At 37.8% G+C, this 133169-nt stretch overlaps 1 protein-coding gene across 2 annotated transcripts; it reads left to right on the forward strand.

Annotated features, from left to right (window-relative positions):
- The first annotated feature begins 17247 nt into the window (after nt 1–17247).
- On the forward strand, nt 17248–99164 carry LOC131047788 (histidine--tRNA ligase, chloroplastic/mitochondrial). 2 transcript variants are annotated; one of them, XM_057981571.1, is made up of 7 exons: nt 17248–17524; nt 36309–36395; nt 92725–92839; nt 93049–93191; nt 94753–94881; nt 95538–95701; nt 98661–99164. In XM_057981571.1, exons 1-7 carry the CDS (start codon nt 17510–17512, stop codon nt 98797–98799), a joined length of 792 nt encoding a protein of 263 aa, XP_057837554.1. In that variant the 5' UTR covers nt 17248–17509; the 3' UTR covers nt 98800–99164. The 2 variants fall into 2 exon arrangements, with proteins under 2 accessions (XP_057837554.1, XP_057837556.1); XM_057981573.1 differs by lacking the exons at nt 17248–17524; nt 36309–36395 and adding an exon at nt 91576–91861.
- Nucleotides 99165–133169: the final 34005 nt, after the last annotated feature.

The raw sequence follows: 133169 nt of genomic DNA on the forward strand, positions 1-133169 counted from the left end.
AGAGTGGTGGCGGCGGGCATTGGATGACCTAGATGCAATGATCTGGCGGCCATACTTAGAGTGTGAGCCATGGGAGGATGATGCAGAGGCACTGCCGTATTGCTTTATGACCCGATTCCTCATTGGGAGGACCTCTTATCACGTAGAGAGACAGGTGCCAGGACGGGTGATGAGGCAGTTTGGATGGCAGCAGGGACTGCCGAGCGGATCGGGAGAGTATGCTCGAGTGATTCGAGAGCGGTATGCATGGGGTCCAGTGCTACCGTATGATCAGGCATTGGCAGAGTTCCGGACACTGCAGGCGAGGCCATGGGATCTACGACCGAGGGTCGTTGATGCAGGGGTTACAACAGAGTATACACAGTATCGGGCGGCGCACCCGATCCGACGGATATCAGACCCAGCTGAGCCGATCCCAGTGTTTGAGGATGAGAGGGGACGAGGACGGAGAGGAGGAGGTCGAGGAGGAGGTGGTGGTAGAGGAGGAGGAGGAGGAGGAGGAGGAGGAGGAGGAGGTGGAGGTGGTGGTGGAGGAGGTGGAGTAGGGATGGGGATGCCGAGACAGCGGAGAGGGAGAGGTGGACTACCTCTGTAGATATCATAGGGACCGTTGATGCAGGGAGGAGTGCAGCTGAGTGGGAGGGGGATGGAGAGAGAGATCCCGATGGATACAGGTGCAGGAGAGGGTGGTGCAGGGGAGTGTGGTGCAGGGGAGGGACCTAGTGGAGGGGGTGATACAGGTGCAGCAGCCATGGATATAGGGGAGTGTGGTGCAGGGGATCTGCGGGAGCATATGATAGGTTATTTGCAGACCCGGGTAGAGAGATTAGAGGCGGAGGTAGCAGCTAGAGATGTGCAGCTATTTGCACGTGAGTCAGAGCTGACAGTGGTGCTGCGGGAGAGAGATACTACGGTGGAGAGATTGGCAGAGCTGCAGGAGAGAGTGCGGACTGGTGCACAGGGGCCTTCAGGAGAGGTTATGAGGGAGATACGGCGAGCACAGGCGGAGATAGAGTACTGGCGGGGGTTGTATGAGCAGGTGGTACCGATTAGCCAGCGAGCTCTCAGTTACTCACAGATGCGGCAGGCCAGATCCGAGCGATCACAGAGGATGCAGAGCAGTGGGGGAGTGATGGGTCCTTTGCGGCAGGATAGATCAGGAGATGCAGGAGGGAGTGGGGGTTCGATGAGGCCTCCACAGAGAGATGGATCAGGTGGTGCCGGTACCAGTGGTGGAGTAGGTAGGGGTGGGGCAGGTACAGCATCTGGCCAGAGCGGCATCTGAGAGAGCATTTTGCATACATGTGTTGTATCATTGTCTATGTTTTGGACTGTATCTTGGATGGCTCTTTGGTAGCCGATTTTTGTAGACTTCATTGTACTCTGATATATGAGTTGATATATATGAGGGGATCCCATATTGTGATGATTATGCATGTGATGATGTATGGATGTTTATGCATGTTTGTGATTTATTGCTTTGATGTATATGTGGACATGTATGCATTTGATGAGAGGTTTCTTTTATGCATGTTTTTATGATGAGTTATGATGTGAGATACTGACATATGAATGCAGGATGATATGTTCTTGAGTTTATGTAATGCTTTATGTATGGAACGCTATGATGATAATATGTGTATGCTGGATTTTATGAACAGGTTTTTTTGATGGTTTCCTATTGCAATGTATTGATGAGATGATTTTAATGCAATGGTTGAATAAATGATGTTATGTATAAATATACTAGGATGATATATGCTTATGTTTTTGATGGATGAACAAGATTGTATGATGTTTCCTTTTGCGATGTAATGATGAGATGATTTATGTGATGATGTCAATGCAATGGTTAGATGAATGATTTTATGTATGGATATGCATCTAGATGTGTTTAGATGAATGTAATATGGATAAACAAAATGTTAAGTGAATGCATGTGGATAAACAAAAGGTAAAGTTCAAATGTTTATATGATGATGCCGAAATGAATGCAGATGGATAAACAAATGTAAAGTACAAGTGTTTATATGATAATGCCTAAATGAATGATTCTAAATGCGTTTTAAATATGTTGGTAAGTGCAAATGATAATGGGATGATATGATAACTAATGGGGATAATAACTGCACCTTAATGTAATGATAATAAATGCAATGTAAATGAATCCTATAATGAACATTTATAAGATACTTAGTAATGAATGAATGCATCTTTTAATGATAAAGAAATGAATGCAACTGATAAATGATGAAAAGTTTAATAAAATGATAATGGATAATTGATATAAGATGAATGCTTATTAAATGATTTAATACAATCAAAGACAATTTAATCCCATGAATGGATCTAATTATTTATGATTGATGAAAATGATTGTTAAATGATTTTAATGAAAACTAATGTCAACAATGAACTATATGCAATGTTTAAGTTTTTAACATGACATAAATGGACGTAATGCAAGATGCACCTAAATGTAATGATGATATGATCATGAAGAATGCAAGATCTTGTAAGACTTTGCATGATGCATTGATGATGTATCAGAGTACTCGGTCGTGATTGTATCCAAGACCAGTTTTTAGTAGTCATTTTTGCATGTAAAAGCCTACATATGAATGGATGGGTGATATGCAACGGAATGCAATATATAAACAGATGAGGTGAAATGACGATCCATAGTGCTCTATTTTCATCATTGAGCTTTAAAATGTTGGAAGAGAATACAAGCATCTTGACATAATGATTCAAGATGACCTGAGTATTTCTTTCATGGATTTTAATATAGCAAGTTAATACAAACGACTTGATATAAGGGTCAAGTCGACCAGAGTATTGCTTGCGGAACAGACAAGGATTATCTCCTTTCATGCATGACTTGGATCGTCCTCCTTGATCTTAGGCTGATCATATCCTGAGACAAGTGCATACCGTACTAAAAAATAAAACCTTTATCCAATTTGGAGGAAGAGGAACCAAAGGATGAGCATTGTACCTGCAACCAAACAACATATTTACATAAAGAATAAAGAATAAGGATCCTTGGTAATGGCTCATGCTCATATGGTCGAGGTATACGCTGTAGTCAGCAAGCCGTAGTGATCTATGACTGTATTTTTGCATAAGATCACGTAGCTTGGTGAACTTCCCACGTAGACACCATTAGTACATGCCCCAGAACTTCATCGGAAATGATGCGCAAACGATACAAAACAATGCTGAAAGAGTCCAATACAGATAAACAAACAATTATACTCACAAATCAACCAAGTATTTGATAGCCTAACAGAATTTTCTTGTCAAAGAAAATGTCATTGTGTCGTTGTTTTGGTAAGGAAGGATGCATCCTTGTTTTAAAGACAGTTTGGATTGTTGATGTCGATTGTTTTTGATTTGATTGATGAGTGGTCATTTGTGAGTAGTTTGTCAATGTTTGTTTTGGTATCTGTATGGATGGGTATGTACAAGGTGTTGCCATGTTTTTGTGTGATTTTTCAAGGGTTTTGTGATGTTTGTTTTTTTTTTGGATTTTGTGAAACAATTTTGAATGTTTTTGGTATTTTGAGAGTCATTTTTGAATGTTTTTGATATTTTCTGAAGATTGCCTAAATGAAGAGCATAATGATATATAAGACAATGTAGAATCCACTTCCATCACTAGGGTAAGGGTATTGCCCCCAGTTTGTAGACCTGACTATGAAAAGGTGGGATGCTAGACGCATGGAGTACTTTCTTAATTGTAGATCAAATAACAAGCCATGGTTGGGATGGATGGATGTATGTGTGCATGAATGTGATCACAACGAGCCTGAAAGATACTAGAGCCATTGCCTTTACGAGTGGCACCTGTTTGCCAGGTTTTCACCATCGCACTTATCCAAGGTGCCACCGGAGTGGTTGTTCACCGTTTGGATGCATGATTTTTCTTTACTTTTTTGAATGTTTTTGTATTTTCTTCAGGACATTTTCTGAATGTTTTTGGTATTTTCTGATGTGCAGTGGAGCCTGATGCTCTGTACACCTTAGGTATAAAACCTTTTGAGGTGCATGCTGTTGATTGGATCTGCAAGCGGTTCTCCTTCTGATGTAGCCAACTGATATGCCCCGGACCCGAATACAGCAGTGACAACATATGGGCCGAGCCAATTTGATTCAAACTTGCCTTGATGTTCTCTGTTTGGTTGGTTGCGAGGATTCTCTCGAAGAACAAGATCACCTACCTCAAATGTACGAGGTCTAACTCGGTGATTGTAGCTTCTACTCATGTGCTGCTGATAGGCTTTGAGATGGTTGTATGCAGCTTGTCGCTTCTCATCAAGTAGCTCCAAGTCCTGAAGGCGTGAGACTCTGTATGCATCATCATCAATGAGATTGTGCAAGGAAACCCTTAATGATGGTATCTCGACCTCAATAGGCAAGATAGCTTCTGCACCATAGACCAATGAATAAGGAGTTGCACCTGTAGGGGTTCGAATGCTAGTTCGATATGCCCATAGCGCTGGATTCAATTGAACATGCCAATCACGACCGGCATCATTGACTGTCTTCTTTAGGATTCTCAATATGTTTTTATTGGATGCTTCGGCCTGACCATTGCCTTGTGGGTAATAGGGAGTGGAAAAGCGGTGTTGGATATGAAATTTCTCACAAAGCTCACGAACATCCTGATTTTTGAAAGGAAGACCGTTATCTGTGACAATGGACATGGGCACACCATACCGGCAGATGATGTAATTGAGGATGAATGAGGCGATCTGCTTGCCGGTGACTTGGGTAAGTGGAACAGCTTCGATCCACTTGGTGAAATATTCGGTGGCGGTAATAATGAATTTATGGCCATTGGATGAAGATGGATGGATTTTACCCACAAGGTCAAGGCCCCATTGACAAAAAGGCCATGGTGTTGTGATTGGTTGTAGTTCCTGTGCTGGTGCATGTATCAGGTCGCCATGAACTTGACATTTCTTGCATTTCCTGACAAAGTAGTAGGAATCCTTTTCCATAGATGGCCAATAGTATCCAGCTCGCATGATCTTCTTGGCTAGTGATGGACCACTTGAGTGAGTCCCGCAAATTCCTTCATGTACCTCTTCCAAAGCCTTTGTTATCGCACCTTGTTCCAGACACCGAAGGAGAGTACCATCAAGACTGCGTCGGTATAGGGTTTCGGCAATAATGGTATATCGAGCAGTTTGGCGAATGAAGGTTTTACGTTGGTTATTTGATTGGTTGGGAGGAAGGGTGTGATCGCGGAGATAGATGTAGAACTCACCATACCATGGGGATTCAGAACTGACAAGGCGGCATATCATTTCGGATTCGGGGATATCATAAGCGGGGATCCAAAGCTGTTCTACCAAGAACTCGTAGCGTGTTGAATTCTGTGGAAGATCTAGGAGAGATGCGATGGTAGCCATGGCGTCAGCGGCTCGATTCTGATCTCTTGGTATCTACTCAAAAGTGATAGTAGTGAATGATGTCTTTAGAGTGTCCACCATTTGCTTATATGGCATGAGTTTATCATCCTTGGTTTGATATTCATCTGTTGCTTGTCGAATGACTAGTTGGGAATCGCCATATACTTGCAATTCTTTTAATTTCCATTTGTATGGCTAATCTGAGTCCTGTGATCAAGGCCTCATACTCTGCTATGTTGTTTGTGCATGGAAATGTGAGCCTGTAAGACTTCGGGATGCTATCACCTTGAGGTGTGATAAACAGAATGCCTGCCCCCGAGCCGTGCCTAGTGTATGAACCATCAAAATATAGTTTCCATGACTGTGCTTCTGTAATCATGAATATCTCTTCATCTGGAAAATTGGAAATGAGAGGATGATCACCTATGAGAGGTGCATCGGCCAACTGATCTGCAATGACCTGCCCTTTGATAGCTTTACAGTCCACATACTCGATGTCGAATTCACTTAGAATCATTACCCATTTGTGGGTGGAGGATAAAGGTGATTTAAATAAATGATTTATTTATTTAAATGTGAGAGGTGGGATCTTGGGGGATTTAAATAAATATTAATTTATTTAAATGTGAGAGAAGATTTAATTAAATAAATATGATTTATTTATTTAATTAATGGTCTGAATTTGGTTAAGTGAATTAAATCAAATAAATTGAATAATTTATTTAATTAATAGGAGAATAGGGTTAAGATGAATTAATTAAATATTAATTTAATTAATTATTAATTGATGGTTAAATAATCAAATAAATACTAAGTATTCATTTAATTAAGTGGACAAATTTATGTGACTACATTTGCCCCTCTTTGAGACGGTGTGGTTTATCGCGTCGTTTCAAAGAAAGAAAAATAGGTGTGAAGAAATGCCCCATAAAATGTAAATTTAATGGGTGGTATGCCCCCTCGAGAGATGGGCCGAATTTTTTTTGAAAAATCGGGCGATCTCTCGAAAAAGAATGAAAAGTGGAGGGGAGGTAGAATAGAAGAAATTAGAACTAATGATGAAAGAATGGGAGAAAATGGAGTGAATATGAAGAAACAACAAGCCAGCGAGTACCCTGAGGTCATGCAAGAGATACATAGCAGATGTAGTGTGGGGTTTTGATTTATGCTATACAATTGATCAAAATTGGTTGGACAATCTGGTGCAATCGGTTGAATTGCCCCGGTCAAGTCAAAGCGTGACAGTTGATGTCAGTTGGTCGCTTGGACATGATAAAGTCTGAGTAAGTGAATCAAAGTGACCTGATGGTGACTTAGACAATTGATGTAATTGCTCGATGAAGTCAAGGTATATGAAGCAAAATACTCGTTGAGACGTAGACAATTGATGTAATTGTCCGTTGGATTGTGTTTGATTGGTTGATCAATTGATAGTGTGTGCGTGTGATGGATGGTTGTGGGGAATCATGGCAACCCCGTTGAGACTAGGTCATTATGATAAATGCCTGATGTAGTCTAGGATTACCATAATCGATTACCTGTTGAGACCCAAAGATACTTGATCAGAGTATCTGTTGATAGTCTAGGTGTGTGGGAGTCGATGTATCTATGCAAATAGAGTAACTTTCTTGACTTATTGGATGACTTAGGATAGGAAACACAATCCCTCCTATTAGAGATGGATGGTGATGAACGTTCCTTGATTGGGTTGATGGGGACACGATGAAGGATATGTGATGTTGATTATTGAGATGGGGAGGGTTGGGGGGGTTCGATGTTAGAAGAAATGGAGGACCTATGACTCATTCCTATGGAAGAAGAGGAAAATAGAGTATGCATTATTATGACTATGTATGCATGATATGCAGCTATTATGAATGTATGGATGGTTGGAATGCAACGAAATGCAGTATATATAGATGAGATGGAATGATGATCCATAGTGCTCTATTTTCATCATTGAGCTTTATTTGCATACTAACTGATGCCCTCCTAAATGGCACAAGATTAGTCTAAGATCAATCAACACAAAAACACACAAACCATTAGTGTTAGTCAATCGAAAACTAATCTAAAAAGGCATACCAAAAGAGAGACTAAAAGCATGCAAGCATATTTAACTATCAAAGCAAACATGATGAGGCATCTCCAAATACCTCCTAACATACTCCTAGTTCCTTCTCCCTTGTTCCTCTCCTCTCCAAGTTCCAAAATAGTGTAGCTCTCAGCAGCTTTTTGCACTATGGATGCTTATGGAGGATTGAGATTTATAGAATAGCTCTAAGTATGAAATGAAAAGCTATTTTAATGCTAAAATGATGTGTTTTAACCAAAAAGACAATATTTAGTTATGCTATGCTAAATGCTCTCTAAAATGGCTATAGTCTAAATGCATACAAGTTTTCAGGATCTGGATTATGAAGGAATGGGCTCTATTTATAGGAAAAATGGAGCAATGGATGGCCAGGATTGAAAGGTTTAATCAAGGGTCAAGCTTGAAAGTTGGGGATCCATGTGCACAATTGGCACCAATAAAATAATGACAAGTGTCAACACAGGATTGGGTTGAGAGAAGAGGTTGGAGGCATTGAATGCCTGAGAAGACTTCATGGTTATCTAAAGGCTAAGGGTCAAGCCTAAATTAGGATTACCCACTGGATTAGGAGTTAATCCAAGGATAAACCTTTGTGCAAATGATTAAGAGATAATCATGGTCAAAGTATTAAATGCTTGATGAGACCTTTGTGGTTGGATAGAGGTTGAGTCAAACAAATGTTTTAACCATGTGGGAGGGTTGAATTAACCATTAATGGTTATTGAAGACTTTGGGGGATTAAGTGGTTGAAAGTTGGAAGCCTTTAATGGTTTTCAAAGACTTTGGGGTTTTTGGTGGTTGAAGGTTGAAAACCTTCAATGGTTATCCAAGACTTTGGGCCATTTGAGAAGTGACTCCATTTTGCTTAGGAATGTGACAATATTTAGGAAATGGTTTAGGCTAATTAGGAAGGGTTTAGAAGAATCTAGAAGGGGATTAGATTTTGCAAGTGGATTTGGTGGGTGAGGGAAAATAGGATTTTATTAAAATAAAAATTCATTTATTTCAAATATGTGTGCAAGTTGCATTTGTAGGAAAATGCAAGTGGGGTGGGGATAATGATTTAAATAAATGTTTTATTTATTTAAAAGAGGAAAAGGGGGATTTTAATTAAATAAATTGATTTTATTTATTTAATTGATTTGAATTGGATTTAATGAATTAATTAAAATAAATTGAATAATTTATTTAATTAACTGGTGGCTAGTGGATTTTTAATCAAATAAATACGAAATATTTATTTAATTAAAATGGACAGATTTATGTGACTACACTAACCATCTAATCTCACCTTGCTTATTTTTCTTCTCTTCAATTCTCATCCCTTAAATTAATTTTTTTGATTTCATTGCATAAAAGAGGATATAAAAAAATCTCATATACATATTAGTGAAAAAAAAAACTTGTTAGGTAGGGTTGAGTGTCAAATTTAAGTTAGATGTTAGGGAGACAACTAACATATTAGATATAAATTTTTAATTTAAATTATGTGTATACAATTTAACAAATATATAAAATAAATAATATTAATTGATATAATATTAAAATAGATTAAATTTGATTATGTAATTAATATACTATAACATAATTAAACTTTATATATTAAATCATAAGGGTATGTGCAAGCTAATGAGTCACAAATTCGCGGAAGTCTGCGTGTTGGAAAACGCGCTCTGCAAAACGGGGGCCCGTTAATGGTTCGGCCTCCCGAGCCGAAAGGTCACGGGGTGCCGAAGCCAAATAAAACGGGCCCCCGTTTTGTCAGAAAACGGGGGCCCGTTTTGAAATTCTATTTTTACCGTTTTTTTGGACAATTTTTCATTTTCACCGTTACAGTGAGTTGACAAGAAGAGATAAAAAACGGGCCCCCGTGCTGTGGTTTCCACTTCAAGCCTCCACCACTATCCCAGGTACACATTCAGTCATCTATTTTCACATTTCATAATTTTCTTGTATATATATATATATTTTTTGTGTGTATTATTTAGTTTTTTTTAATAGTAGCATATAAATAAATTATTTTTTATATTTGTAAATTCTTGATTTTGATCTAAAATATTTTTGAACAGTTAACCCTAAACCGTAATCAACAAATTTAGAAACCAAAACCAAACCTAGATAATTAACAAAATGAAATCGACACAAACAAAAAACCGAAAATGAAATGGAAACAAAAACAAAAACGTTCGAAAATGAAATTGAAATAAAACCGAACATATGTACCTAAATTGTTCTTAATCCTCATTAGGCAATACAAAAGTTACCACTAAATTAGTATAACCTTAAAAGTAATTAACATTACTCTTCAAATTTTAGATATGAAAGTTTAGGCTTAGGTTTATGCCATGTCATGGCATAAAGGTCCTATTATGGTCCTATTATGTCATGTGATGGTATAAAAGGATCAATTATGGACACAATTTTAGAGCAAAGCTAGATAAGTTACTAAAATTGGAGTTTGGTTTACATAGGTTCATAAAGGAAGCTAATATGCCAAATATATAATTCATTAATACAACTTTGAATTGCACCAATCTACAACTACACGAGCATCTCTGAATTTCACTGCATCCTCGAATTTCAATTGTTCTCTAGCAAGAGCTCTTTTTATACAGGTTCCGGCTCCATCGTGTTCACCCTTACCATGTCCCGCTTCAAAAAAACTCCATAAATGTTGGACATTGGTTATCTTGTGAACTTTGCATAGCCAATAAAACATTCTTGCATTTTTGAATTGTCCTGTGCAGTTATCTGACCATATCATATGTTGTTTCATGTCAATTTCTCTTTCCTTAAGATTATCATAAAATACCTCGAAGCAATGTTGGACAAACTCTGAAGAGTGTAATCGATTATCACTAACATAGAAATGATACTCCCTCAAAAATTTTTTGTTATCTTCTGTACTGTCATGGTCATGTCTATATATAATGTGCACAAATATGGCCACTTGCACTGAGTTGTAGTATTGTGATTGAGTTTCCTCTTGTGGTTTTAGAGTATAATTTTTTGCAAAATCCACAACTGATACTATTGTTCCAACTGGAAATGTGTTCTTGCATATGCGAAACTGTCCATCAAGCCATCGGGCATGTTGGGAATGTTTCACATATTTTGGAACAATATGAGTTTTAAACTCACTAATAAATGCATTCACACTATTCTGTTCTGTAATCAATTCTAAACGTTTCCCCATCTTTCCATCCTTTAGAGGGTATTCTATATTTTTAAATCTCCTAACATCAACCATTTTTTGTCCAAACTCAGATGAAACATGTTCATGCAAACATTCACCTATCGAAGAATAGTTCCCACATAAATTGCAAAGACCATAAATGCATGAACTGGAAAGAAATAATTGTTCATTAGGTGGTTTACAAAATAAACTTCCAATAAAATCTTTTATAGTTTCAGGTGGAACATAAACACCACAATCCTGCACAAGATCATTACCATGCAACATACAACGAATATATCGAAAAACATCATAATAGTAACGAAACTGGACATGAGTTTTACAACAACAAGATATTCTTTGTTTATTGATTTTAACATACCAGGGTTTGCATTTTTCAAATGATCTTTGACTAATTCGTAAATTCATTAACATAGATTCATCACTAAATTTTTTAAAGAATTCAGTTTGAGTCATGTCAAGAAGATGTTTTGGATGAGGATCACGAATTTTTGATCCCACCCTTAACTTTAAAACATCTCTAGCATTTGATGAAACTCTAGTGTTATCATGCCAAAATTTTGCAATTAATTGTTTAGTTTCATCATTTAATTTCATGTCCGACCTTTGAAGTCTACCACTAAAACTCCAACAATGGTTTAGTGGATCAATTTCAATTGTGTCTCTTCTTTTGGCCGCTCTTGACAAGGTTCTACGATGTAAGTTCAAATAGCCACTTATATCACTTAACATTCTTTTACTAACAATCATTTTGTCAACTATAGCAGTCGTTATAACTCTACGTGCTGCATTCTTATCTTTAGATCGACTTGTTTTTCCTATAGAATCGATGGCATTGGCAACAGTAGATACAACTTGCTTATATGATTCATCTTTTCTTTTTGGTTTTGCATAAATACCTATTTTTTTCATGACTTTACGCATTTTTAACATTTTTATTAATCGTAGCATTAATTGACATTGGAATCCTAACTTTTTATTATAGAAAAATTGTTTATATAATCTGTTTGCATGTGTTCTGATTTGTCTCCAAGAAACTAACCCATTAAGATTATCTAGCACATTGCTATCAATAGTAAACAAATTACATTCATTTTCTTTTAGAGAGGGTGGTGTAATATTTTCAATTTTTATTTCTTTTCATATTGGTGTATGAAATTTATATCCAGCTTCATTTAAATCAGCAATTTGATTGGCATCATAGTCATCAGGATTTAAAAACATACCAGGATTCGCATCCACATCAACATTTGCATCAACAGTCATACCCGTGTGTGGTTCTACATTTCTTGCATCCATCATGATGTCTTCAATGGTCTCATCTACAACAGGCACTGAACTAGATGCTTCAGAAGTGTTATTCAATTGTCGTTGTTGTGATCTTCGATCTCTTTGGCGTTTTGCCTCCTTCTCTCTTTGTGCTTGAATTTCGTCCATTGTCATTGTCCTCTTTTTTTTCTTTTGACGTTGCTTAGAACCCATTTTTACAAACTCGTCTTCAAAAAATAATATTTTTTTATTGAGTTCTTCAAAAAATCGTGTAAAAAATATTAAAAAGTACTGCCAAATGATGTAAAAAATCTTTGTCAGTACGGATTTCAATGATAGTGTGGTAAATCGATGCAATCTATTTTTTTTTTTACAGTAACGGTTATTTAGAAACGGGGGCCCGTTGTTAAATCCAACAGGCAAAAAATGAAACGGGCCCCCGTTTATAAAACGAGGGCCCGTTATGCAAAATTTGAATTCACAACCCGCCACTTGCCTCGGGATTAGGCCCGGGATAGGCCTGGGATGGCCACACCTGAGACATGATCAAAGCTCCATGAATGAAAGCACAAATATGATGAAATGAAATAGTTTACGTGCCTCTAATCAAAGAATTTTTATACAGAATTGAAACCCATTTCAGATTACACTGTCTAGATTCTAAATATGTAAATTAATTTAAAAATTATTATTTTAACTATTTTTCATTTAATTTATACTAAATCAGGTTCATAAATTTGAAATATTAACTAATTTTCTTAATTTAATAACTTATTTATTTTAATGAATTTTGAAAAAAAAATTATATGTCATCAATCTACACAAAATTCTTTTCAATTTAAAAAAAAAAAATTTCAAAAAATGCTAAGTTTACGTCAAATTATGTGGGTCGTACACGTCAAATTTTTAAAAAGATAATTACGGCCATTAAAAAATTAATTAAAAAAAAAATATTTGAAAAAAAAATACAGAAAAATATGCTCATCAATCTTCAGTGTGTTACAAACCATTTCCCAAAACGGTTTGAGAAAATAATTTTAACTGTGTCAAAAAGTGTGGGTCGTACACATGCATGGTATGGTCCTGAAACAGGCATTTTTAAAACATAGTTTTTAGAACTCCATTCAAAAAGTTATTTTTTATTATGTGGGTATTAAAATAAATTACATATTTGAAAAGTACACTCAGAGAGCTATCTTTTATGTTACTGACTTTTTCCAAGATTCAAACTCTAAGTGTTTCAAAATTTAAGCTCAAGTGAGACAAAATCTGAAAAACAGGGAAAAAACTTCCACTTTTTGGCCAAAAAGTGGACTCATCTTCTTGCACTGACCCATAATATTAATATTAGTATCTATAATTAACTTACAATTAGTAATTATAAATATTTTTAGAATATATTATTAACATCCAATTTAAAATAAATTATAGTAAATAACATATATAATATTATAGTTTTTTTGTGGGGTAAGTTCTACCAATATAGGGTCAGAGCCCTATATTCATCAAGAAAACATGTACATTACATAGTATGAAACCACAAATCACAGTAAAGATCACCCTAAACATCACACAAAGTTCTTACAAAAAGGCCTATGCCTCTACATAGGTTCACGATTGTGCGGGCTCCTCTTGTAGAGAAGGGTGTTGTATCAGGATAGAACATTCTATGCAGCTTCCCATAATCATTATTCCTGGATGCTTCATGGAATTCCTTTCGCAAAATGTACAAAGGAATACAACCTTTTCCCTTCAAAGCATTGTTGGGAGGATCCTCTGAATCCCCCACATCTTCTATCACATTCCCAAAATTGGATGACAGGGGTTTGCTCAAATTCCCCAATTCAATTTCAAAAATCTAGTTTACTACCTTTCGACCAAAAGGTAGCAGCCACCAATTCGTTTCCTATTTGGTATCCCATGTCTGCTAAACCCATAGTATGCACTATTGGGTAAAAGAAAGCCTTTAATATGTCTCCATCATGTTCATGCTCTCCTCTTGGGCTCGCATCAAGAATCAATTCCATGGCACTAAAAACCCAATCATACCCTATCTAGAACAACCTCCTACACTGCTCTTCCCTTGTTTTGGGGAGACATTGGCAACCAAAAGCATCAAACGCCATATTGTGAAAAAAAAACTCCCAACCCGATCCTTCCTTGCCCACCTAGATCTGTATAAATAGACTCATTGGAACTAAACCAATCCCAATCCACTATGGTTAACTACAATTTCGAGAAATCTGCAAACCCAATCCCTTGTATCCACAACATATCATACACATTATTCCTTTAACAATTGATGAGCTTTTAGGAGATTATATTCTTGATTCACTGAACCACCATCCTTTCACCGTCCTAGCTCATGTACACATTTTTGCGAAAACTGCAACCTTTTCCTCCTCCCTTCCACATGTAAAACCAAACAGACTTCACTTAACCAAATATATAGTACCACTACGAAAAAGAAACTCCCAAGCGCACACCTTCCAATCCATGAACCTCTTCTAAAACTATATAAAGGTTAACCTATCCCTTCTCTATCAATATCGGACTTTGCCTTTATATCCGTATCCACCAGTTCTTTCAATTGAGGCCATGAACCATCCAGTCTTAGGATGACTTCATCAACCTGATGATCAATCCCTTTATTAGATAGATAGTCGACGACCCGATTTGCTTCTCTATAAGTATGAAATATCCTATACTCAGTTAACTGGTCCAGCCAAGCTTTGATCTGTTGGATCCAATACTTAAGTTTCCAATTCACTATATTACCTTTTGAGATTGCATTAATACAATTGCCTTTTGAGATTGCATTAATACAAATATCCGAATCTCTTTTGATTTCAATCTTCTGGATTCCTTTTACAACACATAATCAAATACGTCTGGAAAGAGCATTTATCTTAGCGAGATTACTTGTTGCATTTTCAATGTATCCATGAAGAGCCCATAAACAATTACTCGAGCTATCACGAATGATACATCCCACCCCTACTACACCTGGGTTGCCTCTAGCAGCTCCATCGAAATTCAATTTTGCCCACCCTTTCTTAGGTGGACGCCATCCAGAAGCTTGCCTTTCTTTAGCTTTCTTAGGCCCTATACCCATGAGAGCCTTAAGAGCACTCCATAGACCTTGTATTCTCTCATCCCACTTACAAAAATATGAAATCATTTTTGAATGAATCTTGGCAACCATCACCTCACATATACTCTTTTTCAAATCAACAATGATTTCTCTTCGAACTAATCTTCTCACTAAAGATTCTTTCGTTCCTTTCTTTCTAGATCTTCTAGGCCACCATGGATGAACCAACCAACCAAATGTCTCCCCAAGAAGTGTCTTAGCCATTAATTGACCACTTGTTCAGAAAGCTAAACAATCCTTCATGGCTAGCTGAATTCCAATTGATGGATTCCATGAACCAATCCCAACAAGCTGATGCAAAGGGGCACCACAAAAGTAAATAGTTCACCGTTTTTTCATCATTTAGACACATGGGACATATGCTAGGTCCAAGAATGCTTATAGATTTTAATATATCACCCTTCAAAATCCTACCATTCAATGCTACCCACAAAAAAGCACCTGGGGAGCAACACTCTTGTGCCAGCATAGTATTGACGACCAATGAGATTCTCTAGTATTTCTTCTAAGATGCTCGTACCCTGCTTTGACACTATATTCCATTGAGGATGTTGTGCACCAAACAACTTCATCCTCCTCCTGTGTAAGCACAATCTCTCGCCTACACAAAGCTTCCTTGAGATTACTAATATCCATGTGTTGTGGGACAAACGATTCCATTGGCATCCAGGTAAAGACACGTTTCTCCACATCATTGCAGTATACATAGTTAGGGACATAAACCCCAAATTGTCCTTCCACCATTTCCGACTAATCAATATTATCAAAAAATTCAGATAGCACCTCTTTCCCATTCCACGAGTCTCTCCAAAACTTAATTTCTTCCCATTTCCTATTTTCCAAGTGAGATGATTGGTTATAATCTCCTTTCTTTCCCAAATGAATCTCCAGATGGAGGATCCACCACTAGAATTTGCTAAGGCTAGACATATCATTGTCATCCAAATATTTCTTTCTCATCACCTTACACCACAATTTGTTGGGATGTCTATACATCTTATAGGACAATTTGGCCCCCAAGGCTAAATTTTGCAGAACCGGTCTCCTCAGCCTAGCCCCACCTTCTTTTTTGGCAAGACATGGAATCTCCCATTTGATTAGTGGGATTTTCCTCTCTTCATTGGACCTCGTCCACAAGAAACATTTTAATAAACTTTCAATTTTGAGGAAGATTTATGTGTCAACTTGAAACATGACATCACATAGATAGGTATGGCTTATAATACTGCTTTTATCATGACGATGCTTCCAACCTATGACAATCACTTATTCTTCCACAAGGCCACCTTTGCTTGACATTTATTCACTATTTCCTCCCAATAACAATTTTTGTTTGACCCCACAAATAATGGTGCTCCTAAATCTTTAGATGGGAGGGAAGAGATTTGAAATCCTAACACCCTTGCTATTCTCCTTTGCAAATATATAATATTATAGTTAATTAAATTTCACCATATTAAAATTATTGAAAACATTTAAATTTAATATATATATATATATATATATATATATATATATATATATGTTAATTATATGATCAAATTTAATTAACTATAATAATTTATATAACAAACCTATTAATATTAAAATAAAAATACTCCAAAATAAAATAAGATACTATCTACACAATTTATTTTTCATAATAATTTATTAATTCAATCCACCAAAAGCAACTGCTGACATAATACAAAAACTAAACCTAAATAATCAATTTTTTTAGGAAATCGCATTAGTCAAATCGAATACAAAGTTCGTTTTGTAATATCGTGACTAAAGGACACTATGTCGTATATTACCATGAGATACATGACGCATGAGATGAGAGAGCTCCATTTTACGGATTTATCTATACAAGATCAATTTGCAAATGATAAAATAGTTATAGTTATGTGATATTTATTAATTAAATTAAAAATCAAAACTACATTCTAATACTAGGCTAGATAACTATCTCGTGGAATGCAAATTGTTCTCTAAACATAGACATTCATTAATGAAAAAAAATCAAAAGAAATTCAAACATTCATTAAAAGAAACCGGAGTCATATTTGGTCAAAATATGAAATAAAACCCGATAAAATACTTTCAATTCGCAAATGTTTAGTTTCAGGCCTCATATTTCAGAAACCCACTGATTATAACAGATGATCTTCAACGTTATGATTTATAACAGATAACAGTCATATCCATGGCGGTTATTTGTGTCGTGGTGAGAGGTATGATGGTGGGAGGAAATGCTGCAGTGTGTGCGACCACCAGATGTATTTGTCTTCTCAGAAACACTTCTTTAACTTTGTCTTCCCAATACTTCACCATTAAAAACATCAGGCTTCCGCTTACTAAACATCGCTGGGGTCGATGCCTTTGCACAGGAAATGGAGTCTCTGCAGGTACGATCTCAGCCCCTTATGCTTTATCACAAAGTAAGTCTTCTACGATGTTTTCAGTTTCAGTTTTCTGATTTTTTATTCATTACTCTTACCAAGTGGTGACTTATGATATTTCTTGATCTTTCTTATGTTTTATCTTAAATTCATCATTATAGTTTCAATCTTCTTGAGGTTTTTAAGCACAAATCTTATGAGAAAACCAATTGAACAACGTATATTTTTGTTTCTTGGTTTTCTAAGTTATTTGTTTGTTATGTAGCCATCAGAATAGTTGCCACTGGGTGCTGCGTTGTTTTCCCCAATCTCAAGGGGGCTCATTCATGAATGTTTTTCGACTTCGGGCTCTGTTATGAAAGTTTTAGAACTTGAGCTTACCGCATTGGGTCAATTGGATAATTTATTCACAATGCATGAAAAGCAGATAACTTATTTAAGATTATGAAGCACATTCACTTTTAAAATAGCTAGCATATAACGATACAGGAACGATTTCTCAAATATCTTGCAACCAGAATTAAATACATGATGTTTTTTTCCCTCAAGCTGATCAAACAAAATTTCAGAGAATTTATTCTTAAATTAGACATCCATGGAAACAATTTTTTCAAGAAGTGAATATGCTTGATAGGTTACTTTATTATTAGTGACTATGCAGACCTGTTTAAAGAGTGTTAAAATACTCATCTTATCTAATTATCTTGTCAATTTTCCAATTTCCAGGCTGTTTTTTGGCATTGTCTACGTCTGAATCCAAGCTCTGTAAATGGTAGAAACATTCTGGAAATGTACTTTTCCTCACACCTGCATTCTCAATCAAATTGGTTGCACTTAATTCAAACAGAAGACATTCTAATCTTTCCCTTGAAAATAGGAGTATTAGATGTTTTTGAACCTCAAATTTGGCCAAGGTGGAATATAGAGGTTCCAAATATTTTCGAGTTTAAGAGTTTCAGCTATAACACAAACGAAGCTAACAGAGAATCATCTTAAATTTAAAGTTAAACCAGTAGTGACATGCAATAGCAAGTATTGAGAAAAACCGAGGTGCAAATCCTATTGTTTTTGCACTTAGGGTGTAGTAACCTTGGGAATTGTGACATCTTATTCATATTTTTAAAATGGGGACATTGCCAGTGTCGGCTCACTCATACATGTGAACTGGTGCTGAGGCAAGGTATCATTAATGTGTTGGAAGCAGTTGCCCTACCTGCGCTGTAGGATGTGCTTGTCAGCATTAATTAACTTGCCAAAATAAAAACAAGTGCTTATTTCTCATTTCTAAGTCCCATGTCTGACACAAGCATGCATCGAGAAGGTCTACGCTGAAATTGCAGAAAGTATATTACATGAAAGCCTATTCATGCTTATATAATGCGTCTTGGGAAAAATTAAAGTAAGACTCACTGAAAGTTACTTGAGCCGCTTTTCTGTACAATTGCTCCTCTTTCAGAGGATTAGGTAAGAGTAAACTTGCCATTCTGTGAGCAAAGTGGACAAAAAACAAAATAGAACCTGGGTGTATGCTTGTCTTAAAATGTGACGATTAGGGACCAACGAACATAATGTTTTAGATGAATGTGATTAGAGTAAAGTGGTCTTCCTCATTGAAAGTGGAAATAGAGTTAATGACTTAACAGGGTGATCATGCTGAGGAACAAAATTATCATTCTCTTTCTGATATGAAGAACATTTTTCCAAGTAAAGACTGAAAATGTGCCTTAGAATCAGGTGATGGATTTGGTCAAAATGAAGGAACTGGTTAATTCTACTGCATATTGAAAAAGACAAGTCAAAATTGCCAGGGCATGGATGTGCGATGTACCTTGTCACTGAGAAAATCTATCCCGAGTAAGATGTTTTCATAATCATTATAATGCTCCACAGCATAATACAAAAGATGCAGCTGACTAGCGTCTGATAGAGTTTTTTCAACATCAATATTTGTTCATTTACAACCATATCTTATGATTAAAGCTTCCTTATTTCAAATTTTAAAAAACTAGGGTCCAAAGAGATGGAAGCTTCTCAGTGGTGGCAAGCCCTATTCTCGAATACTTTATAAACAGAATTAGCCTTTAGCTGAAGGTGGCAGATCTGACTATACTCAAGAATACCTTGAGGGTAATAATTGGATGATGTCTTTAAGTATATACCATGTTTAATTGCCCAAGAATTGATTTGGGTTCCAAAAAATGCCTTGGCATTATCTGATATGATGGTGGAGGGGACACCGAATCTTTTCACAATTCCATCAAGGAATTCCAACACTGAAGTCTCTGTGGCGTTCTTCAATGCAACTGCCTCTGTCCACATGGTGAAGTAGTCTGTAGTGGCAAAGATCCACTTGTGACCAGCACTAGAAGGTGGATTTATCATGCCGATGAAGTCTAAACCCCATTGTGTGAATGGCTGGTCTGCTTGAATGGGGTGGAGAGGAAGGGCAGGTAGCCTTTACTTTCCAGAGAAGAAAGCACATTTTTTACACTTCTTCACCTATCTATGTAAATCACTGAATAAGGTTGGTGAGTAATAACCAGTCCTCATTATTTTGATAGTTGTAGTCTTTGCAGAGAAATGACCCCCCTAAAGAGCCATCATGAAATTCTTCTAATAATCTGCTGATTTGATTTTGCTCAATACATCTTAACAAGACTCCATTAGTGTCTCTTCAGAAAAGGGTGCCATCCACTAGACATAGGGGATGGACTGCAACCTAAAATGTCTTCTTTTGGTCCTATCTAGACCTTGGGGGTATCTACCTTCCATCAAGAAGGTGGTCATGTCACTCACCCAACTGACTTGAGTGTCATTGCTAGTTGGTTGATCCTCTTGTAACACAAGGGTAACCTCTGAAGGAGTCTCAAAAGATGATACAAGTTGTTCACATATGCCCTTGCCTCTTACAAGCTTGGCGATCTTGATGCTGACGTTGTATTCCATGACCTTGGTTATCCACCTAGCCCTCTTCTCACTGATGTCCTTGTTTAGAAGGAAATCCTTGACACTTGCGTGTGGAACTAAGAGATGGATCCTGTTGTTAGACAACATGTATGTAAACGTCTTCAATGCTCTTACAACAGTAAGGACCTGCTTCTCTACATAGCTATACCTAAGCTCATAATCCTTTAATCCCTCACTGAAGAAGGCAATGGGTTGCTCCAAATTATCATTGTTCAGTTGTGTTAGGACAACTGAGATGTTGGATTCTCCTCTGAAGGTATAGAGGATAAAATCCTTTTCATAGTTAGGATTGACAAGAGTAGGGGCTTGAGAAATTGCTTGCTTGATCTCTTCAAAACCGGCTTTCCCTTCCTTGGTCCAACTAAAGGCTAAATTTTTCTTCAAAATGGAGGTGAGGGGTTTTACCATGGTGGCAAGGTTGGGAACAAACCTCCTCACAAAGTTGATCCTACCAAGGAAGCTCTGTAATCCTTTCTTGTGAGTAGGGAGTGGAAGAGAAAGAATGGCCTCCATCCACTCTAGATCAATGGCTAAGCCTTCTTTAGATACAATGTGTCCTAGCAATCTTCCTTGATCAGTAGTGTTGATGTGGCTAAAGTCGCATCGCTGCAACTCTATCCGAACAACGCAGAATAGAATGATCTCGTAGAGTATCCTATCCTCTTGTATAAAGAAGCCCTAATTCTACTTTTAATCGATCAAAGGGACAACCTCAAGTTCCAAATGTCAGCTCTTGATTGCAGGATAACTCAGTGATCGATGTGTTTTGCTGGGAACACAAGGGGCCTTACGTTTTGCAACAAGCTGGTCAATATTTGAGTCTCGGACTTGGAAATAAAAAAAAAGAAAAGGGGAAAGGATAGGAGACCTAAAACTAACAAGATTGGTATGCGGGTAGACGGATTCAACATAACCAATCCCTGCTTGGCCAGAATAACTCACAACCTTGCAGGAACAGTGCAATCTTCTAGGGGACTTGGGAAGATTTTTAGATTGCAAATGCATGGCTAAGCACCCAATTCTGGTGCAACTTAGACGAACACTTGCAATTGAACTAAACGCAATTAAAGGCTCAGACTAACCATACACAAGAACACACAATCAGGATATCCTCAATGGTATGAGCCTGAATCCATCAAATAACTGCACACCCAAAACATAAAGATCTATCTAAAATACTGAAAGAAACCATGCAAACAGAAGAAAACAAAAACAATAAACACCATATTTCAATGTTCATATATTTGCTTCGGCTGCCATTACAACAATTTCTGCAGCATCTCTATGCTACTGCTAAAATTGAACCTTCTACAATCTAACCTATTCTAACTGAAATCTAACAGCCTAACTAGAGTCTAACTATCTAACAATCTAACCCTTTACAAGAGAAAGGCCTCTGCCTTTTATAGAATTTACAATATGAATCGATGGGCAGGATTGACTGCATCCAAGGGTTGCAATCTGCCCTCCAGAAGCTGGCAGCTTTAACCCATGCCCACTCAATTCTTAGCTATCCCTTCAACCACCTTCTCAACTACAAACAACTGTTTGGCTTCAATTTGGGTCTATCCGGTAGTTGGACATAACTGACCTATGTCCCCTTTGTTTCAAAATATCTTGAGTGGGGCCCACAAGCAGTTTTACATTAAAACAATTTCAGTTTTTCAAAACTAAATTTTTGGAATTAAATCCAGCTATGCATTTCTCGAGAATGCATAATCGCTGCATTCTGAATGTTCTTCGGTCTTTGATCTCTGTGGTGGACTTTAACTTGTTGTTCGGTGATGGCGCGCTTTTCCGTACTTCGTTTTGTGCTCTGAGGTGCGATCCTGCTGTTACCTATTTTTCACTTCTAGCTGAAAAATAGGTTAAGTTATGCTTGTTTTTACAAAATGGAACAAGTACATATTACTTCTGCTATATTGCATTCCAACTGCACTAAGGAAGAATGAACTAAAAATTACATTTCAATACTTCTAGTTCATAACAGCAAAAGAGAGAGACATCTCATCTAAAAAAGGAAGTATTTGTATTGATAATCAAACACATGCATCTCACACAAAGAGCCGTGAGACTAGCTATACACACTGGTGCAAGAAAGAAATACATAGGCATGTATACATGAGTATAAAAGAAAAGAGAGCATGTTGAGAGTGGAACCAGTCATTGGCTGAATGACTGGTATGGTTGGAGTAGCCTCAATGATGTTGTCTTTGTATTATTGCTTCATCCTTGTCTGCGTCTCTCTTCCTTCTGGTATTTGCAAAAGAATAAAATATAAAATGCATTAGAACATTTTGTTCTAAGCAATGGTTGATCACATTCCTAACATGTATACTAACACATGCATGTATATATAGTCCCTACATGCATCAGGTGCATATAGTCAACATCACGGAAGATCTCGAAAGAAGCAAATATCAGATCAGAAGAAATCAAATGCATCTTATTTCTAACTTGTTTGCTTCATGTGTAGGAACAGGAAAAGATGGCTTGCTGGTCGTAAACTTCGCAAATGAGTGGGGGTAAATGAGGCTCCCACAAGGGTTGAGCCCAGCTCATATGAAATCAACAAAGGCATGCAGTCATATCTCAGAAGATGTGTGCAAGAATGTATACATAACGGAGAAATCTCCATTATGCAAAGGGTATACAGCAGCAAAGAACCATTTTTATCACAGTTATATGAGAAATGGAGGAGTATTTGTTAACAAATTGTGAGTTACAACAGTCATATAAGATACTTATAGCAGTCTTTAGCCTCACGAAGATAGTGAAGTGTCACAGCAATATCAATATAAGCAGCAAGTCTATGAGTTATGAGTTGGCACAAAGTTGATTTATAGTGAATAGGATCCATATTCACACTAAGTAGGCCAGTCATTGAGTATGCTTTCGAGATGATTTATTAACAAAGGATTTCATGCAAAGAGCAAAAGTTTTCTGAAAGGGGTTGATGTAAAGGGACAGTGCATTTAATATATACATTCATAAACTCAGTGAGAACATATTATAAAGCCAAAATACAGTGATTATAGTCCCAGCCAAATAGCCACTTGCAGTCATGAGCAATAACCCTGTAACTCATTGTCAAGAGCAATCTTTGATAGCAATAACAGTGTTAGAGCACTCGCAACAGGAGACACCAAAGTCTCAAAGCAAGGGCAAGTGCACAATGATCTCAATAAGAGGCACCTTTCCGGAATTTTAAATGACTGTCACAGTTATTTCATGAACACCTCTTGATGGACAGAGTACCATACCAACTGTAAGAAGAAGCAAGGGTTATAGCACAAGGTTTAAAACCGACGGGGATATTTGTGTCCAAAGTGATGACAAGGAGCTCAATTTTTGTAATGGCTGACATATTAGCGGTAGAAGCAAAAAGGAAAAAGAGATGGTTCAAGGAGATTTTCGACACTTGCCTATTGTGGAAAATGGCGAGGTCATAGCTTCGCTTGTTATTACAAAATAAAGGCCTCTATGATGCTATATCAAGAATGGAAAGAGTTGTAGAAAAGGGTAATGCCATTACAGCTGCTGTTGAAGGGGTAGAATGGCAATGGGGAAGCACAATTTTTGGTACGAATAGTGTCATTGTGATGCTACATGAAGCGAACTTTTAGACCATCTCTGGCCACCATTTTGACAGAAGATATCGAATGTGAGAAATGCGTGATTTTCAGTTGATGCGACTGTTGTAACAACAAGAATAAACCACGTGGAATCCTCCTTTCAAAGGATGTGGAAACATTCAAGAATAATCATGGACAATAAGAGATGATGATATCACTAAAAAGAATTGAAAACCATTGCCAACACAAATTCATATTGAAGCAATATACAAGAGGCAGCGATTTTCTCCATTTTTCAGTCACTAATTCTTCAAAAACCGAGTTGGAGTGCGTAAGAAATAGCTTACCTGAAACGGCTGGTAATGGCATGATAATCTGCAGGTCGTTTTCAGAATTTCCACAAGAAATCAGACATCCCGACATTCGAACCCTCAGCAAAATCCCAATGGTGGCACCCAAAATCACGCAGTAAATAGGCAGAAAAAAAAAATCAGCAGCATGGCGGCCAAAAGGGCAACGCCCAGAACATGCAGAATTAGAAATATGCATAAAATCGGTTAGGCCAGAGCAGTTTTCATTCTAAATAGAAGTCAAGATCTCAGTTTTCACGACTTACCAGGCGGTTTGCACACCAAAGATGTATTTCTATTTGCCTAGAATCAATGTAAGACTCTTTGATTTTCCAGAAAGTCACCTATGGCGGGGCTCAGCGCCCATTTACAGCAGGTTGTAGATCAAATGTCACCCAAACCCTAGCACGGCGGCACCCAGAAGTTTCCAGCAAAGAGAAGGATAGAAGGTATCGAATGAATGAGATGAAGACTTTAGGGTTTTCTTTTCCCTATATCCTCATCGTTGCCTTAAGGCATTTTTGCCTTTGGTTTGTTTTTATTTCTTTTTCAAATGCCACATGAGGGCCTAAGGAATCATGTTTTAATTTCCCTTTGTGAAAAATTTATTAAGTGATTCATAAATTTCACTTAATAAAAAAAATTCAATGTAAATATTTATTAAGTGATATTTATGAATCACGTAATAAATTTTTCTTTCATGAGGACATTAGAGCATAAGTCAAATTAATCAAAAATATAATATATATTAATTAAAGTATTTTTAAAATTTATTTTTTAATTGAATATTTATTTTATTTCATCTTTATATTTAAAAATCAAAATAATAATAAAATATTTTGTTAAAGTGATATAAGTCACTTTATTAATTTATTTTTATTATCATCTCATTTATTACCATTTTTGCCTTTAAACCTGATCATGAAATAAAACAAATATTCAATTTCAAAAAATCACTTTATAAGATGTATATTTTATTTTTATTTGATAAGGTCAAAAAGGAGATATTTTTTGCATTAATGAAAGGCTTGTAGGCCTGTCAGGGATATTTTGGAGCCATTTATGATGCATTTAGGAGCTTTTATGGCAAAGCATGGGGTGTCTTGACTTTTTGTTCAAGCTCTTTCAGTTTTACACTTGTTTTTGACCCTAAAAATGGGTTTTTTTGGTTGAATTCGACCAAGTGGTTAGGGTTTGCTTTGTGAGATGCAGCTATTGGAAGCAGCATATATACTGCTTTCCTTCTCTTTTGTAAGGGGTTCTTGATTATTCATCTTTTGGCAGACTGTAATTTCAGAGTTCTTTTTGCAAAAGGGAATGTTTTTGTAACACATTTTCAGGAATAGTACAGATTGGTGATACCTTTTGCAGTAACAATTAGTTCACTCCTTCCCTGTTTCTTCTGTTATTGTGGGTCCTTATTGTTTAGTGCAGATTCTTGTGAGTTTTCTTGTCCTTGGAGCTATATCTTTTCATATTGGTGCCTTTATGCAAGGGAATAATCATTTGTAGGTTATAAGTTGTTTGTTAGTAGTTCTCAGTTTTGGATTGTGAAAGTTTATTTTTTCTTTCCTCCTAGGACTGTGGTTATCTAGCCTCCTTATAAATTACTGATGCAAAGGTTATCTTTTTCTGGGTTGTGAAAGAGAGTTTTGTTACTGTCATATTGTGTGTCACTCTTTCTTACTTTTAAGTTTTTCAACATATCATTTTGGTGCATCACCTTAGGGTTAGATTTTAGTTTCATATGCCCTCCTCCTCACTCTTTTCCTTGAAGAAATCGTTAGTTTAGGTGAAGATTTTGAAAAGAACTAGCTTACTCTGGAGGTCCACTTCAGTTTTAGGTTACCGACAACTTTGAAGTGTTCCCATGTTTCAATAGGCAGCTGAAGTTCATAGCTTTAGCAAAGGGTGCAGGCTTCGTTGATAACACCTGCATCTTCTTCTCCATCTTTGATCGCGATCCTTCTTCGATTTGCGTTTCAGGTTGACTCTCTAGCTCTTCCTCGACGTTGTTTTTCTGCGAACAATCAATTTCATCTTTAATCAATCAATTTTGAAAAACTAATTAAATTAATTTGACAAATACTAAATTCTATTTAACGTTTTCCTTCGTCTTGGAGTTTGGGATTGAGAAGCTTTTTGTGAGATGTATCTTTTAAATGTCTCTCTTCGAACGCAAAATCCAATCCTTTGTCTTTATTCGCTCTCAAATTTAGACGAAATTCAGGCCTGAGGGGTGAATTGCGTAATGTTTTCGCCTTCTCTTTCGGATTTCGGGACCTTTGGGTGATTTGAGGTCTTCGTGTTTTTGGCCTAAAAGGTTCTATTCACACGATTACTTTTAAGTTCAAAATGCCTTGATTTTGCTCCTTTTCTCTTTTCTAACTCGCAATTTTGGACTTCTTTTACTTTTGAAATGCGCGATTTTGAATGTCTATCATTCTCAGCCAACAAGCTCAAAATGTGCGGCTTAGGCTCTTGCCTTTCATTTTTCGGCTTAGGAGGTCATTCTGCAAGTTTAAGTTTGCTCCTTCATTTTCGGGCCATGTGGAAGCTCTTGCTTGCAGTTCGCTTCTGGGTAAATGACGACACGATTTAGACTTGTTGTCTTCCAACTTCGGCTAATAACCTAAATGTGCGAACTTTCCTTGTTGCATTAGTTTTCACGAAAACAAACAAAGAGTGCCGAGTTTGTCATTTTCTTCAATTTCAGCCTCTAAGCCGATTTTATAAGCTTTTGAAGTTTGCTTTAACATTTTCGGCTAATGGGCCGATTTCGTGATTTTGTGTGAACATGAACTTTTTAGTTCATTTTCGAGACTTAGGTGAATTTCGGCTAAAAGAAGTCTTTTGCGGGATTTGTTTCCTTCCTTTCATCATTGTTTTTTGGCTTATGAAAGGTTCTTTTTGGCAATTTTCGGGTTGAATCATCATTTTGGGAGATGAATGTCTTTTCGGGTGAAAAGATGAATTTGTGCGAGTTTTGGCCTGTGAGGCGAAATTGCGCGATTTTTGAACACCATTTTCGGCTCATTTGGAGATTTCGTGCATTTCAGCCTATTATTTTTGGCTAGATAAGCCTCAATGCACGATATTAGACTTCTAAAGATTATCGGGCAAATGAGGACGTTTGTGCGATTTTCTTAGCTCGTGATTCATAGTGTGGAATGAGCTATTTTATTTGCCCTAAGTTTCTCGACCTCTGAAGACCCTTTGCATGATTTTACACTCTCATTTTCTGCTAAAAACTCTCACGCGATTTTCAACTTCTAAATTTTCGGCCTGAAACAATGTTTGGCACGATTTAGGTCCATTTTCTCAATTTCAGCTAAGAAGCCAATTTTGCAAATGTAAGTGTTCTCTGCTAATTTCGGGTTGAAAGCCGACTTTGTGAGTTTAAATGATTTTCGGCTTGAAAAGCCAATTTTTGAAAGCTCAAGTCGTTTCTCCTTTCGGCCTGAAAGTCGACTTTGCTGACTAGGCGCCCATTTCAGTTTTTGGCCTAGGTGAGCGAATGGCATGATTTGGTTTACTGAATGCTCTCTCTCATTTGGACAGACAAAATTGGGGGGTCCCCGTAAAAGACGGGGTGAGGTGTGCATAACGCACAACAAGTAGCAAATACGCATTTGCTTGAGTTTAAGGACACCATATTCCCTACATTTCATGAACGCCTGCTCAAGATGATCAACATGATCAACTGCATGCTTTGAATAAATAGTTATATCATCAAGGTATATGAGTACGAACTCTACTAATACACCCCTAAAAGCCATGCCCATTGCTCTTTGAAACGTAGACTTGCATTGGTTAGCCCAAAAGGCATCTTACTATATGCATAGGTACCCCACTTAGTAGTAAATGCAGACTTATATTGGTTTGACTCTTGGACCAAAATCTGATTGTAGCCTTAATACCTGTCCAAAAATGAAAATATTTCTGAGCCACTAACCCTTTGTAGAATTTGTGCCATGGAGGGAAGGGGATAATGATCCTTAAGGGAGGCTCTGTTGAGGTCCCTATAGTCTACACATAGTCTGATTTCTCCATTCTTTCTTACAGGGACAAGGTTAGCCACCCTAGAGGAGTGTTTGATAAGGAAGATGATATTGGCTTCTATGAGTTTGGTTAACTCCTTCATTAGTGGCTCAATTTTGGGTTTATTGGCCTTTGCTTTTGTTTAAGTGGTTTTGCATCTAGGTTTAGTTCTATAGTATGTTGTGCTAACCTAGGGTCAAAACCCCTTAATCTTCATTGGTCCAAGCAACTATGTCATCACATTTTTGACAAAGTTTAACAAAGGCTTCTTGTGTGGCCGAGGAACATACCTTTCCCAATTTTAGTGACATCCTTGGTAACAACAACTGGCTTATAATCACCTTTCTTTGCAGCTAGGTTCATCTTCTTCCTCAATTGATCATCCAAGCTGAATATGCCCTCCAAGGTAAGTAGACCTTTAGGCGACTTGTTGGAGTTGAGCTGCATGAGCTGATCTCCATATTGGTCTTGTAGCATAGACTGATTTCTAGCAGAAAACTTTGCTTCATTTTGCAAGAAATTGACAATTTGTTGATCACTTTCGAACAATTGCCAATTTGCTTCAAGCCTGATGTGCTGTTCCTTCCTGCTTGCAGCATGCATTGGTATGTCAAACTAAACACCAACTTCTACAAGCCTATCAGCATGCCTATTCTGACTCCTAGGAATGCTCTCAATATTGAAGGCCTCGAATCCTTCAATCAAATCCCAAACCTTGGGTTTGTGTGATATGAGTAAGTTGTTCTTTGTTATGTTCTGAGCTCTGATGTGGTTAACAACTAACTCACGATCCCCAAATACTTGCAAAGATCTGGTCTTTCTTTTTTGTGCAAGTTGGAGACCTTGGATTAAGGCTTCGTACTCAGCCAAATTGTTGGTGCAACCAAAATGAAGCCTAAAAGAGAAAAAATATCTCTCTTGCTTAGGACAAACAAGCCTTACACTAGCACACTCACCATTCTTGTTTCTTGAACCATAAAAAACATGCTCCATAACCCCTCCGGATCTTCTTGTGTTTTGATGAGGTTAGGAATAGGAGTATCCTCCTCATGAATACAATAGATACCAAGGCCAACCTCCTCAGTCTAAGCTAATGGATCAAACTGAAAAGTGTTGCCCCACTCATCTAGCAAGCAATCAGGAACCTCTTCTAGAAGAATAGTAGGCTCATGGACATTACTCTCCTCCCCCTCTTCATGGAAAGTTCAATTCCTGTTTATAGGGTTGGAGATGTAGGGCTCTATGTGGTTTTGTGCAATGGGTTTTTCTTTTATGGTAACCTTGGTACCGTACCTTGTTCGAAATAGCATGTGGGACCAATTAGAAGATAAGTATCCACCTATCTTGGTGGTGAAGTCTCTAGATAGACAAATGGCAAAGAAGGCAGAGAGGTCAATGACTGATATGTCTTGCAAGACTATGCAACCAAGGCATGTGAGCAAGGTTAACTTCAATTTTTTAACAACCCTTACTGTCTTAATAGAAGTGCCATCCAATTGAACAACCCCCTTAGTCACAGGTTCATATTCTATACCAAGAAGGTCAGCTACCTTCTTAGGCATGATTGAGCTATTAGCTCCTAAATCTATCATGAAATTGTGAACTAAGTTATCTCCTATGATTAAAGAGAGATAGAAGGGGGGAGGCTTATTGATTTTGCTTAAATCTTCTTCCTCCTTGGGTTGTACCAAACTAGTGGAGATTGTCTTCTTATTGACTGCTGCCTCATCACTTGATTGGTTGATGTCGTTCAATGCCTCAAGCAAATCCTTTTGAGATGGGATGGAAAGGGCCTTCCACATAGTGACATTGAGATTGGCCTTCTTCATTTGGTCAACTATATAGAAAGGGACACCAACTGATTTTGAATGCCCCTTTAAAGCAACAAGGTCTATCTTTGTTCTTGGGGCAACCTAAGCCTCCTCTTGCCTCCCACTCCCTTGAATGGTATTGGAGCTTGGGCGGATGTTGAAGGTGAGGCACCTTCTACCACTTTCCTTTTTGACCTTGTGTATTGTAGCATAGTGTCTAGTTTATACCACAAAATTTTGCCTCTTGCCAATTGACGAAAGTAGAATCTCCTTGTATGTGAGCATGATTGCCAACACTTGGCTGATTTGGATCATATTGCTGGCTCGAGGTGGTTGGCTCATTCTGCACTACTAGAGCTTATACAAACTCTCCATTTTGGCATGCACCTTGATTGTGTGGCTGACTGCATGGTTGACACCAATCCTATTCTTGGGCGAGATTGTTCTGCATTGGAACTATTGCCTTTGAGTTACTTGCGGCTATAGGGTTCAAACTATTCAAGGGCCTGACATGACTCCATTGGTTTTGCCTTAGAAAAGATGGCCTATTTTGCGGGTAATTCTGATTTTGTGCTGGATATGACTTGCTATGCTGATCCTGTTGCCTCTTTAGTGTCACCAACTCATTGCCAAAGTTTTGCAACAAAGTCTTGACCTCGTGGAGCTTGTTTGAGCATGAAGTGGATGTGGATGGATGTCTTGCGAGTGCCATGGGGATAGGAGCCAAGGTGGGCTGTTGAGTAGGAGCTTCTAGGAATAGAGGCATTGGCGGCCTTTTGCCTTTATGGCTATATCATACGTATCAGGTAGAGAAATTCTGCCCATTGATTATATCATGAAAGCTACATCACTATTGAGAGCCCTTAGATAATACAAGAAGGCATGATTGGGAGATGGCTTTACTAGAGTGGGGATTCTATCCCATGTCTTTTGGAATTTGAAGTTAAAGTCTCCCATGAATTCATAAGGTGCCCTCTTGATTGTAGTTAGTTATTCAAAATGATAGGTGATTACTTTTGTCTTCAAAATGGTCGCACAATTTCTCCCCTAATTTGTCCCAATTATGAATGGATTTAGGCAGTAACCCTCTATACCACTGCAAGGCTTTTTCTTTCAATGAAGTGGCTAAGAGCCTAACAGCAACATCATCCTCGATGACATTATGGACAAAGCAGATGTTTGCAATGTCTCGAGTGTGCTCAATGGGGGTGGTGGTTGTCTCACTAGTAAAGTAGGGTATACTCTTTAATGCAGTCATTGCTATATCATTTCTTTAGGCTAAAATGAGGACTTCCCCCATTGAAGGTAACAAAAACTTGATTTCTGGCCATGTCAAACAATGGTCTATTGATATGAGTGGTGGGAGCCCTAGACTACAATGGTCTTGTAAATGGAGGGGTAGAACGAGACCTTGGTGATGGAGTGCTTACAACCCTAACACCCCTGACTAGTGACAATGAAGGTCTACCTCTTCGTCTTCTAGAACTTGAATATTAGAATTCTGAAAATTGGAAATTACCTCTAGAAGATGCCCTTGTATGAATTCTAGGCATGAAATCAGCAATGGGTCATGAGCAAGAGACCGGATCTATGAGTAGAGTTGCCAAGTGCTTGAATGATGGCTACCTCCAAAGGTTGAGATGCTAAGAGCAACACTACGTTCTTAGCATGAAAGAAATTTTAGATGGAACTGCATAACCAATAGATTTTCCTTTGAAACGTCTTGAATGCTTGTCCCATTGGGCGAGTTTGCACACTTGTTGAGCTATCAACACAACCACCTCGTGAAACATGGAAACAACCCCAAAGTGTGGGACCGTGCGCAATGGGGTTGAATCTTCGAAGAAGGCCAACTTCCTTCTCAATCCAAGCGCAGGTGTTGAACCAACTCAACACTCCAAATTCTACTTCTAAAACTATCCTAACAATTTGCAGAGGAAAAGAGAAGAAAGAAATGCTAAAATGCTAGGAGATAATGCACCAAGATAAAAGACGTTCCTCCCCCCGGCCCAAAAGGGGAGAAGGTTTCCCACAAGTCACACTTATAAACAAGTTAGCACAACATATACATGTGGGAAAGCCACAAAACATACACCTACAATGAAGGTAAGAGAACATAAACAACATGCATAAGTTGAAGGAAGGCAAGAATGATAATTTCAATTCATTCTCAGGCCAATGGCCAAACTTACTGTTATCAATGAAGCCTGCACCCTTTGCTAAAGCTGTGAACTTCAGCTGCCTATTGAAACATGGGAACACTTCAAGGTTGTGGGTAACCTAAAGACTGAAGTGGACCTCCAGAGTAAGCTGGTTCTTTTCAAAATCTTCAACTAAACTAACAATTTCTTGAGGGAAAAGAGTGAGGAGGATATGTGAAACTAAAATCTAACCCTAAGGTGATGCACCAAAATGATATATTGAAAAACTTAAAAGTAAGAAAGAGTGACACACAATATGACAGTAATACAACTCTCTTTCACAACCCAAAAAAAGATAACCTTTGCATCAGTAATTTATAAGGAGGCTAGATAACCACAATCCTAGGAGGAAAGAAAAACTTTCACAATCCAAAACTGATAACTACTAATATAACCTGTAAATGATTATTCCCCTACATAAAGGCACCAATATGAAAAGATACAGCTCCAAGGACAAGAAAAATCACAAGAATCTGCACTAAACAATAAGGACCCACAATAACAGAAGAAACAGGGAAGGAGTGAACTAATTGTTACTACAAAAGGTATCACCAATCTGTACTATTCTTGAAAATGTGTTACAAAAACATTCCCTTTTGCAAAAAGAACTCTGAAATTATAGTCTGCCAAAAGATGAATAATCAAGAACCCCTTACAAAAGAGAAGGAAAGCAGTATATATGTTGTTTCCAACAGCAACATCCCACAAAGCAAACCCTAACCACTTGGTCGAATTCACCCCAAAAATCCCACTTTTAGGGTAAAAAACAAGTGCAAAACTAAAAGGACTTGAACCAAAAGTCAAGCCACCCCATACTCTGCCATAAAAGCTCCTAAATGCACCATAAATGGCCCCAAAATATCTCCTGACAAGCCTGCAGGCCTTCATTAATGCAAAAATATCCTCTTTGACCTTATCAAATAAAATGAAAATTAATCTCACAAAGTGATCTTTTTTTATTTTTTAAAACTTATTATTTAATTGAATATCTGTTTTATTTTATGTTTTATGTTTAAAGGCAAAATGGTAATAAATGTAAATAATAATAAAACAATTTAATAAAGTGACATATCTATCACTTTAACAAACATTTTATTATTTTATTTATTAGTATTTTTTACTTTAACTATAAACATGAAATAAAAAAAATATTTAATTAAAAAAGAAAATAAAAACAAAATAACTTTAAAATTTATTACTTAATTAGACATTGTTAATTTCGTTTTTATATTTAAAGTCAAGATTTAATAAAATAAACATAATACAGCTATTTATTAGAGTGATTAATAAATTAAATCACTCCAATAAGTAATTTCATTATTTTTATTTATTAAAACAATAAATGTAATAAGAAAATATATTTTATAAAGTGTTTTAAATTATTAATCACTTTATGGATTTTTTTTTTTTATTATATTTATTATATTTTTGACTTTTAAATATAAAAATAAAACAAGGCTATTTAAGTAATAAATTTTAACCACTCTAATAAATACTTAATCATTTTATAAGAAAAATCATGCCTAAATCTTTATAAAAAGATAAATTAAGTGATTTAATAATAAGTCACTTAAATGACATAGGAAAGGGAATATAATTTATGCACTTAGACCCCTTATGCACCTCACGTGGCATTTGAAGTTTGAGGATAAAAAATAAAACAAAGGCAAAGAAATGCCCTAAGGCATCAATGAATACTTAGGGAATTCCCAACCCTAAAAACCTCATTTTATTCTTCATCATGCACGATATCTCTCTTTTTGGAAACTTCGCTGTTGGAGATTGCTGCCATGCTAGGTTTGAGGAAAAATGAAGGGGCATTTGAGACGATTTTCTGTGCTCATTTCTTCTGGCTGCCATGCTACATTTTACATTCCTGAGGGTTTCGGACGAGTTTTCTGGAAAAGATCGTAGATGCTGCCATGACTGGTTTTTCTTCATATTTTTATAGATTCTGTGTGTGTTGGGCGCGATTTCTTGTGAGCTGGGCGCTGCCCTCTCTGGCTGCCATGCTGCTACTTCTGGGAACCATTTTCTGCAGATTATGGCTGCTTCAGGTGCACTTTTTTCATCTTTGCAAAAAGTAACAAAGTCTGAAACCTAACAATATTTCCTTCCGTGCACTTATGCGAACTGCTGCTTACCTTGCACATTTTGATAAAACTTAACAATGTATCTCTATTTGGGTTACAATCTCTCTACTTTGGGGCTACTATATGGGTGTTTGCTTTGAGAGACCGTTATATCAGTATTTGTCCTTGATTGAAACCATTGAGTTTGTAGAAAATGTCTTCAAATTAACCCTCGGACATTAGCCTGTGACCTTGTGTCAGCTCAATATCACTGTTGAGATTTTTTTTTGGCAATAATGACACTATAATTCTTTTATATCACCTCACAACCATCTCTGTCTTAACGTGTTTGAGCTCCTGAACTGTCACATGTCTTAATCATCCATAATTTGCAGCAGACCAAGCGCCATTCACTGCCCTAACATTACATCAGATTTTGATCTTTCTGATAGAGGCTCAAATTGACTGAATTTTTGTGATTTGTTGGCTGTATACTTTGTTCTTTTACTGCTGCAACTGCGATATGACTGCTTCCCACTTCTTAGACTCATTGTGGATGTATTTTGTCATTGTTGAATGACTGTATTTTTTCAGATTCTTCATTGTTGCTCCCATCTCTTCATTCATTGTTGATGACTCTTCAACTGCTGCAATCTTTGCATTTATTGTATATAACAACAACTTGCTCATTTACTGCTCTTTCTCCGATTTGATCTTCTAAGACTACATTGCATATGGTTAAGAAGATTGCACTTTCATCTTTTGAATGGTGACCCTAACCTGGCTCCAAATGTTCTCCCTCCTCAAACGTTTCTTAGGCTATCACTGTGCTCACCATTAATATTACTTGTGGGAAGTCATTACTTTTTTATATCATGCCTAAAGGGGATTTAAGTAACACTTGTGCTTGTGCTTAATCTGTTCTTTCACATATGATATTTTAGCTCAGATCTCTTTCTGAACCACTATTGTAGCTGCTCATTGATTCTGGGCTTGTGACTGAAAATTGGTTGATTTTCAGAAGACTTTAATCACCATACTTTGATTTTGATGGTGATTTGTAAACTAGAAGTCTTTTTTTTTTTTTTTTTACTGTTCTGTACTTTAGATTTGCCTTGTCTTATGCATTGATTGGGCAACCATAGCTCATGGCATACCTGCATTCTTCCGTTTTTCATGTCGTGATTGCACTTATGAGTTTGAGAAAACCATAAAAGTCTCTCTAATGGCATAAACGAATGTATGAGACCTTAGCTATTATGATTCATGTCTGCTTATGACTGATTTTAACCTCTATCCTCCTTAATGCTGCTCATACTATCTTTGAAGCTGTTGTGACCGATCTTTATCTCATATGAACTGCCATATGATTGCATTATCTTTTGCTGAGCAATCCTCTATAATCACTGTACTCTGCTAAGGGACCTACACTTATCCTTTATAGCATGTTGGGCTCAACCCTTGTGGGAGCCACATTTTAACCCACATGCTGAAAACTAATGAACATGATTACACCTGCAGAATTGATGACTAACAAATAATGAACCTGTCTTGTATTTGCACATGGAGCAAACAAGTTAGAAATAAGATGCATTAGATTTTCTCTGGTCTGATATTTTCTTTTTTTGAGATCTTTCGTGATGTTGACTATATGCATTTGATGTATGTAGGGACTATATATACATTCTTGCGTTAGTATACATGTTAGGAATGTAATCAGCCATTGCTTAGAACAAAATGTTCTAATGCATTGTATACTTCATTCATTTGCAGATACTAGAAGGAAGGCAAACGCAGACAAGGACGAAGCAGCAAGACAAAGGCAACATCAAGGCTACTCCAACCGTACCGGTCATTCAGGCAATGACTGGTTCCACTCTCAACATGCTCTCTTTTCTTTTATACTCATGTATACATGCCTATGTATTTCTTTCCTGCACCAGTTGTGTATAGCTAGTCTCACAGCTCTTTGTGTGGGACGCATGCTTGAATATCAATAAAAATACTTCCCTTTTGTAGATGAGATGTCTTTCTCTTTTGCTGTTACAAATTAGAAGTATTGAAATGTAATCTTTAGTTCATTCTTTTTTAGTGCACTTGGAATGCAATATAGTAGAAGTAATATGTATCTTTGCTCTATTTTGTAAAAACAAGCATAACTTAACCTATTTTTCAGCTAGAAGCAAAAAATAGGTAACACTTACAATTGTAGAAATGCAAGAAAATATACAAATCTCTAAGAGAAGTGAAAGAGCAAAGAGTAGCTCAAAGTCAGCAGTGAGTGAACCCCTTACAATGAGGCTTAACAACCTATATATAGCAAATAGGTCGCAGAGAAGAGACCATTGGTCAAAGAGGGGAAACCTTGACCCTGTCGTGCACAGGAGGATGTTAGTTCGAGAAGGCAGGGAAGTGCATAGATCTAATATGGTTGTGCGTGCAAGCAACCTGGCCATACCTTGACAAGGCAATATCAAGAAGAGTTTTTCTAGTAGGTGGATTGTTTAACATTCCAAGGTCAAAGCATGCAGACTTGACATGAAGGCCATCAAGTAACCTTAAATAAGCATGGCATTGGACTCCACTTGATGGCAATCCTGTAAAAAACATTAAATGTGCCCTTGTAGCTCCATGAATGAAAGTAGACAAGTCGTAGCGGTTGGTGAGCATTAAGAGTCTTGAGTGTTGATCACGTCATCTGGAAGTGTTGCAAGTTGTTGAAAGTCGGATGTCGGTCCCTCAGGAAAACGCTGCATGGGGAGAGGAGTTGAGAACCTTGGAGTTCCAAGATTCTGGGGTCTGGAAGGAAAGGCTTGGAACGTAGGGGTTCCGGGGTCAAAAAGTAAAGGCTTGGAACCTAGGGATTCTGGGGTCTGGAAAGAAAGGCTTGGAACTTGGGGGTTTCGGGATTCTAGGGTTTGGAAGGAAAGGCTTGGAATTTGGGGGTTCCGGGATTTCGGGATTGAAAGCCTGGGGGTTTGGGGATTTTAGGGTCTGGAAGGAAAGGCTTGGAACTTGGGGTTTTTGGGATTTTGGGGTTTGGAAACTTGGGGGTTCCGAGATTCTAGGGTCTGGAAGGAAAGGCTTGGAACCTGTCTCCTGACAAGATAACACTTAACATTTCATGATTCCATTGGGTTTGCCTTTGATCAACTGTGGCAGCGTTGGCCCATGGAACATATCTTTGATAGATTCTCATTGATGGACCAATGGTGTGATAAAATGACAACAATTGCCATTAGAAATTAAGTGCAAAATAAGACTTGTTTAGAATGTTTACAAAACTTTCGAACAAAACATAATAAAAGCTAACTACCACTTCTATTTTAAGAATAAATGACTGCATGAAATGCAATTTTTATTACAAAATCTTATCCAATAAAATTAAAACTAAAGCTAAGCAATAGCTAGTTAGACAAAAAAGCCACTTTATTACAAACTGTTACTTAAAGCTCACATCTTCCGTATGGCAAAAGATCAAAAAATAGACAATATAACAAGAATTGATTGATATAATGCAATTGATGCTTTTGTGATTTTTAAGTTAAAAGGTAGAAAATTATATTTACTGGTTCACCCCACCCCGCCCACCCCTCACCAACCCCCGCCGCAGTAAATTGTGTGCTCTTCAATTGGTATCAAAGCTAGTTCCTTTGAAAAAGTCTAACCTCTTGAAGGTAGATTGTGAGAGGACATATGGCAAAAAGAAAAGGAAATAAGGGAAAAGGAAATACCAAACAAAGCACTGATCAATAATCACCAAAACCAAATACAAGTGATGAAATAGAAGCTAGCAAAAGTAATGGGATGACAAATGGAACACACATGGCGACTGAAACAAAAGATGGTATTCTCAAAAGTGAAGACAACTTTGTGAGTGAGAAAAGAAGAGATGAATGTAAAAGAAAAGGAAGTGCATAGTGAAGACAAAGGGGAAGTGGATCTTGAAGAACTCCATTATGTCTATAGTTAGATTGAGAAACTGAAGAAATAAAAAACTAGAGCTACAACCTCAAGAGGACAATGACTATAATGTGGGTGGAGAACGAAGCCTTTAAAAATCCAAAAAGGTGATTATTGATCTAAAGGTTCAAATTGAAGAAGAAAAAAGGATTGAAGAAGAAATGAGAAACAAATTGAAAGTAAAGGAAGAATATTGTGAAAAGGAACTAGAAAAGACATCCTCCAAGCTGAACAAAAGTCTCAAATTTGACAAGAGTACCAAAATCTTAAAAGATATCATCAATGAGTAGAGGTTACCATCCATAAAGATTGGTATTGGCTACAAAGGAAATCAAATGGACAATAAATACGACTACAAAAGGACAAATGAAGAAGCACCAAAGATTTATGTCAAAGCCCTAAAAATCCCTATGAAAGTGAAATAAGCAAGAAGGAAGACCACGTCTCACAAAAATCAAGCAATCCTCCAAAAGATAACAAGGACAAATTTAAAAAGTCCTTTCCTTCTAGGCAAGCACATATGTCCAGGTTCCAATGTTCTTTCTATGTTTATTGTTATTCATGTAATTGTTTTGGTCATCGAGCAAGGGATTGTAGAACAATGTGAGATATGATTATGGTTGGAACAAGAATAGAAGACCTTATGGACTCTCAAATAGGAACTACAATACATATGCTCCTTTAAGGAATTGTAACTCATTTGTTCCTTCGGTGGATTATACTGTTATATGCTATAAATGCAACAACTATGGACATATAGCATGATATTGTAGAAGTGGTTTTGTGAAACCATTTAAACAAGACATGAAGAAGAATATCAAGGATAAACAAAAGAAGGAAATTAAAAAGTATGGAGAAGGAAACAAGAGAAAAATGATGAGAAGGAAGAATCCACACTTGTGCAAACTGCACTTCATGTACAAATTTGAGAAGCAGGAATTCAGGGGGAGCTGATCATTGCAATATCTTTTATATCTTCATGGAAAAGATATTTAAAAGATAGATCAGCTGATGCATATTCTATATAAGGGTAATGGACATCTCATTGTCATTGATTTCAAAAAAGAGGGAGAGTTATTGATGCCATTGACATCAAAAGGATGACCTTTTTCATTTAATAGTCATGGATAGAGAAGGAAGAGTTGAAGATCCAGAGAGAATGATGAGATAGTTAAACAAGTTTCTAACTTGTTGAATTCTAGGAGATGTTCCAAATTCTTTTGGATAAATATAGAGGAAGCATGTCACCCAACCAATTTAGAAAACAAAGGATGGAGAATAGAGAAAGAGGAGTATTAGAGCAAGGGGGAGCAGTAGAAAATCTTTGACGGGTGGAGAAGTATTTTCTTATTGTTGTAGATGTGAGTATTGGCCACAAAGAATATAAATGGATGTTTCCCATGATCTATTTGTGGATAGAAGTTTAAGGAACATCCCTTTGCCATCGATGTCAAAGGGGGAGAGAGATAGAAAGGAGGAGAGTTAGAGAAAAAGATAATTATGGCTCCATCAATGACAAAGGGGAGATTGTTGGATTATTTGTTATTGGTGTTATCACTCATTTGTCATTGATGTCAAAAGGAAATGAAATCTATGATTGGATGGTAACCATTGAAATCGATGGCCAACTCCCTTTATTGCCAGCCGACCACACAAGCTGGTATATATTGCTGTCCGTCCAATACTATGGTGCCTTACATTTTAGCCGACCTCATTGCTATTGGAGAAACTTGTATATAAGTTTAAAGGGTCATGAACAAAGTAAAGGAGCAAAATTCAATGAACAGATATAAAAAATATAAGTGCATCGATTCTATATTCAAGATATATTAATAGAAGATAGTGATTAATATGTGAAAGCAGCAATGAAATTATTTGTGAAAAGCAGCGATTCTATAAAAGGCAGTGATTATTTAAAAGGCAGCGATATAGATTACTAGAGGCAGAAATTAATAAAGAAGAAAAAATGCAGTGATTTAAGAGAATGACAAAAGCATGTAATAGTATAAAAATTATAAATAGAAGTTAAAAAATTACATAGTGATCAAGGCCGAGTTCCCTATAAGGAAGATTAAAATAATTTATATGAGCTGACTTGAAATGTTAAATTATATGAGGCTCACCCCTCATGGAAGAGATGCCACCTCTCTCTGAACTCAGCTCCCTTTGTGATGAGGTATGTCCTTAAAGAAGTCGTCTCTCTTGAGGTATTTGGTCTGGGTATAATAGGCAGATTGTTTGAAGGTTAAAAATAAGTTTCTAATGCAATATAATCTTGATTTTAAAAGAAGATTAAAAGTAGATTCAAAAATAAAGAGTGTTGTGGTATACTCACCACTGCATATGTTACCTGCTATGTACACAGAATCCTTGATGGATGCAAATATGCAGTATATCTTTCACCACCCCCAGACCAAGACTCCGATTAATGAAATATATACTTGGCTAAGGCAGCAAATAGACATGACCTTTTATCGGGGGGTCAAAGACAAAATTAAAGCAACGGTTTAAGCAAACTAAAACTTTAGTCACACAGTTAAACAGAATTAACTAAATACGAAATCGCATATATATATGATGCAGCGATATCTCCTGTTGCTATAATAACATCAACAAAGAGCAGATGTACAGCAGATATGTGAAGGATTTGCATGAAAAGAATATGAAGAATATAGCAGATTCATGAAACAGAAGATATGGCAAATCAACGAAGGTAAGAACAGATTTATAGAAGACCTGGAACAGATTTAAAACAAACCTTTAAGGAGATTGAAGAGCAGATTTATAACATCATTAATAACAGATTTATGAGCATAGTACATGCAAATTTAAAGAAGAAAAGCAAATGAAGGAGATTTTATCAAATTGGTGAAGAAAGTATAATCAGATTTGAAAGGAGGGTTCATGCAGATTTGAAAGGGAAGTATATGTACATGTGATTAAGATTCTTATAAAGGAGATTGAATTGACTATTATCCATTGAAGATTTGGAAGTTGGTGCTCCCTAAAGGAGACATTGGTGCCTCTCGCTATGTTGGTGCTTATGTGTGGGGGTTGGTGCCTCTAGTAGGTTTTGTGCCTACAAATTGAGGGGATTGGTGCCTATAAAGTTTGTAAGAAGAGATTTATATAAGCAATAATTTTCTCTGGCTTTCTCCCATCAGGGTTTCCACGTAAAATCTTGTGCTCTACTAATGTTGTGTGATTATTTCATCTTATGTTATTGATATAATGCAATTGATGGCTTTGTGGTTGCTAAGTTAAAAAGTAGAAAATTTTATTTACTGATTCACTCCTCTCATCTCTCAGTAAATTGTGTGCTCTTCAAGTGGGAAATTAACCCTTAATAATTGGAATAGAATTGAAGTTTGTGCAATTTCCAAATGATCTCCTTAAATTGAAAGAATTGGAATCATGTTTGTCCAAGGTAGACTAATCGAATTGGAGGATTTTAAATTGGGCTCTGAAACCACCAATGCTTGCTTTGGTGCAATACAAGATTATGGAGCATCCTCATGAAGATGTAAGACTTGCAATACCTCTTGTAGCAGTGAGATCACAAGAATTACAGCTCCTGTAGCACCCTACAATGATGATGTAAGACTTGCAATTACCTCTTGTAGCAGTGAGATCACAAGAATTACAGCTCCTGTAGCACCCTACAATGATGATGTAATGAGGAAGATTCTAAATTTGATTATTGGAAGCTTTCATGGGCTAGGTTATACCAGAAGCCTTTCTATAATAAGAGGCTAAGAATTTAGAAGTTATGGCTAAGGTCAGGTCATGTGTCATTTTGCTTGATCTTAAATGTGATGATCTAATTCTCCAAATGTTCCAATGTTTCTTTGCCAAAATCATAAAACATCATGCAAACAATGTTAAAGTAGCCATGCTGACTATTATGTGCTTGATTATAAATGAGGAAGATGAAATCTCCAAGCAGTTGCAATCTGACTTGTTGGCCATTTGGAGGAAGGAGCAAGATTTCTCAACTATAGCCCATGAGCTCTCAAAAAGATTGGTTGAGCAGAAAATGCAGAAGTTTTAAAACCAGTTGACTAAAGAGGAATTGATTTCTTTGGGTTTACAGGCCACAAGATCACTTGCAAAGAGCAAGAACCAAATGAGAAGGGAGCAATGCTGTTTCACATGTCAGGAGGCTTGGGCACTTGAACACATATGTGGGATCAATAAAAGAAGATTAAATATTGCAGCCAAGTGGTGTAGAGGACAAAGAAATAGTTGAGGTTATAGAGTTTGTAGAAAATGCCCTAATTCAAGAAGAATGTATGATAGAGTCCCAAAATGACTCCATTAAAGTGCATGAATCTTCATATGATGAAGATTTGTTTAACATAGATGACAAGACAACAGCCTTGGCTATGCATTCAGATCAATCCAGCAAGGATTATAAAGCCTCTGATGACATTGACAACGCCCTTGAAAGATTTGATGAATCATGTGTGATTTCTAGCAGAAGTTCACTTATGCATGATTGTGTTTTGGAGGCTAAAATGAGGAATGTGGGAAATCCAAATTTGATGAGGAAGTTGATGTTAATGGGGATGCTTACTTGGTAAATTCAGAAATGGGAAGAATCAACAAGTTGTTGGAAGGAGATTAATCATGTGAATCTGAAATTATTGCAGCAGTCGATGAATTTCTTTTTGACCAAAGGGCTTTCCTAACTTGTGAGCCTAAACTATGGAAACAAGATGACCTTAAGGTGGATGATTTAGAGGACCAATTAGAAAATATATAGTTCAAGGTGCTGGTTTTGAGCATAGAAACGAGACTCGGACTTGGCACAGACTCGACAAGGGTAACTCGACTCAGGACTCGAGACTTGGCAAAGTGAAAAAGTCGAGAAATTTAGAGATTTTTTAGGATTTAAAACTTGTTTCATGCACCTTTTTTTAATAAACCTTAAAGGCACAATAATATCATCAAATAGAAGCTAATTTGATCACATACACAAGTATACATCAATCACATAAGTATAAATGCAAATTGTAGCTAAAGGAAATAGCAAACTTAGATATATAAATATTGTCAAATCTATACAAAACTCATGGAATATAAAATCCATGACATCAAATGTTCCACACAAATATCAAAACAATAACTACAACTCTATGGCTCAAAGGAGCCTGCATCCCTCCTACGAAGTCGTCTAAGGTAGGTCCTGTATGATTCAGTAGCCATAGTCTCTATCCATGACTCCATGCCACCCTCACCAACATCAACTGTGTCTGTCTCTACTCATGCTCTAACCTCCTCTTCTGCCATGGCTACAACCTCAACCTCTCTATTTGCTTAGTCAACCCAATCAAGGTCCGCATCACTAAAGACAGGATCCATAGTTTTTTGTCACTTTTTGAGATTAAAAGAAAAAATGGAATCTGACCAAGTCCAAGCATAAGGACTTGTTGAGTCTGAGCCGAGTCCACGAGTTCCTAGACTCGCCTAGGACTAGAACGGGTCTGAGTTCGGGCCCCTGCGACTTGCCCAAGGTCACCTGGCTCGGGACTTGCCAAGTCCTAGCAAGTCTTGATGAACCTTTTGAGACATAGCTTGTAAAGTTAGTTGAAGGTCACAAAGGATATGGTTGTTGTAGCTTTAGTACATTTTGATGACACTCACAAGATCATTGAAGACCTCTATTGGAAGGCCTAGATTGAGAGGAGTCAAAAGGGCATGGAAGGTGAATTCTCTCTTGCAGACTTGCAGGTTGTCAAAGAAGCTTTGGGGTCAATGAAATCTGATTATTTGCAATATTTTCAGATAGGGATCATATCTTAAAAGATTGCTAATGTGTATGTTGATGCAGTGAAAGGAAAAGAGGATGAGGTTGATAAGCTCACCTTAGAGCTTAAGGACACTAAGGATGTCTTGGAAGATACTCTAGCCATTCTAAAAGCAAAAAATCAAATTGTTGCTAAACAATTCAAGGAACAAGAAAACAAGGAAAGGGAAATATTAGTAAAGTAAGTGATTGAAGAGTTTGACCATGTCCAAGAAGACTTTGACTTAGAGCAGAGTCCTAATTTGCCATTTTCAAATATGGGACAGTAGGATGGTTGGTCTAAGTTAGAAAGTGCAAATACTTTCTAGTTTGTTGATAACCCACTATTTGTGATAAGTGTTGATTTGACTTTTAATAGTCCACTATTTGTGATAACTATTGATTTGACTTTTAATAATCAATTGTTTGAGTTGGATTATGAGGTGACTCTTGCTCTCGATAACACAAGTGAGATGTGAGATCTAGGTGTGGTCTGTGACTATGAAGTGGGACCAATTGAGTTGCCTATTGAGCGACCTAGGATCGATGATGGTACGATTGTGGATTGAATCATCATGGGTTGATGATAGACCTTGTGGGTTTACCACAAGGAAGGAAGTACTGTTGTGGTCTACAGCTTGATGGGATGGATACCTTGAGTGTTGAATGTACAAGCATCATCAAATGCACTCTCGGTGGGGTTCACATGGAAATTAGAGTAATGGAAGAACAACATGGTGGATTCACTCTTTGTGTTGGTATTATGCACAAGATCTTTTTTAGGGGTTTTTCATGATTAAAGATAATGGAAGAAGCATACCATGGGAAGATGGGTAGCTAAAAACTGATAATAATGCTATTGTTACATCTTATTTCAGTCGTCCTGTGTCCATTTGAATTTTTGCAAATGGATTGTAGAGAGATTATGAGTAAAACTTGGTATTATACTGAGTTGGTGGCCTTTGGGAAGACGTTTCTAGTGAAGGGAATGATTGAAAATTTCAATTTGGCCAAGATTATTCAATATTGCGGCGATTGTTTTATTTACAAATGTTGCATCTTGAAAATACAGACTTGCACAACTGCAGATTCAAGTAACTTCAGTCCAATCAGCTCATTGTTAGGGTTAGTTTTGGGCCTCAGATGGAGAGAATGACAATTGTGGTTAATCAGTTTTGGTGTTCGCTGGATATTTGAGCACCAAACTATTGTTATTTCTGTAATGGTGAAAAATTAGGGTTTCCACCATAAGAGGGATGAAAACCACTAATTTATCAATACATTCAAAGGCGGGGTGAAATCCAATACATTCAGTCACAAACCAATAAAGATAAGGACTGAATGCTGATTGGATTTCAAGGGAGTGGATTTGTTTACCCTTTTTTGTGAGTTGAATTGCTGAAATTAGGGTAAAGTGCTGAAAATGAAGGTAAAAATGCAGAAACAATGAGCTACAGTCGTTGGATTGAGGCATGCACTTGGATCTCAGGAATAGAAGCAAATTTGGATCTAATCCCTAAAAAAGATCCAAAAGTATCGGGACTGTAGCGAAATTCGCCCTGGTCCTCCTAAATTTTCGCACACCAAAAGGGGTTGATTTGTCTCTACAAATAATGTCAATTTTGAAGATCACAGCTCCATACCTGTTTCCTGCACACAAAAAGAAAGGGAAATAGGTTGGGAATAGGGGCTTGCCTAAGTCAAACCCCAGTTTTGGAATTAACCATGAAATAGAGATAAAAGATAATTGAATTGCTGTAAATGAAGATTCTCCTTTTGAGGGAGATGTTGAATAATGACTGAAAACCAAATGATATACCTCCTTATGAAGATTGTTTGTCTCCACATGGGATTAGAGTTTCATGAAGTCTTTGACAAAAAAGGATGTGAATTTCCACTTCAATGCTTGAATCTTGACTTTGTTGCCGCTCCTAAGCTTGAAAGAAGATTGATTGCTTGCTCAATTGCTTGAATGCTTGATGTCAAATTGAATTTCATGTATGTGTATCCTCAAAATGAGAGGGGAAAGCCTCCTTTTATACTTGCTCATCGAAAAACTTGCTAATTTCTTGACATGAGCCAACACAGAGCTACAATTCCTGCTTAATTTTGAAAAGGCAAAAAGAGTTTTAAAGAGGGCCCAATTGAGGAGGACCAAAGTGCGGCGCTCTGGTCCTACCCCAATTTAGGGCTAGGACAAGGTGACCACTTGGTGCAAAAATAAAAAATGCAGTCATTCTTGAGTGATATTGGTGTGCCTGCACACATTGCCCCGTCTCAAACAGGGGACCCCCTCCTTCTACCCGAGAATAAGAGAGAAGTTAAATGCTCCATGTTAAAGCCGAACAACTTGAGGCCGGTAGAGTCCTGAATTTGTGTTCAAGCAATGAGGAGTCGAGACAAATCATGTCGCCTTCCAGGAACTCAGAAATGCCGATAGAAGCCTCGATAAGAATGATCATATGTGAAATCCTTAAGGCGTCAAAAAAAAAATAGAGGGAAAATTCGAGATTTGTCCCCACATTCGCCGAAGAAATCCCTTCACAAACACCCTCAAATGCCGAGAAAAAATCCCGAGTGGGGACATGAGACGATTTTCATATACCTCCCCGTGACCTCTCTCAAGCCTCTTCATATTGCCGATAAAAGTCTCAATGGCGCCCCAAGTTCAGCGAATGAAAGCAAAATGAGAGAAATCTCCTCTCAAATCCCCTGCAAAAGTTGCGAAAATACCGAATGTGCCCCCATATGAATATTTAGCGAAGAAGATCAAAGCTGAAGTTTTCCCCTAAGTTCGATGTTTGAAGACAGAAAGAAGAAAATCACACGTCACAGTCAAAAAACCCGAATTTGCAAAATAGATAGGTCGAATGAGAAGTCGCCCATTCTAATAAAAATGTCCGAGTTTTGCTAGTGAAGGGCGTTTGAAACCATCCAAAGCAAACTCGCATATTTTTCCCTAAAATCGCGAATTTCATAAGACAAAGGGACGCGTTGAAAAAAGTTTCGGCGATTTCCATCCTTTTGCAAGAAAAGAATGAAACGAAAAATTGCGCATTTCTTGTAAAATGTCCGAATTTTGGCTAAAAGCGAGTGTTTTAAAAGTTTAAAATTTGCAAAAATAAATTTCGCACAGTTTTGTAAAAATGACGAGTTTCATATCAAAGACAAAGTTTGCACTTTTAAAAAAGGTCTGAGTTAGTCTAAGTCGCACATTTTGTGCAAAAGGGCCGACTTTCATAAAAAGAGAAAGGGCTATTTTAAATCAAACAAAATTCGCACATTCTCATTAAAACTCCCGAGTTTTAGATTAGAGAGGAGGGCATTTGAAACAGAATGAAGCAACCATAAAATCGCCCGTCTCAAAGTCGCCGAGTTCCATTTCCTAAAGGGCATTTAGAGGTTCGATAGCTGAAGTTGGAAGGGTGGAAAACAAAAGGAAGTAAATCGCACATTTGCATCAAGTCGCTGAATTTCCATGTGATTTCAGGTGTTTGAATATAAAAGCTAAACTCGGCAAACAAAGTTCGCATATTTTCATGAGGATGAAAGGTCGATAGTTTTGGGTTTTTACAAGTTAAAGGATGAGGAATTGCCCTAAAAGTCGCTCATCTCATCCTAGCACCCAAGTTTTACTAGGCATTAAAAAATTCTTGCATCTTAAAAGGCCGAGTTAAACCAAAGTCGCTGAGTGTCTTTCGACACTTATTTATTAAATTCATTTACATCTTTTCGAGGTGATTAATTCAAATCGAAATTGATTATTTGTAGATCGCGATCAACACCTGGCGGTGAGAATGCAAAACGTGCCGCAGAGCACAAGGTCGAAGCGATGAAGCACGGAGAATGCACCACCACCAGACGACAAGTTGAAGTCCACCCTCAAGACCGAAGACAAAGAACACTCAAAATGCTACAAAATATGCATTCTCAGAAATACACAGCTAGAATTAATTCCAGAAAGTCAGTGCGCAAAAGTGAATTGTTTAATGTAAAGGGCTGCCTATGGGCCTATTGTGACCATTTCACACATCGCCCCATTAGAATGGAGACCCCCTCTTTTTGGCTTTTGTTTTGCTTTCTCTCTGCTTGTTCTTCTCTCTGCTTTTAGGATTTTGAGTGAGTGGTCTGTCTGGACTAGGGCTAAACCTTAAGGGTTCTTTTTGGCATCATTCAAGCTAGATCCGGCTAAATTTTGGAAAATTGTTAAGTGTCTCTCTGAGGATTTGGGATTGTCAGAATGAGGTAAACCTTTCAGGGGAGTCAAATAGGTCTCAGGTTAGGTCTTGATTGAATAAGGGTTTTTAGGGTCAAGTCCAGTTTGTTTCCAAGTCAGAGTCAGTTAAGCAAGGTCAGTGAAGAAAGGGAGTCTAGTGGGCTAAGTTAATAGGTCAAGAAATAGATCAAGAGCTTGATAATGTCAAATTCGCTCCTGACCCTTGCTGAGGGTCCATGGCGAAGTTCCTTGTAGACTGGATTTCCTTCACAATTTTGACTAAGTATTGACATGCTTGAGGGTGAAATTGTGTGTTCTTGCCTGGAGAGGTTTTTGATAAATTTTTGGAAAGTAAGATGGTGTTTGAAAGAGAAAAATCGCTCCTGACCCTTGCTGAGGGTCCAAGGCGAACTTCATCCTAAACACAATTTCTTGTTTTGAGAGGACTTGCTAACTGGTTCCTGGCCTTGAAAATGACCTAACTTTGCCTTGTGAAGTGGTTTGAGACTTAAATTTTGAGCAGTTTAGCCTAAAATGAGGATTTCGCTCCTGACCCTTGCTGAGGGTCCAGGGTGAAAATGTTGTTTAAGCTTATTTATCACTGACTTTGGCTAACTTGTTTTGTGCAGGGTCTCCCGGAAGGAGAATTGGACGTCACTTGAGGCAATTGAAGGTTTGAAGACATGAGAAATGATGAATTTTGGGGACTAAGGGCAAATTCGCTCCTGACCCTCTCTGAGGGCCCAAGGCGAAATTTTGATTTTACCTCATTTTGCAGTGAAAAAGGATCAAGTTTTGAACATGAATGGAAAATGAACAACTCCCTCTACCCGCCTGAAAGAGTTTTAACTTGAAATGATGAAGGACTTTGTTGAAAACCTCAAAATCGCTCCTGACCCTTGCTGAGGGTCCAGGGCGAAAATCCTTATTGGAGTCATTCCTGGCCTTGTTTGGTCAAATTGAGATGTCAAAGGCATGGTGGAGGGTGAAATGAGCATGATAAAGCCTCCAAACTTGATTGAAGATGAAGAGATGAAGGAGTTTGCCCAAGAAAGGCAATTTCGCTCCTGACCCTTGCTGAGGGTCTAGGGCGAAATTCCTTTCAAACACATTTTTTGACCTCTTGGGCGTGAAATCCTATTCATAACACAATTCAAGGTGAGATCCTCCTTAGCGAAAAGTTTCAAGGTGAAAAGTGAAGCATTTTGGTCACAATTGCAAAAATCGCTCCTGACCCTCTCTGAAGGCCCAGGGCGAAATTCTAAAAAGCACATTTTTCTTGCAAAGTCAAAATGATTTTTATGGTTGGAATGGATGAGAAAAGGCATGTTTTACCCATTGAAGATAATTTGGATGATCAACAAAGAAGCAATCAGGCTAAATAGGGAAAATCGCTCCCGACCCTTGGAGAGGGCCCAGGGTGAAAAACCTAATATTGGACCTTTTCCTCCAAGTTTGAACGAAGCTAAACCTAGACACGAGCATGAAATGATGTTTGAATTGCCTTGAAGTGAAGATGGATTGTTGAGAGTTAAAGTTTTGAAGGCAAATGCCAAATTCGCTTCTGACCCTTGCTGAGGGTCTAGAGCGAATTTCCAAGGTTCTCTCCTTTTTTTGTTGAATTAAGACAAAATCTTGCTTGGATAGGAGAAGGATGTGATTTGTTATGCCTTAGAAGCAATTTGAAGTCTAAAGAATGAAGGGATATGTCTAAAACCAAAAAGTCGCTCCTGACCCTTGGAGAGGGTCCAGGGCGAAAATCATAAAACTAACATGTTCCCTTCAAGATGGTGCTAAGGCAAGGTTAGGCTAAGGTAGAAAAGGCCTCCAAAAACATGATGAATGATGATTTACCTCGAAAAATTGATGATTCTAAGCCAGGGAACAAAAATCGCTCCTGACCCTTGGAGAGGGTCCAGGGCGAAAATTTGAAAACCTCTCATTCTACCTTGCAGAAACAAGACAAATTTGGATGGAATGGATAAGGAAGGACATTGCCTAGTGGTGAATAAAGTTTCAACGAAAAATGATGATGGATTGAGCCTAATTTGCAAAAATCGCTCCTGACCCTTGGAGAGGGTCTAGGGCGAAATTCTTCTAAAAGCATTATTTCCTTCAAGATTTTTGATGAAGAAACTTGGTAGTGCAAGGAAATGGATCTTGGAAGTTGCGTTGAGAGTTCAACAATCAAGCTAAGGTGGATTACAACCTAAAATGAAAGAATCGCTCCTAACCCTTGGAGAGTGTCCAGGGCGAAATCTACAATTCCACCTAAATTCCTCATGCATAATGCCAAAATTTGAAATGCAAGACTTTAACTGGACATGAATTCACCCTCCAGGAGATTTTAGAGTCAAGGTATGAAGTATTCAAGGCTAAATTTGGAAAATCGCTCCTGACCCTTGGAGAGGGTCCAGGGCGAAATTATTTACAAGCTTCATTGAGACCTTGATCAAGAAATTAATATTCTCCAGTTTGCACTAAATCGCCAAAATTGCTAAATTTGAGACATTCGGAAAATTAAATTTAAATTCGCATTAATTTCAAAGCATTTTGCATTTAATAAATTAATCTTGAGCCTTGAAAAAATCAAAATTTTACTTTGGAGGCATCTAAAATTAATTTTTATTAAATTAAAATTTATTAATGAGCGCTCAAGGCATTATTTTGCCTTTATTTTGCAAGTTGGCCACCCTTTTTTGGAGATTTTATTTATTTTTTCACCTCTTTTTTGCCAAGTCGGCCAAGGAGGGAGTAGGGTGAGCGCTCTATAAATTGGAGGAGTGTTGCTTCACATTTCAAATCATTCAATCATTCCTTCTAAGTGCGAAATTGGAGAGCAAATTGGAGGAGCGAAATATAGCTTGTTTAGAGCGAATTTCTACTAAGTGTTGAAGACTAAGGAAGGTGGAGTTTATTCTTTTGAAGCTAGAGGAGGCGCAATTCATCCAAGAGAGGGCTATGATTTAAACTTCGCCTAGCGAAATCCATTTTTCTTGCATCATTTTTCAAGGGTCTTAGAGTTAGTACTCAAGAGGAGGTATGGCAAAATTATCTTAACATTCTTGTTCAAGACTTGATTTTTTGACACTTTTTCTAGAAAAGCCTAAGTGTTGATTGGTTAATTAGGAAGTGATAACTCTAGATTTATCATGAAGTTTCCTAATTAATATCTTGAATCTTCCTTTGGAGAAATCTTAATTTCTACACTTTAAGATATAATGCTCAAGGACTAATTTTGAAATGTTGTGTAGGTGTCAAGATGGCGACTCCAAAGGAAGGAGCATCTACTAGTCGCCCGGCTCTCATCAAGGAAGATTAGAAGAATGACGAATTGGAGACCAAGATTGTGTCCAAGTGGAGTAATATCGGAGACACCAACTTAGGAAACTTCAATGTGAAGAAGTTTCGAGTGGTCCCCTACATTGGCAAGCCATCACCTGTTGCGAAGAAGATAATTGAAAGTGGCATCATCAAGGCGACGGGTTTCCCTCCAGCAGTCAAGTGTCATGAGCTGATGATCGAGTGTGCCCGCCACTATGACTCACAATCAAGGTCGATCATATCCAAGGAAGGGAACACCTTAGCTTACCTTTCAGAGGAAGCTATAAGTGAAGCTCTTCATCTTCCAGAGCATAAAGATATGATTTACAAAAGCTTAGAAGGAGCCAGGTCAATGTATGAAGATGATCCCGACACCTGTCTAAATCTCATCACTAAGAATTGGTTGCTCAAAAGTCGGCCTCGTCTGAACAAGATTCCCAACACACCGCATAGGATCGACTTCCAGGAGGAGTACAGAGATTTGATAACTTTGCTCAATCGAGTTACAGGGGCTCCTCAAGCCTTCTACTTCAAAAAGTGGATGCTCTTCTTCATTCAAGTGATAGTCCAAGGAAAAGGAATGCTTCATTGGGCCAGAATTATTAGCAATAGTCTCGATGTGCAGTTAAGAAGGCTAAGACCTACCAAATCATTCCACATGAGCTCATATGTTATATATGCCTTGATCAGGAGTTTCGAGTATGCAGGGCTACCTCACAAAGGAATGATCGGAAGAGGACTCGGAGAAGTGAGAGTTTGTGACTCTTATGATCATTTGCATCATCCGCCTAGAAGTAACTACAAGTTAGTCAATGATACCTTCATGATGAACATTACTAGGATATTGCAAGGAGGGATTCATAATCGACTATCTCTGGATGCACAAGAACTCGTGAAGAAGTATGGTGCATGGTTCATCCAGTTCCAAAAGTTTACATACATCAGAGTTCATGGGTGTCCTTCACCTCCCTACATGTTGCCGAGGTATCCGACAGACAGGATAGTGTTACTTGAGGTGACTAGATAGTTGGCAGCTTATGCAAAGGCATCCAGACACAAGCATGGAAATGGAATTCCCGTGCCCATCATATTGGGGAATTCAGTTGAGGTATGTCCTAACACTCAAGCCTCGGAAGATGCAGAGAAGGAATTATCTTTATATTCATTCACATCCTTTGCCTTGCGGGAGAATTTTGATCCTTACGGTTATATGGAGGAGACAGTTAGTAAGAAGTACAGACATGAGTTTCAAGTGGAGGACTTTTGGATGAATCTCTCGAGTGATTTAGAAGTTAAAAGAAAGATGCATTCCAGGCTACCTTTAGATTTCATCAGGAAATGCAAAGTTTATAGAGTGGCTGATCAAGCCCAAGATAATGGCAGATACCTCCAGTCGTCCTATGACAAAGAAGATAAAAGAGTGAAGATAGATTGGAATGAGCCCGAGGTTTTATACTTGAGAGCTTTGATGGCTCTTGTTTTATCATGTACTCGTAGATGGGCGGATGTACAACATCAGAAGTTGAGAGAGCAGAATGTACCAATGACTTTTACTTTAGAGGCAAGACCAGAAGAAGGAGAAGCAAGTGTGAGTGAGAACACTTCTCATCCTAGAGGTGTAAAGAGGAAAGAAAGACCTGAGAAAAGGGAATCTTCCAAGAAGAAGCAAGAGGCCAATCGAGATCACCCATCAAGCACATCTTCTCGACATGAAAAGAAGGCAAGCCAAGGGGAAGGTCAAGAGAAGATGGTACCTGAAGTTGATGAATCTATGGAATCTATGGTACAAAATGACAAGCCAGAGAAGGGATAGAGGCCTCAACACTCATCAAGTCAATCTCCCCAAGTGGACGCTAATGAGCTACATGAAGAGAAGAATGATGATGAAACGACATCTCCTCTCTGAGAAGATGAACCACTGCCTAAAGAGATACAAGTAAGAGAAAAAAGATCCGCCATCCCAGATTGGTTGAAAGAGAGACTGGCAAGGGTAATTGTGGTTGAAGAGGAAGAAGATGTATTTGATTTAGAAAGCCTTATAGGAAATTCTCAAGAGGTAATGGAAAAGAAGAAGGCCACAAAGATGTCCAAGGTGATAAGGGATGAGACAGGATCCAGGAAATTGCAAATAGCTACACCAGTAGTAGACAAGTATGAGGGTGAGATTCTTGCAGATGAGTATGACTTAGAAACATTTGAGCTTGGTCCACTCACTACTAAACAAGCAATGGAAGAAGCAACTGATTCATTTGAAGCACTTAAAGACAAACTTAAGGAAGAAATGGAGAAGAATAAGAAACTTGAGAGAGAGAGAGGTGTTTGGAGAGGCTATTTTAGTCATCTCAATCAGCCCCTGAGACGTCAGGATCCAACAGTATCTCCTTTACAAGCACTTCCTCTTGAATCGGTTGGCGAAGCAAAAAGGGTCAAAAGCTTGGTTCAGCTTATGAGCTCTTGGATTGATAAATCCCACACGATAGCTGTTGAATTTGCAACAAGAATGATGAAGACAATTCATCGAGCTATCGAGGTCCTTGAGATTATTCATAATCTAATGATAACTGTAGCCGCTTTCGCTCACACTAGAGATGTTATCATTCCTGTCTTGCAAGTAATAAGGCAAACACCAAGATGGATCCTGGCACAAGAAAAGATAATGGATGGGGGAACTCATAACCTACTACAGTGGTCAGCTCTGCCCCAGATGAAAGAGATCCTTTTTGAAGACATCAACACCAAATGCAGTCAAGTTGAAGGTATCATCCATCCAATTCAAGATAAAGTGTTTGAATTTTTGTGTATCATTCTTGGCAGGCGGATCGAGATTGAGACAGATGTGGACATCCAAGAGTTGGAAGAAAGAGTCAAGGTCATCTTTTGCAAAGGGGAGAACGTCATCACAAATGAGCAACGAGACCTGATGTTCACTACCATGCTCCTGATTGAGAAGATCAAAGAACTTGAACCTGGATGGGAAACAGATCTTCTCACTGCTTTTGATCAGGTCATTCACTTGGAAGAACGGATGAAGAATCTTCTTGAGATTCCCATTGCTGAGTTCAAAGGAATTGTGTCCAAATTCGTTGGATATGCTAAGAAAGAGCATAGGAAAGGAAACAAAATTCTAGAAGAAAAGTTGTTATAGGATGATGTGGCAGCTCAATTCCTATTGGTCTATGTTTCCTCGATATTTGTGCCAATTAAATATTGGCTATGCATTTAATAATGTTTATCTAAATGGGGACCTTTTTTGTAGCAAACCCTAATTAGGGTTTAGCTGTCAGGATCTCAGCCATTGATCTTCTTTCGATCTGGGCCATTCATTGTATTTGAGGATGCTATATATACCCTCACTCATTTTCATTTTGAAGAGAGATTAGATGATAGATAATAGTTAGAGCTTAGAAAGAAGAAAGTTATTGTGTAGCAAGATTGAATAATGAAGAAAGAATTTTGAACAATTGTTGTCTATTTGGCTTTGAGATCAATGAAATATTGAAGTTATGGTGTTTTATTGCAATGCTTGTGGCTATCTTCATGATTATTTATCTTCTTGAATCATTCTCAGTCAAAGTAGTATTTAAGTTTCAAGGACTAAGTGTTGTGCTTGATCTTTGGTGAGATTCACGTTCCAAACCACTAGCTTCTTGCTGATTGTAAGGACGCCTTGTGTGGTCAACTGGAGATATTGAGATTGCTTAAACATTCAATCATTGTTGAAACATTGATATGTATCTTTATGATAGTATCTATAATCCTTGATGATTTGAAAATCACTAATCACCTTAGAAGATCGCATCAATTCCAGTAGAGTTGTAATTCCTTGGCAATATTGAAATTGGTAGAATCTTACCAAGTCCAGCCTACATTGAGTCATTCTTAGGATTAGATTGGCATTCATTTCTTGAAACCCTTATCTTTTGATCTTTTTTGAGAATCTGTTAGTATTAGGAAAATCCTGTTCTTGTAGTCAAACGAGAGTAACACGGACCAGCTTTCTCAGAAAGTGCATAAGACCCCTTGAAGAAATAATATTTATAACGACCACTGGTGCTTATCCACACGTAGAGATCCTACAACGAAGAACCTTGAAGTCACCCTGATTGATCCTTTTCGCGATATCTTCAGCATTCAGAGGCTTTAATCAAGAGAGGATAAGGTACCATTTGGGTATTTTAATCTGTGTTTGGTTGTGTACAAAATACATGTCAACAGGGCCCCACCTAATGTATTTTAAATGAAGGGACACAAGTCAGTTATTTCTATTAAAGTCCCAGCCCTCAGGTATTGCTTGTATTTTTTTTTCTTTATAACGTTATTATTCATCTACTTCGTTCAATGAGATCACACATCTCATAACATATATGCAAGAAGTGCCCTTTCACCAAGGGACACCATACTTTATTATAATATTAAATAATTAAATATTAATGATTATATATATTAATATATTATTATATTATTAATAATTATAACTATAATTATATTGTCACAATTAATAATTGTTGTGCATATTGGACACCCATCCTCGTCTTGGATAGGGACCCCCCAGTTTGTGCCTTTCTGTCCTTGCGGAGGAGGAAGGGGATATGAAGGGTCAAGTGCTGCTAAAACCAAATTCGGCCTCTAGGGCCATATTGGGAACTTCAAACTCCCCAATTCTCGCAAAGACACCTAAATGTGAAGAAAGAGTTAAAAGCCTGCAAAGACGTTGAAATGCCAATTTTCGCCAATTGGGGGTTAAAAGTTAAAAATATCAAAACTTTGAAAAAGGTCACAAACCCCCAAAATTCGCGAACAATGGATAAATTGCGAAAGTTTTCAAAAGACTATTTCGCCGAAGTTCGCATTAAGGGCGAAATTTTATAAAAGTTTGCAAAGAGACGTTATCCCCCCCCCGAAGTTCGCGATGTATGGAAAAGGAAAATTGCGAAAGTTTTTTTGCAAACTAGCCCAAAATCCTAAAATTTGCATACAACAAGGAAAAATGTCAAAGTTTTATAAAGTTTGCATAAAGTCTAAAATCGCCGAAGTTTGAACTAAGGTGAAATCGCGAGTTTTAAAGTTGAAAAAGAGACCTCAAACGCTGAAGTTCTGCATCCATAAGGAAATCGCGAAAAGGTTAAATCCTTGCAAAAGACCCTATTTTGCCGAAGTTTGCATAAAGTCTAAAATTGCCGAAGTTTTAACCAAGTCACGGAGTTTTAAGTTTGAAAAAGACCCGAAAGTCCCGAAGATTGGCAACAACGCGATTTATTATAAAGTCTAAAACGCTGAGCTCTGACCCAAAGCAAAGTAAATCGCGAAGGAGTATGAAGGCTTGCGGAGATGCAAAACCCCATTTTCGGCAGAGCCATAGTTAAAGCCTTGCAAAAAGCTCTCAAAACCCGAAGTTCGCAACCTGGAGGAAAATCGCGAAAAGGTTAAAGGTTTGCGAAATGGTGCATTTCACCGAAGTTTGATAAATGAGGAAAATCACGAAATATAAACCCTGCGAAAAGCTTTAAACACCCTATTTTTCGTGACATAGTAAAATGAAGAAGTTTGAAGGTTTGTTGAAGGAGAGAAAATCGCCCAAGTTCGACGCCTAAGTGTTAAACGCAGAAGTTAAAAGTCTGAAGAACCATCCAAAACCCCCATATTTGCCGATTTTCAGGAGATAAAGGAAAACTTTTAAAAATAGAAAGGCATTAAGTTAACAAGTTTGCAAAAACACGTCTTGAATTGAAGTTCGGCGAATAGAAGCAAAAGGTAAAATCGTTGAAACCAAGTTCACAAAGTGGCTTTTTAGCCCGAAAATGCCAATGCAGAAAGGGGCGTTAAACTTAGATATTTTCAAAAGCAACTTGTAGGCCGAAATTGAATAATAGGGCAAAATCACTTTTTCGCCAGTCAGCCAAGAAGCTTTAGTGGATTCAGATCGCCCAAACACCATCAAGACCAAGGATCAGATTTCACATTCGAAGAGAAAACAACATTTCAAGATACATCTCACAAAGAACTTCTCGGGCCATACGACGTTAAAATTTAATATTTGTTAAGTTAAATTATTTAGTTTTTCAAATTGATTTATTAAAATGAAATTGATCGTTTGTAGGTTGCAGGACGTCATCGTAGAAAACCAAGAGCCAGGCACTGAAAGATGGAAAATAAAAGGATGTAGGAACGTGCTGCAAGAGCGCGAGATCTGAACCAAGCATTGGGAAGCATGTCGCTGGACGACAAGGTGAAGTTCACCACCAAAGATCGAAGAACACTCCGGATACTACAAAGCATGCATTCTCAGGAAAAGTACACAACTGGATTTAATTCCAGAAGTTTAGTTTCTGTAAACTGAAACTGTTTTATTGAAAAAACTGCCTATGGGTCCCATGCAAGATATTTTTGTGGATAGTTATGTCCAACTACTGGATGGACTCAAAATAATGCCAAAACAGTTGTAGGTAGTTGAAATTATGGTTGGTTGGATAACTGAGAATTGATTGGGCATAGGTTAAAGCTGCCAGCTTCTGCAAGGCAGATCAGGACCCTTGGATGCAGTCCATCCTAGCTTTCGATTCAATATTGTAAATTCTATAAAAGGCAGAGGCCTTTCTTTTGTAAAGGGTTAGAAATTTTTGTTAGATAGTCAGACAGTTGGTTAGAATTTTGTAGTTAGATTTTAGAAGTTAGAATAGATTAGATTTTAAGCATAGCATAGAGATGCTGCAGAAATTGTTGTAATGGCAGTTGAAGCAAATATATGAACATTGAAATATGGTGTTTGTTGTCTTTGTTTTAGTTTGTTTGCATGGTTTCTTTCAGCTGGTTAATTTTAGAGTGCAGGGATTTTAATGGTGAAGTGTGGAGGGGTATTTGATGCATTTTTGGTTCATACCATTGGGGGTCTACTGATTATAGGTCACCATGCATGGTTAGTCTGAACCCAAACTGTGCTTAGTTCAACTGCAAGTGTTCGTCTTAGGCTGCGCCAGAATTGGGTGCCTAAAGCGAGTGTCTCCAGTCTGAAAATCCTTCATCACTTGGAGCTTGCACCATTTTTGTCTAGTTGTGAGGGTATCTCTGGCAAAACAAGAACTGGTTTATCGAAATCTGTCTACCCACTACATTAGCTGTTATCATCCTTGTCCTTAGGCTTCCTGAACCCTTCCCTTTTGATTTTATTTCGTAGTCTGAGAATCGCAGCAGACTAGCTTGTTGCAAATCGTAAGTCCCCTTGTGCTTCTAGCAAATCACATCAACCGTTGAGCTATCCTACAGTCAAGACCTGACAATCGAAACCTTGAGGTCGTCCCCATTGATCAAATTGAAACAACATTAGGGATTTCCTTATCTCAAGAGAGGATAGGATACTCGACGAGTACATTCTATTCTGCGTTGGTTGGATGAAGTCGCAAGTTCAGTGATTTTAGACACATTAACAGAATTGGCGCTAGAAGGAGGGCCTTTGGAAGGTACCTTGTAGCAAGTTGAGTCTAATTGACCTTTTAAATGCTATATTCGGGATATGCAAGATCCCTGTTAAACCAGAAAAGCTAAAAAATCAGAAATCTGAAAAATACAAAAAAATATTTCCGAGTCAGTATGTTGAGTCAGCCATTTCATGAAGACTGTCTGCAGTCCGAAATTTTCCAAATCAAGCAAGAGCTAAGTCTGCAGTTCTATCCAAGGCAGCTATCTGAATTTGCATCTGCAACTCATTGTAGAATTCATGACACCACAGCACATGATGAACTGAATTGCTTGACATTTTTGTCAAGGGTTGAGCTCGCATTACAGGGGCAGATATTCTTTAGGGATGTCCCTAAACCAGAGGCGATCGTACAGCCGGATATCCCCAGTCCTCTGTCTAGCATCGAGGAATTTACAAGATTCAAGAATTTGATTGAGAACTGGTTTGGTCTTGATGAGGAATTATGCTTGGAGAGCGTGTTATCACCTTGGTGGTGCAGAATTCACCGCACCCCACACTCAGAGTTCACCTGCTCGCTATGCATGGAGGCAGTCAGTCAAGTTAAAGCCCAATTTGGATTGTTGGAAGATCTAGAGGAGAGCAACGCCAACAAAGTGTGGAGTGCCTTCCTCGCTGCAGATGAATACAGAAGATCGCAAAATCAATACAACACCACACCTTCTGACGATGTTAAGTTGGAGCTATCAAGTGCTGAGCAAGATGAACCAGTCAATCAGACCAAGGCAGTAGATGAATTTATTATCCCTGCAACTGACGAGGATAGTGTTCAAGAGGACGATCAAGGGAGCTTTGTGGATCAGCCACAGGTTGAAGGGCAGTTTGCAGCAGCCCCACCAATGGGGGATGTAGTCCAGGAGTCTGTTGAGGACGTTTTTGAGGACCAATCAATCAAAGAGTCCCTGTTGTTTGAGGACGTGCTGATAGAAGTGCATAAGGCCGCATTGTTCATACAACCCAAGGATTCACTGACAGATGATGCACCTCTCTTTCCTGAGTTCGAGTTCGGTTTCAAGACTGATTTTCAGCTTGCGCAACCTAATGTGGAATGTGGTGCTGATTTGCATACACCAGACGCTATCGGGATGCTGCACCACCAATGGCGACCTCCTGATATAGCTGTTGAAGCCTTCCCGCCGCACAACCCACCGTACAATACTTTGGATGACTCGGAAACTTGCCAGGTTGTTTCTTTCCCTCTTGCTGTTAATTCTGAAAATTTTCAATTCAATTTTGAATATTCTGGGGAAACAACCTATAAATGGATTAACCACAGACCTAATGAACTTCCTCAATTGATAATTTTGCCCGATGCCTTGGTTAAACCTGAGAGTGGCCAACTGAAAAATTTCTTTTCAGAATACAAAGACAAACAAGCCAAACTGAGAACCATTCTCGCTGCCCTATTACTGCTACACATACTGAAAAATCATCATGGATCGAGAACGCATGCATATAGTCCACCTTTTGTACAATCGGTCTCTTCTTGTACATAGTTAGTTTAGGTTTTTTTTTCGTTTTGTGTTTTAGTTTAGTTTCCCTGTTTTCTGCTTTTTCGTAGTGTAGATGTCCTTTCAGAAGGGGTTGTCTCCCTGTCAGTTTTGAAGGGGTTTGTTTGCTTTTCCCAGCACTGCACTGGTGTACGAAGTCGGAAAGTTTTTTCCGGCTCATTTCTTGGAAGCCGACTTTGGTAGAGCACCTAATTGACAGTTGCCCCCGTAGTCAGCTCATTTGGTTTAAGGCTTAGTCATTCTAAAAATTTAGTTGCTTACTCCGTTTTGTAACCAATGTTATGATCACTGCACTTTTTAATGCTTAAAATCGCTTAAGTTTGTCGTTTTATCAAAGGGAGGTCATTGCAAGTGAAAAATTTGAAGCTCTGCTTCACCGACCACTGTAACGCTCAATCTCACGTAGGCTTCACTGCTTACCAGCCAAGGTGGACAAAAGAAAAATCAAAAGAAAGAAATTGAAAAGCAAAGAAATATCAAAATGCTTGGCTTTGGGAATGTAGACACCTTTGCTGATTTTCAATAAGGGAATTTATCGGAAATAGAGCAATCTCTATGAGCTTACAGGCGATAACTCTGTCGGGGCTATAGACGCTTGCTGGCAGCGGGGCTATATCCAGGTTGCTTTTGGAGTTAGAGTCGCTCTACGTAACTTGCATTAACTAAACAATGATATCTCAACCTTCTTTAAGCCAGAATGAATTTCACTGCACACACTTGATTTCTCAAGGTTGGTGACTTGATTCAGTTTGCGACCTCATTTTTACTTTGAATCTGTCTTCTGTTAATTAGGTTGTTTTGTGGGGTATATACTGGAGATTCTGGGGTTCAATCCAGATAGTCATCCTTGAAATGTTCAGGAACATTTCCCAGCCGAGTCGCTATTTGTTGTGCGTATCGCACACCCATCCCCGTCTTGGATAGGGACCCCCCAGTTTGTGCCTTCTTGTCCTTGCAGAAGAGGAAGGGGATATGAAGGGTCAAGTGCTACTAAAACCAAATTCGGCCTCTAAGGCCATATTGCGAACTTCAAACTCCCCAATTCTCGCAAAGTCGCCTAAATTTGAAGAAAGAGTTAAAAGCCTGCAAAGACATTGAAATGCCGATTTTCGCCAATTGGGGGTTAAAAGTTAAAAATATCAAAACTTTGAAAAAGGTCACAAACCCCCGAAATTCGCCAACAATGGATAAATTGCAAAAGTTTTCAAAAGACTCTATTTTGCCGAAGTTCACATTAAGGGCAAAATTTTATAAAAGTTTGCAAAGAGACGTTATCCCCCCCCGAAGTTCGCGATGTATGGAAAAGGAAAATCGCAAAAGTTTTTAAGGTTTGCAAACTAGCCAAAAATCTCGAAATTCACATACAATAGGGAAAAATGTCAAAGTTTTATAAAGTTTGCGTAAAGTCTAAAATCGCCGAAGTTTGAACTAAGGCGAAATCACGAGTTTTAAAGTTGAAAAAGAGACCTCAAACACCGAAGTTCGGCATCCATAAGGAAATCACGAAATGTTTAAATCCTTGCAAAGGACTCTATTTCGCCGAAGTTTGCATAAAGTCTAAAATTGCCGAAGTTTGCATAAAGTCTAAAATTGCCGAAGTTTTAACCAAGTAAGTCACGGAGTTTTAAGTTTGAAAAAGACCCGAAAGTCCCGAAGTTTGGCAACAGCGCGATTTATTATAAAGTCTAAAACGCCGAACTCCGACCCAAAGAAAAGTAAATCGCGAAGGAGTATGAAGGCTTGCGGAGATGCAAAACCCCATTTTCGGCAGCGCCATAGTTAAAGCCTTGCAAAAAGCTCTCAAAACCCGAAGTTCGCAACCTGGAGGAAAATCGTGAAAAGGTTAAAGGTTTGCGAAATGGTGCATTTTGCCGAAGTTTGATAAATGAGGAAAATCACGAAATATAAACCCTGGGAAAAGCTTTAAACACCCTATTTTCGGCGACATAGTAAAACGAAGAAGTTTGAAGGTTTGTTGAAGGAGAGCAAATCGCCCAAGTTCGACGCCTAAGGGTTAAACGCAGAAGTTAAAAGTCTGGAGAACCATCCAAAACCCTCATATTTGCTGATTTTTGGGAGATAAAGGAAAACTTTTAAAAATAGAAAGGCATTAAGTTACCAAGTTTGCAAAAACGCGTCTTGAGCCAAAGTTCGGCGAATAGAAGCAAAATGTAAATTCGTTGAAACCAAGTTCGCAAAGTGGCTTTTTAGCCCGAAAATGCCAATGCAGAAAGGGGTGTTAAACTTAGATATTTTCAAAACCAACTTGTAGGCCGAAATTGAACAATAGGGCAAAATCACTTTTTCGCCAGTCAGCCAAGAAGCTTTAGTGGATTCAGATTGCCCAAACACCATCAAGACCAAGGATCAGATTTCACGTTCGAAGAGAAAACGACATTTCAAGATACATCTCACAAAGAACTTCTCGGGCCATACGATGTTAAAATTTAATATTTGTTAAATTATTTAATTTTTCAAATTGATTTATTAAAATGAAATTGATCGTTTGTAGGTCGCAAGACGTCATCGCAGAAAACCAAGAGCCTAGCATTGAAAGCTGGAAAAGAAAAGGATGTAGGAATGCGCTGCAAGAGCGCGAGATCTGAACTGGGCATTGGGAAGTGTGCCGCTGGACGACAAGTTGAAGTTCACCACCAAAGATCGAAGAACACTTCGGATACCGCAAAGCATGTGTTCTCAGGAAAAGCACACAGCCGTATTTAATTCCAGAAGTTCAGTTTCTATAAACTGAAACTGTTTTATTGAAAAAACTGCCTATGGGTCCCGCGCAAGATATTTTTGTGGAGAGTTATGTCCAACTACCGGATAGACTCAAAATAATGCCAAAACAGTTGTAGGTAGTTGAAATTATGGTTGGTTGGATAACTGAGAATTGATTGGGCATAGGTTAAAGTTGCCAGCTTCTAGAAGGCAGATCAGGACCCTTGGATGCAGTCCATCCTAGCTTTCGATTCAATATTGTAAATTCTATAAAAGGTAGAGGCCTTTTTTTTGTAAAGGGTTAGAAATTTTTGTTAGATAGTCAAACAGTTGGTTAGAATTTTGTAGTTAGATTTTAGAAGTTAGAATAGATTAGATTTTAAGCATAGCATAGAGATGCTGCAGAAATTGTTGTAATGGCAGCTGAAGCAAATATATGAACATTGAAATATGGTGTTTGTTGTCTTTGTTTTAGTTTGTTTGCATGGTTTCTTTCAGCTGGTTAATTTTAGAGTGTAGGGATTTTAATGGTGAAGTGTGGAGGGGTATTTGATGCATTTCTGGTTCATACCATTGGGGGTCTGTTGATTGTAGGTCATCGTGCATGGTTAGTCTGAACCCAAACTGTGCTTAGTTCAACTGCAGGTGTTCGTCTTAGGCTGCACCAGAATTGGGTGCCTAAAGTGAGTGTCTTCAGTCTGAAAATCCTTCATCCCTTGGATCTTTCACCGTTTTTGTCTAGTTGTGAGGGTATCTCTGGTGAAACAAGAACTGGTTTATCGAAATCTGTCTACCCACTACATCAGTTGTTATCATCCTTGTCCTGAGGCTTCTTGAACCCTTCCCTTTTGATTTTATTTCGTAGTTTGAGAATCGCAGCAGACTAGCTTGTTGCAAATCGTAAGTCCCCTTGTGCTCCCAGCAAATCACATCTACCGTTGAGCTATGCTGCAGTCAAGCCCTGACAATCGAAACCTTGAGGTCGTCCCCATTGATCAAATTGAAACAGCATTAGGGATTTCCTTATCTCAAGAGAGGATAGGATACTCGACGAGTACATTCTATTCTGCGTTGGCCGGATGAAGTCGCAAGTTTAGCAATTTTAGACACGTTAACAATAATATTATAATTATATTATAACATAATATAATTTTCTCACAACTAACAATATAATTATACTATAACATAATATAATTATATTATTTCTCAACTAATAATATAATAATTATATTATCAATATAATCGCAGGCTTTGTGTTATTTATGTATGCCTGTGGATTCCGACCACAGTTACAATAAAATCAACACTCCTTAGCTAGGGAGGAATCCTACTTGACATCTTCAATAAGTAATAACACCTTATAGTAAACACAATAGCTCCATTTATTGTGTGAGAGAAAGATATCACGTCACGTGATATCCACCATAACCACATAATGTAATATCCACCATTATGGCTTGTCCACAGATATCACGTCTCATGATATCCACCATTATTGCATTTAAGGATATTGCTTCATGGCATGTCCATGGATATTACGTCACATAATATCCACCATGAATATCTCTTTATGTAATATCAACCATCATGACTTATCCACAAATATCACGTCTCATGATATCCATCCTGATGGTATGGTCAATCAATATTGCAAGATCGTCATCTTACAATAATGATCAAAAGTACAAGTGTTCATCATTGTGAGATCATCACCTCTCAATAATGTTCACAGGGGCTCAACAAGCACTAAACCAATGAAGTCATGGACTCACACACATCCACCATGAACCATATCAAAGGGTGGAGATAAGGACTTTCACCTCAATTCTCTCTCAAAGAGAAGTGTATTATCAAATCATAGAACATCACTAATGTTGAGCCTCCCTGTCAATTAGAGCTTCATTTTCCATATCTCCAAGCTTGTCTCAAAGGTTTCATCACCCTTGGTGAATCCCAAGCCCACCAAGTATCCATCCATCCAGGGATATCACATTGAACTCTATCTCATGAATCATAGATTCCTCGAACTGCTACAATTTCCTGATCACTAGAGAAACCATCTTGACATGGTCTACTCCCTCTAAATCAATATGATCAAGATCCTTGGAAATCAAATATAGCAGATCCTCTAGCTGCTCCCTTTGATGCTTGAAGTACTAACCTCAACCTCTTGACCTTCTCGTCCAAGGTTGCTTCTGTAGGTTTGTCAGACTCCCTCTGAATGTTGATTCTTCCTCTTCGAAGAAATGCAAGCAATTATCAAGATTTCCCTTCCTTGAATGCAATCTCTCATCATCCTTATGCTCCCCAATCCGTCCTAAAAGCATTACTAATAGTTCAAGACTATCTCGAAGAAAAATATCAATGCCATAATCATACATGATTCACTATCCCAATAGCATGAATTAATAATAGCATGGAAAATTCATGAACATTATTCAACCATAAAAAATACTTATCTCTTATAAGTTAGTCTTCAACATTCTTTCCTAATTTCGCTCAGCAACGAAATTTCCATCCATACAAAAGCATCTAGCGATGATCTGATGGCTGCGTGGCCTTTGGCCCTTGCCATCACACATCATCTACCTTCAGCTTAGCGATGACATATTCACGATGTTGGCTCCGTGCATAGCTTAAGCATCATCTGAAGAACTGCCTCATCTCGATTGTCAAGGATATGATGTTCTTCAGCACATAGATTGCACAACATCCTTCAATATCATCCACAGCCCTCCAATGGAAGGTTACACACAATCTCTGAACTCATACTCCTTGCCAACAGGTAGTCTGGACCTTCTTAGTAATGATTCCAATATTTGTTTGACTTATTTTAATAACTTTTAATCGCAGAGTTAGGGGATCGTGTATTTCCCATTTATGAACACTGCCTTATGAAGTTATTTCTGCATCAACATTTTATAATTGCTGTTTACAGTATGTCGCTGTGCATTGTCTTTTATTTCTGATTGCCACTACTTGTTTTATAGATCGATGCCATTGCTGTATTTTGACTTTGATATCCTTTTATCGCTGAGCAATATTGCTGGCCACTACTTTGCTACCCTTAGTGATTGCTATCTTCAGATTGACTTACTTTTTCATAGATGTCTGAATACTATCCTCCAAAACCCACTTCCATAAATCTGATTTTCCACCTTGATAATGTTGCTTTAACAATGAATGATGGACAATTTGATCTTCTCAAATCTGTATATATTCCTTCCTCACATGCATATACTCTTTTTCATAATATTCTTCTTTATCTACATATTGCATACTTCACACACATCTGAGAACTCTTTATTTTCTGAGTTATGATCTCAGAATTATTCTCTCACACTCTACACACAATACACTCACTTCATCTTCATTTATATATTCCTGTCTTCAAACAAAATGATGCATCTCTTTGAATAGGGAGACACGATCTTTGCCACGAAGCGATATTTGCCTTAACTAATATATATCGAAGCCTTTATTAAGTTCCTTACTCATATAACATTTCAGTTCTTTAACATGCTACTTTTTACTAATCCAAGTCATATGCCTCTTCATAATAGGGGCATTGTTTCTTCTTTTGGTAGCTTGTCTAAACACCTGTATCATACATGTCTTTTAGATAAGATGTCTTTGTCTTTTCATTAAGATAACCATTGTTATATTATTGAAACACTTAATAACACAGTCTCTAAAACTAATTAATTCGTATCATATTGATACGATATATTCTTGTGTTTTATGAAAATGTTAATTTATGTGGTGAACATAGATTTTATCAGTTCTATATTACTAATTGCTGCATTCTCTTTCATAAGTACTGTATTTGTTTGACCGCTGCCTTTTATCAGGTCCCCACCTTGGGCTTCATGAATAAACTTTATTCTTATGAAATTCTTTTACTGACTTGTAACAAATGCAGTCGCTGAAGTATCGGGCCACATTGGACATACCCATCGATGTTCCAGTCATTGTGCTGCATGTGTATTCCACGTATATTGCCTATTAACAAATCAAAGTCGCTGTTCATCAAGTCACACAAGTAGAATTCCACGATAGTCTCCTAATTCATAGTAGACTCGGTGTTTACCATAATCTTTATGCATCGATGCTTTCAGAAAGTTCTAACATTGATGTCGACTTTAGATTGTTATTCTTCTGTGTGTAGTTGCAGCTTCTCCACTATAAAGATCGGGCTTGCTCAAATCTATCGCCGAGTTTGGAAATAAGTCGCTGCTTTGACACATCGCTGACTTTATTGTATAATCACTGTGATTACATATTGCTGTTCTTGATTAACATATTTGTGTCTATAATTATATTCGCTATCAATGTTTTATGAAGTCGATAATATTGATGAAAACACACCAAGGACGATCTTCATGTGTATGATCGTTGCATTGTGAAGGTCTGTTGCCATTGTATAATCTTCCTGAAATTATAATCACTGTATGATCAGACTGTAAGTATGATCACCGTCTCCACCTGTATCTCAAATTGCAATGCAGTATGCCTTGGCTTTATTTCATATATTAATAATTACCGCTGCATCAACATGATCAATCTTCAAAGGATTCTTAATGTAATTGCTTTCTTCAAACAAATCGTTACCTTTGGAACTTAATTACCATAAGTCGTGTCCTTTATCGTTTTCAACCCGGCTATATGCAAGGAACTTGACTCTGATACCATGTTAAATTCCTAGGTATTGCCTGTATTTTTTTTTTCTTTATAATTATTCATCCACTTCGCTCAATGAGATCACACATCTCATAATATATATGCAAGAGGTGCCCTTTCACCAAGGGACACCATACTTAATTATAATATTAAATGATTAAATATTAAGAATTATATATATTAATATATTATTATATTATTAATAATTATAACTATAATTATATTATCACAATTAATAATATAATAATTATAATATAAAACATAATATAATTATCTCACAACTAATAATGTAATAATTATAATATAAGTATATTATCTCACAACTAATAATTTAATAATTATATTATCAATATAATCACAAGCTTTGTGTTATTTATGTAGGCCTGTGGATTTCGACCACAGCTACAATAAAATCAACAATTTCCAACTACCAAATTGACCAAATTGATGTCAAATAGTGGTTGGTAGTTGAGAAAGTGGTTGGGAGGATAACTGAGGATTAACTAGGCATGGGTTAAATCTGCCAAGTTTTTAGAAGGCAGATCAGGGCCCTTGGATGTAGTCAATCCTAGCCTTCGATTCAAATTGTAAACTCTATAAAAGGTAGGAGCCTTTTCTTGTAAAGGGTTAGAATAAGTTAGATTTTTAGAATCTTAGAGGTTAGTAGTTAGATTTTTAGGAGTTAGAAGTAGTTGCAATTTTCAGATTATTAGGAGTAACATAGAACTGTTATAGAAATTGTTGTAATAGAAGTTAAAATCAATATATGAACATTGATTTGGTGTTTGTTATTTTGGTTTTATTCTGTTTGCATGGTTTCCTTCTAGCTAGTTAGAAGTAGAGTTCAATGATTTCAATGGCAAAATGTGGGGGGTATTTGATGCATTTCAGATATATACCATTGGGGACCTGTTGATTGTAGGTCACCGTGCATGGTTAGTCTGAACCCAAAAATTGTGCTTAGTTCATCTGTAGGTATTCGTTTCAGGCTGCGCCAAAATTGGGTGCCTAGATGAGTATGTCTGGTCTGAAAATCCTTCATCCTCTTGGAGATTGCACTGTTCTTGTCGAGTTGTGAGGGTGTCTCTGGTGAAACAAGAATTGGTTTATCGAAATCTATCTACCCGCAGCACTAGTCATTCTTATCATTACACTTAGGTCTCCTAAACCCTTCCTTTTTTATTTTTTTTATTTTTTCCAAGCTTGAAAATCGCAACATCGTTAGATGCAGACCAACTTGTTGTGAACGTAAGCCCCCTTGTGTTACCAACAAAACACATCAAACCATTGAGCTCTCCTGTAGTCATGATCTAACATTTGGAACCTTGAGGTTGTCCCCTTTGATCAACTAAAACAGCATTAGGGATTCCTTAAGCAAGAGAGGATAGGATACTCAACAACATTCTATTCTGTGTTGGCCGAATAGAGTTAGTTATCCAACTTTAGCCACATCAACAGATATGAGCAGAATCAAGTCCTAGTCAAGCCTAGGGGCGCAAACACTAAGGTAGGGACCCAGTGTGGTCAAAATTATACAAGGGTGCAATTTTTGGACGCTACAATTTCTTATATTTAGCTTGAACTTAAGATTGAGACAACAAATTAGATTTTAGTGACAATTATTATGTGGGAGTGTGTTGTGTGTTGCACACGCTCCCTGTCGCCGACAGGGTCCCCCTTCTTTTTTTTGGGCCTTTCTGTCTTCGCCCTGTTGAGTTTCGCGCAGAGCCTCTCGCGTCCTTCCGAGAAAGCCCGCGTTCAGTCCGTAAGATGGGGATGTTGAATGAAGAAGCCGGTGATTCCATTAGGCTAGTCGAGCCCTCGGGCATGAATTCCAAAAGATTGTTCAAACTTGTGAAATCGCCTTGAATGGGCGTGTGATGATGGAAACTAGCGAATTCCGCCAAGTAAAGAACAGTGTGTCCGAAGGTCACATGAGGACCCAAAGTTGCCGATTTTTGCATAAGAACGATGAGAGAGATTACATGGTGTTTGTTTTTATAAGTTTGCGAGATTTGTATGATTGGCGATTTTCGCCAGCTGGAAGAGAAAGAGGAGTGAATTTTTTTGAAAAAGTTCAAAAGTTGGCAAAAATGCCCAGAGGGCCAATTTTCGGACCGCTTAAGTAAAATGACAAAATTTCAAAAGTTGGCAAAAATGCCCAGAGGGCCGAATTTCGGACACCTTAAGTGAAATGACAAAAGTTCGAAAGTTGGCAAAAGTGCCAAAAGGTCCGAAAAGTTCGAAAGTTGTCAAAAGGGCCAAATGGTCCGAAAAGTTAAAAGGTTGCCCAAAACTCTCAAAAGGTACGAAAATCTTAAAAATTGACAGAGGGTGCGAAATTTTTTAAGTTTGCAAATCACGCCCAAATCGCCGAACTTTGCGCAATGAAACGAAATTGCAGGGATTTAAAAGGTCGAAAGGTGACCTCAAAGCGCCGAAGTTTGAAGACCCCCGCCTAAGTCTTCAGAATCGCAATTTTCGTAAACCGCCTAAGTCTTCAAAATCGTGTGGAAGGGAAATGGCGTAAGGTTTGGAGGGTGAAACCAGAGAGCACGGTTTGCATTAGAGGTAAGATCGCGATTTTTTTTGCAAACCTTGCAGACTCAGTAGACCCCGTAATGGCTCACTGTAGGGCGGGGGCGTGAATCTTCATAATCCGAAACCCTCTCCATTTTGCTGAGGATCGCGTAGGGTAAAATCGCGAAGTTCTATGAGCCTTGAAGGTAAAGCGCCATTAACACCATTCTCAGTGCCATAAAATCACGAAGTTAGAATTCGCCAAGCCGCCAAGGTGAAGAATCGCTTAGTCTAAAATTCAAAATTGCAAATTCTTTTCAAACCGCAGCCGCGAAAATTTGAATTAGAAAGTTAACCGTTGGAATTCAAGATTGCAGACCCTCCCATTCAAAAATTTGCAGAACTATCCATCCGTTCTTGCACGACAAATCGGGAAATTTCTCATTGTCCATTTTCACCAGGTAAGTACGCTTTACCTCTCTCGATCATCTGAAATATTTACAAATTGGATGGATGTCTGTGCAAAAATTGATTAAAATGCTTAAATCTTCAAAATTCGCATCTTTTTTCCGCTTGTAAGGCATCATGCAAAGCAGTTGAAATCAGAACTTACTCCTAAGAATCAGCTAGAAAATGCATTTTCAAACTTAGGAAAGTCTCTCAAGCTTTGTCCATTTTGAAAATTAATACCGAAAATGCTTAAGTATAAATTCACGATCAAAAGCTTCATAAATACTTTGGTTTAAATCGATCAAGCTTTTAGATAGCAATATCACGGTGTTTCCAATTCAATTTTTGAATTAGTCCTTGAATGTTGGCATATTCTATCTAACCCGCCTTACTTCTTTTATATCGCCTCGTAATCCGCATCTATCTATGCAGGATAAATGCCTAAATCGGCAGTAGAATCATCAAAGACACCCGCTACAGTCGAGACATCACGAGCATCCAAATCAGATATCCCACGCAAAGTTGAAAGGATGAAATATCAATATCAATAAGGAGGACTGAGGGAGTCAAAAGTTCAGAGTGTCTGGGACAGTGTCAGTGATACCAACCTGGGCCATATTGATATCCAAGATTTCAGGAATCGAGTCTTCTCCCCTAACGCCTATGGTAGGCCTAAACAGATGATGGAAAGTGGCATCGCCCAAGCAGCGGGATTTCCTCCAGCAGTGCAAAACTATGAGTTAGTGGTAGAAGTTGCCCGACATTACCAACCAGGTTCCAGATTGGTGCTCCTCGAGAACATGACCCTTGCCAACTTCACTCCTGAGGTCATTGGTGACGCATTTGACATTCCCTTCCCAAACAACCCTATAGCAACAACTATAGATGAGGCGCAGGGGGCGTATGATATGAATCCCACCAGATGCAGAACACTGATCAATGAAGAGTGGTACAAGGAGAGAAGACCTCCAAGCGTCAGAATTGGAAAAAAGACCCCAAGAAGTGACTTTCACAATGAGCATGGGGACATGGTCACATTGCTCAGCAGGGTTATGGGACTTCCCAAATCCAACTACTTTGAGGAGTGGATGTTTTATTTCACAGAGCAAGTCTTCGCTGGGAAGTCCAAGTTCGACTAGGCCTAGATTATAAGTGACAACATCCACGCTCAGCTAATTGAACTCGAGACAAAGAAGTACTTCACTATGACCTCTTATTTGGTCTACATGTTCACCAGGAACCAACCACTACCAGGTTTAATAATGAAAGGAGAAATTGGGAATGGGCCTGGTCAGGTGAAGGTATATGATTGTTACCCACAACTGCATTATCAGGATATAGCTCAAAGAGAAAAGAACAGCCCGGCCTATGCAGTTGGTCGATATGAGCGCATCAATGACGCCTTCACAATGCGCCTGGTCAGGCTAATGCAGGGAGGATTACACATAAGGCTCTCAGAGCAAGCTACTAGCCTAGTACAAAGATACGGAGCCTGGTTCATCCAGTTCCCGAGGTTCTCCTACATCTGGATAGCTGGCCTTGATGGTGCCCCTCTCCGGCTTCCACGATACCCAACTGACAAGATAGTTCTTATGGAGGTCACAAGGCAATCACGTCCGGCCGGCATCTTACTCAGAGACAGCAAGCAGGTTGGATTCGTGTTCCCCATGATTATAGGCAACCAGGATGTCCATCTGAAGACCCCCACCCAAGCAGAGGAATCCTTCGCAGAGCTGGCCTCCTATGGCCTACAAGAGCATTTTCTGAGGAAATGCTTTGATCACGATAATCTGACAAAGAGAGCCTATGGTAGGCGGTACAGAGCAAAGGAATCGGTTGAAAATTATTGGAAAAACTGCTCTGATGACTATGAGGTCCGAAGGCGTGAATATTCTAGGCTGAGTGTGCAGCAAATGCGACTCTTTGAATACTGCTGGGTCCCAGATCAACTCACAGATTCAGGGAATAGTCTGCAAGTCCGGGAATTTGAGGCAGTAAGGCATCTTTTGCCAGGCGTTGATTGGTCACAAGACCCGATCACAGATTTTGAGGCAGTCATGGCAGCCCCAACAAGATATACAGACCAATGGTTGCATCAGCAGATTGAGCGACTAATTCATGAAGGAGTCCAGTTCACCTACCACTTAATGGGTAGCCTCGATTTTCAGTCCTCCGAAGATGAGGGAACTTCCAGTGCACCCAAGGAAGACATTGAAAAGCCCGAGAAGAGGAAGAAGGCTAAGGTATGTAGAGGGACTCGGACATCCAAGAGAACAAGAAGGGAGAAGATTCCCATTAGGAGGCCAGAGGTCACTTCATCGTCAAAGGACCCCAATTCGTCCGACGATGTAGTAGAATTGGATTATATACCTGCTCCTCCTTCCCAGAGTGACATCGATGCATTTGGAGCTAATGAATCTCCCGCACTCGACATGCTAGATGCCGAGCTAAGAGTCATTGAATCAGCCGAGCTGGGTAACCAAATTGAGGAAGGAGAGATTCCATCCATTCAGGAGATCAAAGTACATGAACCCACTAAACAGAGTCGCCATGAACTGCTGCTCCATAACACTGCCAAAGATGACTCTACCGTTGAAGGAGAGCAAGAGACAGAGGAGACCTGCGAGCTCGAAAAGACTTAAGAGCTACCATCACATGAAGGCACCAGACAATTGTTCAGTGAAGTACGAGAAAACTCTGCTACAAGTAAAAAGCTTGACACCTCCTCCACTCCGGTAATGGAACAGCTACAAATTTGTGGTGAGACGGCTGAAAACATCAAAGAACAGAGTGAAAATTTAACCATAGCATCAGCCCAAACTGTACCTCAGGAATGGTTGATTGCCCGAGCTTAGCGTAAGGCCGCCACAAAGCCACCCATTGACTTCGAAGACATCTTCTCACGTATAGATCAAGCTAAAGCCAAGGGGAAGAAAAAGCCCAAGGCATATTCCAGGATGACCAAAGATGAGCAAAGGAACCGTACTCTTCACATCGCCACACCGCCTGTAGACAAGCCAATAGATCAGATTACACTGGCAGATTATAGCATCACGACTGTCCCCATCGGACGAGCCACTAAGGAACAAGAAAAAGCGGAATTCAAGGATTCAGTGCAGAACATACTTAGAAAATTTGAAGAAATAACATTTGAGAAGGCTATGTATCGAGCTCGTGCTGAGCAGGCCGAAGGATACATTGATCAACTCCTGAGACCATTACACAATGCTTCTGAATCCCATATTCCCCCGACAGCATTGGCACAGAGAACCACAACAGAATTTGAAGGAGTACGGGACACCGCAAGGGCCGTCAAGGAATGGATACAAGGCATCAAAGGAAGGGGAGAACAAATCCTTGAGGAAGTAAAAGAGATGGCCCACCATCGAGAAATCACTCTGGTCAAGCTATTAGAGGTAAAGAGGGAATCCCTTAGAGAAGTGGCTGCCACTACTCTTCCCCTCATGAGAGCTCTCTTTTGGACCCACGCACAGATTCCTGCAGTGTCCACCATCCTAGATCCTTATAACATCAACACTCTTAAGGAATGGTACTGGATTATCACCATGAAGAATGACACAAGAGAAATCATTGATAAAGAACATGATGCATGCGAGACAATTCTGAACACCATGTAGGAACTCGGAAAAATGATCCTCCAATCAATGGTCTCGGGATGGCAAAATGCCCTGTCCGATGAAGTGATATAGCTGGACTGGGAGGAAAGACTAGGGACGGATAGGATAACCTATTCCGCTAAGGATCTAAGTTTTGATAGTCAGTTCCAGTTACACATGTGGTGCTTCGAGCGTAATCGTTCCAGCTAGAAAGATGGTTTGAAGCACGTGGACCAGTACCTCGAGGGCATGCAATATAAAATTCGTCATCCTCCTATGCCTCCATTCAGTTTGCTATTCCAATTATGCATCAAGTTCCAGGAGTGTGTTCGTGAGGAACGTGCGGCAGGTCGGGACCTTTGGTGAGAATATTTGCATGGTGAAGATGAGTTCTTGGAAAAGGAATCTACAAATGGAAAAGAGAAAGTGCTTTCCTAGAAAGTGCTTTTTCCTTTTAAATCTTGAAAGTGCACTTTTTGGCCAAAGGGTCATGTTTGACTTCCAAGTCAACTAAATGTAAAACTTTATGTGTATGCACCTTTTTGGATTATTTTTGGATAAGTTCTAATTACCTTTTGGGGTAGTTATTACTGCCTTTGGGGTAGTTGCTGATATTTGCCTCCCATTTATGGGTATGGGCAGCCATGTTTTATGGATGAATCTGGGCCACTTGTTTAGATTAAATTTTGGCCATTCATCCATTTTTCAAGCCTATTTAAGGCACTGGTTTTCCCTTATTTTTGTGAGAAATTTTTTGGATTGTTGCTGAAGCTTTGGCGAAATTTACAGGATTTAATGCAAAGTTAAGACCGTTTCAAGTTTCCCTGTGAGTGCATGGTCTCCTTCATTAATTTAGAATTTCCAATTATGTTTCTTTCCTTTATATAGCATTTTCTAAGTAAACATCCGATAGAATCCTCGCTGTTCATACCATTAGGGAATGGCTGATTGTCTTTCCTTCTTTATGGTTAATCTGAACCTTTCATATGCTTAGTTCGGTTATTGAATGCTCACTGAATGAATGTCAAAGTTCTGATGTTGTATTTAATAGCATGAAAACTCAATTTTCCCTTGAAGATTGCACTAGATTGATGCAAGTTTTGTGCTTAAATGGCTGGTAATGCTTAATTTAGTTATTTGGAGGTGTCTGTCTGTTTACTAAATCTGCTATCTTAGTTAAAATTTATATTTTCTGTAGCTCTCTCTCTCTCTCTCTATCCCTCCTTTTCCCCCTTTTTTTTACCAAGACAATCTGCAGTCCTACTGAAAACAGTATCAACCCGACTTAAACCATTTGATAAGCAAGACCATTAAAGTTCCGGGGAACTCATCCAGCAATTGCCTATTTCACCGTAAGTCCCGCTTGTGTTTCCAGCAAAAACACATCAAACCATTGAGCAATCCCGCAGTCAAGACCTGATAAACGAAACCTTGATGCTATCCCCTTTGATCAAATGTAGAAAATAGCACTATGGATTTCCTTATCTCAAGAGAGGATAGGATACTCAGCGGGTTTATTCTATTCTACGTTGGCTGTATGGAGTTTGTAGCAATGCGACTTTAGACACGTCAACAGAGTGCAAGATGTTGGGAATGAGAGCTAATGTTGACTATTTTGAGCTTACTCCTATGGTTCCTTGGATTTGTTTCTTCAAAGATGTTTTTTGAGTTGATTGAGTTTTTGCAGTATTTGATTACTCTTCTTACATGTGGTGTTTAGGTCTCTCATATAGGTGTCCAACAAGACAATGCTTTGAGTGGATGGAGCTACAAACCTCCTAGGTTGACTTGGGATGCTAGAATCATATTTAGTTTCATTTTGGATCAGGATGGTGATTTTTCAATAGAGTTGCCATTGCTTGAGAGCAAGCAATCTTTGGGCAAGGAGGACTGTAGTGTCCCCATTTTTGGGTTCTCTTGCTTTGCAGTTGGCTCTGACCTTCTAGGTGTATGCCAGTTGTATCGGACTGTTTATTTGATGTTTCCAGTGAGTTCAAATGGCCTAGAGGACTCAAAGGGCACTTTTCGAGGTTATTTTTTGGCTTTTGGTGTATTCTCCAAGATTCTCGCAGAGAGTGTCTATTTATGGTAATTTATTCGATCGGATTCGATTATGTTCATTCATCATCTATATCACTCTTGTACAATCAATTTTTTATTCTGATGCATTTTGATCGTTTTCACAACTTGGATGTAATAATAGCTTGCTGGAATGAGAACGAAAAGCTTTAAATGTTCCACGCTTAACCTAGTGACTAAAAGTGCCAAAATTTATTAAATATTTAAATAAATCACTTTGTGGGGATATAAGGCTTAATTAAATTAAAAGTGATTTTATATCATACTTTTTGAAAAGTTCATGTGTTGGTTATAAAAGAAGGCTAAGGGTCTCATTTGTAATATACAGAAGATTGAAAGATTGTTTACTTCTCTGTAGAGATTTAGAGATTTGTGTCTATGGCCAAACTCTTGCCTATGGGATGAAAACCCCAAAGGTTTCTTGGATTTGAGGACAAAAATCCTCTGTCTTCAACAAAGAATTCCATATAGGGATCAACATAGTGTTAAAGTTTTGAGATGGAACAAGAACCCTTGTTCGTGGTGCATCTTTAGAGGTAAATCTAGACAAGGTTTGCATTTGTACAAAAAGAGGTTTCAGTTTTGAGGCTGATTTGCAAACTGAGTCAATACTATACCATTTCTTGCTACAATTTTCATTGTGTGTTGGGCGTAGCAATAAACCCTTGTTGAAGTTCGTAGGAATTGGATATGCTAGATGCATAGCCCTTTCCTAGTTGCTGGAGTTAGTTTGGAGTCAATTGGCACTTTGAACCAGGCATGATGTGTTGAGCAGGGTTGTGGTCTTTGCTAGTGTAAAGATAGGACGTGTTTGGCAGATTGAGCAATGCGATAAATGCTTGGAGGCGCAAACTATATTGAGCAACAAATCTTATCTGAATTGTGGTGATTTTGTGTGAGAAGACTCCCTCATGGTGTTGGGCAATCATAATTGGGTCTGCAGGGGCATGGACATTCTTTAGTCCTCTTGCAGCTGGTTTATTCATAGTGGTGTGAAGGAGATTCCCTAAAATGTTGTGTGGTAGCTGAGGATGTTTGAGCTGCTGTTATGCATCAGAGAATCCATCTCTACAAGCTTTGTCACTCGAAAATTAATAAGACATCGATCCTTACATATCTAAGGTCAATTTATATGATTATGTGATGTAATCAGCTATGCAACTGTTATATGTTTGAATCTGCAATAAAGACAATTTGCTCTTGTATTTAAAGTCACATCCCTATCATAACAGCAGACTGCTGTTTTCTGGGTACTAGTTATTGTTGATGGTTAAATCATTGTATCCTTTTCTTCACACATGAGTACTAAAACATCATGAAAGTCACATGAAACCATTACAATTTGAAACATATATATTTCTGCAAACCAAAAACTTTCATCTTACAGACATATGCAAATTGTTTGACCAAAATGCTTGTTGTCATTTTATGACACCCTTGGTCCATCAATGAGAACCGATCAGAGATACAATCCATGGACCAGCGCTGCCCCAATTGATCAAGGAGAAAAGCAATGGAATTATGAAGTGTGAAGTGTAGTCTTATTTGGAGGAAGTTCCTTAGTCCTCAACCCCGGAACTCCGGAACCCCAAGGTTCCGAAGTTCCTTTGCTAAGTCTCCTTTCTCTTCCCCGGAACCCTGAGGTTTTGAAGTTCCTTTGCTAAGTCTCCTTTCTCTTCCCCAGAACTCCGGAACCCCGAGGTTCCGAAGTTCCTTTGCCAAGTCTCCTTTCTCTTCCCCAAAACTCTGGAACCTCGAGGTTCTGAAGTTCCAAGCCCAAGTCTTCCCAACTTCCTTCCGGCTTGCAACACTTCTAGATGGTGTGATCAACACTCAAGGATTTTAATGCTCCAACAACTCTTGCAACCAGTTTTCTATATAAGGCTATTATGCCTCATTGTAAAGGGTTCTCTTCCTGCTGGCTTGAGCTATTATATGCTCTTTCACTTCTCTTAAAGACTTGTATTTATCTTGCATTTTTGCAACTGTAAGTTTGGCCATTGGCCTTTGAATGAATTGAAATTATCATTCTTGCCTTCCTTCAACTTATGCATGTTGTGTATGTTTCCTTACCTTCATCATAGGTGTATGTTTTGTGGCTCTTCTCTCATATATGTTGTGTTAATTTATTTATGAGTGTGACTTGTGGGAAATCTTCTCCCCTTTGACATTTAGCAAATTCTAACCTCCATATATGCATTGGGGTCATTCATGCAACTAAAGTTTGTGCATCTCCTGGTTATTTCAATTGATTCTTTGTGTCATCTATGGGTGGGGAGAGAAACATCTCTTATCTTGGTGCATCACCTCCTTTTATTTTAAGCATTTCTCTCTTCCCTTTTCCTCTGCAAGTTGTTAGGATAGGTTTAGAAGTAAGATTTGAAGTGTTGAGCTGGTTCAACACCTGCACTTGGATTGAGAAGGAAGTCGGTCTTCTCCGGAGATTCAACCCCCTTGCGCAAGGTCCCACACTTCAGGGTTGTTTCCATGTTTCACGAGGTTGTTAAGTTGATAGCTCAGCAAGGGTGCAAGCTTTTGTGACAACAGGTTTTGGAATGCCCAATGGAACAAGTTCTTTGTCAAGCTGAATATTGGTGCTTTCTTCAGTACACTCAGCCTTCAAGAGGCACGTTTCAAACACCTGGCGACTCTGTGGTTCAATCAATTTGGTGACCCTGCTGGTATGTGCCCAGCTCTCTGGTTAGAGCAGACCTGTTACTCTTATTTGCAACATCTTTTAAATAGGCTTTGGCCTTCTCTATGCTACTGTCATGGAAGGATATTATGAGCAACGCCCTTTTCCCCTTCCATTTCATGAATATGCAAGTTATTATCCGCCTCCTTGCCAACAACATCAAACTAGGACTGCTCCTAGTTTCGACCCGAGTAGCTCCACTTTAGTAGCAGGTGGGTACTTTCCTAGTGCTTACCACCCACCCACCCTTGCTCAACCTTCTTGGCATCCATCATGTGTTTATCAACAACCCCAAGATGCCTCTTTTGCTCCCATTCAACATCCACATCCTCCCAGCCAACATCAAAATGTGAAAAGTTTGAGCATCAGAAGTATGATGCAAAGCTTCCAGAAGCAACTCAAAGCCATCGACCTGGACAAAGAGAGCTACCTACGACAGGTACAACTTGCTCATCAAGCCCAACTCCAGCGACAACATGATGAGGCACAGAAACAACAACATGAGCAGTTCCTCGCAAAGCAGGTTGCTGTCTGTGAGGAACAAATTAGAAAATTAGCAGCTCGAGAGATGCAGCTAATGCAGGAGGAAGGGTCTGCCCCTAAGGTGCCCATGTTTGAAATTCAAAGTTTCAAACAGGGGGCACCCTCTAAGCCTTCGATTGAGCCTCCAAAATTCAACATCCCAAAATTTAGAGCCTGTTTAGACCTTAATGTATGGTTGGTGAATGAACAAATAACACAGTGTTTTCAACACGTACCAAATACTCATGTAACAGAACAGCTATACATCACAGCATAAATAACAATGATACCAGTTAGACCAGAAGAGTTATATATTTATTCAAGTGTCCACAATGTCCATACATAATCTGCCCTGCCGAGGTTCCATCTAAACAATATATAGACCCGACGGTTGGCCAAGTTGCCAACCATCACCAACTCACAACTACCCGACGGGAACCTCTCGGCGATGCAACATAACCATAAACACAACATAAACACAATTATGATTATTATTCTTACTAACATAAGTTATTTACCCCTAACATTAGCCCCCCCAAAAATGTAGTCGTCTTCCAGACAACTAAGACAATAAGAGCTGAAATATAAAACATAAACTAGGACCGAGAAGAGGGAGGAGGCGTCCCTGTAGTGGTTGGAGAAGAAAGTTGTTGTTCGGTGTGAAGTCTTAGGTTCTTTTCTCCCAGCAGCTGTCGTTCCCATGCCTTCTTTACCATGTGGGCAGCTTCCAACAATTTCTTATCTTTTTGCTCCATCTGTGAGGTACCGTATTGACACCTCACATCCCTTGCCTCATCTTTCTTCGCTGGTACCGTAGTGGTACTTGGTGTACTAGTACCTGTTGGTACCGTATCAGTACCTACTGGTATCGTACCAATACATGTTGGCATCGTACCAGTACCTGTTGGCACCGTACCAGCTCCTGCTAGCACAGTACGAGTTCTTGCTTGTACCATACTAGTGCTCGTCGTACCAGTACTTGAACTTGCCGTACTAGCACCAATTCCTTGTATGGCGACCTTGTTTTTCCCTAGTACGGCCTCCTTTGCCATTGCCTGGTCTGCCATACTAGTATTGTCTGTGGCTTCCGACGCAAGCACAGCTAGGCTGATCTGTGGTAGTGACACCCGCCATTGTGTCGGTGGTTCTCCTTCATTGATTTTTCGGAACAACAATCCTATTGGTCGTACGTCCCCCACCAGACTGGTCACTGTAAGTGCTTCCTATGGTACCAAGTGTGTCGAGGATAATTTTGGGGGTGTGAATTTCACTCTCGTGCTCTTCCATTGCGCTCGTATCCCTCCATGCCGATCTTCCGGTTTGAATGAAACTCGTACCGTGCAGCCTTGGAACTGAATGATGGAAGCCCTTTCCTCGAGGTTGTATCCGGATACCATAGTCCATACACCGGCTCAAAATCCTTAATGTTGAATGTCGACATCTGGATGGTATGGTCTACCTGAGCTTTTCTGAGGAAGTCCTTTATCACATGGTCGGGGAAAGTTTCCTCCCACCAAGTACGACATTTGCTGCCAGTCACACTCTCAAAGGCTACATTCTTCGCTGTGATTCCCTCTTGATCCTTCTACACTTTTGGCTTGATTTTGGCCTTCTTGCTGCCGCTGGCTGGATCTGTAGCTGTCATGTTTGCACTGCAACTACTTTGCCCTATTGTCCTATCTTTGTCTCGTCCTAGACTGTGATTATAACAGTCTATAAGTGTGACCCGCCAATTGGTATGGACCATCGGACCAACTGCTGCCTCTACACCGTACGAATTAACTCGTACACTTTCGTTCCTTGGTCGTACGACCTCTTCAACTTGCGCCAACTCTTCACTTAGCTCCACACAGATGGCACGAATCTCTGCACAAATACCCTCAAACTTTTATACGACTGCTCCCTATGTGTACGGACGCCATGAAGGAGGGGATTGTATGGATCCTGCACGTACGATATGTTCGTTTTCTGACCGTACAGTCTTTCGCCCTTATCCGCTGGTAACCATAGAAGATCGTATGACTTATTTTCCTATGGGTGCAATGTTCCGTCGTATGGTATTCCTCTCTTCCGTGTACGGATTCCTCCCCTAGCAGGTCGTACACCGTACGGTCTATGCCAGACTCCCTTCTTTGCCGATCATACGTTGTACGGGAAACTCAGAGTCTCAGACACTCTTTCGACTGTCGTATGTCGTACGGGTAATCAACATACCCTTTGTCTGCAGGCTATACGCTGTAGTGCCTTTTCCCTATCTCGCCTGGCCGTACACTGTATGGGCTATCACCACCGTACGGACTCCTCACTCTTCCTTCCTCAAGCTGTACCTCATACGGTCTATCAAGGCCGTACGAATTTTCTGGCTTCAACTTGCGAATTCCTTCTACCTTCGTCGTCCGTACGGTTTGTGCTTGTACTAGCGTGATGTGTACGGACCTGTACGACCCTGCTTGGCACCTTCTTTTTTCTCTGCAATTTTTTCTTCGACAGGCTCTTTCTTTGTCTCGATTTTGCCTATGTGCTGTGTACAAATAAGCTCTATGGGGTTTTAAATAATCATTTGGTCTTTTCAGGGTTGGGCTTAAATATTTCATTATTTCTTTATAAAACAATTGCCTTTTTATTAATTGTATTTTTTCCTTACTCATTTCCCTTACTTTTCCCTTGCACTTTAATTCTTTAATACTCGCCAACCCTCGCCTTTTTATCTCCTCCATATGCTCTTTTCTTCTTATTTTTAATATCCCATCTCTTGTCAATTTTTTTAATTTTATTTGACAGCACTTTTTAAATGTTTCCACTTTGAATATGATCCCAGCCTCCAACATTTTGTTCATTTCCTCATTCACCTTGGCCGCACCATTCTTGTTCATCCTGTACGGTCTCCTCCGTACGGGTTGGGCTCCTAATATGAGGGATATGCGATGCACGCACAATTCTGGTGGTACCCCCTTCAAGTCCTTGTAGGTCCAGGCAAAGACGTCCTTGTAATCCTGAAATATCCTGGAAGTCGCTGCCTTCAGTACGGGGTTCCAGTCATCCCCTACAAGTATCATTTGCGGTTCTTCCTCATTGCCGAGATTAACCTTCTTCACATCTCTTTCCTCATACTTGATGGTTTTATCTCATTCAAACTGGTGGGCTTGCATGTCGTCCATCCGCGCCATTCCTTTCTGGTACCTACCGTACTCTGGGGGAAATGACTGTTCTTCCATACCGCCACTTGATTCCCCTATCTCACATATTTGCAGCATGTGACACTCTAGGTGGAAGACCTCATAGTCCTCCATTTGCCAATGAAAGAGTCCGGCCAGTGAACTAGTTCCATCTTTGGAACATTTGTCCAGTTCCAACACTCCTTCCTCGTCGGGCTCTTTCCCTCCTCTGTCTCCTTCAGAACCCCACTCCCATCTATTTGAATCTTCTGAGTCGAAGTTGGATGATGCAATCTCTTCACTGACGGACTGGTTCCTTAGATCGATTACATACTTATGACTGTCACTCTCGATTGAGAGCGTATTCTTCTTCCAGTTATGATTGGCTCTGGCCATGATCAGCAATCCCCTTCCAAGGAGGGCGTCGTACGCTTTCCTTTCTAGTGGGATGACTACGAAATCCAGGAGGAATTGTTGTGTCCCGATTACCACCTTTTGTGCCATGAGAGTACCGAGGGGTTTGATACCATGTTGATCTGCATCGACCAAGTGGAAGGTTGGTGGCCAGAGTGTAGGCTTGCCGAGGCTTCGCCAAGTTTCCTCCGATAGTACGTTGACTCCGGACCCACCATCCACAATGGTTTTCATGAGCTTTTGTCCCATTATATCCATCTCTATTACTACCGGTTTTCGTCCAACGCTTATCGCGAGTAGCATAGGGGTCATCGTGTTCGTACCAGGTCCCTTCACCGGGTCCGTACTACATGGTTCCGTCATCGTTTGGTGTTCTTGGCTGAGGGTAGTGTCCCCGGTTACATTTGTCAGAGCCATCCTCAACTATGGCATGGTCTGCAGAAGGTCGGATACCCGTACGGGTATTGTGGTCTATAACATCTGCTTAATGATAGTTTTCTTTGGTCCTGACCGGAGTGGTGTACTCGCAGTCGGGTGCGAGGCCCTCCGCTCTTCTGCCATCACATGCTCGATATTCGCCCTGGCTTCCTAGAGTCTTTCCTTCTCCGTGCGAGGGTCGGGGTACATGGCTTTTTTGTTTTGCAATCGTGTGATTGCCAATACGCCTTCCCTCAGTCCTTCCACCTCTAGCATATTCACCCCTTTTTGCTTTGGACAATCTATGTCCTCATGATTTCCTGGATCGCACCATTTGCACACCAGACTTCCTGCATCGCCCCCGTTTTGACATTCCCGTGCAAAGTGACCCCATTCGTTGCACTTTCTGCATTGAATCATGGGTGGTCCCTTCACATTGTAATCAATTCTACTCCTTGGCGTGTTATTGTTGGATCTATTGTTACCTCGTCGATTGTTTCTGTACCCTCCAGGAGGGGTGTCAGAGTTTGCTGTTGGCTTCGAAGGTGTCGTTGGTGGCGTGGCTTGGTCGGGTTCGGCGTAGAGCACTTGTGTGCTCCTTGCTTTCAAGTTGTACGGGCATTCCTTAATGGAATGTCCCATTACTTGGCAGATGTCACAGAAAACTTTGTGGGGACAACTTTTAGTGTGTCCTTCCATCTTGCAGTCGGTCCACCATAGTTCTTTTCCTTCCCTGCCACCTTCTTTGTCAACCTTTAATTCTTTCATCATTCTCATCATATCCCTTCGGAGTGCTTGCATGGTTTTGGACTCCCCATCACTGTCTTCATCCGTACTATCACCAATTCTCATCCGTCGCTTCCCCCGGGATGTCTTGTTTTCACTTTCAATATCATCGCGTGGTTGTACGCTTCATCATACAAGGGCAAAGGGACCACTTTCATCGTCCGTCTAAGAGACGGTACCAATCCTTCCACAAACCACCGCTTCTTGAGGCCATCGGTCGGCTGGTTCTCCATTTTGTTAAGTAGTTCCCTTAGCCTTCTGTTATATGCGTGCACACTTTCATTTTTCCCTTGTTTGGTGTTGTAAATCTCCGCCACAATTTCGTTATTGTCACGTAGGAGTTTGAACTCCTCTTCAAAAGCCTTCTTCAGATTGTTCTAGGACGTTTTATACTGGGCATCTAGGCCCGTATACCAGTCAATGGCAATTCCTCACAGAGTGGCTGGAAATGCCTTCAACCAGTAATCCCGATCGTCCTAGCCATTTGCCTCCCAAATGGTCACATATGTCTTACAATGCCGTACAAGGTCCTCAGACCCGTCGCCCATGAATTTTGGAAGCTTTTGTTTCTCCGGGGTGTGTGCCATTGTTCTTGCCTGGATGGTTTTATGTAGTGCTTGGAAATGACTCTATGTCGGAAAGGTATTATGCATCCGGGAGGTACCGTACGCTCTTGGTCTAGTTAGGCCCCTGTCCGCAGGGCTTTGGTCACCCTCGCTCCTATAGTCCCTCCTTCCCGGGGTCTCTGGATCTGACCCTATATTTTGATACCCTCTGACAAGGACAAATTCCTAATGCCAGATAGTGTTGCTTCAAAAATTGTGGCGATCTCTTCGTGCAGGTCTCGTACCGCCTCCTCTCCTTGTTCAGAATATTCTGACGGGTTGCTCTGCGACTCGGCTCCGGAGTCCTCTTCACTTGACGTCGAGTGTGGGGCCTAGTCGACAAGATCTTCCTCCGTTACGTCTGGAAGTGGCAGGTTCCTGGCGACCTCAGCCAACTCCTTCCACGTACACGGCCTTTGTCTCTCCCGACCACGACTCCGACTCACACTCCGACTTCTGCTGCATTTCTCCGGGCTCTTCGAGTCAGCAACCTCCCTCAGCCTTCGTCTCCGGTAAACCTGTTCTTTTATGCGAAGGGATCTCCGTATAGTTCCCTCATCTACTCCTTCGGTGGCAGTGGTATGTTTGTCCTTGTTTGGCCGTAGGGGCATCAAGTACTAGAGGTACAGCGTCGACTAGCCTCTCTCTCCTCTTCCTCCCTATGGCTCCGCTCCTCGTACCTTTGGAGTACTTGTTGCCGACGGAGTTCTTGCACGGTTTCCTCCCTTCAGTCTTGAAGTGCAATCAAATTTCTAGCGAGTAACCTTGGAATACTTCCAAGCAGGTCAAAGACGGGAGTGTTGACGGTGAGTTCACCACGTATCATGCCTTTCGAGACGACTCTCTCCCGAGCCTCTCTCTGCACGTACTACGTGACCAACTTGTCCCACAACTCTACCAAGTCTACCGTCAACTGATGCTCTTGGGTCTCTTCCGTGGTACTTTCTTCGTGCGTGTCGCTGTCCACGACAATTAATTGTTGGTTGAATGGTTGGCCCATTAATTCCTTCCGCCTGCCGCCATAGTTATCTCCAGGTCCGTTCAGGCAATGGCGCCAAAATGTTTAGTCCTTAATGTATGGTTGGTGAATGAACAGATAACACAGTGTTTTCCACACGTACCAAATTTTCATGTAACAAAACAGTCATACATCACAACATAAATAACAATGATACCAGTTAGACCAGAAGAGTTATATCTTTATTCAAGTGTCCAGAATGTCTATACATAATCTCCCCTGCTGAGGTTCCATCTAAACAATATATAGACCCGACAGTTGGCCAAGTTGCCAACCGTCACCAACTCCCAACTACCCTACGGGAACCTCTCAGCGATGCAACATAACCATAAACACAACATAAACACAATTATGATTATTATTCTAACTAACATAAGTTATTTACCCCTAATAGAGGCTCCCATCCACTATCTCATAGAGGCACCCACCTCAAGGGTCTTCTCCTATGCAAGAATTTCAAATGCCTCAACTTCCCTTGCAAAATTTTTCACCCCCTCAGCCCTCTTGTCCTGATACTTTTCTGCTCTTCAAGCACGGACCTGTCATATGGAGAACTAATTGTTCCAGTGAGTGGGGGAAGGGGGAGTTGCAACCTGTCATTTGTGAGCTCTCACGCGCTCATGAGGGTGCATTGTCAAGCTTGTTGCATGAGGTGATTGAAGATAATCACTCTCTGGGAACCCTTACCCAAGTGAAAAGTGGCAACGAAGGAGAGGATTCTTTCCTCTTATTTGATGAGCTTCCTTTCTTCTTTGAGAATGAGGAAGAGGACATGCCCACGGCTGATGAGGTCTTGGATCATTAGCAGATGGAAGTCAAGGACGTTGAGGAGCTGCAACATGAGCATGAGACTGAGCTGGAAGTGGCAAAGCATGGGCACAATTTTTTCCTCGAGGATGAAACGCTTGACATGCATAGGGGTGTCTCTCAACCTATGCATAACATCACAATAGAACCTACGTTCCAAAGGGAGGAGCTTCATACTTCTCCCAATAATCATCAGGATTGTTGTGATGTGGAGGCGTTTCCTAGCATGGAGCGAAGCATGGAGGAGATTGATGAAGATCAATTCTGGGATGAGTTGGTTGTTTTTTGCTCATCCATCCACATCCGATCATCATCTCCTCGACTGGAGGAGTGCCATGAGAAACAACAGCAAGAGATTCACACTTCATTAGATGAGTCATCAATGCCAACCCCTGCCAGCCAGCAAGATATCAAGGCAGTTGAGCAAGATAGCAAGTTCAATGTTTTTTGCTTTAACTTAGAATTTTCAAGAGGGTGTCCAATCAGGCATCTGGCATGGATTGAGCTCTGTAGGTCGTCCCATGTCATGCTTATCTCTAAGCATGAAGCTGAGCATCAAGGAGAGCAAGTTCTTTTCACCCATCCACCTGAGGAGGACAACATTCAAACATGGATGAACTTTATTGTTCTCAAGCTTTGGGAGGCATTCCAACAACTTGTCGGGTGCCTATCATTTTCTTTTCCTGGTTGGTTGTCCACAAACATGAAGAGCATCAGAAGCTGGTTAGGAAAGGCAGCTATTTTGATAAGCCAGTCAATGGCTTTGTTTAATTTCCTTTCCATATAAAGCAATGTAAATATTAGATTAGAGGTTGTATTGCTTTCATAAGTGCTTTTGCACCTGCCGCATTCTCCTTAAGAGAATGTGTGCTCTAGTTTCCAGTATTCCTCCAAGTGATGGCGCACACATGTTTTGGGTCTTTTCAATGACTCAATGCCCAATGGATGCTCAAGGCTTCTAGACTTCATGCTTAGCAAGCAAGCATCCCGCAGAGGTCGCCAAAAATGTTGTCATTTTATGACACCCTTGGTCCATCAGTGAGAATCGATCAGAGATACGATCCATGGACCAGCGTTGCCCCAGTTGATCAAGGAGAAAAGCAATGGAATTATGAAGTGTGAAGTGTTGTCTTGTCTGGAGGAAGTTCCTTAGTCCTTAACCTCAGAACTCCAGAACCCTGAGGTTTCGAAGTTCCTTTGCTAAGTCTCCTTTCTCTTCCCCGGAACTCCGGAACCCCGAGGTTCCGAAGTTCCAAGCCTAAGTCTTCCCAACTTCCTTCCGGCTTGCAACACTTCTAGATGGTGTGATCAACACTCAAGGCTTTTAATGCTCCAACAACTCTTGCAAATAGTTTTCTATATAAGGTTGTTATGCCTCATTGTAAAGGGTTCTCTCCCTAGTGGCTTGAGCTATTCTATGCTCTTTCACTTCTCTTAAAGACTTCTATTTATCTTGCATTTCTGCAACTGTAAGTTTGGCCATTGGCCTTCGAATGAATTGAAATTATCATTCTTGCCTTCCTTCAACTTATGCATGTTGTGTATGTTTCCTTACCTTCATCGTAGGTGTATGTTTTGTGGCTCTTCTCTCATATATGTTGTGTTAATTTATTTCTGAGTTTGACTTGTGGGAAATCTTCTCCCCTTTGACATTTAACAAATTCTAACCTCCATATATGCATTGGGGTCATTCATGCAACTGAAGTTTGTGCATCTCCTGGTTATTTTGATTGATTCTTTGTGTAATCTTTGGTTGGGGAGAGAAACATCTCTTATCTTGGTGCATCACCTCCCTTCATTTTATGCGTTTTTCTCTTCCCTTTTCCTCTGCAAGTTGTTAGGATAGGTTTAGAAGTAAGATTTGAAGTGTTGAGTTGGTTCAACACCTGCACTTGGATTGAGAAGGAAGTCGGCCTTCTCCCCCTTGCGCAAGGTCCCACACTTTGGGGTTGTTTCCATGTTTCACGAGGTTGTTGAGTTGATAGCTTAGCAAGGGTGCAAGCTTTGGTGACAACAATGCTCATTGAGGAAAGTTGCAAAAATATCAGTGGGAAAGGTTTTTAAAATTGACAAATAGGGTTGGTCTCTTACACACTAGAGGAGGTTGATCCACAATTGAATTGGATTATTGAGGTTGAGGATCTTGTCTTCGGTGATGAAGACCTTGAGTGGGTTGACTAGGTGGATAGAAAAGTAGAGGTAGTAGCCATGGCATAGGAGGATAGAGCACGAACAGATACCTTGGATGTTGGTGTGTCATTGAGACAGAGGCAGATATCGTGGCTTCATCATCATCTAGGACCTATCTTAGATGCCCATGCAAAACTTGTCGTAATATTGGGTCGAGCGATGTAGGCTCCTCTGAGCCATAGATTTCTAATTTTTGTTTTCAACTTATAATGCCATGGATTTCATATTCCATGAGTTTTGTATACATTTGACAATATTTATATGTCTAAATGTGTTATTTCCTTGAGCTAAAATTTGTGTTTATATTTATATTTATGTGATTGATGTGTACTTGTGTATGTGATCAAAGTAGCTTCTACATGATGAGTTTATTGTGTCTTTAAGGTTTATTTATTAAAGTGTGCATGAAACAAATTTAAATTCTTAAAAATCTCTAAATTTATGGGTTTTCCAATTTGTCGTGTTTGTGTTGAGTCTAGGTGCCACATCTAGGTTCGGGTAAAAAATTAGCTTACTGAGTCTTGGGTGACTCCGAGTCTTGTAACAATGATCTTGCCCTCTCCAATTTTGAGTTACATCATATAGATCTTGCAAAAATATCAAAGGAAATTTGAAAGAATTTGAATGTAGTATTTGGAGCAACAATGATTAGTGTAAAATTTTCTTTAAAAATTCAATATTTGAAGTTCAAGATGACTGATGGAGTCACTATGTCAAGCCATGCAAACAATTTGAGATCTCTTCTTCGTAACTAGCATAATTCAATGTTACATTTGATGATGAGTATGCTAAAGCCATTTTACTTAACACCTTATCCTCACAATTCAGCAATGTCATCTTTACTGTTAGTCACATTTCTTCTAAAAGTCTGGAAGATGTGATTTCGGCTCTTCTAGCTGAAGAAAACAGAACTATTGTAGGAGATACAAAAGACAACCCTCAAAATGGGGTCGCATTATACTCAAACCATAGAAAATATGACAAGGAGAAAAGGGGGACAGAATGCTATTATTGCATGAAAATGGGCCATGCATCTTTGAAGTGTAGGTTTTGAGTGAATGATGTTCTCAAAGGAAAGCTCAAAGGAGCTAATATAGCCATTTTTGAAGACCATCCAGATGTTGCTAATGGTGAAAAAATTGCTTTTTATGTTTTTAAATAAGTCTAGTTCTTCAAAGATAGGTAGAAAGCTAGTGTAGACAAAGCTAAGAATGGATGGTTGCCCAGTTAGTTTGGGAGTTTGTGGATCTTGGGAATCATACGATTCATACCATTATGAGGATCATGAGGCAACTTGATAGAGCTTTGTGATTGTATGTCAACATGGATCACTGTCCAATGGTTTGGGAGATAGTGATTTGAGAGTTTGGGGAGGAGCTAATCCAAGAACATGGGAATTCAGCTCAAGAGCTACACGTTTATGAGGATTCAAGGTAGCTTTATGGAGTTCTACTTGGTGTATGGTCGATTTTAAAGTGATACTTCTGAAGAATGGCAAATTCATGGTTCAGGGTGTTTTTAGTTTGAACTTTGAAATGCTTTATGTTAGTTTGGTTTATTTTAGTACAATAAGTCTTAAGAGAGCTATTAGAGATAAATAAGACCTCTGCAGTAAAGTGACTTTACATTAGATTAGCTTATTTTTATTTTTTAAGCTTTTGTCTTAACTCCAAATCCTATAAAAGGAGGCGATCCTATTTGTAATGTTTTATCCAGATATCAAATAGAAGAATACATTTTTGTGAAGATTCCCCACCATTTCTTTCCACCCATTACTCAAATGTGAGTGGAATGATATGTTTACCTCATGAGTGACAGAGTTGATCCTTCTATATAGATATGGAATTATTCATCAATTTGAATGATGACTGTGAGTCATTTTAAGTCCAAGAAGTTGGGCAAGAGATTGTATGTGGCTAAGGCCTTGAGAAAGGATGCTCAGAGATGTTGATGGTCTCCAGAAGAGTAAAAAATATGATGCTTCAATAAATAGTTTTATAATGCATAAATTGAAGTTGCAAAAATAAATCAATGCACTACTGTTCCTTAAATCTAATCTGTCTTCTTGTGCAGCTCATCTAGGGTGCCAGGATAGTTCTGAGAGCTTGTGTTGCTTGGCCTGAAGGTGTGGAATTGGGACTAGACAATCCAAGAGTAGCAATGGTGCAAAAAAAACTCTATTTGTGTTCCAAGCCGTTAGAAAAAATGTTATCATTGCATCAGATTGTTGATGCAAGAACTTGCTGAAGCTTTGTTGCATTTGTGGAGAGTAGATGCCGCAATCCTGAATTCTACTTTTATGTCATAGAGACCTCAAAGAACTCCTCAACACAGAATAATATCACTGGGAATTCTATATGCAACGCCAACAGACCAGGTAGAAATGGAGGCTGTAATACAGCCATGTAGCATTTCACAAACAAGTAAAGGTTCCATTATTACAGTCCTTGAACTGAATTATCACAGGATGGTTCAAAGAGAATCTCTAGCAGAACTTATTAATATATGATTTTGTACACCAAGTTGTTGTCCTCTGCAAGCTGAATGGATGGAATTATTTCCTTTGCAAGCTAATTGATTAATCATTAATGTTATCCCAGGGATGCCAGAATAGATACAAGCTAATTTGCTATACATTTCATTAAATTATTATAAAATCTATTGAGGGCACAAAATGTCTATGAACTATTGATTGGAGAGAAAGGCCTAACTTGGGTAATATGGGTAGTCATTGGTTTGTGTTATGCCACCTCCATTTGTTTAATGGAATTTTCTTTATGTGAATTGAAGTGATATCTAATACTCAACTTATCCAGTGCTATCTATGAAACATGATTTTTCATCACCATTTATTTTCATATATAGGTTGATTGCTATGAGGTAATTTACCTAAAAAATTAGGTTTTTTCTTTACCTAAAATCTAGTTGATCCTTTACTCTATCTTGTAACAAATTATACCCAGAATGTTTGTTACATTGTTTGATTATGTGTGTATGTTGAAGCTTTTCACATGCGAATGATGCAATTAAACCAAAGACAGCAGGCCTGGATAACTTGAGGCATAAATTGGGTAAACAGGAGCACCATTGCTTTGAGTAATATGCTACCTCAATCTGTTTCATCCAACCTTCCTGATGTTGATTGGTGTGATGTCTTGTTGAACTTATTCAGTAAGTCTGTTAATGATTTTTCATAATGTCATTTTCCATATAATCAATGCATTAATTGTATATTGGCAGATGGGTAAAATTCCTTTGGAAGAGATTGAAAAGGAATTAGCAAAAGTTGGAATACCTTCAGATGCTGTTGGAGGAATTCTTCAGGCTTTGTCATTGTCATCGTTTGAACTTGAAGGTTTGCCAATATTATTCGATATTTGCTTCCTCAACATTAGCTTGTCATTGCAAATTTTGTTCCTACCATTCATATTTTAAGTTAAATGTGAAATTAGCTTCAGGACATATCCCTAGATGAGATTAACTGATCCTTTTGATTGAATAATGGAATATTTTGTAGTAAGTTAGTAACAGATTCAGGAATTGATAATTTTTTATGTATTGCAGAGTTGCTTGGTTCAGGTGGCGGGGGAGTTTCTGAACTGAAACAACTATTTTCTTTTGCAAATGAATATGGCTATGCTGATTGGATTGAGTTTGATGCATCTGTCGTTCGTGGCCTAGCCTATTACACTGGAACTGTATTTGAGGTAAAGTATTCCTCATTACTTTCCATACTAATCCAACATGATTTTAGAGTAATGTTTATGTCAATGATTTTGATATTATGAATTATCTTCAAGCTACAATCTAAAAGTTTCTATTTAATCTATTTTCTTTCCATTTCTTTTTTCCTGCAAATAACTTATTTAAAACAGTCACTCTGATTTTTTCTGTTCCTCCCTTTGTTATTTTTTGCTGCTTTTGTCCTTTCTTGGAGGGGGCCTTGGGTAACATGAGGGACAGAATCTGAGTATGGTAATCTTCTATTGTTTCACTTTACTGCATCAAAATAATTGTGCCTATTGTAAAATATTAAGTTCATTGCCTCTCATGATAATACAGAATCCTTGTTGCTTTGCCATGTCACCAATTTTTTACTATTATACTTTACTGTAGCTTTCTATCTTATCTTGCAATATTCCTCTATCTATTGCCATGGTTTCAATAATGCCTTAATGATTGGTTAATAAGTAATAAGTTAATAACCACATAAGAGGAAGGGTTACTTTTGAGTGTTTTTGATATCCTTCCCAAGGATATAAAGGAAATCGGGAATATGAACAAATGATATGCTTCCATGCTGGTTGAAAATTTAAACAGGTCCCTATATTACTTGCTAACATGGTTGTCATGAAACTTGTCCCTTTGAAGTCAAATAATTTTGCATCAGAAAATCTTCTAAATCTTCTTCCTTTAGGGTCCACTGCATATATTCATTTGTAGGATAGTGCACGGGAATTACTGGAATAGTTAGCCCATCTTTCTCAATTTTTTTTGGTATCAATGGCTTCTCATTGGTTTATTTAAGTTGCAATATTGAGACATGGACCAGCTAGGACTTGAACCTAGGACCTTCCATACGCTGTTGGAGTGCTCTACCACTGAGCTACTGGCCCCTCTTGGACCAGTCCATCATCGGTCCAGGTGTGGCTTATTTCCAACACCAACACCCCCCCTTAAGCCACACCTCTCGTGTGCTTGGGGGTCCTAGCCTAGACCTGGCTCTAATACCATGTTGAGACATGGACCAGCTAGGACTTGAACCTAGGACCTTAGATACGCTGCTGGAGTGCTCTACCACTGAGCTACTGGCCCCTCTTGGACCAGTCCATCGTCGGTTTGGGTGTGGCTTATTTCCAACACCAACATGCAACTTGACCATTGCATGATTGTTAAGCTTTATTCTTCTATTTTAAAGCTGTTTCCCTTGAAATATTATAAATTTTTACTAGCAATTAAGACTTTCTATATGCTTCGCATTGTTTAGGTTTACCCTTCTTGTTCATATTTCTTTAGTGCTTATATTTCAGTTACTTTTCATATCCAAAGGTCTCTTCTCCTAGTTCTTCTCTATTCTGATTGGACACCTTTGCAATCCATTGACCTACTTTTGGTCATCTGTGGACATCAATAAATCTATTTCTTTATTTATTCTGCAAAAATTATAATGTACATTGTCGAGGCATTTGTCTTAATTGATTTAATCTTTTAACTTGCCAAGCAAAAGCCAGGGGCATATCCTGATGATTTTTTGATCTTTTTTCATAGGGATTTGACAGAGATGGAAAACTCAGGGCAGTTTGTGGAGGTGGGCGGTATGATTGGCTCCTCTCTACATTTAGTGGTGAAGATATTCCTGCATGTGGTTTTGGTTTTGATGATGCTGTCATAGTAGAAGTAAAGATCATAACTTTTTGTTGCAGTCATGTTGCTCTACTAATTAAATTTATTTCTTTTACTTTATTGCTTGCTGCTTGTATAAATTTTATTAATATAATTGAAGTAAAAGTTTAAAAATGAAGTATATGTCCATTAATTGAAAACATATCCAAAAATAAAAAACTAACCTACCACAAAATGACTGTATAGCAGTTTTACAAGAAGCCACTATCCAACGGCTACTACCAAAGCTGTCATAATCAACAAGGTTTGAAAAGCCACAGGCCATCAGTAATCAAGTCTTATAGTATAACATGACACACAACTGCATGATAAAGGAGAACAAGACCATCATAGTCAATGTAAGAAACACATCAAGAAGGATCAGAAGTTTCAGCAGCCAAACTAGAAATCTTATGCTCATCAGGTCTCTCAGCCCCCCTAGGAAGATCATCAGTTCCTTCAGCCAAACCACTTATTTTCCCTGAGTTGGGAACCCCTTGTCTAAGTCGTAAAGAATGCCTTTATCACGATCCTTATGTGTCATTGTGATAAGATATAAATTCAATCTTATGCATGCTTCATCCATATTTTATTATTTTCCCAGTTATTCTGTAAAAGTTGCCATTACAAATTGTCTACCCTTAAATTTGTTGTATATATGTTGATGACAGTTGCTGAGGGAAAAAAAATTGATCCCAGTGCTTACTCAGAAAATTGATGATATAGTTTTTCCATTGGACAAGGAGCTTCGACAAGCAGCTGCTATGGTGGCTTCCTCTTTAAGAAGCAAAGGGAATGTTGTGGATCTTATTCTGGAGGACAGACGCCTGAAATGGTAGGAGTTGCAATCGATTATTGTTGTCAGAATCCTCACATTTCATTTGAGATCACCAATAATCTCTTTATAAATTATTTGCATTGCTATTACGTGTCAAGCATTTCTCTTGTTGAATTAAAACAGAAAGGCTGTTACATAAATCTTAAATATGCATATTATAAATCATTAATAATAATCCTTATGTAGTAATTCCATGACTTATACTTGCTGGTTCTATGTTATACACACTCATCTATATAGACCATGTCAATGAAATTTCTACTCTAACTTCACCCTAGCTAACTGCATGCGCTGTTTTAGTCTTCTTAAGTATTTTCTTTGCATAGAAAGAAGCCTTTGGGGATATTGGGAGTTCTTTGCAAGGGTAGGTTTTGCCCTCGTTTCTTTTTGAGATTTCTTGTGAGTATTTTCTTTCTATATATATAGTTCTTGGAATGTTGAGTCATGTCATCATATAATATATATGTCATAATGTTTTGTTTCTTCATGAAACTGATTTGCATCTGATGGTTTAAGACAGCTCTCTTGTGGCATCGATGTTTAGTGGTCTGCATACTACACTCTTCCAGTCTCAACTGACAAAGGGATGCAAATGTATGTATCCAAAATGCATTTATAAATTGGGAATTGAGAAGGGATCCTCCGCTTCTTAACAAGAACATCAAAGAATTCGACTTCACCTTTGTGTTCTGTAGGTTTTTTTGGCTGTTATTGCTGTTATTGTTATGTGGCTGAATTCAATATATTTTCTGTTATTCATTCTTCAATAAAGCTTTCTTTCAATTAGGAAAAAAAGATACAATTTCAGCCCCAGAAAAAGGACATTCAGCATTTCGTTTCCATGTTTATATCCCTGAATACAAATATTAGCTTTTTCTAACAGCATTGTCCATGCAAACTACAATGCAAACTACATCCATGGCCATCCATAGACACAATTGGCTAAGGAAAACCACTAAAAACTTAAATACATTCCAGAACTATAGATCATCCTAATAAACTGGTAAAGCTCCATTATCATGCAAAATAGGCAGAAAGACTAGGATAACAAAAAATCGAACCTGAAGAAAGGATCAAAAATTTGCAAATGAACTTATATATGCTATTGCTTTGTATAAGAAGGGCTAAAAAATATGTAAAATATTGGCAGTCTATCATTAAATGATCTTGTTTGGGAAACTACATAAACAAATCTCTCAGGAAGTCATTTTTAAAGGTAACTTTGCACAGAAAACAGTTTCACATCTTTTATCACTGGATAGCATATTGGTTTTATCTTTTGTCTTTATTATGTTGTTATTTTTCTTTTACTACTGTTTTTTAGCTTGAAAGTTCGTCCATCAGCCAGTATTTTATCTTTTTGGGTATGGAATACAGCCTCTTAATTCTGTTTTCCAAAAATTTCCTTAGTGGGAGGAATATTATAGGGTAATTTTCTCCACCTGTGTTTTTAATGGAAATGTTTGACAGTGAATTTATAGATGCTGTTGCTTCATATAAGCAAAGCTATATAATATCTAAAATACCAGCAATCTGTCATTAGATGTTCTTGTTTTGGAAACTAGATAAACAGATCTTGCAGAAGTCCTTTCTGAAAGGTAACTTTGTACGTGACACAGCTTTACAGATATTTGATTTTATGTTCCGTGTTCACAATCAGTCTCTCTGCTTCATGTAAATTTTCTCTTACAACTGTGTTTTAGCTTGAATATTGGTCGATCATCCGGTATTGTCTTTTCAGGAATGGAAATGCAGAATCTCAATTCTGCTTTCCAAACATTTTCTTAGCAGGAAATTTGCAGGGTAATTTGATTTTATGTTCCATGTTCACAATCATTCTCTCTGCTTAATGTAAATTTTCTCTTACAACTGTGTTTTAGCTTGAATATTGGTCAATCATCCGGTATTGTCTTTTCAGGGATGGAAATGCAGAATCTCAATTCTGCTTTCCAAACATTTTCTTAGCAGGAAATTTGCAGGGTAATTTTCCCAGACAGGTCTCTTGTTTCTCCACCTGTTTTTTTTTCTGGAAATGTTTGCCTGGAAGATGTGAGCTACCTTGGGTACCAGTGATATGGCTCCTGGTATTGATTATGCTTTCTTTATAGTAATCAACTCCCTAGGATTTTTTTTTTCAAATTCATTGATTTGAGTATTTTTTATTCACTCTCATCAAATTTCAAAAATATTTTACCAGTGATTTGTATTACAGTATCATGTGCATCTAGAGCTGTTGAAACTCCTTGTAACTTGCATGCTCATGTTCTGGGTACTGAAGTGTGCCCGGATTGGAATTTTATATAGTGCCATGACCGTATGCCCCATTCTTTGGATTAGAATCCTTATAATATGCTGCATGCATAGCACTTTCGTAAACTGCTTTTGTTACTGTAGTGGCCATCAAAGAAAACATATTGATGTAAGATTTGTAATTTTTTATGAATCTAGAAAGCTATTATTTCTCTTCAATTAGGGAATCTTTAAATATAGCTGGAAAACAACCTTTAACAGGCCATCCAGAGCTTATGGATGTGCCTAAACTTCTAGGCATATCTGGCATTATGAGCTATTCGTGCCACATGTTACATGTAAGATTGGAGATTTCAAGACCCTATAGGAATGACTGATTTCCTGCCATTGTCTGCTCCTTCATGCATCCTTGCTGTGTATACTGGCTATGTTATAATGACATATCAGAAAACTTCGACCATCCAATTTATTTTTGATACCTTGCAAGAGCACCTGTGTTGTATATTCCCTATCTTCCCTTAAGAATATGGGACAAGAGATTGTTGTTTACATGGTTCTCATCAAAACTCCACTGCAAAATTGTATGGATTTATGGTCTATGCTATTCAATAACTAATACATGATTGATCATGATATGAATCTCAAATAACTTTTCTGATTTGACTTGCTGATATACCATTATATGCTTATTTGATTTATGATATAGGGCTTTCAAGCATGCAGAGCGAGTTAACGCAAAGAGAATGTTTCTTGTTGGTGATGCTGAATGGAAACGTGGTGCTGTGCGTGTAAAAAATCTTGCAACCAGGGAAGAATCTGATATTTTGATTAATGATTTAGAGTAAGATAACTCAACCAGTTCTTATACAAGGTAAACATTTATACAGATTGTTTGTTTCAGTGGATCCCTCTACATCAGGAGTATCCACTCCTAGATTGAGTTAATATTTAGATAGGATATGTAAAAGAAAAGGGAGGTTGGAAATGGAAAATGCAGGTCTATTAGTTGGATATAGATAAATTGGGATCACAAAGCCATTCCTAAGCTTGGTAGATTCTGGAACTTGGATTCTGCTCACGTATAGCTGCATGTCAGGTTCCACTGCCATTAATCAACATCAAGTATGAACCTGAACAGGGTACTGTAAAGGATACTTGGAGGACAATAATCCTCAGATTCATCAATATATGCTAACCTGAATTCATTTTTTGGAATCGTATCATCAATTTTATGTTGTCCTTAAAATTTTTACAAGTCTGTCTCAATGTATATTTTACAGTTTCAATATTAAATTTCTTGGTGCATCAGGATCGTATGTATGGTTACCATTTTGTCCATATTTGAAGTTGAAAGAGTATAAAGTTTTGTAACATAGAGCATGTAATGCACAAAGGCCTTGGCCTTCCATCACAATAGCAGATTCATACGCTGTGACAAATAGAAATTTGACGGGTGTGAATTTCTTTGTCATCAATAAGCTGCAATTTTTTCTTATTTGATGGGATTTGTTAAGTTATAAAAACTGTTCTTGTTAGTTGTTCCTGATTTATACTAATTAATATTTAGTATGAAGCCTTCTGCCTTTGTTTATGAAGGATAGGTGTTAATTGGATGACCCAGATAAAATCTTAAATTGCCTTGTGAGGGATCTGATGGAAGATAATCTTTCCTTGACTCAATCTGGGCGGTTGCATGTAGTTTATACTTGTAATCTATATGAATTTTTATTACCATTGAAGGATTCCCTAAATGGCTTCTCTAAACTCTTGTTTGTGTTAGTTTTCTATCCGACATTGTAAAGCCCAAATGCTCAAATGTTCGGAACATGCAAGTATAGGAAATATATAGCCATTCCAAATCGATTCAGTCAAGTTGAGCAAGTTCCCAAAGTCTGTTGAAAATTGGCTGTGTCTCCAGCATTTATCGTGAACATATTTAATTAGAAACCAATACAACAGCACTTGAATCAATATATATCTTACTCATTTGTTTTGATTCTTGAACAGAATTCATGTATTATCAGTAAACATGTTTTACCAGTTGTGGAATGAGTTTGGTAACTTTTCTTGCTGGCCCAGGAATATACGATTCAATTAGTCAGAAAGTGACATTGTTTATCAGATAATTTGGCTGTAGAAGATGTGCTCTGTGCAAACTGCCTAAGAGAATATGAACAATTGAATGCAAATTGACAAATTGCAGTAATTACTATGGCAATAAGTGCTCAATATGTGCACTGCCACTATGAACAATATGATAATAAAGGTTTTCCAAGGGTTAGATCATAATTTATTAAATGGAAACAAAAGGTAGAAAGGAAATATAATTGGAAAAACCTTGCCAGTTAGGTTTCTCTGACTACTGATTTATCAAGCATCTTCAGCTGATCTGTTTTGAGTGAGTTTTAGAATTTACTTTGTGGGTGAACAGGAAACCTTAATTTTTGCAATTCTTCACAAGCTTGGCCACAAATAGAAGAGTTCTTAAATGATGATCTATATCTAGTAGAAGTATTTAACATCTAATTACAGGAAAATGATGTATGGTTTGACCATCACTACAACTACCTGCATTATGGAAGGGTGTTGACCTACAAGGCTTAACTAGTCATTGATAATACATGCCTGAAGAACAAAAGTAATATTGGCTTAATTGCCCTCACTGCTATTTAAATCTTAATTGACATCACAAAACTTAAAAGATGTTCTGACAGATGGGTTATTTGATGCTTCACAAGATGCAAAACTGGTCAATAATTCCTGTAGATAAATTTATTTGTGATCATTTACAACATCATTAACCCAAGAAAATGCATTATACACAAATCCTTTAATGGTTTTTATCAACCACAGGTTCACAAAGGATTTTACACAGATTTATAACACTGGATTGTGCATAACAGAGTGACATCAAATTATGAATACTTTATGAGCGCTAGAAATATGATTGCTCAATTTAAAAATGTGGATGATCAACTTCAACTATTATACCAGTGCTGATAATCGTAACAATAGAGTTAGATCTGGACAAAAAACCATGATGACAAAGTAAATCATAGTATTTAGTTGAGCTTTATGCACTTGGCCCTATCTTGCAGAGCTTAGACCCTCAATAACCCTCCCATTTGCATAAGTACACTCTTTGTTGGTCATCCACAACAAATTTAAATGCCCTCCAGATTAATCCCAAAAGAATTTCTACTTCAGCATATAAATTTATAAGTGGAATAATTTAACTATACACCTCTTGAATGCAAACTAAGATCTGATATAAAAAATAACAAATGTGAACCCAATAGTTCTATGAATCCCTTGAAGTATTCAAATATAAGTGGAGACATGTAAAATAATAACAAAAATAATGTTATATATTGATTTTTTGAAAAGAATTACAAAGTTCACAAAAAACTAATGCAAAATAATATTCTATATTAATTAGACATCGAATACAATGCAAGTCTACAGCCTGAAATGGATTAGCTTCAACACTTCTTGCCTGAAAAGCATGAACAAAGACCAATATTTACAAATGCTCAACAAACTAGTAAATATAAAGGAACCAAGAAGAAGATTGGAAGCGACTATAGACATATGGCACCATTTGGACCCTTGATTTGCAATTACAAATGACGTATTCTCATGGCGTCTTTGATCTCCTCATTTGTAGTGATTGTAGGGTGGAAATGGAAGTAGTTTCCATGTGAACATTCAATTAAAATTGAATCACGTTAGGTAGAAACCTCTTGTAGAAGGTGGAAATAACCTTTTACTTTCACAACTACTAAGGGTGACAGGATTTACCCTTCTTTCTTCATCAATTGATCCTTCAATGTTAAAATCAACCAAGGCATCTATACAAGATTAGCTTGGGAAAATATGGACTACAAGAAGTCATGGAAAACTCTTCTATCCATTCCTTTGATGTAGCTCTTTCTTATTTCCCTTTGCAATATAGAAACATCACGATTTGAATGTTTCATTCTAATGTGGGCTAATCAAAAGGAAGATCACACGTATGTATTCAATAATTGATCTAGTTCATGTGTGTGCAAAAAAGTAAATATCATCTCTCAATTGTCGAATGTTGCCTTTATAGTCCTTGGGTGACACAACGCATTCATCAACATATGCACTCTTTCCAATACTTTATGCTTTTAGAAGCTAGTGAAAATTTATGGGCCATTTGGTTTTTTGGTGATTTAGAGGTCCAAGGAACCTTTCATTCAAGTTTCAAAGTTTCAACAAATTTGGTAATTGTTGAAACTTTACTTTGTTCTACTTATTGACCTTTCAAAGGATCGAGGAACTCGTGAACCTCTAACATTCAACTTCATGTCATTGTCAACTGGGAAGTTGCCAATATTTTAGGGGTTAGAAGAATCTCACAACCTTAACATCACATTGTTTTCACCTCGTTGGCACATTTTGGAGGTTAGAAGAATTGACAAACCTTTGAGATAGGCATGTGAGTCTATCAAGGAGTTAGAGAATTGAAGAACTTGCCAAGACAACCTTTAAAAGGATAAACAATCCTCATCTTGAAAAAGTTTATAGGATGTTAGGGATTGGAAATACTTCATGCTCATGCCAAAAGTAGGCAAATATTTAAAGCAATATGTTCAAGATTCGGCGATTGAGGACACCTTAAATCTTGTTAAAGTTGTAGAATACAACCTAACAGAACCCAGTGAACACCTGTATGCAAATAACCTTTCACAACAATGGAAGATTTACAAAACACAAAGATTGCTTTGAAAACCTAGAGCAAAATGATGCAATAATGATAATCAAATTGGTAAGGAATACAAAGGGATCAATCCTTATAAAAGGAGATCAAACCTAAAAAGGGAAAACCCTAAAAGCAATTAATTATTAATATTCTGAAGTTTAGGTTCCTAAATTTAGCTTAAATGAAATAGAGAAAAGATGACTTAATTATTAAAACAATATGATTTAATAAATTAAGTAAACTAATACCTTTTACTCTAACACCCCCCTTAAGATGAAGTTAGGGAGAAGCTAAAAAAACTAAAGATTAGATGCTAGAAAGCTAAAATGGGTCCCGACAACAAGGCCTAATGAGGTACCCAAGTACAAAGAAATCTCTGTAAAATAGAGAAAAATGAGAAAACCCTGTGGGAAGAAAACTCCTCTCCAAGAAGAGATAAAAGCTCAAGTGAAGGACTAAGAAGCCTCCAAACAAGAATGTTCCAAAAGATAGGAACAAAAGACAAGCATGAAGAAGCTGCAAACTCTCTCGTAGAATGACTGTAAAGATGTTGAAATAAAAATCTCCTATGAAACAAAAGATGATCAGAATCAAGAAGACTTGAATCCGCATGAGTGCCCTCAAATGACACTACTCGAATCCAAATCAAATGGAAAACATGGGCAAAACATCTAGAACTCGAAGATACAGATGGCACAAGTACCAATAGTTTGAAGAACTGATCAATGAAAAATGGAAGGTCACCTCCGCAAATAGGAATGCAAGAGTGTCCATATGGTAAGTATTCCTTCTCACTTAAATGCATGGGTAACCAGTCGCTGCATCTTCCTAGTACATAGGAACAAATATTGAATACATAGCTCACTCCAATACGAAACCAAGGAAGCATTAGCACCAACAGTAGAAACCCCCCCATAATGTTGGCAAGGGAGAGTATGATAGGTACACTGAATCTGAAAGCCCTAATGTACTGCATGAAGAAGAACAAGAACATCTGACCAGGCAGACATGAAAGTACAAGCAAATACAAAGGGTGTGCAAACCGAGGCACACACGCATGAGAAAGATATAAAGGAAAACAAAGGCAAACATCAAACCCCCATGGCACTTTATATCATAGTGCGAGTACAATAAGGCAGAAAACGGATGTGCAAGATCCCATAATACATGTGCAATACAGAAGCACTTTATCTTAGTGCGTTTACAAAATCATAAGTGCTTACAATGAAAGCTCAGAATGTCAAAAAAAGACACAAGACTGGAAATACATGAAGAACAGCCAAAAATGAGTCATCCCACTCAAAATAGAAGTTTCAATGATCTCATATGTCCAAGTAATTCACCAGAGTGTGAAAACACAAAAAAATGAATAAAATGTACCTAGAGTAAAATATGGAAAAAGTGCATGGATGGTTGTGAAGAGCTCTGAAACACTATCCCAATGTCGCTGGAATCACGAAAAACAGAGAAACTGGCAAAAAGTTATGAGCTCAGGACTTAAAACAACATCTCTGACTTCAAATGGTTGTAGAATGTACCAGCAACAAAACTAGGTTATGAAACCCACAAATCTAGAAAGTAGATGAAACCAGCTTTTCCAGGATATCTCGTCTGCCAAAAAACGATATTATATGCCCAAGTTATGGCCAAAAGAAAAGAAAAAAAAAACCTATTTTAGGACACAGAGGATCAAAGGGGGCCAATCATTGTTGCCTGTACTGCTGATGTAAGCAAAATATTCCAAGAATATTCCCTTATGCCTGAAAAAATACTTTGTCGGAAAAAAAAATGTCAGAAAAAGCTGCAGGATGCTGGAAAGGGCGGTCACTGAAAAAACTGCAGACAACCGGAAAGGCTTGTTGGGAGTCGGAAAAGGGGTTAGACGGTGGACCCAAGACGGCGAAGGCCCGGCAGGAGACGTCATGGGGGCCGGCACGAGCGGGAGGGCGGCGACGGGTTACATGGCGGGAGGTCATCGACGGTGGGACCATCGGTGGTACCGTACGGTACCCTGCGACCTACGCAGTGCGGGTACTATCAATACCCAGCACAGGGCCCTCAACTATTTTTTTGTTATTTAAAAAAAAAAAGGTTTTTTACATAATTTTTAAAAACAAAATTTTTTAATAAAAATTTTTGGAAAAGAATAAACCAAAAAATAAAAAATACTTGAATTTTTTCACCGAAGAGTGTGCACAGGTGGTACGGTTGTACGACTATACAGATAAAAAAAATTGCCTCAGAGGTCAATGATGCCGAAAGTAGTCAAATTATATATCAAAATTTGTGGAATTAGCCTCCTAAAGCCAACCGTGAAGTCCTTTTGGGCCCAAATTGCTCCGAAAAATAGGTGCTATGGATCACAAAAAAAGCCGAATTTTCAAACCCTCACAGATTTGGCCCCGTGAATAAAAAATTGACAAACAAAAGGTCAATCTTGACTATTTGACATGTGTCAGATTCAATGGTGAGGTCCAAATCAATCCAAATTGTACAAAAGACCAGCTATAGGTAAAATCTCTCAATCTGAAGAACGGGAAAGCCTCAGGTCTGAAGCTTTGATACCATGTTAAAGTTGTAGAATACAACCTCACAGAACCCAGTGAACACCTGTATGCAAATAACCTATCACAACAATGGAAGATTCACAAAACACAAAGATTGCTTTGAAAACCTAGAGCAAAAGAATGCAATAATGATAATCTAATTATTAAGGAATGTAAAGGGATCAATCCTTATAAAAGGAGATCAAACCTAAAAAGGGAAAACTCTAAAAGCAATTAATAATTAATAATAAATTAATTATTAATATTCTTAAGTTTAGCCTCCTAAATTTAGCTTAAGTGAAATAGAGAAAAGGTGAGTTAATTATTAAATCAATATGATTTAATTAATTAAGTAAACTAATACCTTTTACTCTAACAACTCTTACCTTAGAGCAAGCAATGATAAGTCTTGACACTTTGATAAATTCAATTTGAATACTTCTTTTTTCCTTAGCCATTTTACTTATGAAAAAAGTTAGGGGGACAAGGCAAGGACACCAATGGATTTTATGATGTCAAATTTGGTCATTAATGGCATTTTGGGTTGTGCAAAGAGATAGATATGAGCGAGTGATACAAAACATAAGTTGGAAAGTTTCAGGGATCAGGGTTTAGAGATACCTCATAACTAAAGCCATTATTGGGGAGTTAGGAATTGGGGGAAGCAAGAAATCCATCCCTTTAGGCATGCAAACAAGAATAAATTTGAATATGTAGTCCCAAAACGATAATACAATGAAATGTGTTGGGGATACTTCATATTATGTACCACATCATAAGCATTTCCGCATTTGTGACTTTAATAAAGCATATAGAAGGAAATGTTTGAATTTAGCGTGATTGGGGATACCAAGGAAAATGTACTTAGGAAAAGGAATGACCAACACTTTAGCTCCAAATGTAACTTAGTATGAATTATCTAAGATTCAAGGTTTCAGGGATTGCAAATAAGGGATTTCTTATACTAGGTACCAAAATTAGGACATATTTGAACCTACAACACCAATGAGATAACATAGTGAAGTTAGGACTTAGGATTGGCTCATAACTCATGCCTAACATACCGCTTTAGGGATATCCTCATGTGTTTGACTCTAATATATATGGAAGAAATGTTGAAAGTTGGTGATTAAAGATACTTAGGAAATTGTACTTGGGTAAAGGAATGACCAAAACTTCGGGGGAGTCAAGGATCAGAGATATGTTGTACTTCATGCCACAAGGGATGCGAATAAGAAGATGACTAACACTTAGACTATGAAATGTCACTTAGTGCAAAGTGTCAATGTTCAAGTCTAACAAAGACAAAGGAAATGATAAGTTCAAAGGAAAAATATGACCAAATGGTAATCTCTAAACTCCCGATAGGAAATTAGGTGGTAAAGGTGGGGCTTGGAGAAGAGGCATGTTATGAGGGGATACTCTAAAATTTAGAAAACTTGCATGCACTTTGGAATTGGAACATAACACATCCCACATTGAGAATTTTTTGGGACTTTTGCACTTTCCAACACGTGATAGGGATATGGGGGATGAGAACAGACATAGTCAATTTTGAAAAATGAAGAACCACTTAGGCTCCTTTAGATTAGCTATAAATTGTAGGTTAAAATAAGGCAATTGCAAAAAAGTGAGCAAGGACTTAATATTTTTTCATTTTTATTAATAGGGATCAAGATTGCATAAACACATATAACATAACACAAAATACATAAGTAATAAAACACAATACATATAAGATAGAATTAGTACTTACAAAGGCATTAGTAATCTTAGATATAAAGGATCTTGAGGAAGTATGCATTGTGACCACACCCCTTAGGAAATTATTGATGAATAAATGATGAACAGTTAGTACCAGACCAGTACTGAGAGGGGGGGGGGGGGTGAATCAATATAGACAAAAACACTTTTCCTGAACCGGTTTGACTGCAAATAGTGCACTTTGACTGGCAGGCGATAACACCGGTTTAAACCAGATTACTACCGGTAAAACATAGTAAGAATGTCAGAGACTTAAACCGGTAACCCTTGGCTTTCCATACAATACCACATTTCCATTTCACCCTTAAGCATAAACAAGTAATCTATCATCAAAAATATAATGACTGCTTAGTTCATCATATTTTACCAGTTTGACATAAAACACTAAACCATCACATGAAAGACATCATACATGACACACTAATTTTTCACGTGGAAACCCAACTAGGAAAAACCACAGTGGGGATGAATACCCACAAGCTATTCTTGAACTCTCTTGAAGTTTGCTCTATTAGGAGCCTAGTCTAGTTAAAGACTATTACAATAGGTTCTGCTAGGAACCAATCCTGCTAGGGATCACCCGGTTAAGGGATGGCTAAATACCTGGTTAAAGGTTACCTCGCAAGAGGATTTGAAGAACTCATTGAATTGAGTCACCCTATTAAAGGATTTACACAAAAGCTTGTTAAAGCTTCCCGGTTAAGGGATTTTCCAACTGTTGAAATGGTTAGAGGTCAACAGGTAATACATTGATTTGATAACAGCACTCAATGCCAAGGCAGATCCACTTAAGCTCCTTTTCTTCTGCAATCACACTCTACAAGTATCAACACACTTCTCCGGTATGGCAAGAATCAAGTATCGCTCACTGGGATACACACATACCATTTGCCAACAACTTCAAAATGAAAAACATCGTCGACCTTATAGGAAATAGATAGGTTGGTAGCATAAACCCTAAACCCTAAACATTTAGGTTTTACAATCCAGTCGGTTCAATCCTGACCGTTAATCACACTGCATCGAATACAACAGTCTTGAACAGATCTCAAGACATTCTCCAACGTTCATCCATTGTCATTTCAGGAAGCTGATAACTCATCACGCGCTCTCCACCGTTTACAGAGCCTTAGCACATTCTTGAGGTAGATGGGATCACTCTCCATGCAAGATCCTCAAGGAAATCCTTCACGCGCACAAGGATGATGTGGCAACACTTATCTGGTCTTCATACAATGCTAACTCATCACAAGATGTCATCGGTTGAATCGCACAAGCTTGGAATCCATCAACCGGAAACCCTGAAGCTAAGACTACCAACCGGTAGTCATGCCAAATGAAACCTCAATACAAAACTTCCATTTACCGGTTCTTAATCCAACATACCAGTTTACCTTGAACAAACATGTTGCTTCACTTTTTCACAAATATCGGTTTACATCATCATACAGGTTTCGGTTCTCTTGCCAGTTTGCTTACTACACCATACCGGTTCATACTTCAGCATATTGACATTAATGACAACATACAATATCATCATGTCATCATGCTTTGCACATATGCCAACAATCTCCCCCTTTGGCATTGATGGCAATATACAAAGATATCTTGTTGCTTCTACTTCACATCTTCTACCCAATACTGCAGATATCTTCTCCACTTCACATCTTCTCCCCCTTTGACAACAATGCCAAAGTGGAGGCATACACATCTATGTTCCACTATGCTGCTCCCCCTAAGGAGTAGCATCCTTCAACACACCAATCCTGAAAAAGATATATCAATGTAAGATCTGACTGATGTGGAGTACACACCTTTATTTCACCTCTTGAAGGGGCAGCACCCCTAATTCACCTCTCAAATAGGTAAAGGTAGCCTTCGGTAGAGGCTTGGTGAATATGTCTGCTAACTGCTCCTTACTGGAAACATGTTCCAATACAATTTCTCTGTTCTGAACCTTTTCCCTCAAGAAATGATACTTGAGCTCGAAGTCCTTGGTTCTAGCATGTAAAACCGGATTCTTGGAGATGTTAATTGCACTCGTGTTGTCACAAAATATACTTATTGGTTCAGATACAAGAACTTTGAAGCCATTTAATACATGCTTCATCCAAATTGTCTAGGTGCAGTTCATAAATGCTAAAAAATACTCCGCTTCTGTTGTAGATTGAGAGATACAACTCTGCTTCTTACTCATCCATGAGACTAGTCTACCACCAAGAAAGAATGCACCACCAGTTGTGCTCTTCCAATCGTCCACATTACCAGCCCAGTCAGCATCTATAAACACTTTCAGGTTGAAATCATTACTGTATGGATACCATAATCCATAGTCAATAGTTCCCTTCAGATATCTCAGAATCCGCTTGACTGCTACCAAGTGGGATTCTCTTGGGCTTTTCTGGAAACGTGCAGTAATGCACACTGCATGTGCAATGTCACGTCTTCTATGTACTACATAGTGTAATTTACCAATCATTGATTGGTATTCCTTCTCATTTACCAACCCTGAGTCATCCTCTTTTGATAATTTACAACCGGTCACCATCGGTGTACCAACCAGTTTGCTGTCTTCCATGCCAAAAGTCTTCAATACCTCTTTGACATACTTGGACTAAGTGATAAAGATTCCATCTTTCATTTGTTGAATCTATAGTCCAATGAAGAACTTAATCTCCGGGCCTATAAGTGACATCTCAAATTCTTTTTTCATCTCATCTGCAAAATCATGACTCGTCTTGTCATCTCCTCTAAAAATTATGTCATCAACAAATACCTCACAGATTAGAATCTAATCTCCTTCTGACTTCAGATAGATATTTCTATCTTCACTCGTTCTCTCAAATCCAATCTTCACAAGATGGGAGTGCAAGTGTTCATACCATGCTCTAGGTGCCTGCTTTAGTCCATACAAGGCTTTATGTAGCCTACACACCATGTCATTGTCTTCTGACAGGGCAAACCCATCTGGTTGCTCTATATACACCTCCTCTTCTAGTATTCCATTCAGGAATGCAGATTTTACATCCATTTGATATACTTTGAATCCCTTGAATGCTGCATATGCAAGAAGCATACAGACTCCTTCCAATTTGGCTATAGGAGCAAAGGTTTCTCTATAGTCTTCTCCTTCTTCTTGAGCATATCCTTTGCACACTAATCTAGCTTTGTTTCTTACCACTATGCCATCTTCATTCAGCTTATTTCTGAAAACCCATTTGGTGCCTATGAAATTTTTATGCTCAGGTCTGGGTACCAAAGACCATGTACCATTCTTTTCTATCTGGTCAAGTTCCTCTTCCATTGCCTTGATCCAGTCTTCATCTTTATGTGCCTCTTTGAATGTTTTAGGCTCAAATTCAGAGATCATGCAAGAGTTTTCTCTAACCTTTCTTCTTGTAAGAATTCCTGCATCCTTGTCTCCTATGATCTGCTTTGGATCATGATTCAATTTTACATACCTAGGAATGATCTTAGTTGTTTCTTCTTGCTTTTCTTCTTCATCCTCATCTTCATCAGCATCAACATCTACCGATGTAGGAGCACTATTACTAGTGCTAGGCTGTTTTGCAACCAGTTCCCAAAAGGTTACTACCGATTCATCTCCTACTTGCTCACTGTTGGTTTCCTCAGATTTCTCAGAGGTTTCATCAATTCTCACATTGATGCTTTCAACAATTCTCTGAGTCCTATTGTTGAAGCATTTGAGAGCTTTTCTCTTTGTGGAATACCCTAGGAATATTCCCTCATCACATTTAGCATCAAACTTGCTCTAATGTTCACTCCTCTTGATATAACATTTGCTACCAAACACTCTAAAGTAGCTTACCACTGGTGTCTTACCGGTCCAATACTCATAAGGTGTTTTATCCTTACCCTTTTTGATGAGTACCCGGTTCATTGTGTAGACTGCAGTGCTCATCGCTTCTCTCCAAAAGGTGTGAACAACTTTTCCTTAGATCAACATTGTTCTGGCTGCTTCAACTACGGTCCGGTTGTTTCTCTTTGCTAGGCCATTCTGTTGTGGAGTCCGGGGGGAAAACAGTTGCCTTTTGATGTCGTTCTCTTCATAGTACTTGTTGAATTCACCAGAAGTGAATTCTCCTCCTTGATCAGTTCTTAGGCACTTGATCCTCTTACCGCTTTCTTTTTCAACCAGTGCTTTGAAGGCTTTGAACTTTCCAAAGGCTTCGGACTTGTCCTTCAAGAATGTGACCCACATCATTCTTGAGCAATCATCAGTAAGGATCATAAAATACCTATCTCCCTGCACACTCCTAGTTTTAATAGGACCACATAAATCAGTATGCACAAGATCAAGTAAATTGCCTACAGTGAAAGATTTACCTTTGAAGGTTGAGGAAGACATTTTCCCTAGTTGACACTCTCTACACAAAGGATTCTCCAGTTCGCTCAGCATAGGCAATCCTCTAACTGTCTTGATCTTACTGGCCTTCACAATATTATCAAAGTTTACATGGCAAAGTCTCCTATGCCATATCCAACTATCATAAAACTTAGCCATTAGACATGTATTGACATTAGCATTCAGCTGAAATAGCTTACCTTTGGTCTGCATACCAGTAGCCATTAGTTCACCACTCTTACCTTTTATTTTACACACTCCATCTCTGAATTCCAGAGTGAGTCCATTATCATTCAACTGGGCAACACTCAACAGGTTGTGTCTTAGACCTTCTACCCAATACACATTGTCAACACTACTTTTTGCATTCAGAGAGATGGACCCTCTGCCTTTTACCATACATGGTGCATCATTACCAAAACAAACCATGCCACCATCATATTCTTCCAAAGATAGAAACTTACTTTGGTCACCAGTCATATGGTGAGAACAACCACTGTCAATAATCCACTCATTGGAATTATCAAAGCGGGAGAGAAGAGCCTTCTTGTCTGACACATCTTCCTTAACTACTACAAACACAATGTCTTCACTTTCTTCATCTTCTGATTCCTCATCAGTGACACCTTCATCAACTGCTACAAAATAGTTTCTCCAGCTTCCTCCTTTGAACTTCTTGAACCTCTCTGGTTTGTCCTTGTTATCACCATTAAGATAGTTTACAACAATGTGTCCTATCCTATTGCAAGAAAAGCATTTCAAAGGGAGCTTACCTTTGTATTTACCGGTTCCCTTAGGATGTCTCTTGGCAAGAAGAGCTTCAAATTCCATTAGGATCTCCTCATCATCCATTTCTCTACTTTGTCTTGATTCACCACCGGTACTAGCTTCTTTGCCCTTTCTGGATGGTGCAACAAATGCTCTGAAGGTTGATTCAGTCTTCTGAATACTGCCATCATAATTATTTAGCTCATAAGCTGTCAACTTAGCAATGATGGAGTCTAGGGATACCTTTGTTTTGTCTAGAGACCTCAATTCTTGAATAGCAGCAACCCTTATTGCATAGACCGGTAATAAGGATCTCAAGACTTTGCTAACAACAGTGGAATCATCTATTGTACCACCTGCACTCTTGATGTCTCCAACAACAATTTTGATTCTCATTCCATATTGTTGAATGGTCTCTCCTTCAACCATCTGCATGTCTTCATACTTTCCCCTAAGGCTCTCTTCCTTAGCTTGTTTCACATGCTCATCACCGCCATAGATATTCTCAAGAGCATCCCATACTTCTTTGGGATTGTCTTTATCCTGAACATCAATAAAATCAATGTCAGATAGACTACTGATTAGGGCTTCCATGACTTGCCCATTCTCCTTAATCTCTCTCTTTTGATCATCGGTGAGAGTACCAGTAGGGATAACATAAGCATTCTCAACATAGCTCCAGTGTTCAACACCCATGCTTTTGACGTATATCTTTATTCTGTCCTTCCATATTTTAAAGTTGTCTCTATTGAACTTTGGACCTTCCCTCTTCATCATTAGAGTAGGATCTTTTCCTCCAGCAGTTAAGCTTACCACACAGAGGACCTAGAAGATGCTCTGATACCAATTGATGAATAAATGATGAACAGTTAGTACCAAACCGGTACTGAGAGGGGGGGGGTGAATTAGTATAAGCAAAAACACTTTTCCTGAATCGGTTTGACTTCAAAAAATGCACTTTGACTGGCAAGCGATAACACCGGTTTAAACCAGATTACTACTGGTAAAACACAATAAGAATGTCAGAGACTTAAACTGGTAACCCTTGGCTTTCCATACAATCTAATACCACATTTCCACTTCACCCTTAAGCATAAACAAGTAATCTATCATCATAAATATAATGACTGCTTAGTTCTTCATATTTTACTAGTTTGACATAAAACACTAAACCATCACATGAAAGACATCACACATGACACACTGATTTTTCACGTGGAAACCCAATTGGGAAAAACCACATTGGGGATGAATACCCACAAGCTGTTCTTGAACTCTCTTGAAGTCCGCTCTATTAGGAGCCTAGTCCGGTTAAAGACTATTACAATAGGTTCTACTAGGAACCGATCCTGCTAGGGATCACCTTGGTTAAGGGATGGCTAAATACCCGGTTAAAGGTTAGAACCTTGTTAAAGGTTACCTCGCAAGAGGATTTGAAGAACTCATTGAATTGAGTCACCCTGTTAAAGGATTTACACAAAAGCTTGTTAAAGCTACCCGGTTAAGGGATTTTCCAACTATTGAAATGGTTAGAGGTCAACAGGTAATACACTGATCTGATAACAACACTCAATGCCAACGCAGATCCACTTAAGCTCCTTTTCTTCTGCAATCACACTCTGCAGGTATCAACACACTTCTCTCGTCTGGCAAGAATCAAGTATCGCTCATTGGGATACACACATACCATTTGCCACCAACTTCAAAATGAAAAACATCACCGACCTTATAGGAAATAGATAGGTCAGTAGCATAAACCCTAAACCCTAAACATTTAGGTTTTTACAATCCAATCGGTTCAATCCTGACCGTTAATCACACTGCATCGAATACAACAATCTTGAACAAATCTCAAGATGTTCTCCAACGTTCATCCATTGCCACTTTAGGAAGCTGATAACTCATCACGCGCTCTCCACCGTTTACAGAGATTTCGCACATTCCTAAGGTAGATAGGATCACTCTCCATGCAAGATCCTCAAGGAAATCCTTCACGTGCACAAGGCTGACATGGAAACACTTATCTGGTCTTCATACAATGGTAACTCATCACAAGATGTCATTGGTTGAATCGCACAAGCTTGGAATCCATCAACCAGAAACCTTGAAGCTGAGACTACCAACCAGTAGTCATGCCAAATGAAACCTCAATACAAATTTCCATTTACCGGTTCTTATTCCAACATACTGGTTCACCTTGAACAAACATGCCACTTTACTTTTTCACAAATACCGGTTTACATCATCATACCGGTTCCGGTTCTCTTGCCAGTTTGCTTACTACACCATACCGGTTCATACTTTAGCATATTGACATCAATGACAGCATACAATATCATCATGTCATCATGCTCTGCACATATGCCAACAATTATATGACAGTCTCGTATTGCATATTATCTTTCACTCGGAACACTTGAATAGCAGTACATTTTATTATTTTCCTAACATCAACACATACCTCTAGAGTTGTAACTTAGGTGCTCTTAGATGGCCATTATTCCACTGAAAGGGACAACACTTGTTTTCTAAGAAAAAAAATATCAATCCCCTCAATTATTTTGGAGATAAAAGAAGGATGGTATAGATTTGAAATCTGCATCATAAAATTTTGTTGCATCCACACTAGTACCAATATCTTCCATATATACGATCTTGTCTTTCCATGGTGCACACCTCCACTTGTCATCATTTGAAGACCTACTAATCAATGCAATAGGTTTGTCTTCTTCATATTAATCCTTTGGAGTATAATAGCAGTAGCATATGACGCCTATCACCTCAAGGGTTTTACAGACCCGTGTACATAAATTGGTTAAGTATTAGCCATTGTCAGGAATAGAAATTAACGGACAGAGTAGTGGAAGACTAAATTAGTTCATTGTGAGTGTGATTCCTTGCTAGACTAAATCTATTTGGGACAGTTGTCTAATGATATAGAATCCATGCTAATGCATTACTTTGACAGAGGCTAAAGATAACCATTCAGAATAATATACTTTTAATTACAGAAATATTTTTGTTAATGCACAAAAGATTTTGTTCAGAAATCTATTTTACCCAAGTATGTACAAAAGATTTTGTTCAAAAACCTATTTTAACCAAAAGTATATTATTTTGAATGTCTATGTTTAGGCTTTGTCAAAGTAAAGCATTAGCATGGATTCATTGTCAAACAACTGCTACAAATAAATTTAGTTTGGCAGGGAACCACACTCATAATGAACTAATTTAGTCTTCCACTACTCTATCTGTTACTTTCTATTCCTGACAACATGGAAAAAAATGGCGTCAATTTAGATACTTAACCAATTTATGTATAGTCTGTAAAACCCTTGCTGCAACCGAATATGTTGCCTCTTGGCATAATAAATAAATAGTTGATAGACCGGTAAAGGTACAAAGTACAAAGTCATTGGGTGATATACTGCACAAAGATACATTTTTCATATACATGTCCTGTAGTGACGGTGAATTTATATGAATATAGGCATATTCATCTCAATGATAAAAAAAAAATCTTCACATAAAAACTATTTTGGCTAAGTATGTACTCATCACATTTCTGCTCATTCCAGGAAACAAAATCGAAGATTTTTTTGAATCTTTCATTGCTCCAGCAAGAAAAATTATCTTGATAATCGAACAATATATGCCACGATTTATGTTCGTCTAATATAAAAAACAAAACTGACAGTATTAACCCAAATGTGTATATTTATAACAATCACATTATTGAAGATAAGCAAGACGATGGTTTTCCCTTAACGATGAAAGACAAATCAAGAGGCAAATAAGAGAAGAAAAAGACAAACAAGACAAAGAAGTAAATATTATCATCAAAGGTCTAAAGGACTTTGGAGAGAAAGAAAGAACATATATTTTGGCATGGGATTTTCTCAAGGACAAGCTGAAATGGACAGGTTGTATTCAACAAGCAAACATGATCAAAAAGAAAATAGTGGAAGGAAGGGATAGACATGTGATAGTCACATTAAAGAACTTGGAGGACAAAACGATGATATTGAAAGATAGAGGGATGCTTAGAGGTACTTATATTTACCTAGATGAAGATTTGACTTTTGCACAGCAAGAAGAATGAAGGAAAGAATGGGAGAAAGTGAAATCAGCAAGAGATGCAAGAAAATGGGCATGTCTGAAAAATGGGAAAGCCCAAATTATCGATAGATGAACACACAAAAAATAGGGATTCGGGGCCCCATGGGAGTATATAAACATAGTAAGTTGGAATTGTAGAGTTTACCCATGGAGAAGAGGACCAGGATTGGGGCCCATAGAAGAAGGCAAGGACATTATTTTTCTTATGGAAACACACGAGCATGAGGGATGCAAGGTTCCATACATTGACGGATACATTAAAATATCTATGTGGAATGAAGAGACTAAAATAGGTAAAGGGCATGGAGGGATAACAATCCTAATAAAAGAAATATGGAGTGGTATGGTGAAACTAGAGAAGGAGGATCCAAATAAACAATTTATATGGCTGAAAATAACAAACAATGAGGATACTTTTTGGATGGCTGCTTGCTATTTTGCCCCAAAAAGATTAAAATTTTACAAGAAGAGAAATTTGAATAATGAAGACCCATATGTTGCACTAAAAAAAAGATATCTCAATTTTTAGCAGTATAGGAGAAGTCATTTTAATTGGTGAGTTCAACGCTAGGACAATGAATAATCAATCTATTCAGTCGAGCAGTGACATGGGGGAGGATAGTAACCCCTTATGGCCAGGGGGAAATGAGGATCATCTTTGGAAAAGGACCTCACAAGATGGGAATGGTAATGTGTCACACTATGGGACAAAGTTGTTAGGTCTTTGTAGCCTATATGGAATGGTTATATGTAATGGAATGAAGAACTGGACGAGATCTAATTTGTATTACTTGCAAGAGTCACAATAGATAAAGTGTAGTTGACTATGTAATATGCTCTCAAAGCTCTATTTCTAAGTTGCTAAACTTCAATATTGAGATCTTCCCCATGGAGATGAATTATGATCATATGACTCTTTTTTATTAAATTCGGCATAAATACTAAAGGCATATAGGAAGAGAAGAAACAACACAACCTTAGGAAGGACCACATACAAGGTAAAATCCTCTTCAATCAGGAGAATTGTGAAATCTTTAGGATGACTTTGGAAAAAACACATATAGTTGGCAAAAAATAATATAGAGGGAAAGCGAAGCAAGAGAGAAAGAGAGTATTTTGGAAGCAATATGTTGATCCCTTTAATCAACAAGGATTTGGAGGGGTGTAAGTGCTCAAAACCTTTGAAGAAAATTTAAAATACCTTCCCTAGTAATCCTTGGTACGACAAAGAGTGCAAGGCTGCTAAAAAATCTCTTAAAAGGATGGATTCAAACAAAGGAAACAAGACTGCATACAAACAATTGATAAAATCAAAAAAGAAAAGTTATGTAATTGCAAGAAGGAAGGAGCTAATTGCTTTGGGGAAACACAACCCCAAAGGATTTTGGAAGGCGCTACAACAATAAAGAAAGCAAATAGAAAATAATATAATAGAGGTTCAGTGGGTTGAATATGCTAAGCTCCTTTATGAACAGACAAATGAGAAATGTAAGCCGCCCACAATCGACACTTCGGCTGAGCTTTTTTCAGTGATAGACATCAAACAAGGTATAAGGAATTTGGCAAGTGGTAAAGCACAAGATATTGATGGTTTACAAGCAGAATTTTTAAAATGGGGAGTTGATCTCCTAACTCCATATATCAAGAAAATCTTTAATGGGGTTAACCAAAATAACTTTCCAGTGGAATGGACAACTAGCATTGTTATACCTTTACATAAAAGTGGAGACATCAATAACCTCTCTAATTACCATACTATTATGGTCAATCCTCTCTTTGGAAAGTTGTTCGGAAGCATGATAGAGTGCAAAATCAGTAAATGGGCAGTAAAAAGAGGGAAAAAGGGCTAGAGGGCAGACAGGTTTCCGACCGAAACATTCCACCATTGATCATTGCATTACTTAAGGCATTTCATTGAAAAAAATTGGGACAGCAAAGGAGGAGAAGCCATTTGTTGCTTTGTTGATTTCAAAAAAGCTTTTGACATTGTTCCTTGGGATAAGCTTTGGCCCAGATTGAAAGAACTTGGAGTTCCAAAGGAGTTTAGAGTTGTTGTCTACAAACTCTATGAGCAAGTTAGAGCTAAAATCAGAACTAAAGAGGGGATGTCAGAGTGCTTTGGCAGTGACATCAGGGTCAAGCAGGGATGTCCTCTTTCTCCCACTTTGTTCGGTTTATATATTGATAAACTTGAAGGGTGGTTAAACAATACTAATGGGGAAGGTATTCAGTTGGCGGGATACATGGTGAAGTTGCTTTTATATGAAGATGATCTTATTCTCATTGCTAAATCGGCACAAGGTTTGGAAGAGCATTTGAAGGCTCTTGAGCTCTTTTGTTAGGAGGTTGGGATGCAAGTGAATACCAACAAGACCAAAGTCATGATCTTCTCTTTGAGAAAGAAGAATCAACAAGTCAAATTTATCTTCGAGGGCAGCCCCTTGGAGGTAGTGGTGGATTACAAGTATCTAGGAATTGATTTTCACAATAGGCTTACTTGTGAGACATGTAGATCAAAGAGGATACTAGGAGGATGGAGAGATTTATACCTTCTTCAGAATAGATGTAGAAAAGCAGAGTTATTGGATTGGAAAACTAAGAAAACCCTTTTCGGTTTGTTAGTGGTGTCGGTTATCCTTTACGGGTGTGAAGTATGGGGGAATAGCATGTCAAATCACAAGCGACAAATAGAAAGAATTCAAAAGCACCTAATTAACAACAGTCTTAAAGTTAAATCAACGATACCATATGATATTCTTTTAGCGGAAGATGGTATGTTTCCAATCCTTTGCACTCATTTGATTGTTATGTTATCTAAAGAAAGCTGAAAATATGGATAAGCACCGCTGGACCAAAATGGTTGTGGAAGAGGGGTAGCTAAATCGTAGGAAAAAGAACTAGAAAAATCAAAATTACAAGTGGTTGAACAAGTGGAACATAAATCATCATGACTGTCCTAACACTAAAGAAGGGATTAAAAAGGGGGTGGTAGAAAAATTTAGGAATGTTATGTGGACAAATCAGCTAGGTAGGGAAAAAGCATACTATATCAAAGAGTTCAACCTCACCTGGGAACATGATGAAAAAGTGTATTTGAGATCCACGATCAACGGAAAGGCCAAATTTCTAATTGCATAGTTAAGGATGGGGTCTCATCATTTGAGATGTGAAACTGGTAGATGGAAGGTCCCCAAAGAGGACTGGGAAGAAAGGACGTGCATTTTCTGCAGTAAGAGGGCAGTGGAAACACACGAGCATTTCATCAAAGAATGTGCAGCATATGACGATATCCGCAATCATTTTGTTAATGAATTAAAGGTGGACAACTTGAATGAGCTTTTTGAAGAGACAAGAATTCACAAAATAACGAGTTTCCTAATAAAGATCAATAGCTAGAGATCCAACATAGAAAAGAACTTGAAAACAGGCTAGCGTGGTTCATCTTGGTCCCTTAGACCGTTGGGTCTCGTGGATGTCATTAAAATTTCTTCATTTATTCATTCTTACAGATTGTGGGGCTCAATCACTTTGGTGGCTTCGTTCTGTTGTACGTAGAGTTCAGGAAAGAGTTAAGATCTGAAGATTCATTTATATGTTAAAATGTAATTTTGTAATTGGGAATAGAACTATTTCTATACTAAAATGTGATTTTTGTTTCGTGAAGATTTATTTTATTCTATTCTATAAAATAGATAGGAAATGTTAATGGAATCATTTTTATATTATAATGTGATTTTGTTTATAAGAAAATAAAATGAAAGTTTATTTTATTTCATAAATTAGTTTTGTTTTTTTTTAAATAAGAAAAATCATTCTATTATGAATATCAATAATTCATTGATCTAATATTAAAAGTTACTTTTCCTAAAATTTAATAATTTGAATGAATAACGTTAAGTTATCTAGCAATAAAATACAAAACTAAATATTATGTCATTGATTTAGTATTAGACCATATGTTAGTAAATTTTAATAATTTTAAAATTAAATGATAACCTTATTTTATTTAAAGGTCAAAATTAATAAATGTTATTATAGTTTTCATATTAAAAAAATAAGATACACAATATATTATTTGGGGTTTCCTTGACATGTAATTTAGGGTATGATATAAGACTTGGGAGGCACAAATTAAAAGTATGAATGCAAGTGTCAAATTGGAAGATTGTATGATAATGTTTATGTTAAGACGAATATTACAATAGGGATGACAATGTTATAGTTATTGAAGTTAATTTAATTATGGTGTATTTCAATATTATTATTAAGGATCAACTTAATAAGTATTAATGGCAAACTAATATTGTATTGTACTATATAATTTTTAGACTTACTCAATTGTGATAAAATAAATCCACAAATTGCTATTAAATGAACAATATCCTTTTTAAGACTTACTCTATTGTGATAAAATAAATCCACAAATTGCTATTAAATGAACAACATCCTCTGATATAATTATAAGATCATTAGAGAGTAAACTAGCATACCTATATTTTTATAGATAAAATTTATGTAGAAAATAGTGAGATTAAAATTTTAAAAATCTTTAGAATTCATAAATATGAACAAATGAAATGATTTACTATTTAAAAAAATTAAATATACCATAAATTAAAAAATATAAGATTACCAAAGTAATTCAATCTTAGAAGTCTATGTATATTTATACAAAAATACATGTAATCCATAGGATCAAATAAAAATATAAGATTACTAAAAAATTCAATTTTAGAAGTCTATATATATTTATACAAAAATACATGTAATCCATAGGATCAAATACTTTTTGAAGATGTAAGGACTATAATGCATTGATCAATTGATAAGAAATTGAAACTTTATTTACAAGACATATATACACACACACACACATATATACATACACAAATATATATATATATATATATATATATATATATATATATATATATATATATATATATATATATATATATATGTATATATATATATATATATATGTATATATATATATATATATGTATATATATATATATATATATGTATATATATATACAAGTCTTATGCTAATAAATAGGCCAAGAATCAATCACTATAGTTGGAATATCAACCACAACTAATTGCTAATTTGACATCCAAGTAACCATACAACATCAATAAATTCATGCTAACATATTCAGCCCATACAAAAACTCTTATCGATGTATAATCCATTGTCTTGCTAAAAAAATACCATCTTCAAGTATTAAAAAATGTTAGTTTTAGGATCAGAAATGTAAGCAATCAGAAAATGCAGCACAATGAACAATGAACACAATATTTTACCCTGAGAATACCCTCCTCATTTTTTAGGATCAGAAATGTAAGCAATCAGAAAATGCAGCACAATGAACAATGAACACAATATTTTACCCTGAGAATACCCTCCTACTCGAGGGAGAAAAACTTAGCAATTAAATCTCTTATATCTAGTATGAATAAGAGCAGAAAATCCACTTACAATCAAGCCCTTCTCAAGGGCGAATTAAATATATAGATCTGCACTTAGGATAGTGCGATTTCCTTGAATATGCACAAGAATGTCTCTTAGCCTTAAGGGGAATCTGTTGTTCTAGAAAGTGAATCTGTTGCTGGAGTACGAACTTCTACTTAAAAGGAATGAATTAATTATTATCATTTTGATTGCCAAACCACCATCTATATGTATCTTCTTCACACCTCTTCCAAAGAGAGGCGAACTCTTCCAAAGGGGATGACTTGTCCCAAGTGAGGCGTCTCTACCAAAGAGGTTGGTCTCTTAAGGATACTTATTTTATTTTATAACGTACAAAAATGGGTGCCATAACTAACACAAAGTTGGCCAACATATGCATGTGTTTGTCTAACTTTAGTTTCTCCCTAATCAATGCCTATTAAATTTAATGACAATCGCTTCCTTTCATCATTGTTTTATTAATTTAAATTGAGATAAAAATATCAATCTCACGCCACTACAACAACAACACTCCCTCTTAGCTAGGGAGGTATTTTTTCAGTAATCCTCATCATGGAGTCTCTTGACATGACGTCCACAATGTCTACACCCAATGGTTAAAAAATCGCATCTCAGTCTCAGAGATGTACAAGATTTCATCACGGAGTCTCTCAACGTGATGTTGTCATGGAGTCTCTCAATCATGACATCCATAATGGCTACTCCCATTTGTGGAAAAGAGTCCATCATAAAGTCACTCAACGTGATGTCCACCATGGCTACTCCCATGTGTGGAAGGGAACAAGTGCACAAGTGCACAAGTGCCCATCATGGAGTCACTCAACGTGATGTCGTCATGGAGTCTCTCAACATGATGTCCACCATGGCTACTCCCAGAGGGTGGATAAACACCAAGTACAAGAGAATCATCATGGAGTCTCTCAACATGATGTTGTCATGGAGTCACTCAACATGACATCCACCATGGCTACTCCCAAAGGGTGGAAAGAACCACATCTCCGTCTTAGAGATGGACAATGGATTTCACCTCAAATTTTTATATCTCAGAGAAAGATGCATTAATAAGGGCTTTCACCTCAAATTTCTCCGTCTCAGACAAAAATGCATTAACAAGGGCTTTCATCTCAAATTTCCCCGTCTCAAAAAAAGATGCATTAAGAAGGGCTTTCACCTCAAATTTCTTCGTGTAAGAAAAAAAATGCATTAATAACAGATAACACAAATTACTGATGTTGAACCTCATTCTCAGCAAGGGCTTCAAGTACTAGTATCAACCTTCTTGTCCAAAGTTGCCTCTGTTGGTTTGTCAAACTCCCTATGAATGTTAATTCCTCCTCTTCAAAGAACCTGATTGACTTTAGAATAACAAACCTTCTTAATCAACTTTAGAGCTTGGCTCCTTCTGAGATGTCCCCATGGAAATTTTCGTAGTACAAGCAAGTTTTGTAGGTCTTATTTTGCAATCTCGAGCAAAGTGACCATACTTGTCACACCTGAAACACTGAATGTGAGAGAAATCCTTCTTCTTTGGATTTGGGGCAAAATCTGATTCTCTGTCTCTATTCCTTTTTCTTCTTTTGACTCTTTCTCTAGAGGTATGTGTAGCAAGAACTTAATTTTCTACATCATGATGGTTTCATCCAATTCCTCTTGTTGCCAACTTGGACTCTTCTTGAATACAATCAACTCGAAGACGATCAAACTTGAGAAACTAAGATCTCCCATTGATGCTTTGGATGAAGGGCTCCCAAGATTGGGGAAGACCATTTAGCACCAACATAACAAGATATCTACTTGCAATTATGTCCCCAATAACACTCAATTGATCTCTCAAATCAGAAATCTTCATAAAGAATGAGATGACTGGATCTTCTTTATCCATTTTTACATGGTGAAGTTGTTGTCTCAAAGCAAGGACTCTGTTGGTGTTGTTGATCTTATACATTCCTTTTAAAGTATCAAACATTTCTTTAGCTAACTTCAACTTAGAGATGATCGGTACTAGGTCATTCATCACAGAGTCTATCATGATCTTTCCAGCCTTTGGGCCATTTTTCTTCCATTGGATTTTCTCAGTATCATCGGAAGGCTCAGGCATATCACTTTCCACGAAATCAAGAAGATCATTCTTCTCTAACACAATGAGTACCCTAGGTTTCCAAGAGTTAAAGTTTGAGGCTCCATCAAGCCCATCTTCTACCTTGACACCATTCACCATCACACAAATTCTCCTTCAAAGATTTACGCTTAAGTCAGAAATAATTTGCAACCTTAGATCTGCAATACTTTTACCTTCAAGATCTGCTCTAGATGAAAAGGTTTACTTGACTGCTTAAAACAAGTCTAATTAGATCTTTTCTTAGACCCTCTTTGATACCATGTTAGTTTTAGGATCATAAATGTAAGCAATTAGAAAATGCAACACGATGAACAATGAACACAATATTTTACCCTAAGAAAACCCTCCTACTCGAGGGAGAAAAACTCAGCAAATAAATCTCTTATATCTAGTATGAATAAGAGCAAAAAATCTGCTTACAATCAGGCCCTTCTCAAGGGCGAATAAAATATATAGATCTGCACTTAGGATAGTGCGATTTCCTTGAATATGCACATTAATGACTCTTATCCTTGAGGCGAATCTGCTATTCTAGAAAGTGAATCTATTGCTGGAGTGTGAACTTCTACTTAAAAGGAATGAATTAATTATTATCGTTTTGACTCCCAAACCACCATCTATATCTTCTTCTCACCTCTTCCAAAGAGAGGCGAACTCTTCCAAAGGGGATGACTTGTCCCAAGTGAGGCGTCTCTACCAAAGAGGTCAGCCTCTTAAGGATACTTATTTTCTTTTATAATGTACCAAAAATGGGTGCTATAACTAACACAAAGTCGGCCAACATATGCATGGGTTTATTAAATTTAATCACAATTGCTTCCTTTCATCATTGTTTTATTAATTTAAATTGAGAGAAAAATATCTCATGCCGATATAATAGTTCAACAAAAAACACACCGAAAAACCATTGATGTGCAAAAAGTTTGAAGACCCTTATAGTGCAGTCCAATGAAAAACATACACATGTTGCATGAGAAATGTCAATCTACCAATCATCGCTTACATAAAAGGTTTGGCAATAATCAAATCATACTAATCTACAACCTGCAATCAACCTGTTGCACAAGAGATTATTTGTTGCTCAAATTCTCTCACCTTTGATCTCAGTTCACTACTTCTAAGTCCTCATTAAAACACCACGCATTGTCATTTAAAAATAATAAAGTATAACAATAATAGATGACCACAAATGAGTGAATAAGAGACTAAGAATAAAAATAACACCAAAATAGAAAATGCAAACCATATCTCATCCTTCCACCAACACCACCAAGTTCTCATCTATGCCAAGTATGATCTCCTTTACCTCTCCAAATGAAGTCATTAAAAATACCTAGAACCAACATGGATCTAAGCCTCTCTAACCAAGGAAGATCAAACTCAAAATCATTCCAAAACTAGGAACCAACACAATCAAAATTTCCTACACAATTAGAAGATAAATCTGTCGAGTAGACCAAGAGTGGGGAGTGAGAATGTTCCCTTATGAGACATCAAGTCATAATGACTCTTTCTATGAACAATCTCCTCTAGGTCCATAATGCACACACATCCATCACTAAGTGTAGGCTCCTTCGTCTTCTTGCTAAAAGCTCCAAAGAGAAAATGTATCAACAAACATTCTCCAATCCCAAGAGAACTTTAGCCTCACCCAAGTCTCTTAGCATTGAAGAGCACTTCCATGATCAATTCATGCTAATCTTCAAAAATGACCCTGGACCATCATAAAGCTCTCCAAATAAATGACCAATATACTCAATACCAAGAGCACTAACAAGACCAATGTGAAAACTCCCATTGCACATTTACATAACCTAGGAACACAACATGATCTCTAACATCTCCACAAATGAAGACCACATGTTGTAAAGATCATTAACTATAAAGATAAACTATATCATGCCAACTCTCTAATCTAGAATCAAGATCCCACCATGGCATAATAATAAACATCTTGTAAACATCTCCAATCACATGAAGACAACCATCTCATGAAAACTGAACTCTCGTTACCAAAAACTCCCAGTTTAGTGTGACAGCGGGCTATTCATGGTATCATGATAAGGAAGCTACAAGTCTAGTGAAGACACCCTAATTATCCATCTGGGTAATCAGTAGACTTAAAGTATCAAACACCAAATCCACCTCAGATCTGATTTTCCAATCTGTGTAATGAGTAATCATGTTCATAGACATCACAAACAAAATCTATAAAATGATACCATCATCTCCACATTGAGTGATTATAACTTACAACTACAATTGCTCCATACCCTATAGAATCAAACCACAATACATCATACATAGGATTTGAGGAGCTCCCATTGGTCCATTGTTAAAATACCAATGAATGTGGCCCTTCTCTTAATTTCTTCTCTATATATTTTATTATAATCTGCCCTATTTTCGCAGAAGATGAGAACTAGCGGTAGAATCTTCTACATACATTCCAATAGATAAACAATCTTTGTCTTTATATGCTCACAATCACAATCAAAGTAATGATTCAGTAGTTGGTGTAAACCAATATATCCTAGAATCATTAGATTCAACAAGTGGTATAAACATTCAACCTATAATTTAGAAATCTTGTGATCAATAATTTTGGTTACCAACAATACATTCAGGTTGCAACTGATTACACACATCGATACTCTATATTTATATAACAAGACTACATTGGGTATTTGATATGAACCTTTGCAATGGATGTACCATTAGCTTAAAGAAGAGGAGTAATTCTAAAAATTAGCTTACACTCAAAAGGAACAATCAAACATCAACAAATTCAACATATATAAATGACTCCACAAGAAATTCAATGATTTGACAAAGATTTATGAAGATGAAGGAGTAACAATAAAAGTAAAAGAACAAAAAAAAAAAAAAAATTACCTAATATTAAGACCATAATTAGTATTTTAAATTTTTTTGTAGCTTGCAACCACTGGTTCATTCATTCTCAAATTTTCTAGGTGATCCAAATGACTACGAACTATTAGAGCAACAACACAAGCATGACTATCGGTTCTCTTCTTTTGTGTCCATGATTTATGGTTTTAGTTTTACTTTGTTTCTTCTCTACCTAAGATGCTTGGGTAGTGCAATAATTAATATGAGGATTCATACATGTTATGATTGTTGAAGCAAATACTCTATAAACCGAACTTTGCATACATACACTCTTTGGGTCTCGCTTGAAAGCTTCAATATGATACATACACTCTTTGGGTCTCGCTTGAAAGCTTCAATATGAAATCATTTAAATCTTGGAAATAGAAACAATTTGATGTGTTTTGCTTTATATGATGAAAATAGAAACATGTCAAGATTTTATTGTTGGCATCCCAATACGATGACTTTTCATTTTGAGGACACAGAGAAGATGGTGAATAAGATTGGTGATGTCATTGTAGAGTTACACCTCTCGGCGTAATAAGAAAAACATTCATAATGTCTTATTTATAATATGAATGCGTTGTAAAACTCTAAAGCTAATAATCATGGGGGAAGTGGATGGAGAGGTTGAATACAATAATGTAAGTGTCTTAGTGTGTGGATTCAATGTGTTCTCAAGATGCAACTCTTGGGACTCAAATAGAACCAAATCGATGTTAAGCTAGACCTGTCATGACTAATTAATTTTTTTAAAATAAAAAATAAAAAAAATATATTTTTTCCTAAGATATAATAGTTATAGATGATTACATTATAAATTAAAGAGTTATGTACAAGGTGATAATATAAAATACATTATGAATACAAGGAACAAATGTTCTCTTGTATGAAATTTTATAATTTTAAATTTATTGAATTCTCAAATCATGGAATGTATATCTTTAACATGTATTATGGTTAGAATTTTATATGTAATCAAATTAACGAAAAATAAGTATCTTTGCTTAACAAATTTATGTATGTACTATAATGTGATCATGTACCTAAACCTTGGTGAATTTCAAGAGGAAGTCTAATCTAAGGGGAGGAGGATGTAAAGTCCCAAACTTTTTGCAACTTTTAAGAATTCTTGCTAAAATCAATTACATTATAATAGTGAATCAATTGATGTATTGACCCACATGATTTAGTATGATGTTGTATTAGATCATTTACGAAAATGGATAGTTCAAGGATGGAACAAGATATTGAAGATTGCAAATAAGTTCAAGGAATTATTGGTTAGTCAAGGGCAAAGGTGAATTGAATTGAAACAAATCTAAGACAACTCTATTTGACAAGAGGTTCACCTAGGGTAAATTATGAAGTAAGTCATGTGCATTTGAATTGAAGTTGAATATCAATAACTATCATTTAAGTTATAAAAGAAAATCAATTAAATAATCTAGTTAAATGAATAAGTTGAGGTTAGGATATTATCATTGTTAAGGGTGCAAGCAAACTTCTTTAATATACAAAGGAATGTAGAATGTATGCATATGTTGTTACATATTAACAATTGAATTTAATCTTATTAAGGCTTGTGAACAAATAATGAATATGATGTCCTAACCAAGCAAGCGTTTAAAGAGAATACATATGTAATGAGTTAAATTGAGAAGTAGGGAGAAGGTCAACTAAACTATTGTCAAATACTTCAACTATTGAAGTTGATTAGATGACCCGTCCTGAGTCTAGAGAAGAGAGTCCATTGTGATTATTTTTCCTGTGAGTCTAGTTTAACTTTATTATTTTGTGAATTGGTTTATTTGAAAATAAAGTGTTACGGTGTGGGTGTTGTGTAAGGGTTCAAAAGTCCAATAATTTTGTCAAACTCAGATCGATATTTGTAGGGTTTATAAAGGGATAAAAAGGGTTTTAATTTATATGTTTTTATGGTTTTTGGGACTCTAGGTTGGATACCTATGGGTTAGGGGTCCTTTTAAGTCATCTTACACTAGTCAACATATGACCCTTCAAAATGTCATTTTAAGGAATGGTGAATTTATGATGTAGGGGCTTCAGGAGGTGACAAGTGTCACTCTCCAACCTCACTCACCAAAGTTCATAACTTTGGGGAGAGAAACATGGCTCACATGTGTGAGCCACCTTATAAGGTTGGGATAAGTGTACAAGTACACTTCACAACTCCACAAAATTCTCACACATGTATGAGAACTTATGGAAGAGTGTGAGGAGAGGAAGGAATGAGAAGGTGACAAGTGTCACCTCCCCATTCAATGTATTAAATTTTGAATTCCTACAAGTAATATCCAATGGAGGGGGAGATCGAGGATGCTTTTTTTTAGGAGTTACTCTTGGTTCTTGTACTTGTGAACTTGGCAAAGTATTGGTGAGTAATGGCTTTAGGTGGTTCTTCTTGTTGTGGGGATGACTAGAGCCTCATTCAATTTATTTTTTAGGTGCTCATTTATTCTGGTTGGTTTGCTATTTTATTGACCGTTATATCCATATTGGAGATTTCATTCATTTCATGCAAGTGCTCCATTATGTATGGTTAGTTTATACTTAACTTGCTTTTATTATATGATTGGCGGGTTTATAGAATAGACATGTTGACTTAAGTTGGCAATTACTATGACTTCAAGTATATAGTCAGGTAATTCATTAGCTGACATACTAAGTGTGTAGGGTTCAAATTATTGTAATGGTCATGCCTATTAACATTTTGGATTTGGTTCTCACAACCATTTGCCTACATCGTGCCACCACCCGCATGGTGCTATTGCCCTTGGTTGTCTGATAAAATTTCAAACCTGTAGCTAAGGTCATATGGGTGACTATAAGCTAACTTGCTTTTATCTCTAAAATATCTATTGTGGCCCCTTGTGCCTCCAAGAGAAGGTTTTCTTTTTCTTTTTCTTTTATTCATAACTTGGGCAACAAACACCAATTTTTTAAAACAAGATAACAAGAAAAAGATGATTCTGCCAAATTTGTAGTGGTGGATGTCATTTCTTAGTATTTTATTATTTTAGTATTATTTTTCTATTTGAAGTTAGATCTTTATTTTCAGCTACTGAGCTTGAAACTTTTTGCCATGATATCTGATTTTCATGAATCCAACAACATTGTAAAGGTATTGAAGAGCTCTACAAATCAATCTATACTCTTTTTCCCTATTATGTCCTATGTGCATGTGTCTTTAGTGTTTCTATTTTTGCATGTTGGCATATTACTTGGCTATTTTGATAGTTGAGGAGGTGCTTCTTTGATCCAGTCACTTCATTTCAACTATATTTCACGTTATTGAGCTCTATTTGTTAATTTGAGAAGTGTATCATTGATGTTATCGTGGGTTATGCACAACCTTCGGTAATCACTTTGGCAAAAGACAATTATGAGTCATGGGCAAAAGGCATTATAACACATTGTAGGTGGCTTAATATTTTGCTTCATATTTATGGACTCATTCTTTAGCCAAAGAAACAATGAAAGAAAACAATTAGGTGTAATAAGAATGATCATCTCATAGGGTTAACTAGAAAACTTGCCCATGGTTTAGAGGAATTGAGTGCCCACACATAGTTTGGGACAAGATTTGGGAGTTTTTTGGAGATCCACATGTTCGTCCATTCCCAAATGATCATGTTTTTTATTTCCTCATTCCACTTGATGTTGTTGATAATATCCCTTCTATGATGATACCTTAGAGGAGTTTAAATATGATGCACTACTTGAGTGTCTTGATGATCCAAAGACTTGTATGTAACTCCTTCTTTAGTTGAGATCACACAATCATCTTTTGTTGGTGATTCATTGCAACATGTATCTATTTGTCTTCGTGATTGGGTGTCCTATTTAATAAACATTGCTTCATTATTTGTGGAGTCTTATATTTTTTATTCAAAGGACACATTTGAGGGGTTATCTCTCCTATTTGATGATGGTCTTGGCACAATTTTTGTCCCTTAAATCTTCATATTTGGACTTTTCTCAAAATTAGTTTCCATTAGTTCCCTGTTTGTCACCTTTTGTTGTGATTGGGTATGTGCCTAATTGGTTTTTGGCATATTCACCATCCAGGGACTTGGCAACACATGTGCAGTATTCAAGGACATCATTATACTTTTGGATTCCACTTCCTATGGATTCCTATCTAGAATGGGAAGCATTCATGCATTTGCACTTGGTATATCTTCTTCCCAAGGGGAGAAATGTTGTTTGTAGGTATTGGACTAGGTTTTGTCTTCAAGCACTTGCCATTTCTACAAGACATTACTCATTATAGGAGGGAAATCATCTCTCTATTTTTCCTTCCTTTGGGGGACTCTTAATTGTATACACATGACATGTATGTAGTCCTTGGGGGTGTATCATGGAGTTCTCCATGCATCATCAATTTTTTCCTTTTTTTTTGTTTTAGAGAGGAGTTTTGTCCCATTGCGTTTTCTCCTTTTTTTCATTTGTAAGAGACTTTATTTCATTTGCATTGTACATGGGTACCTAAATTGGTTTTGTAGCTGGGACCCATATTGCATAATAATCTTCTCCCTAAGTTGCACTTGAGGTGGGGTGTTATTGTGAATGATGTTATTTCTTATCTATTGATTAATGAGAACATATTTACATGTTAATTTCACATAAAATCATCCTAGTTGTCTTTATATCCTAGGTGCCATTTCTAGATGTTCCTTATAATGGGGTCATCTCTCATTATATTTACTTTTAGTCACTTAGCATTTAATATTTTCATCGTGCATTTAATGTTTATATCAAGGGTAGTTGTCACCCTACCTCATCACCTTGCCTTTATAAGCAAGGGCTGTCATGTATATTTTGTATGTCCATTATCATATTCAATCAATCTTACATTTGTGAAACAATCCATTTTTGCGATTCTCTCTCGTGGAATTTGTTTTGGTGTTTCAGCTAGGATGGGGTTATTGTAGAATCACCTAATTACTCCAACAACATGGATACGAAAGCTATTCATTTATTATAATTTACTTATAACCTGTGATTGTGTCATACATGATTTGAGAATAGTGACCATTTAAGTATGAGAACTAGATCACTATTAATAAATATATATCATGTGAGTAGCAAGATATGGAAAAGGGAGTAGAAGAGGATCTAGAACATGGGAGATCATGTAAATTGATGCATATTGTCATTAAAATTATCCTGAAGTTTAGTTAAGATCTAAAATGTGATGTAGCCCACATATAATTTTAATATTTTGGATAAGTAGACCTCCCAATAAAATAAATCTCGTGAACATGTGAAGAACCCTATTGCAAAGAATCATAACAAACTCTCAAACGAGCAACTCTAAACTTGAAAATTGAATCAAGTATAAGAGATGTGTCCTTAATTGTAGATGGGGTGTCAAAAGGAAGAGGAGAACTAATAGCAATATCATACGCATGCACATTATATTGAAATTGTTTCAAGACACTTATTGTGGGGGGGACTATCTTTTCTTTTTTTACATACCTCATTTTTAATAGATTTTATCATATAGGTTTTATCTTATTCTACTTATGGAGGTACATTCTCTCTATACTTTGGGGTTATTTTAGCTGATGCATGAGTACTTAACACAATTTGTCTTGCTAAGACCATTTCTCTATTGCCTTAGTTACACTTAAGGTGGTTGTTAGTGTAGCATTTTATTCACCTTGGATATGATTTATCCTAAATGTGATATTGCACTAGTTTATCAAGTTTACTTATGTGTGATACAAAAATTATTTGCAAACATTCTCCTTCTTTCTTTGGATTCCACTTTTTAGTATCCCCACAAACTTAGATATTTGGATCTAAGTAATTTATTGCTTTTTAGTTTCTAGTTTCTTCCCAATATTCATCTGATTTGGAATCTTGATGTTATATGTTGTAACATTTTTCTTCCATTTTTTTTTTTGTCAAAGAAGTTGCTACAATATTTCACACTTTTCTCTTGAAATTAATTTTGTTGTGCTACCTTAATTTTAATTATCAATTTATATTTTATAGTTTATTAATCTCCATCACTTATTATTTTATGACTCGATATATGTTTTTCATACTCTAACAACTTGATGCCCATCTAAATTTAATCATAATGCTCATTACATATATGTTGGTGGTAATTTCCTTGCCATCACATCATATTTAGATGTTTTCATAATAAGAGGGATGTGATTAGTGGTAATTTCCTTGCCATCACATCATATTTAGATGTTTTCATAATAATAGGGATGTGATTAGGGATAGAAAGTTTTAAAGTTTTATATGAAAAATTGGGGGTTGTTAAGTTCATCTTGGGAATGGAGATTAGAAGAGATAGAGAAAACACAAATCCTTGATTGATTTAAGTATGTGAAATTTATATTTTAATATTTCAATATAGAAAATGATAAACTAATAAATACTATTATTTATG

This window comes from Cryptomeria japonica, chromosome 8 (assembly GCF_030272615.1).
Source record: "Cryptomeria japonica chromosome 8, Sugi_1.0, whole genome shotgun sequence".
Taxonomy (NCBI): Eukaryota; Viridiplantae; Streptophyta; class Pinopsida; order Cupressales; family Cupressaceae; genus Cryptomeria; species Cryptomeria japonica.

What these genes read in the sequence shown, in the direction of transcription:
- LOC131047788 (XM_057981571.1), top strand. An exon ending in GTCATCGTTTGAACTTGAAG is followed by an intron (nt 92,840 to 93,048) that starts GTTTGCCAATAT and finishes TATGTATTGCAG; the next exon opens with AGTTGCTTGGTTCAGGTGGC. An exon ending in GAGGACAGACGCCTGAAATG is followed by an intron (nt 95,702 to 98,660) that starts GTAGGAGTTGCA and finishes TTTATGATATAG; the next exon opens with GGCTTTCAAGCATGCAGAGC.